Source organism: Onychostruthus taczanowskii, unplaced genomic scaffold, assembly GCF_017590055.1.
Source record: "Onychostruthus taczanowskii isolate IOZ18803 unplaced genomic scaffold, ASM1759005v1 scaffold140, whole genome shotgun sequence".
NCBI lineage: Eukaryota > Metazoa > Chordata > Aves > Passeriformes > Passeridae > Onychostruthus > Onychostruthus taczanowskii.
In genome coordinates, this window is record NW_024498574.1 from 807,526 (window position 1) to 935,849 (window position 128,324).

The 128,324-nt window shown below is 38.4% G+C and overlaps 1 protein-coding gene across 3 annotated transcripts; it reads left to right on the top strand.

Moving 5' to 3' along the window:
- Positions 1-62,037: 62,037 nt before the first annotated feature.
- On the top strand, positions 62,038-120,750 carry CHD1 (chromodomain helicase DNA binding protein 1). 3 transcript variants are annotated; one of them, XM_041398123.1, is made up of 37 exons: positions 62,038-62,364; positions 64,144-64,353; positions 83,268-83,472; positions 84,455-84,556; positions 85,841-85,908; positions 87,128-87,277; positions 87,583-87,860; positions 90,229-90,454; positions 91,306-91,406; positions 91,658-91,836; positions 92,865-92,992; positions 93,574-93,790; positions 94,462-94,551; positions 95,417-95,607; positions 96,607-96,795; positions 97,134-97,296; positions 97,705-97,857; positions 98,339-98,410; positions 100,075-100,224; positions 100,811-100,959; positions 101,199-101,295; positions 101,387-101,482; positions 102,422-102,598; positions 102,760-102,920; positions 104,273-104,314; positions 105,026-105,156; positions 105,532-105,670; positions 106,244-106,394; positions 107,375-107,497; positions 110,508-110,642; positions 112,848-113,111; positions 113,520-113,660; positions 116,043-116,221; positions 118,065-118,161; positions 118,368-118,425; positions 119,351-119,561; positions 119,760-120,750. In XM_041398123.1, exons 2-37 carry the CDS (start codon positions 64,301-64,303, stop codon positions 120,121-120,123), a joined length of 5,430 nt encoding a protein of 1,809 aa, XP_041254057.1. In that variant the 5' UTR covers positions 62,038-62,364; positions 64,144-64,300; the 3' UTR covers positions 120,124-120,750. The 3 variants fall into 3 exon arrangements, with proteins under 3 accessions (XP_041254057.1, XP_041254058.1, XP_041254059.1); XM_041398124.1 differs by having other exon boundaries at positions 118,371-118,425; XM_041398125.1 differs by lacking the exon at positions 112,848-113,111.
- The last annotated feature ends 7,574 nt before the right edge of the window (positions 120,751-128,324 follow it).

Genomic DNA, 128,324 nt, shown 5'->3' on the forward strand with positions numbered 1-128,324 from the left:
AGCATCACAAAATCACCCTAGGACAGCCTGGAACATTCTCACTAACTGATGGACAGAATATATAAGATTTTCTGTGACAAAGGGGAAATGCTGCCACAAGTGTCTTCAGGAGATGGCCCTGCTCCTGGTTTGGATCAAGAGAACTTTCAAATAACTGGGAACTGGACCTCATAGTTGACAGAACATAGCAGCAGAGACTATATTTTCTCTGTAGCTGCCTAAATTACAGGTCCTTCATCTAACATGAATACATATGAAACTTGTAGTAGATGAAAGCTAAATGCTGAACAGAAAGGCTAGTCTAGCTCACTCAGTATTTCTGAAAGATGCTCAGCAATGTATGTGTCTGTGGTTCTCAATAGAGAAGTTACAAAATCTGTGAATATATGTACTGGAGGATATTCTGATAAGGACTCTTTTTCAAAGCACCCGAGAAATGCCTTTTCTCATGACATACATATATATTTATATGTCCACAAATAATAACAATATTAGCAAATTTTAGTATTAAAGGGGATTCTTTAATTTTTTATGCCAGCTTGTAGTCTGCAATATTACTTTTTCTTAACAACCGAAAAGGTTAATAGGAGTCTACTAAGTAGGACTGTTTCTGTGGAGAAAATCACTCTGCTTCTCCCTTTTGTGTCCCTCATGTTTTCTATTGGTAATGTAACTCTACTTCCTTCAACACTATTCTATACTCGACACACATGTTAGTGACAGATATACCCTGATAGGCTTGCACAAGATTAAATAAATTTATATAATCCATTGACCCAGTCTGATGTGGAGCCTGGCTTTATCAGCTCTGACTCAATGACTACCATTTGTTGACAGATTCCTCCCAACTTGCACTGCAGAGAACAATGCTGAAGGGGTGTATGCAAGCCACGGTATGGTTTCCAGGATACCTCTGTGATATGGAGTGTGAAGCACTCCATATAGCCCCCAGCAAACAAGTTCTGCAGGTCTGCTAACTTTTGTGACTGCAGTTGGGTGAGGAGATGAGGCATACATCATAAACAGAGTAAAACTTTCTTGCTTATAATGAACTACTTTTTCTTTTTTTTCTGTCTGTCCTTTTATTTCTTCCTCATTGCCTGAGTAGTCCTTTTTTCATGCTATTTTGTCCTTCAGCTTCTCCCTCATATGTTCACAGCTATGTTGCTTTCAGACAGAATTGCTTTACCTTGCAAGTGTTGAAAAAATTTGTTTTCTTGCATTCAAGTATTTCAGAGGCTCCTGCTCAGATCTCTCATCTCTTAAACCCTTCTCATAGCACTAATGCTTCTGAGTTCAGCCAAGACACAGACAGCCCCTTCTCTCTCCCTGTTCCCTTTACCTCTCGTGGCATGGGATAGCAAACATGAGGAGTAAGAGTGAGAAAGCTTCTATATTAAAATGTGTATGGAGATCCTTTGCTCACTACTGTTACAGGAAATACAAACTTGCCTTGAAGAATTTGGCTTAACTTGTTACCAATAAACAAAAATATTTAATTGCTTCTTTGAGTACTGAGAAACAAGAAAAATAGAAAGAAGAAGCAAACATTAAAATACTCTTGGAAAACACACCTTTCTTCCTTTCCTGGACTCATCATCACTTCCAGGCTCTCTTCAGTCTCCTCACAACCTACGATTTTGATAGGATTTATGCCTCCAGAGTTTACACTCAGTCTATTCAGCAAGAAAATGGGCACCACATGGATGTTTGTGGTCAGTATGTAGCAGTATCTCTCTGATCCTTCTTCTTCCTCACTCTTCTCCTCTGCTCTGGTGTGGTTTCTCTATGGGCCACAATCCCTTCATGAGTATTTGCTGTGCCATGAAACAACTCCTCCTCCTCTTCTTCTGGTCTTGGTTTTCTCATGTTTGGTCTTTACTTCATTTTTATTTTTTCTTCTTTCCTTGCCTCTATGCTCGCCCATTAGCATGTTGTCTCTTTCCCTCTCCAGCATTTTCTGCCCTTGCTTTTTCATTTTTTCACAAAAGAACTTCAAACTTCTTTGGTAGGCTTAGGTGGCACCTTCCTCCTTGCATGGTCTGCCAACTCCTCTGTGTATCAATGTCTAGGAAGCTGCTGCTGCTCCTCACCATGTGATGGGCAACATGGGTGTACACTGGAATTTTGGCAGACTGGGAGGTTTGCTTTTTCCTGCAGATTTACACCCTAGACTTTTCTTTTGACATATGTTCTTACAGCTACCTCATCTTTACTCACTAAGATGACACAAAAGTTTTTATGCTAAAACCCAGAGGGTGGGCTGCAGATACTGGGGGAAGCCAGTAAGAATGGGCAGACATGCAAAGACATGCCTTCAGTAGTCTTTTGTTTCAAAATAAGACCATTCCTAAATAAACACATGTTAAAGACAAAAAAAAAAAAAAATTACCTTTTATGCATATTTCTTTCCAACTTTATGGTTCAAATAAGGGACATTTAGGCAAATACCATGTGGTCCTTCCAAAGAATGAAATTTTATGCCCAGTCAGATTTCTAATTTGTTTCTTCTTAGGTTGTGTGATACTCAGTTATGGTTAAATTGAATTGCCACAGTAATTGAATTGCCACTCACGCAGCTAGCATTAAAATGCTTGGACAAGTTGAAGAAATTTTAAAATTTAATTTCCTCCATTTTTTGAGATCTTTTATGTCCGACAGGCCTCTGTCTTTCCCTTCTAATCTAAATTTCAGAGATTAAAGTTCCTGTTTCATTGTTTGCACAGGCCCAGTGTAAGGTATCTTAATATCTAAAGGTGTAGCACAGTGAAAAGATGGAAGAAGTAGAAGTTGAAAGAAGGAAATCTCCATGCCTTAGTAAGTTATACGGACTTGAAACTAGGACACAATTGATTGTACACATCTTCCAAGGAGTTTCATTCATTTTTATATTTGGACCCTGTTGTATCTGGTAATTATCTACTTAGACTGCATGGCTTAATGCCAATTTTTTTTTTCCCCCATGTCTTTCTCAAGCCAGTTTTGGAATTGAAATGGTAAGGCAATACACATCTGAACACTAATGTTGATAGCATTAAGAAGAACAAAAGGTTCCTACCAGAAAAAAAAAAGTCAGGTATGAGCAGTATGGTTGTAACAAGGATGCACAACTTTTATGATATTATTAAGTCGTCCTACGTTTACTCTTTCCACTTATCCCTCATTTTGTTTTCTAGCAGTATCCAAGGGAGGCACAAAGCCATTATGTATTGAACAAGGTTTCTCTTGGAATTAAAATCACTATTAATTGCCTAGTGAACCCCTTATCCAGAATAAGGGATAGAGCATAAAAAATCTGACAAATAAAATATTAATAAGTCCATCTGTGAGCTGATATTTATAAAGAAGCTTTATAAAGAAGGTTCAAAATTTATGTGGGCTGATGCCTACTTTTCTTTAAATAATTTCATATTTTTACAGTCTGTTTTTAAAGTTATTACAAATGCCTCTACCCAAATTAATGTGCAAAAAAGACCATATGCCAAAGTCAATAGTATGGATTTTATTTGATAGTAAGTATGAGCGAGAGAAAAAAAGAGAAAAAAAGGAAGACAAAGAAATAGAAAATAGGTCAGGGGGACAGAAAGAGAGTGACAGACTAAAGAAAATTACAACCACTCCATAGTCACTGGCATCCTGATGATCCTCTCCAGATGGTCTTCTTGGTGGTGACGGTTGACCAAAAAGCATAAAATCTAATGGACTAATATATGCTCAGGCAAGGCAGGAATGCTTAGGTACCTTCCCTGGAGGGGGAGCAGTTTGACAGTGTCCTGCAGCAGACTCTGGGTCTGTTGCTTCGCTTTGCATCATGTGAAGTCATCTGTTGCAAGGTCACAGGAGTGAGTCTGGTGAGTACTTTGGGAGTCTTTGATGGACTATGATACCCCCTCAGCTGTCTTCGACGTGAATGTCCCATGAATGTGGCTGGAGGTTTTAGAGCTGAGCCAGTTTTTTACAAGGGAGGGTGGGTGTTAAGTGCCTCTGACCAGAGGTTATGCCACACAGATGAATTCTCCTTCTCCCTTCTTTGGCTGGAGGGGAGGGAGCCTGTGTAAACCCCTTGTGGGCTGTGGTCTCCCCCACACCAAACCCAGCCATGATATCCTTCTGTGTTCAACTTTCTTGTGGATACATTCTTTTCCCTCAGCCTTGTTTATTTCTCCCTAGACCTGAGATGACTGAACAATAATGTCCTCTCTATCTTATCTAAGTGGCTTCCCTCACAGTGCAAAGTTCAAGTCAGGCATCTTCAGGGAAGGATGGGCTTCTGTGATAGTAACTTCTTCATACAAGTTTTGCTGTACAAACTCCTCCAGAACAGTAATGAAACATTTCAGTCTCTGATACATATTGGAAAAGTTGAAGTTCTTCACCCTATATTAGCATAATAATTAAAAAATTCAAAAAAAGCAAGTAATGAAAAATGTTCCAAACTTGAACTTTTACCTACAAATCAAGAAGAAAAAAAAAAATCATCCTTACTTGAGAAAAACAGAAAGGAACCAAATACACTGGATTTGTGAAATTTTTCATATAACTACCTCCTGAAAAACAAAATTATTTTTCTTCTTTCTGTTGTTGAAACTTATTTATGTTTGGTTTTATTCAGAAAAGTACAAGATAAGATAAGAGCAATGTTAATAAATAATAAATCATAAATGATATATGGGAAAACCATATGAAAATTAAGGGGTTAAATGTTTGGGGATTTTCTTAGTAAACCACTGATTCATTTAAAAAAGGATTTCATTAATGCATGAATATTTGGGTTTTCTAGTCTCAGTGAATTTTCCCTATTTATTGCCTCCTACCTGCATAGAATTCTTAAATGTCTCATAGCATTCTTCAGCATCAAAATTATTTGATATTATTTGATTTTGCTCTGTAGCTTTAACCTTTTTGACCAGAGTCTTTCAGCTGTTGCCATATAACAAGGAAACACTGAGAAGTTTGATGGAAATCTTTGAGACAAAATAAACCACCTAAAGGCGGTCAGTTGCAGATTGTTATCTAGTATTTTATCCATTTGCAGTAACAATTAAAGTAAAAAAGTCACTTGGGAAATGACTAGAAGATAGAAATTCTGACACTTTCTGAAGGATTAACAATTACAGATTCAAGTGTGAGGAGTTTTTCTACTTCAGCCCAACACAGTCAGTTAGTTGAGTCTCAGAAAGTTGGGGCTGTAAAGCCTGGAGAAGAGAAGGCTGTGTGGAGGCCATATAGCACCATTCCAGTATCTGAAGATGGCTACTGGGAAGCTGGAGAGGGACTCTTTGTCAGGAACTGTAGTGACAGGAGGTGGAATAATGGATACAAAGTGAACGAGGGAAAATTTCGGTTGGACATTAGAAAAAATTCTTGCTGAGAGGGGGATGAGACACTGTAATAAGTTGCCCAGGGAGAATGTGATGCCCCAGACTTGGCAATGTTCAAGGCCAGGTTGAAAAATGCCTTGAGCCATCTCGTCTTGTCACTCCCCTCAGACCATGGGAGGAAAAGCTAAACCCCACCTCAAACCCTAAATTCTGCACACTTGGGGTCAAAATGATGGACGTGTATAAACAAGCAATAGTATTAAGAGACCAAAAAAATCAGTCCCCCATCAATATGTGTTCCAGGGAACTTCAAGCAAAATAATTACATATCAGATTCCAAGAAAAATAATACAGCAGCATATAGAGTGCAGACAAACAAAAGAGTGATGTGGATGAAAATAAATTTTGCAGGATCAATGGAAGACTGAATTTTTACAGTGGGTTATTGAGGAGACTTCCCATAGAGCTGGAAATGGTCAGAAGCTGAAGACTACTCAGATGAAGCATCACATGTGCCTTTTTTATTCATGTCTTGCATGCGTAATTCAGAAAAATCTCAGTACAATATGGGAGCATTCAGTGTGTAAATTTGGAAACACAGTTTTTAATCTGTAAAAGTCTGATAACAGATGCTCTTGTAGAAGGGCTGAGAAGTAGAAAAAGCAGAAATACCCCCCTGAAGCAAAATAATCCTGTAAGAGACAGCCTTCAATGTGAGGTTTTGTTTGCTGGGTATTACATAAGCCATATGCTTTCTTAAATATCAGAACAAATAGAGTGTTTCAATAGGCTGCATTAATTTCAAATTATAGAAAAAGAAATACAACCAAGTAAAATATTAATCAGAAAGAAACTACCTGGCTAGAAAATTTAATATCTGGATTTGGTTCTTTTTAATTCAATCAGAACCAGATAATATGTTTGCAAGGCACCTCTCCTTGTCTAGTACCAATGCCTTAAATTTTAGATTTTATACCTTTTAGATTCTGTACTGCTTTACTGCATAGTTCTGAGCTTCATATTAAGGCTTGGTAAGCTCACCTCAGAGAGTAGGTAGACAAAACAATTCCTTTTCTAGCTTGGCACTAAGGACAACAGATACAAGTTACAGGCCCAGGAGAAAAAACAATGGTGGACTGGCAAGTGAAAAACAAGAAGGATAGGACTTCAAAACGTAAAGCTATAATTGGACAGTTAGCCGCAACATACTAATGGACCAGAACTTTTAAAAGTTTCAGGCCTCATGACTGGTCATGCATTTTGTGACCATTCTGGGCTCATCTTGGGTGTAGCCCTGGCCTTGAGCTCTTGTACTGCCCAAGGTGCATCCACTCAGGCCTCTTAATAAACACCTATTTCATTCTTTAATTCTGTCTAGCCTCGGTTCTATGTCAGGCTTCTCCAGGCATCACTTCTAGATCCATCCTCCCGTGAGATGGTTTGTAGCACAGGCCTGCACTCCCTTAAGAATTTATTTACTGACTTAGATAACAACTTACTCCTTAAAACAAGTCTAAGCAAGCTGAATCCTGTAGAGTTTTGTAAATGTGCTTCAGATTCATGGTGTAAGACGTTTATACACTGCTTGTAAAAAGCTTTGGACCATCACATGTGGGATTCACTGCAGAGTTGTCTCTTAAAACAACTGTGGGAGTCGAGTAGGGTTTCTTCCTTGTCTGGATTTCTTCTAAGCTAAGAAATGCCTTCTGGTTGCTAGTATTTTACAGGTTGAGAGATTTGCCTTTTCTTGCTTCTCTTTTTATTCCTATTCCTGTTATGCATAATAATTTCCCCTTGCAGCTCACCTGTTGATTTGATTACCCCTTGCCATCCATTAGGGATAGAAATTAAAATTTTCTTGATTTTGAAAACCCACAAACACTTTTAACTTCCTGAATACTACAAGTTGGAAATATGACATCAGACTTCAAGTATTTCTATAAAAAAATACGAGCTCCTCCGATTCTCCATACGTTTCTTCCATCTAAGTAATTTATAATTTCATCCAAATTCTGTGTTTAAACTTCTTCTGGTTTGGACCACAAAGGAAAACAAAAAAATACACTTGTGTTTAAATAATTATGTATACTTTTCATTTAAAAGTCTATAGTGTGAGTTGACTCTTGTTAAACATATTTATTTTATTAAAACTGTACAGTTTTATATTAAAAGTAAAGATTTCAAATCTTGATATATACAAAGCAGAAAGCTACTTTTTCCCTATAAGAAATACCAATGGAAAAAACTCAGTAGATAATAAGCCCTTGGACTGTAGCAGCAAAGAAAGTAGAAGTTTTGGGAAATAAGTACATAAATCTATGGCATGAAAACAGAATACTAATTCCATTCTCAAGAGAATGCTGGTTCCTTAATGAAAACTTAAATGAAAACTTAAACGAAAAATTATGCTTAGACACATTGGATCACATAAATGTACAAAAATTACCATGGTGTCTATGAAGTCTGCTTTATATTAAGATACTTACCTACAATAAAAATATTGAAAGCTTCTCTGGAAAAAAAAAAAAAAAAAAACAGCAAAAAAACTCAATAACAACAACAAAACCTCATTGATTTGTACTTCCATATGTCAAGGGAACACCAACTCAAAAATCAACAGGTTCACTGATTTCCAAATAATCTAACACACTGAAAACATTACTGAATGTATTTTCTTTCAGTTTAGTATCTGTGAATTTGACACTGCTGTGCGCCTTTCCTAGCCAGACACTTCTATTTGTGTGAGTGGACACAATTCCACTCACATGAATATAAGGAATTACAAATTTCCAGTTAACACACCTGTAATAAGCCCTTCCTGTTGTTGTGTTCTTTGCCAGGTTCAGTTCCAGCTTCACCTTGGTGTTGCTCTTCCCATCCTTAAACACCTCTATACGTCTCTATACTATTCCCAGGTTACCTGTTACCTTTAACTGCTTGAGCAATTCTTTTTTCCTTTTAGTTTTACCAGCAGGTCCCAACTCAGCCATGCTGGGCTCTTGTCTTCCTTGCCCAATGTCTTGCTCTTGGGGATTGTTGTCTCATGCACGCTATTGAAGACTTTCTTAAAGATCTGCCGGCCCTGTTCCACCCCCTTGTCTCTGAGGGCAGTTTCCCAGGGCATCCTATCAACAATCGCTTTGAAGAGCAAGTTTGCTTTCCTGAAGTTGAGGGGTCTAACTTTTTTCCTTAACTGTCCTACATCTTTCAGGACTGCAAACTCATCAGTGCATGTCACTGCAGCCCTGATTCCCTCCAATCCTGATGTCTCCAAGTAGCTTGCTTGTGTTGGTGACCAACAGATCCACTGCATCCTCTCTGACAGCCTTGTCTATTTGGGACAAAAAGTTACCCTCCATGCATCCCAGCAGTCTCCTGGATTCTCTCCAACTGGCTGTACTCCTTTCCCAGTAGATGTCTGTGGCAGCAGCTCTCAGGCCACAGAGAGAAACACAACTTTCCCAGGCATCATTCTGGGAAAAAGCTGTGAGAAGATCAGAGAAAAGAATGAGAAACAACTTTTATTTTAACTTGCTGCACCTGGTATTGTGAACATGTGGAATGTGTTATGGATATTTGTTTACAAAAGGGTGGTTTCTTAATTAGCCAATGGTTATGGTGTTTTAACTAAAGGACCAATCAATTCCACCTGTAGCGAACTAAGGTACAAAAAAGAGCAATAGGTTTCTTAATAAAGAATTATTCATCAGCTTTCTGTAAATGAGAGTGGAGTCCAATGCCAATTATTGCCTGGCTGGGGGCTCTCATGGTGAAAGATGACAGAAAAGTTGGTGTCCCCCAGCAGGACAGGAGGCTGTGAACACAATGCCTCCAGACAAAGCCTGGAGCAGGAAGGCTTTTTCAATAAGCTCCCTTTCATCAGGCAGCCTGTAGTAAACACCAGCTGTGAGGTTCCCTTTGTTACATCAGTCTCTGACGCCTACCACAGATTTTCAACCTGCTGTGTAATAATGGTATGTTGCAGGAACTATGCAGGAGTAAGATACAAATTCTACCAAAATCTCAAACTTTTCAGCAGAAAAAAAATGTGGTTGGTTTCAATTTTTTTTTTAATTCTACATCAAAATTGATACAGGTTGTCATCTTAACTTTTTTGAAGTACTCTAATCAAGCACAGTTTTTATGTTGATAAGCAGTGGGAAGAAAAACAGCAGCTTTAGATGAAGAAAACACAGGAGACATTAAGTTCACTCTTTTTAAAAACAGTCAAACTAAAACCCCTGATACATGTTACTTTGAGTGGGAAATACCAACAAAGCAATGATAATAAAGCTCATGTGAGCCAAAGTAATACAATGTCTTGAGTGACCATAGGCACAAAGCTGGCTGCAAGAATGGCTCAAGGACCAGCAGAAGAGAAGACAGCTTAAATGATCTATCAGTCAAAAAACACCCCTAGAAGCAGATACAATATTCTGTTATTAGCAGACCAGCACAACTTTAAAGCTTGCCATAGAAAAAAAAACCAGTTTTGTCTGAAGTATTTCAATTTGAGATAAAATAAATTCCTAGTCATGGTCCAGAACTACCAAAATTCAGGAATGCTCTAATCTGCACTGGAACACCAGCAATGCACAGATAAAATCATAGCAAACCAGCAACACAAAAGTCAATGAAAAAAGCTCTCAGTTGAACAGACAAGGGTTCTAGGTACTGGCACAAGATGTTTAGAGTACAGCTCAGGCAGAAAAATAAGAAGTGAGTCTCGTCAACGCAGAGATGATGTAAGTTATGACACAAATGTCTTTTTATTTAGGTAAGACATAGTGGTCTTCCTTGCACTTAGATAGCTCCATGAGTGGAGATACAGCTAGATGTTGAGGAAGCTGAGATGTAGAAATGGACAAGTGTTTAACACATAAATATTATTGTGAGGAAGACATCAGCATAACAAAAAAAAAGAGTGATACTCATAAAATGAGGAGTTCTAAACTTCATCCACAATTGACTCTTCCTTTTGAGCATCAATTTATCTATATCTTAGTGTCAGTTTTTCCTTTGATACACACCAAAGTCATTAAACATCTTACTTTCTTGTGCTTCTACCTAGTCCTCTTCTAGCCCTCTGTGGAAACTCTTACGCCTCCCTTTATGTTCCAAGATGCAGAACTCAATGGCAGCTGCAGCAGAGAAGGGTAGTATGGAATGCACAGGTGAGGTGCATGTGGTTTATGTGGTAAAGGGGAAAAGGGGTACAGCCCACTGCTGGTTTTACATCCACAGCCCAATGCGATAGCAGAAGCTTCTGAAAGATGTCAGGAGAGTTATGAGAGTGAAAAATGAGACGGCACATCTATCTGAGAAGAAGAGTGCCAAGCAGCAGGGTGTTATGCACTCTTGCTAACCTCTTTGGAGAAGGAATGCCTTGCATTGCACAGAAATGTGCCACAATGAATGTTTAAGAGAGGGCTTATCCCCACGTTTAGAGATGAGGTCCCACAGCTGCTTGTTACTTTTCAAGAAGCAAGAGCATACCAAGCTGACTGTGCTTGTGAATGAGATGTGGTTGGATTTTTGCAATTGCCTTCACTGTGCACAAAGCCCTGTGCTCTGATGCTTTATTCTGAAGCTGAGCGAGGGTATTCCACTTTACAGGTTTTCAGCATCTGTGCTACACATATGCACTGTCACATCTCTCGATATCCTTTGCCATTGCAAGACTATAATGTGCCTACTGGTACAGAGAGCTCAGGAGGAGTGGGCAGAGAGCAAGGTGGTCGGACAGCAGTTTGCAGGTTGCCTCGGAAAGAGGAGTACTTTTTGAAGGTACAGCAAATACAAGTTTCAGAGGCAATCTACGGGCAAGTGTGCTGTCCTGGCCCAGGTTCACCTTGCAAAACGTAGTGGAGAAGCTTTCAGCTAAGATGCAAATCACAAGAGACGCAGAATACGGGGTTAGAGAGAGCTCTCTGAAGGTGAGTGCCACTCCTGGGCGTCTCTCAGCAGAATCAGTGCACCGGAGCATACCACAGCCACCACAGTGATCTGTGCGAGAAGTAGCAGCTTCTTTGCCTCCAGGAGATGGAGAAAGCTGCAGATCCAAGAGGTGAAGAAAAAAGCACAATGCTCCGAGCATGAGTGCACAGCTTTCAGATGGCTAGAGGGTGGTCGCTTGCCGCTCGCCTGCCTGTTCAATTCACATTAGCTTTTCTGAAGAAAGAGACCACGGTCAATTTTCCTGTGCTTCTACCTAGTCCTCCTGCAGCCCTTCATGGAAATTCTTACGTTACTCTTTAGGCTCCGAGAGGCAGAGAACTCGATGGCAGCTGCTGAAAAGTAGGGCACCAGTGAGTTTTTCCAGAAGCAGGAGCATAGGTGGCTGACTGTTCTTGAGAAGGAGCAGCTGCTGTATTTTTGCAATTGCCTTCACTGCCCACAAAAGCCCAGGGCTCTGCTGCTTCATTCTTTACCTTCTGTGATTTGCACAGGACTGAAGCTGAGCGAGGGTATTCAGCTTTACATGTTTTCAGCATCTGTGCTACACGTATGCAGAGCTTTCATGCAGAGTTTTATCAGCAGTTCTTCTGTATAATTACTATTATGGTTGTTATTCATTTGATAGTTTATAATGGAATACTGCTAGGTGTTTTATCATGTGTGTGACAGCTATAGCTGGTCTACAGCTGCACTAGTAATTTGGTCAGGACACTTACTTGACCAGCCTAGATCAAGGAGTAAACAAGTCCCTGGGTGTGTTACTGATAGGTTGAGTCCAAGCTCAAACAAGAGGGATGCTTTGAGCTAGGAATGCATTCCTATCATTTTCTGGTGAGCTGGGCGGAGGTAAGATCTTTAGCCAATCACATTTGTATGAGGGGGAGGATTTGAAACCCCTATAAAAAGACCTATCAGACAATAAAGGTCTGCTGTTGCTGCATGAACGCGGAGCGTCATGTTGCTTGTCTGTCTCCGAAACTGCGATGATTGGTGATGTGATCACATCACCCTGATGTGATCACAGCAGTTGCCGCCAACAAAGTGGGGAGACAGGGCAGCCAAGAGGAGGTGCCTACAGCCTTTGAGCTGTGAAGAGTGGTGTTCAGGGCCACGGGGCAGCCAGTAGGAATTGCCTGCAGCCTTTGAGCTGCGAAGAATGGCATAGAGAGACGTGATTGGTACGGACCCACTCCTTTTCTTTTTTGAGGAACAAAGGACACTGCTGGGAACATGGGTGCATGGGCTTCAGCACTGGAAGACCCATCCTAAAGGTATGGACTTTCATTTTAATGAAAAGAAGGACAGAATGAGTGAGCTCTACTAGCCCTGCTGGCATAGTGTGAGAGCCACACCTTATATGGGACTGAAGAATACATCGTAGACTTAAAAACATAAAAAATAAAATAACATAAAAACTTTAAAACAGGCTGGTAGAATTATATTTGAAGCAGTCCCCATGGGCAACGAGACTACCCTTAATGTTATGAAGCCCTGCTCCGGCAGCCACGGCAGGAGCGGGGAACAGCTGGGCACTGGGGTTTGCCCACAGCTGAACCTGAAGAGCTGCAAGCTCTACAGTGTATGCTGTTACAGCCACGGCAGGGACCAGGCAAAGGAGAAAGGAGGAGACTATTTGTCTTGAGGTTCCACGGGAAAGGTTTACTCCAGGTGAAAAGGGTGAAAAAAAGAGCCCTGAACACCTCAATGCAGGGGCTAAAATGCAGCTGCAAACCAGGGCGTGGATACAAAAAAACAACCAACTTCAAAGGTGCAGCAAGGAGATTGGTCCCACATTAATGATGCAATCAGGATAGGGGGAGGAGAGGCGAAATGTCCTGCGGGCAATGGGACGCTAGATTAGGGGATTTCCAAGTGGGTTTCAATCAGGGATTGGCCCAGGGAATGAGTGGCAAGGAACATTCAGAAAAAAGGGGCGGGGTTGCCTTCATAGGCAGGGTTTCCTTGACAGGCAGGGAAGGGATTAGAGCAAAGGGAGTGGGGTAGCTTGAGGGACAGGTTCAAGAGGGGGTACAACTTAGGGGTTAGCCAACTTGGGAAAAACTTGGGGGGAGAACAGAATGAACCATTTAACAGCAACTTAGTGAAATAAACATGAACCGCAGCAGAGGGGGCCAGCTCTGACACCACGCCTTTAATCCAGCCTCCATGAGGCATGCTTGGCTGTCATTGCTGCTTGGGAGCGAGCCTGGACACGCGTCATCAGGAATTCCCGGATCCCGACTACTTCCGACTACTTCCGGACTTCATACCCGGAAGCGGCAGTAGATCGGGAAATCCCTCAGCAGCCACCACTGCTGCTGTGACTGCACCACTGCCGGAGCTGGAGTTTTCCCCTGGATCTTACACTGGCTAGGGACACAACATACAGTGGAGATGACACCATTGCCGCTGCCCTTGCTTAACGTGGCCTTGTTGCTTTCCATTCGACCCCGGCGGGTCCACCCGCGCCGAGGCACCACCTTAGAGAACCCCAAACAACAGCCGCTGCACTGGGACAGGGAGAACCCAATGGGCAGGGGTGCGACAGCACCCTTCCCCTACCTTTCATGCAACACAGGTTTGCTCTTGTGGGCACTGCTGCCGCCGCTCGGGGAAGAACAAGCGTGGCTCTGACCCACATGGCTCCAGCAAGCCACTGCAGCTGCAGCCGTAGTGCCCGGCCGGCCGGCGCTGCTGCCACAGCCCCCCAGAGCCAGGGGCTCCTCTGCTGCCTTTGCAGCAGTGGAGGAAGGCAACAGTAGAGCCAAGCCCATTTAAACAGAGCGGAGCGGGGCTGTGCTCCTACCACAACTCAAATTTGGCACCCCTGCCAACAAACTGGGTTGTCTGGCGACTGTGCTTGTGGTTTCTGTCGGTGCAGTTTCAGTCTGCAGGACCCATTTCTACTTCCCACAGAGGCGAGAGGAACGTGCAACAGCAGCACAGCCCAGTGGGCTACCGCTGTGTTAAAAATGATGCCAAAACCGAGGGGCGGTGGGCAGGACTGCACAGCTGCCCCGGCTGCTGCAGCTCGCCTTAGCCATTCACTTACCAGCATTGACTGCCGCAGAATTAAGACATACTAAAATACTCCTTTGATAGAACCTTGAAAGACCGGACTCAACAGTTTTGGTCCTCATGTTATAATTGGGAGTGCTGAGGCACTGTCTTCTCAAATATGCATTAAATTTCAGTATGATATTGTGTAATACCTAATGATTATAGTTTAATTTAATACTTTTCTAGGTTGCAATTTTCCATGTTGTTTTTACCTTTAAAAGGAAAAGATGTACTAAGGTGTCTTTGAAAAATTATACAGTTTCAGTTATGAGATTTCCAAACCTAAAATTTTGTTCTCAGTTATGTAGAATTGTGCAGACCTATTATTCAAGGATAGAAGCTGTTAGCTATTTCTGGCTTATCTGATAAATTGACAAATTTATAGCAAACCAGCCAAGGGTACAAATAAAGTTCTAAGTCTTGAAAGTTATTTTAAAAAACAATAAAAAGGAGACCTATTAATACACTTATAAGGAGAAAGATTTATTAAATAATATTTACCAGGACTTTACACCCTTAACCTAACTAGACATACTTTGTGATAATTCTGATTAATGGTAACATAACATTATTTTGTCACCTTCAATTTGGATCCTTCAAAAAAAGGAATCCTTTAGCAAAAAAATGCTAAAATGTGCATTTCATGGCAACTCTAACCCAGTTATTGGTATCTGCAGGCTCAGAGAGGCTAAGCATGATTTTGTCCATTCAATGTGCACTTTGCTGGAATTGCTAGTTTTCTTTGATTTACCCTTTCCTTGCTTGGTCATGTATGGTGTAAAATGTCTAATTTAGACTTTTTTAGGCAAAACCTACTCAGCATTTATGGGTTGGAGCAACAATTCTGGAGCATTTACAGGTGACTTTGATTAGCACTTTTGGAAAACTATACAGCAAATTGCAGTGCTAATCATGGGAAATCAAGTCACGGAGTCTAAAGGCAGAACTAGCTTTCAGTTGGCTTTTTTTAAAGCAAAAAATGAAAGTATTAAACTATCTATGGCCTGTGCACACCTGACATCGTAGTTGGGACCATATGCCTTCATTTAAAAGAAGGTACAGTGCTTTATTTGCAATCAAAAGAGAAATATATTTAAGCTTAATGAGATAAACAGGTGTGTCTTGGTTTACAAGTCAGGTGTCTGCTAGGGAAGGCAGAAAACTTCTTTTGGAATGGGGAATGTAAACCCTCTCCTTCCCTCTGAATTATTATGATTTTGAAATTAAAGGGTTATATATAGAAAAATATATGGGAATAGGAATAACAGTTCTTTACTTATACGTATAACAAGGTAAAACAAAACAACAGTAACTAGGGCATTAACAAGAAACAGAATCAGGGACCCTTACCTGCAGTCACTCTCCCCTTTAGCCAGTTACCATCAGAGCTGGCAGGAATGAGCAAAAATCTTGGGCTGGTGGGCGAGATATATCAGCAGTTTCGCGGTAGTTGGAACTGTGGCAACATGCTGGCAAGGCAGCAGGGTGAGGGTTAACGGTGCGGAGAAAATACAGAGCAGTAATGAAGAAACAGTGGGGGTGGGAGAAAGAAACAGCGGTGGCCCAGCTCCGAGCAGGGCACGGAGAGGTGAAGTTCAGGGCTTAGCTCCAGTGGTTCTGGTGAATTCTCCTTGAAGTATGCGACAGCCTGGCAGTCCTCCTTGGATGCCAAAAAAACGAGAGAGAGCTGCCTCCAACCCTGTCTCTTCTTAGCTGCCCCCATTCTCATGGTATCTCTGCCCCACCGAGAGAAACTCCCAAAAACCAAAGGAGTTCCCCCTCCCTAGTGTCTTAAGCTATCAGTGCCTCTTAGCTACTCAGTGGGAACAAAATTCCTCAGGTAACAAGGAAAGAACAGAAAAGGTGCCTTACTGTAGGAGTGTGCCCCCTAATGACAGAGTGGCAAAACTAACCTTTGTCCCCCAAAAAAGGAAAGAAGCCCAGAAGTTTCTCTCAACGATTAGGTGAAAAGCCACCTCATAGGACCTCAGGGACTTCACCAAACACTACAGAACATCTAATTGGATAAAAGCCAAAAAGTCCCGCCTGATCAATCAGATAGAAAATAATAGAAACAAAAGACCTAAAGTGCTTTTGTGAAGTGTTTTTACCAGGAGCAGACCTCTGCACCTGGCTTGTGTTTTTCTGTTTGTTATTTTGCCTTTTATTAAACCTTTTTTGTTTCTAACACCGCAGCAGAAGCCATCCTGCTTATTTTATGCCCCCAAAGCAATAGCTGAGCTATCCTTGAGTGTATTAAGTTTCTTTTGAGGGCTTATGAGACCTGGCCCAAGAAAAACAAACTTAATACCTTACAAATAGAGGGAGAGAGAAACTGAAAAACTTTTAAGGAATAAAATTCCAAGGATATGAGGAAAACACACATATACTTTTAATTGCTTTATAAAATTTTCTTTGATGTAATTTGATTTTTCTAATACTTGGCTTGTAAATGTTCTAAAGGTCTTCTTAAATTTATTTCAAAATTATTTCAGACAAGAGTATTAGCAGAAGTATTTTGCATTTCAATGACATTTTACATTTCCTTCCAACAATGATTATTGGTTTCTTTTGTACATTACTCCTAGCCTATTCATTTTTTTTAAATGTGATTTTTATACAAAGGACTGCTACTGCTTTAGTCTGTGTTATAGGCAACAACCAGATCAGGCCAAATCAATAATGAGAAAGCCAGATTAAAGTAAAAAGGAAATAGATTTTATTTCATGAATCGAAATACAATCTCTGCCAGCCACAATCAAAAGGACAGTGTTGAACCTGGGATTCGACACTGGGTGAACACAGTTCTGACCTCCTCTCGCATCAGACCTATTGAGTTCACAAAGTCTATCTGGTGAGCCGCGGTTATATACTGTTTTTCTTGCCGGTTACATACTGTTTCTCTTGCCCGGAGCTAAGTTTCTTTTGTTTCTTTCTCTTTCTCTGAATATTCATGCGGTCCTCATTCCCTGTCCAGTGTCAGAAGAATTCTATCTTCGAGTAGACAGAACAGTATCCAGGGAAGGATTTGAATATTCATGTAGTCCTCTGTCCTCCATCTGGTTTTGGAGGAATCCTGTCTCCTGCTCGGACAAAGCTGCCTTGGGTCAAACAATGCTGGGTCCGGGAAATGATACATATAAAGTTCTAGTTCCAAGAACCGAGCATTCACATGCTGGTCCAGAGCTGTCCTCGGCTGTTATTGGCCGATTATGGCTTGAGCACTCCTAGACTCGCTCAGAATTTCCGTAGGAGCTACTCCCTTCACTTGCTAATTTGGACTATTATTCAATGAACACCTGTGTGTGCTACAATCTAATGTGGTAACCAATTTCCCAACCCTTGTGTAAGATTTCTAAAAACCTGGGTGCTTTCTGTAACATATTCTAAATTGTAATTTGATATATATTTCCCTGAGTACGAATATATTTATCATATTTATATGAGCACGAATTTAATACGTTTATTACAGTCTGTAATCTAATGTTGACTTTTACAAAGTGAATGATCATAAAGGTCCAGATTTGATAATCTTAACTACTGCAGCATCTAGAAAACAGAGACCCAAACCAAAAGAGACACTTCACTTGTCTAATGAGATGCTATTGTTATAGGTAAAAATTGATCCACCAAATTAAATAAAAAAATAAAATAGAATTTATTTGCAACCGATATACAGTCCTGACCGCCACCAATCAAAAAGCAGCACCTACCCCAGGATCGGAGCGGGTGAACTATGATCTGGCCTCTATCGCACCAGATCCCCCTGTTCATCATCAAGACATGGCAGAGTTTGGTTTTTATACTCTTTTTCTTGCCTGTGGCAGAGTCCCTTTGTCCCCTCCTGGAGTTCTTCATATTCAGTGTCTATTCACTGTCCCATATTGGACAAAGCCACATCAGGGAATCGATGTGTATCGGACCCCAGTTCCCAGAATCCTTCATTCAGATGTATGTCCTTGACGGTCCTGTCTATCTGAGGTGGACATCTACATGGGCCGTCATCGCCGGGCGTTCTCGTGGTCGTGCCATCGGGGAGTGCCCATCTCCTGTGCGAGCTAGGTTTTCTTCGTATGTTAATGATGCACCTCCTTCCTGGCTGAGAGCTGTCCTGTGTGGCAATCACCCCCTCCCATCCGCTAGCATGATCTTACAGTTTTACTTTATATCACATTAATAAACTTGTATTTCCAGCGTGAATTATCCCCTTATCTATAACACTATCAATTCAGGTAAATTGAGACTGAGATTTGAAACCCTTTCTACTAGAAGCCAACATTGTGTTCACCACATCTGAAAGTAACAACAATTATGTTAAGCCTTCACAAAGGTAATCCACATGCCCCAATATTCACCTTGGGCCATCAATGGGACCCTTGGAATGACAACTCATTTGTCACTTTACTTGAATACCTCGAGAACCAAATATTTTAAAGACATTATAAACACAAGTCTGTGTTATTTTTGCACATGTGCCAAGATGTACCCTGTGAAACATAACTAAGGCATAGAACATTCCCTTTGTTAATTTTAAATTAGTTTTGTAAATGGTGTTTTCAGAAACGGTTGTATACTTCACTAAATACAAAGCAATTCTTACAGCTATAGGGTGTGTTATGCCACTAGTATTCTCTATGTGGCAATTTAGAACATTTTTTTTTTAACTGAAAAGGGGGTATGCCTAGTGCTCTATATACCCTAAATCACATGACACTATTAAAAGGATATTATATATTTAAAGATATGATGACTAAGAATTTTTTATCTATGTACAAATACAGATCACAGGCCTGAATTAAAACAGATTGTTTCCCCTGCTGGTTGGTTTTCCCATGGTTCTGTGGTTTCTTGTATATAGAATTGAGTTGTAAGTTTGTTACTTCCAAGTAATGAGCATGCCAGTTCTCAGTTTTGTGAACTTATATTGTTAGTGATCCCTGCCTGACAGCTCTTGGGAATGGATGTTACAGCTCCAATGATATATGGGATGCATCACTGGCTGAGGGAGGCTAGGCTTGTCGAGTAAGGGATCTATGTCATCATGTTGTCTTTGTCATACTATCTGTAAGAGGCCTTGCAGAAGGTGACAATACTTTGTTTTTTTCTTAAACAGAAAAGGGGGAACAGTGACAGCTACAGCTGGTCTAAAGCTGCACAAATAATCTGGCCATAACAGACACTTAGTTGACCAGCCTAGTTCATTAGAACAAGGAGCAAAAAAAATCCCCAGTTTTTGTAAAAATAACAAAAATCCCCCTTGTGTTACAGGCTGAGTTCAAGCTCAAACAGGGGGGACCCCAGCCAATCCCTTCGAACCAGGAATACACTCCTATCATTGGCCAGTGAGCTGGGTGGAGGTGAGATCTTTACCCAGTCATGTTTGTATGAATGGGGGATTTGAAACCCCTATGAAAAGTCTTGTCAGACAATAAAGGTTTGCTGTTGCTGCATGAACATGTGGTGTCATGTTGCTTGTTTGTCTCTGAAATTGCAGTTCGGAGTTAGAAGATGTTTCTGTAGTAGTTTTATAAAGAGACAGTGATATCCAGAACATCCTCTTAGGAACCTTGCTAAACACCATCAGAAGTACTTGACTAGAAAGAAAAGTGCACTCCTTTGAGGCTGCCAAAAAAGATACCAAATGGACAAAGATCTGAGTTACAGTCCCCTCATCACCTGTAACTGATATCCTTTAGATGGCATGAATCTTTGATTAAGCAGGTACAAAGCAGACACATTACAGACAATACAAGGAGAAATGCTACAGATGAAAGTTTTACATGTCAGTTCTTTATTTTATGAAACAGGGAATTATTTTCTATTCTGAAAGGAAAATATTAATGTAGTACCACAGAGGATCTTCAGCAATTACATAAGTAAATGGACGTTTTTCAAGATTTACGTGTGCCTGACCCTCAACTACCACACCCTTTTAACTATTATATAAGCACACCTGAGCTGTTGAGGTAGGCTGGTAAGGGATTCACCTTCCACCTTGAACACAGACCTGCTTCCACTACCCCCAGTTGTTAGGTATCCAACTTCTACCTGGTTGTGAAGCAATAGGAGGTATAGGATGACAGATTAGATGGTATAGCAATTTTTATCCTCTTATTATCACTGAAGTTCACCTTCAATATGTAGACACATTGAAGGTGAACTCCATCTTGGAAAAGTCATATTGGACATTAGAATACTGATTTGGCAAGCAATGATTACGGCCAAAGACAAACGAGCATGAATGAATATAGCTTCAGTGCAACAAATTAAATCCTGATTAATTGTTTGAATTTATTTACATAAACAGATGAAGAAAAATTTGGATCATTGCAGCCAACCTTTATTATCATATACAGAGGAGACACAACAAGAAGTCACAAAATTTAAAAAGAAGAAAACTTATTTACTTAGAAATGTTAAAAATAGCAAGACTAGCTTCCCCCGGTCCTGCTGCAGGATTTATCCTAGGCCTCTTTTGCAATCCACACTGGCAGAAATTATGACATTGAATCTTTAACAAGGACATTAGTTTCCACAAATTGTTGGGTTATAGGTATATTAATAAAAACAATATTATCAGCTTTCACCCACACAATTCAGTTTTTTCTCCAAGATATTTGAGCTACTATATACATACTAGCTCTCCAATTTTCCACAGAAACTACAACAAAACCAAAGTAAAACTATCTCAGCTGTTTTTCCCTGCATTTTAAGAAAGGGATAGTAGAGATTCATTTTTAATAAGGTAGTAATCTCTTAACATTTTCTGCTCATTGCAGCATCCTAGCTAATACGCTTTTAGTTTTTATTGTAAGCAATGTGATAAATGCAGACCTGCTTATTATTACATTAGAGGTGGGGTAAAAATTTTAGTTGTACTCCCTACAAAATGCTTCAGTACATTTAATTCACATGCAATCTTTTCCTTGAGAGAAACAAAACAATAGAAAACAAAACTGGGTTTTGTACAGATCTTTTAAAATTATTCCCAGGACCTTCACCATCACTGTCAAGAAACTAAAGTACAATTTAAATATTATTCAAAATTTGTTCAAGGTAGAGAGAGAGGTTAGATCTCTCTTCTTTGAATATATAAATAAAAAGTAATTTCCTTCAATTCTGCAAAGCACTTTGAGTAAATGGAATAAATGGTCATCAGTGAAAATTTCCCAGAATGCAGTTTTTAATCTTAGCACTTAATATCCAGTAAAATCGTCTAAGTATACTCCCAAGGATTATAGAGGCCCTCTACCTGCTTTAAAGAAAACTCTTCCCAAAAAAAGAATACATCTTCGTATCATTTAAAGTCCTGAACTGTCATTTTAACTTTGTGAAGGCTTCGTCACATTATGAAAAATGCTTTCATTCAGTTTGTAACCAAGCCATCCTTTTTTTTTTCAGTTTTCTTAATCTTGTCCATTTTTTTACTGCCTCTGTAGCAGTGGAAATATCTAAGATGACTGCAGTTTCATAAAGAATTACTCTTGCTGGGGAATTGAGTAGTTCTCAATAGATTTCTCTGTGCAAGTATGATGCTACAATATGTCTTCTAATGTGATCTGAACTGTTGAGACCAATGACAGAATATTTTTTCAGTCATTTAAAGTGTAATCATGAGATTAGACAAAGAGAACATGCCTTTATAATAAAATACACACTATTCACTTCAACCAATTAAAGTCTGCTAAAATAATGAATAAAGATATTGTTTTAAATCATGAATGAAATTTAATTAGGTATGGTACAAATCAAGCCAATTGCATTTTGAAATGAGGTAAATATTTAATAGGGAGGAATGAAAATAAAAAGTGAAGTTTCTGTTCTTTCTTTATCAAATTTTTTTCTTCCTTGTTAGTAGCATTACACTGCAAATATATGTAAAACTTGCAAATTAAAAGACACTGATTTTTGCAAAAAAAAAAAAAACCCTTTTTTGAGAGAAACATTTTTATGGATTATATATTCTTTAGCATAAATGACATGGGAAGAAAATGAATATTTTCAGAGTAATTGCTGAGTCAGCTTGGTTTTTGATATATTCCATCTCTTTTCAATATTCACTTGAATAATAATAAAAATCATCTGGCACACTACACTTTCATAGATGTGAGCCAAGTTTAGAGTGAAAATGCTGCTAAGTGAATAGAGAATAAAATACATAATTCACAAATTCATAATTTACTATATGTTGTCTGACAACAAAGAATTGATGTACTACTGATTTTAAGGTCATCTACCTTTTATCCTTCCTTACCTATAAGCTGTAGTACACATCATGTCTCTCAGAAACAAAAAGAAAAGCGTTTACAATATGGGATAAATTCTATTTTTACACTTTGTGCCTGTCATGTATATTTTTTCAGGGGACGTGCACCTTTGAATTGAAAATTACAATAGTAAATATGTCCTTCCACATTCAATTAAATTACTGAGTGGGCGTGAATTTTGGCATCTAGCTGAAACCTGAAGAAATACTATTTTGAATATTCATTCAGGAAAGCCTTCTTTTCAGGATCCAGTTTTCTCAATGACACAAATATCTAGAGATATTTCCATGTCAAGATCAATGCTGATATTTCTGTCGCAGGAATAGTCTTTGGGTACTTAAATTATAGAAGAATCGTTTGAGTTGCATAGTTACGTTATTTGAATTGGACTTGTTTTTGACAGAGAGTCACAGGGTCATTTAAGTTAAAAAAGACCTCCAAGATAATCAAATCAAACTTTTGGTTGCATATTTCTTTATCAACTAGACTATGGCACCAAGTGCTACATCCAGGGGTCTTCCAGGAATCGTGATTGTACCACTGCTCTGGGCAGTCTGTACCAAAGTTTAACAAACCATTCCATGAAAGAAATTCTTCCTGATGTCCAACCTGAACCTTGCCTGGCACAGCTTGCAGTTATATCCTCTCGTCCTGTTGCTGGTTGCGTGTGAGAAGAGGCTGAACCCCACCTGGCTACACACTCCTGTCAGGAAGTCAAGAATGATGAGAACTCCCTTTTTTCTCTGGCCTTCTTTTCTCTGGGCTGAGCCACCCCATCCCAAGCTCCCTCAGCTGGTCCTCATTAGATTTGTGATCCAGATTCTTCCCCAGATCCGTTGCCCATCTATGGACTTCCTCCAAAACTTCAATGTATTTTTTGTTGTGAGGGGCTCAAAACTGAACACAGCACTCAAGGTGTGGCCTCACCAGTGTGAAACTAGCAAATGAGATATTGAGAGTACTGCTAAAAATGAACGGCATTCTCAGTTTAGGTAGGATTGTACCAAGTTCTATGAAAAAGTAATTTATACAGCAGTACATGCATACTTTTGTAATAACAGAAACTTATATTGCATTTTGTTTATCTAACAATAGACTTTTATTTTTTGCAGGGTATTTTCAAAGTACATGTTGTATTCTCTAGACTGACCAAAGCTGGAGCATTTTCAAGAAGTACCATAAACATTTTAAACAGTTGAACGACTCTAATACCTTCATGACAGACTGAATTTTTTTGTGGGTCTCTCTGCCATGTTTTGACCCTTTGCTCACAGCACCAGAAATAAAATCGACTACTACTGACAGTGCTAAAATATTGAATAAATTGCATTGAAAATTTACCATAACAAGAATGTGAACCAGTTACAGATTTTAATGTTTGTCTGTTATACTTATTTAAAATGTTGACAGGGTCAGAGTTCTATCCTCCTTACCTACCCTTTACTAGTCTGACTGTTCCCTCAGTATTTTTTTAGGAATTTTTCTTCTACCATCTATTCATTTTTGCACATTGTAAGAAGTAGAAAGCACTCTCCTAGAAAAACACTGGAAAGTCCAAGAGAAAATTGTATACTGAGAAGAAACTTTCTATCAGGTCAATTTTCCTTCCAGTACTTCACCTCAGAAAAAACATCAGTACAGCTTCCTCAGTCCTGTGGTAACTTTCAGAGTATTAGTACCACAAATGCACAATGACCTTAGCATTTTCAAGCAATTGAATAAGTGGAGGAACACTTTATTAGTCTCTCTGCTGTTTTAAAAACATATATTATTGTCATTGACATAGAATAAGGGGCATAAGTCCCTACTGTGAATAACTTGTAATTATTTTCTTGGCTTGGCCTAATTTTGGTTTTATTTTTATAACTTTATGCCAACTTCCAATACCATAGAATTTTTTTTCTTCTGGTGATGAGAAGATGTTTGAAAGATTTCAAGATTGAAATATTTTCAATGGAAATATATTTCTTCTCTGCTTTGGATTATCTCACTGTTTCTATTAAAAAATCAAACTATTTTGATTTCAATTTTAGTAATGTATGTTCTGCTTTGAAATGTGGGTTGTCAAAGAGGAATAGTCCATATAATGATTTATGACTTCTAGCTGGGAGAGTATTGATTTTGTAATAGCAGATACTTTTATTAAGCGCTTTCAGAGCAGATGATGGTAAATACTGGGTAAATCTGAGCATTCAAGGCTTGCTGGATATGCCAGTATTTTAGGCTAATAAATAGAAGTTATTGTCTTATGAGAGTTTTATTTTGTACAACATGTAACAGCAACAAACAAGCAGTTGAGATCCGGAAGGCATAGGCTTGTAAGCTCTGTCTAGCTTTTGTGTTTTATTGGCCATTTTCCAAGGCTTTTTGTTTTCTGCACAAACATCTGAAATGAGGTACATTTCAGATGTTTGAATTCCCAGTTGTTTGATTCCAAAATTATTGCATGCAGGGGCTAGCCTCATTTTTTCTCCATAGTCTAACTATGCAATGCATTTCTAAGAAAAATAAATGCAGCATAGAGAAATGAAATAAAGCCGCCTATTCTTCTTCAAGAAATAGCTCTCCACTAACTGAAGCAAGAAAATATAAAAGAACAGATAAAAAAGAAGTTCCTTTGCCATCTCATTGTCAATATTTTTAATGATTAAGGGACTAAGGTCCTTAAGATTACCACAGAATGTGTGTCACTTAGTTTAGTGATCAAAACAGGAGAGAGGTTTTATATGTACAGTATCACTCTGTTTCTTTTGGCATTCACTAGATAATAAAAAAAGGAATACACAAATGATGAGAGAGAGTAGCAGAGGGGGAGATAAATCTAGCTGATTTTTTAATTTAGGAGCAGCAATCTATAAACAACTTTATTTTTATGAAATTTTCTAGTTGCCATTTGAATTTAGCTGTTTAGATAATTAAAGTCTTGAGGTATTTACACAAGGTGAGTTTTAACATGGTTGTTCAATATATGTATATCAGTGGGTTGGTTTGCTTTGTGTTTTCTTTTTTAAAGAAAGGAAATCTGATATTCTAGGAACTGGTAGAGAAAAAATTTTAATATTAACATGTATTTATGTATTTTGGTGCTATAATTTATACACCTTACATATGTTGGAAGAATTTGGCCATTGAAAATTTTACTATATTTAAGTCTCTCTTTATGCTCTCCCTCTAATGCAAAAGGTGAATACTGGTAGAATGTAAGAAAATGGTTGACTGCTTGAATGAATTAATATAATTAGTCAGTCCTAGTAAGTGACATATATTTATTTATATTAGTTCTGGAGGCTATCTTCTGTTTCTAGACAAAATATTAAAGGAACAATTGTTTAAATGAATGAATGGCCTTGGTACAGAATTTTCCATGTAGGGCATCACATCACCAGAGAACGTCCAGTGATATTTCATACTGATTCTCTGAAAAGCTGTGTGAATAATTGTAACTGCTGTTTGAACTTAGTATCTGAATGAGAAAGTGCAAACCAAGGAAATATGATCAGCCGTAAATACCTATGTCAGAATAAAATAATTAGCATCTCCAAACACGGAGCTTCCGCTGTAAGGGATATTTGAGAATGTTTGCGATAAGAGCAAGAAACATCCTTCTCTGTCATTTGTGTGCATGTTGGTTAGTGGTTAGTCTTCTGCCTGCTGCATAGTTTTATCCTAAATTGTAAATAGCAAAATATAAAGAAAGCTTACATGTGCTTAATAGAGCAATTCTGTTGCACCACAGTAGGGTCTGTGTTTCAACCAAAAAAGTGGCATAGCCATAAGAATTATTTCAATATGCTGATTGAAAGAGTACATCTACAGCCACACTGATTGTAAGCTGGAAAAGATGTTGCTGTCAGTTTTGCAGCAAGGTCTAGTTAGCATCTTAACATTTTACCTAAAAAATAAAAATTGTCATCTTACCTGGAAAAACCCAAGGAATGTTAAGATATTTAATCATATTCATCTTGTCCTTTGCAGAGCTGAAGAAGCATTACATTTAGAATCACAACAGTTTACAAATAAAAGCTCTATTTTGCCATGTCTGGTCTTTTTTTTGCAAACTTCAAAAAAAGATATGTGAATGTTGGAAACTGTTACAAGTTTATCATTTCTGTAGGACAGTCTGGGAAAAAGCGCAGGACATAGCTGTGGTGGTCTGGATCTCAAAGGCTCAAAAATCCTCTCTCTTGACAGTGCAGTATGGCAAGAGGCTGAGAGAAGACTGAAAAATAGTAACATTTGCTACTGGCTGCAACTTGTCCAATTGTGTTTCCCAAACTATTACAGAGATTGAGTAGTGAATAATTGTAAAGAATCATTTTGCAAAAATAATGATTAATAAAAGCAGAAAAATGTGTGCTGAAGCATCCTGTGTGATTATTCAAAACTTTGCTTATATGACCTGGTTATTAAAATGAAGAATATTGGGCATATTTCTGTTTCTATATGTTTGTATTTACTTTATTAGCTGAGACTGGATATTGTGGAAGCCCAGGGCACCGGGAATATTTCTCTGTCTGCTCTGTGATGCCCTGGCCCTCAGGGGAGCACTGACTTTGACTCTCATTCGTGGAGGAAGTTTCCTAGACTTCAAGATAGAATAGGATCCACAAAAGTGTGAAGCAGATTATAGAGAGTAGTGTAGGTGTATCACTTGGTGAGAAATTTAGGTTTTTGGATTTTTAGTATGTTGTGGATGGAAGCAAGATAGAGGGCACAGGGTGTCGTCCTGGGATTCTTCTCCATGCTTCTTCCTTCTTCTTCATGAGTTTGGGTGGCATTTTCTAATTGGGCAGAAAAGTTCACATTGCAGGCTCTTTGGGATCAGTTATTGGGTTCAAAGGGAAAATAATCTAGGTGTCAGTTCTTAATTGGATAGTTTAGTCTTAAAAGACCTTGTAACAGGAGGTTGTTAGTCATTTTGTGCCTTCTAATGAAAAGCTGCCGAACTCACATTCTTGAGACTGTTTTACTGATAAGAAATGATAAACACTTGAGTCCGAACATGAACTACTGTCTCAAGTGCCTTCAATTCAGACCCAGAGAATCTGGCAACTGGGATCCCCACAGGATACTACCCAAAGACGGTATCTAAACCTAATGGGAAACCAAATTTAACAAGGTATTTCCATTATCTGGAAAACTCACTCTTATACTGAATGGGCAGACATGCAAAGACATGCCTTCAGTAGTCTTTTGTTTCAAAATGAGACCATTCCTAAATAAACACATGTTAAAGACAAAAAAAAAAAAATCTATCAATATTAATTTCTAAATGATCTAAATTATCTAATTATCAATTTCTAAATTTATATCAATATTCTAACAATTAATTAGTGGAAACTATTTATATATAAGGATTTAGCTCTGCTTTGTACTGTGTTTTGTTTTTCTCTCTCGCCACTGTTGTACCTGACACAGAAGAGCAGGGAGTGTTATTAGAGTAACCAGCTGTTCCGGGAGCTCTGCCAAGAAGGGCGGGGGACCAGAGCTCCACATTCCTCATAGCCTCTCCCCTGCTGGTGGGGGCGGCTGTGGAATGTACTGACTTGGAAACGGGAAGAAAACCAGAGCCTGCTAATTCGTGTCTCAATTCGCTAGATTGAGTATTTTTAGAATTATTTTGCAACTTGCACAATTCGGACTGCTTGTGAGCTGTAAATCCCAAATTTGTGGCACTTTCCAATGAACTGTTACAAATTCCATACCGTGGCCCTGCCTGTAGGGACTCAGCTGGAAAACTCTCAGCTCCGAGCTGCGATTTAGATATGCTTTCCCGCCCCCCGCAACAGCGAATGAGACAGGCTTCAAGGCTTCTAAATGAACTGTCTGTGCCTCCACAGAAACTCTACTGAGCCCTCCCTCCTCCTCCCCATCCATCTCTCTGGGCAGAGCCATTCCAGCCCTGGTCGGCCCCTGGCTGCCGCCCGCTGCCTCTGTCCGTCCCCCTGCCCACTCCACCGCAGGCAGAGCCAAATCCAAAGCCCCCCCCCACCTGCTGTAACCGGAGGCTGGGGAGCTAGAAGTGGCAAAAACCTTGGAAGAGGCTTGGCGGAGGAATCTATTACGAAGAAAGTCTTCAGAAATCCGAAGCAAACAGTATGAGTCCGCTCTGAAGGAGTGGCTTCCCGAGAAAGGGAAACTATGGTAGGGTGACCCCCGCAGCCCCTCGGCCAGGCAGAGCGGATCCAGAGCCCCCCTCCGCAGACTCAGCCAGCACAGTTTCAGAACAAGATCCGCCCGCATCACCAGCAGCAGAAAAGGAGCAGGACACAGGAACAACAGCCCCTGCTTTCCAAATCTTCCCCAAACTCTCATCTCCCGGACCCGTTTGACTCCCAGCCTCCCCAGAATGCGACTGCTGACCCCCCAAATTCTCGGAACGCAATGAATATCCCGAATGCTTTCCCGGAAACTCTGGGGGTGGATGATTCCGCAGAGGAATGGGAAGATGCCCCGTCACAGCACCGGTGACACAGGGTATCCCAGAAGAAACAGAGGACACGACCGAAGATGGAAGCTAATTTGATTCCCGCTTTTTGAGAATCGGGGCGTTGTTTACACTGCCTGGGGAAAACTCAGAAATGCCAGGAGAAGGGAAGGAACCCTGAGCAAAACCCAAAATCCCCTCCAGGAGGATTTAGGCTCAGTACCACTCAGAATTAGAGTCCCAGAACTAGGTACTTTGTTTCGGTATTCTAAAAAGTCTTTGTTGTGATCTTTCTGTTTGAAGGTCTCCATTAAAGCTCTAGAGACAGGCATTACTTTGACCAAAGTATCTTCCTTTTTAAAAGAGACTAAATTGTAAATTTTCCAGTTTATCTGGTCCCAGAAATCAAAGGTAAAAGGAGACTTTGAGTCTATATTTTGAGAATTCGCTTTTACCCAGGTTAATAAGTATTTTAGTTCATGTTTTGAGATATCTGAATGTCCTTTATCCTGTAAAACCATCTCAAGCCAACAAAAGATGTCCCATTATGCTTTAGATAAATTGTTTCCCATCTCATTATCCCAAAGTTGCTATTTACTACTTACAAGTATATCAGCTACAGACAATGAGGGGGATAGTCCATTCTCCCTTTCAACAGCCTGGGCCTCTGGCACTGAAACGGTCCACAGTCTTTTTTTGATTTTTTATATTCCTCTAATCTATAATTCCTAACACATGAAGAGCACCATTTAATGCCAGCCATGGGTTTATATTCAAAATCACAAATGGGATGGGACTGCTGTGGAATGGGTCTTGAGCCATTTATTTTCCATCATCAGTCTCATTACATGGTTATGACAATGGGAAGATGCCATCAGCTCACATCCCAGGCAGCAGACAAAGAACTCAGTGTTACAACTTTGTAACAACTGACTTTAAAAGTTTTTTAACCAATCACACAAAGCAAAAGCATATTGACAGTAGTTTTATCCAACCACTATAAGCACACGTACCTTCAGTTAAAACAGTGTTTCCTTATTTCGAACACAATACTTGTTTGTAAGCATTAAAACACAATGCACAGAGTTCCATTATTAAGCTTAGAACTTCCTAATATCTTGCTAGATAGACTTTCCTGCAGCTTAGGGAGTTATTCTAGCCAAGTGTTAATACACAGACCATTGTTTCATTTGTCCTTACTTTCTACATCTCATAACTTTTCTGCTGAAAAATCTTACGGGTACCGCTTAACTTTAATTGCAGTTCTGCTGTTTCTGAGGCCTGCCTTTTGAAGCTTTCCCAAAACTCTCTGATTTTAATGATTCACACATAAATTACTAATGTGTGTCCTTCTCTTCATGTCTTAGGGGTAGCAGTGCATACTGTTATCAAGGGCCTCATTGAAGGTATCTTATTAGCATGGATTTGTAATATTAAGTATAGTTTTGACTTTGATGAAGTTGTGCCATTAATATATTTAGTGGCATTTTGTAAGCACTTTATCAGCTCCTAGAAAGGAGAGTGAGGCAGCCTTTTTACGACCCAGGTCAACATTTCTGACTTGCTATTTCCCATGTTTTTGTGTTACTCACAAAACTTGTGAGCCCAAGTAACATACAGAGTCTTCAATTGTGAACAACAAATGACTTGTCAACAGATTCAGCAGGAGAATGGCATTTTTTTGGACAGTTTGCTTCTTTCATATAATATACTTTATAATATCTAAAATGGTTCAGCTTGGCAGGTTAGGATTTTCAGTCACTAACAAAAGAGCGGGGAGAAAAAACTCAGGCATGGTAGTAGGCAGTGTGTTTGGGGCAGGGGGAAGCCTTGGATTTCTTTTATTTTATGTCTTTTTCATTCTTTACTTCAGGGCTCAAGGCAAGCATGGCATATCAAAAATTGTATTTTGTTTTCTTATTGTAAATTTGTAAATTTGTAAATTTTAATGATAAGCATCTGGAAGATGCACAGAGCATCATGTTGCTTCAGAAAACACTTCACTGGAAGTAGCAGCTGAGCAGAAGGCTTGCCTGGCAGCTGGAGTTATGAGAAGGGGATTGAGGGGAATTGGTTAATTTCTATGATGAGCTACAAAAAACTGTCACCTTTTAACCTTTCTTTTCTTTCCTCCCATTTCAATGAAGAAGAAGGAAGAAAATAGGAGGAGGCAAAGAAATCATGACTTTTTTATTATTATTATTATTGCTCATGAACCCAGATGGAACAGGGTATGCACTGAAAGAACATACTTTCTAGACTTTGCTGTATTTGCAGAATGTACTGCCATAACTTGTATGACAGAAATAAATGCAGCTGAGACAATCAATAGAAAGACCTATGCATACAGAAGGACCTGATGGTCCTTCTCAGGACCATCCTCAGGATTAGCTAGTCCTCTTTTTGCACAAGGCTTCCCTCTTCCTTAAATTGTGACTTTGTGAAATATGCAGTGTAATTTTTTTCTCTAATTTTATAAACTAGAGCTTTTTTTATCAGAGTGATATTTGCTATCTGGGTAGTGGAAACAGAAACCCAGAAGATGATTAAAAATAATGTTTTATTTATTACTAGTTTTAAACTTCCACATTCTTGTGGAGGTAATGTTTGTGATGCCTGAATCAGTGGGTTGGCAAAAGCAAGAAACCTGTGTGAGAAACGACTCTCACTTTCAAAATTTCAAATTTTATTAAACTTTAACAAAATACAATGAATGACTGAATAAAGCAGTGTCGTGGTTTGACCAGGAAGTGAGGTTTTGGGAAAGTTATGGTCAAACCAATCAATAACCAGATTTTAAATTGGCACCCAGTGTGGCCACTGGGGACTTGGAAACGCCTCTGAGAACACACAGGGGTTAAAAGCAGAGCATTCCCAGAGAGACTTCCTCTTTGGAGTCCAGCAGGTGAGCGGATTGGATCTCCTCCGCTGCCCAGCTGCGTCTGGGTGGGGGAGGGGGAGGCCATGCGGCCTGAGAGCGAGAGAGAAAGAGGCCGGAGCCCTGCAAGACGCAGGGGTGAAGGAGACCTGGGATGGTTTGGGCAGCCCCCCAGGAGAGAATGATAAAGAGACTGCTGGCTGGAAATTTGATATCATGTGCCGGCACCACGGTCAGGAGAAAGGTAGGGGGCAAGGCATTCTTTACTCTTCACATCATGGGATGCTGGGGTAGGAAGTAACAACAGCTCTACCTTACAGCTCTAGAAGTCAGAATTTCTATGGAAGCATCTAGTTCTGGCCTCTTTAGAGAACCAAATCTGCTTCTTTGCAGCAGCCAATTTTTACAGGAACTAGCAGAGTAGATGGGGGTTTATGCCTTGGTTGGTCTCATTCCAGTCTTTGCCCTGGAGTTAGCACAGCAGCAGAAGGGCTCTGGTGAACCTCTCCTCCTTCCATGTAGATAGCACTGGCCACGGGAGGAGGGGATGCACTCTAAAGGATGTAGTTCTTAGGCCTAGGTCTCATCGTCCCAGTGGAGCTGTTCAGTGGTTTAGGAGACGAAGGGAAGGGGAAAGTGTAGGTGATAGTAGATAAACTGTTGTGTTTTGTCAAGGGGTACGTCTTATCCCTTAACTTAGGGGCGGTGAGGGTCTCTGTTTCTGTGGAGGGCAACTCATACTCTCTTGGGGATGAGGCAGACATGGTAAGGAAAGATCCAGGCCTCTCTATAGGGGTGACAGTGACTTTGCAACAGAGTCCAACAAGATATTATATTGGATTGAAAGAGGGCAAGGTAAATTACTGCATATACATGGAAAAATAATTGACACCTGAGTTCTTCTCTTAATTTGAAAGAGAAGTAGCACTTGTTAATGTTAAATTTGAGTGGAGAATGACTGTTCTGTTATACACTTGATTAAAAATTAATGTTCACAGAGAAAGACAAAAAGGTAGGAGGTGGCAAAAGGAAGGAGGAAAACAAACATACCCCAAATCATTGTTTTTCTCAAATCCAGGATTTTTTTGTTTGGACAGAGTGGGGTGTAGAGTAGCTTTCTTTCAAAATTCAGGGCTGAGAGGCTAGAGTTAGAAAGGTTGTTCAGAGAGAAGTCCCTTCTCCCTGATCTGTACCAGGGTTGTTCTTTAATTTTTATATGGATACCTTGACACATCCACCCTTCCTTTGACTCACACCATAACCGGTACACCTGGTTAAACTCAATCCCCCTCTCAGTCCACTCTATTACACAATACTGCATAACCTTGTCTTCACTCTTGGTGTTGAGGTCACATCTCCACTGGGTTAGTTTACTTCCTGGGGGAGTTTATGGGTATACCTGTTGATATCTCTTCACTTCCATCTCCCCTTGGGGATTCCCTACTTGCTCCTAGTCCCATCAGCAGCAGCCAACTACAGGCCCTCCCAACAAGGTCTGCCTTCCCAATCAGCTAGAAGGAAAAAGAAAGGAAAAGAAAAGAAGAAAAAAGAGTGAGAGAAAGGAAAGGGGGGGAAAAAAGCTGCTTACCTTATTCCCAGAAAACAAAAATAAACAACCTGCCTGCGATCCAGGGACCTCCGCACCACCGTGTCAGTTCCACCGCTCCTCTTGCTGCCATGGCTCCACGCCCTGGTGCCTTTAGGTGCAGTGCAAGGCCGCTGCCCAAAGCCACCCATGTGGTGGCACCCATACTTGCATGGCTTTATGCCGGCAGATACCACAGGGAAGCCAGCATGGTCTGGCACCCCGTGCCTTTTGGCACAGTGCAGGGCTGCAGAAAGTCACCCAGGTGGTCCCATGCTTGCATGGCTTTATGCCAGTGGATACTGCAGGGAAACTGCTGTGGTTTCTGAGACCTCCTACACAAACAATCTAGCCCCTGACCTTCAGCAGCACCACTTGCAAAATGCATTCAGCACTGCTGCTGCCTCAGTTGGTTAGCAGGTGCTGTGAGTTACTGTGCTGGGTTCCTGCTGGCCACTACCCATGTGGGCTCCAGCCCATGGTTTCCAAGACCACCCCCACACAACCAAGCTAGCCCGTGACCCTCAGCAGCACCACATGCGAGCTGTACTTCAGTGCCGCCACCACCTCAGTTGGGTTAGCAAGCGCTGGGAGCTATTGTGCCACGTTCCCGCTGGCCACTACCCTTGTCGACCCCCACGGCCCCCTGGTCTGGTGGTCTTCCCCCTCACCACCTGCAGTTCCTGCCACCGCCTCTGCTTTTTCTACCCCTCTTTCATTCACATCCACTGTCCACAGTTTTCACACTTCTCTCTTACTCTGCATCCCACCTGCAGCTTCTCTGCCCTCTTCTACTTGTGTCCTGCCTTTTGCAGCTCTCTGCTTTCCTCTTACTTTGTGTTCCTTCCTATATGAGCCCAACCGTCCAGTATCCTTAAGCTCCAATGGATGAGGTACAGGTCCTGTGCACTACCACCTGGAGCTGGGGTTAATGCACCTGGATTATGTGTTATTAATCTGGCCAAAACACTATGAGGATGGTACTCACCTTCCCCCTCTTCTTTTTTGATGTTCAGTCCTTAGTTATCCCTGGGGTGTTGACCTGACAATCACAGGTGAGCCGAAGAGAAGTTCATCGATCTACTGAACTTGGTGGAGCACATGCCTCCACTTCAAAATCTCCTAGGGCCACAGAGACAAGGTGTTTATCCTGAACTGAGCCCCCATTTGTGAGAAATTACTCTCATTTTCAAAATTTCAAATGTTTATTAAACTTTAACAAAATATAACAAATTACTGAATAAGGAGAAAGAACAGCACTGGGAGCACGGAACTAAACCACCATGTGCTCAACCACAAAATAGCTGCTCCACCTTTTATACTCCTGGTGTTGCATCAGGTAACCCTAACACCCCCCAATGTCCGTCAGTCAACTCTTCTTTGCTGTCCACTGATGGAGACTGCTTTCTTGCAATTTGATTGAATGTCAGGTGTTGCCATGCCACGCCTCTTAGGAACAAGCCTGGCCTCCCCACCAAATGCCCCGACTACCAAGGCCATCCAGTGGCAACAATACAAGAGGGAGGGGAAAGAGGACTATGGGGACAGCATATCACAATAACATAAGTATACTTCTCTTAACATATATATAATATTCATCCCTTAATTGTGAGAGCAAACCATCACATTACCACCTCCGATGATTTAGAATTCTAGGTTGACTTTCCAAGTACTCCCTACTTTTCAGCTACAATCTATATGAAAGGACTGTGGGACTACATTGTAACCTATGTATGCTTAAGTCCTATTGTTTCACATAGAAATGCATACAGGAAAGTTGTGGAGGTACAGGATTCTGTACAGGATTCTCCCTGTCAGTCTTGTATAGTGTAGTTATCAAAAGCCAGTGCATTGTTTTTGCATGGCCTACTTTTGGTAGTGGGGGGGTGGCTTACAGGGGTGGCTACTGTAAGAAGCTGCTAGAAGCTTCTTCCATGTTCAGCAGAGCAAATCCCTGGTGGTTCCAAAGATGAATGCACCACCAGCCAAGGCTGGGGCAATTAGAAATGCTTACAAAACCTCTGTGATAACATATTAAAGAAGAAATGGAAACAAAAGATGTGGTGTTGTAATTTAAGCCAGGGAAAAGTGGAAGAAGAACATGTGCAGACACCAAAGTCAGTGGAGAAGGAGGGGTAGGAGGTCCACCTGGCACCAGAACTGAGATACCCTTGCAGCCTGTGGTGAGGACTATGGTGAAGCACCTGTCCCCTCACAGCCCATGGAAATCCACAGGGATACAGACATCTACCCACAGCCCATGCCAGAGCATGTGGATGCCTAAGAGGAGGCTGTGACCCTGTGGGAGACCTGTGGAGAGAGGTCTCTACAGCAGCCTGTCCTTGAAGGACTGTAGCCTGTGGAAGAGTGACCCACTGCAGCAGTTTTGGAAGGACTGTTGCCCATGGGATGGACTCATGTAGCAGCAGTTCACAGAGAGCTATTTTTTATGAGACTGACTCACACTTCAGTGGAGAACCCCATGAAGCCATGGGTGATGAACTGATCATAAACGCCTATTCTCTGTCTCCTTGCACTGCTAGGATAGGAGCTAGAGTTGGAAGGAGAGAGGGGTGGGGGAAGGTATTTCTAAGGATTTAATTTTACTTCTCATTATCCTGATCTGCTTTTGTTAAACAATTTCATAAGTTTGCCTGTGACATGATTTGATAAATTATATCTCCTGGTCCTAACCTTCACCAATGAACCCATTATTGTATTTTCTCTCCTCTGTCCAATTGTGCCTGACACTTGGCCAGTATCAACCCACAACAGCCAGTTTGAACCACATGGACTCTCTAGACATAAACCTCTCACTCCATGCTTATGGCTGACACTGAGGGAAGTGCTGGTCTTCATTTCCTGGTTATTTGCCTCCTCAGAAGCTGCTAATGCTGACTCATAGGAATTCTAGTGCCCCATCAAAACACTGAGTATTCTTCAGTGAATACTACACCCTAAACTCTGAACAATCAAACAGGCTGTTTGTCACAAGGACCTTTGGAGAGTGTGTCATCTCTGTCTCCAACCTACACCCCCCACCATAACACCACTCTGTTTTCACTGCATGTGTGTGTGAGCACACACATCTCACTGATGATGCACAAACTTCTGTCTACCTGTTCCATAGCTGGGACATTAGATTTTTCCTTAGACAGGCAGTGTTGGCATGATCTAGCCAGAAAAAGCTCACTGATGAAGACACTGAAAAACACTCAAGTTGGAATTTCCCAAGAGAGTTTGGAGAAGTGTGGGAATCAGAAAGATAGAAATCTTCACAGACTCAGGAGTGTTTGATTTACAGCCTTAGAAGAAGTCTAGATTGCTGTGAAAGCAAGGTACACAGACATTGAACAGAGAAATCATAAACTTATGTTTCTATAGTTACAAGTAAGAATATGCCTTAAGTAAGAAACTGTATTACATATGATGGTTTTATAGTATATTAATGTAGTAATGTGATTGTATTAGAATAAGCTAAAAGTTTAGATATTATAACAGAGACACATGTGTACATGTAATAAGACCTTATTGGACAAAAGCATCCACATTGCAGTAGAAAGAAGTAAAGGTGATAGGTTAGAAAAACGAAACATACTCTGTGGTGACTTTCCATTGGATTAGAAAGTTATATACTGTCTTGCAACAAAGAACTTGTGACCATCTTAGACTCTGGCAGACTGCTTGCTGTCTTATAAATTTCATGGCCTTTGAGATTGATGTTATCAAAGCAATAAATCATTCTTAGTCTGATTGTGGTCCCATCCATTTGATTAATATTAAGACAGCCACAGCTACCTATGCCTCTTCCTACCCCTCTGTGGAAATAATTGTGCCTTCTTTCAGGCCCTGAGGTCCATAAAACACAATGGTAGATGCAGTGGACAAGACAAGGACAGAGTGCACTGGTAAGTGTGTTGTGGTTTACATGCTGCATGTGAAAGGTGCAGCCCTTCACTAGCTTTTACTTCTAGAGCCTTTTTCTATCAGAGTAGTTGTAGTACGCTTATCACAACCATTATTCCCTTCAAAGGGGTGTTTGCCTCAAGTCTCATTTTTGCTGATTTTCTGCTTGTTCATTTTCAGATGGCAGCAAGTGTTTTGTAATAGCAAGTGCACAGTCCTATAGCTTGCTTTTCTTTTTATTTGGTCTGTCTAGTAAAGGAAATGACTGAACATCTCCAACAGGATTTTCTCTCCACAATATGTTTCACTTGACGGGCATGGATTTGCATCTGTAAGATCATCTACCTCGAGTCTTGGTACTGAAGAAACTAGTGGTTTGCTGTTGCATATAGGTAAAACCTTACAAAAGGAAGGCCTTGTAAACCCATGGCTCAGGCCTGTTACTTTGGCTAAGTAGAAAAGGACTATGGGAAAGTGATGCAGCTGAATTAGAAATAGAAAAACAAGTTGTGTAACCATCACATGTTTACATCGTGGTGTATGAGGGTTGTTTGAATTCTGTTTGTTATGATTTAAAGCTATGTAACTGAGAAAGGCCTGACTGCTTTAAAAGACTGGTTTTTCAATAAAGCGGATCTCCTTTGCACCTGTCTGGGGACTCTGCGTCACTATGGCCCCTCACTCCCAGTTTGCCAAGGAGATGATCAGTAGGAATGTTGCAGAGCTGCTATGTGCATACTAAAGGAATGGCAGTGGACATTTCTGGGGTTTAGTATGATGCTGCTGCACTGGTGCCAGTTTAGTCGGTTTTCCATTAATGGCATTTCTATCTAGAAGTACACTGCCCAGAGTCTTTCTAGCATTTGATGCCATTTCCATTCTGTCATTTTAATACCTTCCTTCAGTTTAAAGGATGATACGATTTTTACATTTTGAAGCTCCCTCTTAGGAAACACTATGCCAGAGTAGTCATGGCTCCCTTTTCTTTTGCTTCATTTGTAATTTTCATAGACTCATTTCAAATTTCTGCTAATGTCAATAAGAATACTGACACTACTTAACAGGGTTGATGCTCTCAACTGCTTTCCTCTTTCATACTGCTTCATACTGTGTGTGACTTAATGGCCTCATGTGGTCATTAGTGGTCATCAGCACTTTGCTGTGCTTTGGTAAGAACTGGCATACACTGTCAACTCATAACATGTATGTTGGGATTTCAATGGCTTTGATGGGTTCTTTTCTGAGACTGTCATGCACTGGACTTTCATATTCACAAAGATTTCGTCTTCCATAGGTCATTTCAGTATTTAATATTCTTTCTTGGAATGCAGGCAATAGACCAGCAATTATGAAATTCCGTGCAAGCTCTGTCTTCCCAAAGAACCATTTAAAAAGATTGCTTTTCTCCTCTGACTAGTCTGCCAGTATTTGCAGGGAGAATTTGGTACCTTAAGTGAACCTCTTAGAAGGGACCTCATCACCAGAAATATCTCAGGCTTTCTAGAAATACTTGCTTCTTTGGATCCTAATTCTATTCAGAGTACATTTAAATTTTTTTTTTCACTTAAGCCATTCAACAATGCCTCTTCTCTTATAAAATGTTATGTGTGTGACAAAAGTAGATCCCCACAAAAAGTTATACAGGTTAATTGTGAGAATGGTGGCTCCCTCCTGCAGTTACATTTGTAACTGAGTTGATATTCCAAAGCTAAATATTCCAGGCCTTTGAACACCAAAGGAAGTCTTTGTCTTTTGTAAGAGTTACCCCTAGGAGGATTTGTGTTAATTTTGATTTCTACGGTGTTAGCCCTGTTGCAGAAAAAAAGTAGATTGCACTCGCTTCTTGTGTACTCTCTTCTTGTGCTCTCATTCCTCCCTCTCTGCTTTGTATGTCCTACTGTGACTGTGTGACTCATTTGGCATCATCTCAGAGTGCAAATTCTGCATAGTTTTACATACTTACAAATACCAGTTGTCAAGGAGTGTAACTATTCAGAAGAGCAAAGAACTGTAGGGCTGGGCAACTTCAGGTGCTGAAAATATAAGTGGTTGAAGTCACACCATATTAAAGTGACAGAGCAAATCAGTTGATATAGAGAATATATCAGTTGATATAGAGAAAATACCTCTGAGAATAGCAGCTTGTCAGCAATGACACAGTGATCTTTCTAGCTGTAGCAGAGAAAGAGAAAAGGGACACCTTCAGTGGTTAAGCTGTTTGGCATGAAAAAACAGCAAGAAATGTACCACAAAATACTTGAGCTGGATAAATTGTGTTTTTCTAGTGAGAGTTTTGCACTTGTTCTTTCTTGTCTGTGCCTTTACTTTTCACAGAAATTGGTGGGGGGTTTGATTATTATTTTTCTTGTTTAGTTTTGTCTGCCTCCCTTTTTCCACCTGCCATTAACAGTTTTGCCTCTCTTTTCTGGCTTCTCTTTCTTTACTTACAGAAGGTTGTATGAGGTCATCCAACTCTGTCATAAACATTCTCATACTGTGGGAATAAGTGTAAGGTACATCTAAAGGGATAAAACAACCACACAAAAATAGAGGTATTTTACAGTCTTCTGTGAGAACATTAGCACGCTAGACATCTTTGTCCTATGTTATGCTGTATTGATTTAACTTTTAGTCCTCTAATTACTACTATAAGTATTTGACGTTTAGTACATAGCCTTTCAAATCAAGCGAAATATTTCAGATTTTTTTTTTTTAAATTTCTAACGAAGGCTTTGTCTCTTAAGGAATTTTCAAGAGCAAGAACATCCACAGTAGAGTTATGCTGTCATAATCAAAAGTGTTGTAAATTCTGGTACAGTTTGTGCTGGTAATACATCTAGAAATGAAAGATTTTAGATATTTTACTTTTAAGAGTTGGGGTTTTTTCCCCCCCACATAATACCTCTTTCTGAAATGTTTCTCAGGATTTACACATAAAAGCCCACCCTGTAAAATATGTTGCTGTTACTCTGCAGTAACTGCAGCTGAGCAAGTAGTGATGATAATATGGGTTAAATGACATTCCTTCTGCAGTCATGGAAACTCTGAGACTGTCCACACAGACATACAAAAGGCCAAGTGGCCTTTTTTTACATCAAATACAAGTCAAGCTTGAGCTACCCTTTGCTTAGCTTGTGCTTGCTCAGAATTTTACTGTCATTATTGTCATTGAAATTTTTAAAGGAAAGCTCTGATTAGCAATATTTGTGAAAAAGAAGTAATTTACCTCCTGTGTTTGTGTGAAGCAGATGAGCTTTTTGCCATCCACAGTGCTGCTTAACCTTTTAGGTCATATCCCTCTTCCATATCCTGCTTAAGGGGTATTAATCTACTTCAGAATTGGCATGTGGAGTACTACTTTTTCTTTTTGAAAGCTCATGCAATTTGACCTACTTACAGCAAATATTTCATCAATTGTAAGTCCCCAGCTAGCATATTTTACACATATTCTAACCTTCTAAATAAGTAACAAAAGAACCCTAAAATATACTTTTTAAGCACACAAAATGCAACCCTCCTTTTCAGTTGGCAACTCTAAAATGAACCGCATGTCTGCAGTATTTTAACGTGCACCATATTTATCCAAGTAATTCAAAACAAATAAAAAGTTTTCAATTTGAAAATATTTTAAAATTGTTTTTGAATATACAAAACATGCCCTTACCTTACACATTACCTGGAAATTTTAATCGTCGTGAAAGCAAATCCAATTTTTATGTTCAGATAGCACACTTTTCCACAGTTTTCCACAGTAATTCTTGGCACAGTTTTCTGTATACATGACTGTTAAGACACTCTAAGGTACTTCTAAGATACTGTAGTAAACAGAAAAGGAGGAGAGGTTGTGCCTTATTTCTGACTTCCTTTGGTTTTTGTTTCTTGTTTTCTTGTCTGACTTCCTCTTGTTTTTCTTGTCACCTTTCTAAATACTGTGATTTTGATTTAGATTTGCAGTTTACTAAGCTATGTTTTTTTGTCTGGAATTCTTGTAAATTTTAAAAGGAACCCAACCTGTAAATATGCATCTTGTTATGATTTGCTACCTATATATAAAATCTTCCTGCTGCTCTAAAATGCTTTAATTTGATATGCATTTTTATCACCATTCAAATTAAAAGAGAACAGTTCCTACAGTCACAGCTTTTGTACTGGATTCAGTACAACGCACTAATGTTGCAAAAAAGTCCTGCTGGAAGAAAGGATCTGCATACAAATTGACCAAGACACACAGTACAAGGGTCTTGTACCTACCTTTCTGGCAGTCTGTCTTCACAGCAAGATTTGATGAGGTATTTGGCTAGTATTTACTTGACAGAAGATAGCAGCAAAAGGTACACTATCCCCTCTGCTATTTATCATTGTCTAAGCAAATTTATTCTTGCTGTGTTACATAAAGTCTACTTATGACAGCAGTGTAAAGATGTTCTCACAAGTTTGTGCACTCAGATGACAGATACACCTTAGGTCACTTCTACAGACCAGTTTTCATGAATGTCTTTTTACAGGTTCTGTTAGCATTTTAAAAGTGGGAATATTGCTGCAGTGGTTTAAAATACATCTCGCGCTCTTTATGCTAGCTTTCTGCCAGACACAAAGCATAAATGTCTGTCTGCAGTACCACCATCCCAATCACAGTCTAGTAGCGCCACTAAAACCTGATGATGCTATTCTCCAATAGATACATGCTAACAAATGCTGGGAAGCACTGGGAGTACAGTCCTGACTATCAGCTGCCCATAGTCAAGGGGTCTGTTGTTTCTACGAACAGAAATGTGTCACAACTATTCAGAATTGTTATCTTTGCCCAGTTAATTACTTGGCCACTACAAAATATTTACTTGGCTATCAATAATATTTGCAATGTTGTTCCCTATTTCTTAAACAGCAGATGTTAATAGAATCTACAGCTCATTTTCTGAATGAATGGAGAATATATATGTATGGCCAGTGACTAACAATATTCCAGAGAGATCTGGAATTATTACACTGTGCATAAGTACTGTATTATCTGGAATTATTACACAATGCACAAGTACTGTATTTTTTGTTACTCTGCATTGACAACATATTTTTGCTTTGTTGTTTTTTGGTTTTTTTTATTCTGAGCTATATTGCCTTTGTTTTTCTCTTACTAAGTCTACTTTTAGCTTCCATAAGAATGTCATAGTCCCTTAATTGAGGACAAAGTGTGATCCAACTGCATTACTAAAGCTTAGAAACAACAGAGAAAAAATACTTTTCTTTTCTGTAATGTTTAGCAATCAATTAGGCACTTTGAGCAAATGGCTTTATTAAAAATTTAAATATAATTACAAATTATTACAACAAACATGAGGCTTAAGTAGATTTAAAATTGACTGCAGTTTTTCGTAGATGATTTACAACCTAGCTTCAATATGTTACACAATTATTTCATCGTCTTCCCTGAATACTATATATTGTGAAAATCTCACCTGTCAGAATAGGCTTTTTTTGTTGCAAGTTTGTGATCAAACTCCAACCTGATTTTAGTTTTCAACTTTCTTGTTTTGTATACTGCAGTCAACAACTTTTGCACACTGCTAAGCAGCAAGAGTAAATTAATAGTCTTCTCAGTCACAGTTTTCCATTTCCTGTAAAATTAATTTACTTGTATTGAACTCTTTTGTAGACACAGCAGGAAAACCTAGCCCTGTTATTCTGTCTCTGAAGAAAACATGGTCAAGTTCTCAAATCTGTTCTGACACCTTTACTTAAATGGGCCAACTTTTTGTGAAGAGTTCATCATCTGAGAGTTTATGACAAGTTGTAACATTCTTATAAGCCCTTCTCAAGTTCCTAGTAGAAGAATTAATTTTCTCCTTAAAAAAAAAAAAGAAATTAAAAAAAAAATTGCAGTTAAACAGCAGCCATGGACACTTTCTTACTGCCACCATCTCTTGTGCACAGGCAGTTTCCCAAGACAAGGTAATCAGTTCTCTGATAAACCCAGGCTTAATTTTTTTTGTCTGTCCCAAAGAAAATTCCTGCTTAGACATATTTATTTATGCACTCTTACTCTTGTTTGGTGCAGGTGAAAAGAGACATACTTTTCCTGGAAGCAGTTCCATGCATTCTGCAAAAGCCTGTAGGTAAGGTACCACATTAGGAAGATCTGGGCTTTTCTCCTTGATACGTTTTTGTGGACTTTTGTGCCAACATTTACTTCCTCCTCCTTTTTCCCTTCTCCAAACACTCATGTGTTCAAATTCAAGGTAGTTTATTACAGTCTAATACATGTATGCTACAAAGTAGTTCAAATTAAACAACCATTTACCTGGATAATACACATAAATTCCCATAACCTCAACCATTAAAGAAAAAACAGAGCACTTACCGTGAAAATTACTATATCCTTCCTACCATTCAAATAATCATCTGTTGGAATTGATATATGCCTTTGGGACAATTAACAGTACATTAAGGAACTGGATTTACTTAACATGCAATTGAAGGAAATTTAAAAGAACATTCAGACTGGCAATGATTTAAGTCCTTCTTCTCACCCTCCTTCTGTTTACTTTAAACTCTATGTCCCTGAATAATACAACAAAAAATATATTAGAGGTGGCTAATCATTGTATTTGAAAAGAAAGCTTTTTTTATGAAAAATGAAGTTGGCCTAAAGTCTTCAATTACTAATTTCTGAATATGTTGGATGAAAAAGAACAGAAAACCCTTGTTTTTTCTTGACCTTTGCAGAAAACTTGGGAGTGAAGCTTTGCTTTTCCTGCCTTGCCTTGGAAGAAAGAAAACAAAGGAAACCAGAAATTTTTTGAAATCTTGACAAATTATGGAAAAGGATACCCTTCTGCTCAAACAACATTAATGGTACCTTCTTGCACCTCTGCCATTTGTTAAAATCACTTTAAGTAGAGCTGTGTCATCTCGGAGAAGTAAATGGTTTAAACCACACCAAAAGAGCTTGAGATTGATCTGACAAGCTTGTCTTCAGATGAACACTGTCAACAATAGCCATTATTCTGTACCTTTGACAATGTCATTGTTCTCTTTTAGACATGTTATTTTGCTATATCCCTTCATTTTCTTCTCTCACTTGGCTGTTTTATCCTTCTCTCAAAAAAAAAAAAAAAAAAAAGAAAAGAAGAAAAGAAAAATAAAATTGGTATAAGGCAGCTAGAAACAGAATAGAGGTACTGAGAGTCCACTTCTCTGCAGAAGTGGATGTGATTTTTTTTTAATTCTGCCTTCTTTTTCCCACTCCATCTAACTTTTGATTATTTTTATTAATTTGGGTATTCACAAGTATTTTAATGTAAAAGGAATAGTTACAAATTTAAAACAAACAAAATAAACACAAAAAAAATCCAAAACTAAACCCCTCACACAAACAGCTGTCAATCTTACAGCAGCTTTTCCTTCTATATACTTGTACAGCAAGAAATAAATAAAAAAACTCCTAAGGAAATTGCAGAATGAGGGTCCTCTTAGCTTAATAAACATCATCCAGTTCTGAAACTTTATATCAGCCAAGTCCTGCACTGATTGCCTTGTGCAGCAGAACTGAGGCCCTGCAGTGCATTAGTCAAACATCCTTCAATGATTTTCTCGTCCGTATCTGTACAAGTGAGCCAATCTCCGCTTTAATATTGATGCCTTTTTTCACTAGAGGGAGCCAAAATCCCTCTGTATGTAGTTGTAAGTATCATATTTCCAAGTTTTCAACCCAGTCCTTGTGTTAGCAGTTACTGTGTAAAAGATAAATGTGCTAGTCCTGGAATATTTTTTTATTATCGATAATTTTAATATGTTATTGCAGCAGAAAAAGGAACAAATTCAAAAGATACAGGCTTGGTTCTGCTGGTACAAGTTTACAGAATTTTGGCAGCTGAACTTAAAAGTCTTGGGTATAGCAACAAGTTTTGACTTTACATCCTAATACGAGTAAGGAAGTCACTTTACAGCTAATCATCTCACTAATTCATGCTCAGAACAGGGCTGTCTCAGTGTCTCTGTTTCCAATGACAGACAATGGTCCAAAAGATATGCTAACTTTAGAGTGCGTTGCTAATAATTGCTGTGGGACAGGCATATCTGAGGCTCAGTTTTGCCAAGGCAAAACAAGGGCAGTGATTATATGGAAGAACATGAAGTATGAGGGACAGCACAACAAAGTGCTCAACTATGGCACTCCTTCTAACACAAAGATTTTGTACCGGACCTCAGAGCTGATGAGGAGCTGTAGAACAGGATCAGCAACATTACTACAGCTTGGCTTCATGACATGTATGTTTTGCAGTAACTCGAAGACAGCATTCACCAAGCAAGCACTTGGGGGAACTACACAACTAAACATGGCTTAACCATGTTCATAAGATCACAGCTGGAGAACACAGTGCTAATTTTGAGTGTAACAAGGAGAATGCTCAAATAGGTTTTTGGCTAAAAAACTGATCTTCTCCACCATTTAGACAATATGAGAAAGATCAATTTTTTTCATGTGTATCTTTAATGATTCCAGTCATGTTGCAATACTGGATTTCTATTTGGCAACAGGCTTCACAAAAAGAATGAAAGAATTGTAAACTTCAAAGTTTGGAGTTTCTTTCAGGTTTTCTTTTTTTTCCTCTCTTTCCTTTTTTCCCCCCTTCCTTAATAATTTCTGAATACTATGGCCTTAAATTACTGAAAATCAAATATACATTTTCTTAGCTATAAATCTCCTTTATGCCTCTAAAAAGTTATAGAAGACAGTTTAGTTTCCATTTGTTATCTAGATTACTATTCTCTTTTGGTTTATATTTGGTTTTAGCTGTTTACAAAAATTTATTTACAACTAACAACAGCTCACATCAACCCCACTGTATACACCATCACACATTGCTGTTTCTTTAGATTATTTACTGTATGAAATGGATATAAGGAAAAAAATGCTGATGCTGTTGGAAAAAGGTGACCATTAAGGCCCCTACCAACCCAAACCATTCTCTGAATCCATGACATTAGGAAAAAAAAAAAGTTAATAATAATAATAATAAAGATAGCATCTGATCATGGGTTAATCTTGAAAACAACATGTCTTAGCTTCTAATTGAGAAGGAAATCGTCATGCTGTTTTTCAGAAAAATTTTAATTGACTACATCAAAATATCTTTTACAGGAACCTTAATAGAATTCCTTTCTTTTTTTTTCCCAGTCAATTTCAAATTTTTTTTAACTAAACAAGTTTTATCTCTTATCCATCTCATTGTTTTGGAGATGGAAAACATGCAAGAGAGTAAGGGAAATAATTACCCTTTACCAGGGAAAAGTAACTCATAGATTTGCGAATGTAGCAGAAGGACAGCAAAGTCATATTTTGATATCTGTATTGAACTGCATTTGTGCTTTGAACTTACAGACATATACTTGCAAAGGTTTGATGAGATTACAGGTTTGTTTCAAGAAATTACGTAAGTACTTTGGACATAATATTGGAAATTTCTACATGATAGGTATTAAGGGGAGGCAACATTTTTTATTTTAAAACATCATCTAGGTCTAATCAAAAAACAAACTGAACAAAACCAAAATATAAGAACGTAACATTGGCTTCAAAATCTGAAATCCCTTCAATCTTCAGATCTGGACAGTGTCAGATTGTGAATGCACATCTAGTGTCTACATGTTAACGACCACTGCAGCTTCAGCTCTCTGCTAACGACTCATAACAGTCACTCCTGCCCTTCCACTGCATTAGTGAATTTAAGAGCACTTACAGCAGTCTCTGTTAATGACACAGTTTCCTTGTCCATAATACCTCTCCAAAGCCCAACAGCCTTGTCTCCTTCACCATCCACCTCTGCACTGTCCAAGTCTGGGTGCAAACACAATGCACCTGGGGATACTTTTTAAGGAAGCTCTCTCAGTGAACCCTAAATGGGTTCAAACCTTACTTTGCATAACAGAACTGTGCTTGAAAGCCCATTATAGATCTAATAAAGCTCTCTAAGTACAGAAGGAGGAAGTAGCAGCTAAGTAATGAAGACTGCATAATAATAATTTGCACCGTAGTAACAGAGTTATGCATTAGCTTCTGTATACCTGTATTGTTCCTGCCTGTGATATAATTATGTTTCCTCATAGCAGCCTGCATGGTGCTGCACTCTGCATCTGTGACCAAAATGTTTTGGTTATTGAACTGGGCTGGCACAGTCCAGGCCCTCTCTGTTTGTCACTCTGTCCCGGCAGCAAGAGCCGGGGAGAAGCAGCAGCCAAGACAGGTGACCCCCAACTGAACAAATGGAAACGCCACATGCCATACAATGACATGCTCAGCATCAGATCTGGAGGTGTAGTCTTTCCAAAGTAGCCAATCCTCTGATACAAGCTGGGCACTGGTGTGCTGTTTGGAGACAGCAAGTCACTACCATGACAATACTTGCTCTTTTTTCTCTATCTTGTTTATTATTTAACTGTTCTTATCTCAACCTATAATTTTTCTTAATATGAAAAGCAAGAAGTATCTCTTTAATCATCGTGCCTATTCAGTCCATGCATCACCTTGCAGAATTTTCATACAAGAGAAAGAGGAATGTGGAGATTGATGTAGAAATGTATTTACTCTTTAGGTCAAATTATATTAGCCTCTTCACATTTTCTTGGAAGGAATAAATGAATTATACAGAAAATAATTTTCCCCATCTTTCATTCTATTAAAAAGAAAATAAAGTTTTTCATTAACAAATTCTGTTTTGGTAAGACCAACAGCAATTTTGCGGGTCTTTATACTTCAGTAAACGAATGTCAAGAATCTTAAGTTGAAGGTTTGACTCCTAATTTTAGAGATTTTAGGGAATAGAATCATAGAATCACATAATATGCTGACTTGGAAGGGACCTACCACTGATCATTGAGTCCAACTCTGGGGCCTGCACAGGACATCCCAAGAATCACACTATGGGCCTGAGAACATTGTCCAAACACTTCTCGAACTATTTCAGGCTCTGTGTTGTGACGATTCCCCTGGGGATCCTGCTCCAGTGCCCAACCATCCTGTGGGTTAAAAATATTTTCCTGATATCCAACCAAAACCTTCCCTGACCCAACTTCATGCCATTTACTTGAGTCCTGTCACCACAGAGAAGAGATCAGTCTCTGCCTCACAGCTGTAGACTCTGATGAGGTGTCTCCTCAGTCAGATCAAGTGACCACAGCTGCTTCTCATATGGCTTCTCCTCAAGACCCTTCATCATCCTCATGACCCTCCTTTGGATGCTCTCTAATAGTTCATTGTTTTTCTTATATTGCAGTGCACAAAACTACCCCCAGTGCTCGAGGTGAGGCTGCCCTACTGCAGAGCAGAGCGGGACAATCCACTCCCTTGCCTGGCTGGCAGTGCTGGGGCAGGCTATGGTTGCCTATTTGGGCTGCCAAGACACTGCTGACTCATATTCAAATTGCCATCAACCAAGAACCCCATGTCCCTTTCCATGGCACTGCTGTCCAGCACATTATTCCCCATTGTATACTCACAGCCATGGTTGCCCTGTCCCAGCATCTGTCCTTGTTAAACTTCATAATGTTGGTGACTGCCTAATCCTCTAGTTTGTCAAGAATACCTTTTTTATAAGATTTTCCCACAGGGTTACCACTACTGGTAACTATATGTTTCTCCATAAGTAACATCTTTCACTATCACTGATTTAAAATTTATGATGCAGAAAAACCAGTGACATATCTTACATTCTATTAGAATGATTGATATCTGCTTCTAACAAAATCCTTTTTTCCACACAGGTTTATGTAACAAATTATGTTTCAAAACATTATCATGAAACTCCCTCCTTTACTTCAGACCTTGTAAAGAACATTAGGCATACTGAGATTCTCTATAGATAATTAATGATTAATTAATGTACAGTCCTAATGCATTTTAACATTCTTTACTATAATCAATTCACCCTGCTTAAGCAGTAATTTGCCAGAGCTTTTCATTCAATCAACAAAGAGCATGACAACACTTGAAGGATAGAGTTAGTAAAATACTTATTCCAAAATTGGCTCACCGTTATGTCCTCAGTGACAAGAGATCTGCATTTTTTAAAAATCAAATAATTTTCCAGTTAGCAATCTGACTGGCCATTTCTGTGTCCTTTCTAGTATCCATGTTGTTGTATTAGGTATCAAAAAGATCAACAATGAGAGATGAAAGATAAAGGTCTCAATTTTTAATTTGAACATTTTGCTTTAATATTTCTTAATTATCTGTAGTCTTCATCCTTCTAGAAAGCAGTAAGATCTTCCAGTTTTTGAGTTAATCTAAGTTACCCTTAACAATCTAGGAAAAAAACCAACCCCAAAACAACGAACCCAGTAAAATCTAAAGGCAAGTCAACAGCAGTGGTTTGGAACTAGTGAACCCACATAGCAGTTTAATAAATACCTTCTGCAGAATATCATCACATGAGTTGTTACAGCTCAACTATGATTACTTCAGGACTATCAGTTCTGATTAAAGTAACACAAAGATATTTAAAACTAGCTAACACTTAAAAACTAGATTCAATTGAATAATTCTGTTGGGTCTAGCTGGAATTCTCATTGATGCTCCTTCTATTGCACACTAGCAAATTGTACCAAATTTCACCAAGTTTCAGAATACAAACACAAAAACATAGATTATGGGGTTTTTTTCCATTTAGTATGAATTAAAGTTCAAGTGCCAGTGTATCTCACACTGTAACTCATCAATGTTAAAACACAGATGTAAAAATTATTACAAAAACTATTCCCATTATTATTAAGAATTAGAAACTAAAATAGGGCAGATACGTTACTAGCATAAACAGTTCCAACATTACAGAACTAGATCAATTTATTAATGAATAAAAGTTACACTGTCATTGGAGAATATCCACAATTCTAGTTTTTACAATGCTGATTGTTCCACTTATATACTGAAGTATTGCATGATTTGGAAGGTATATTTCTATGTCCATTTATCAAGTATAATTCATTCCTGTATTTAGGAAAATTTTGCTTAGTTGCCAGAACTGTCTCACACAGCTCTGCGATCTCAAGCAATTCACAATTACTATTTCTCTTCCCACTTTAATAAATGCAGCTCTGAAATTTTTTCATAGCAATAGCATGTGCCAAAGCACACTGAACGAAAGGCATTCTATATCTTCAAGCACCCTTTCTCACTAGTCTTTACATTTCTCTTAGTTTTGGAGCTCAGGAATAAAATCCAGTAATATACAGCTGAAGTAAGTAGCTTTCTCCCTTTTACTATGTACTTCCTTAATGTCAGCATAGATTTTAAATGATTCATCAAAGTGATAAACAATATGAAATAAAAATAAACTAAAGATAGCTCTCATTTCTACTCTACACTCCCTTCGTATTTAAAATTATGAAAATGTTTTCCTGTCTGGTATTCTTAGCAAAGTTAAAAGCACTATTAGACTTATATTTCCAGGACTTTTAAAACAGAAATTGCCATTTTATTTTGATCTAGGACTTCTTGTTTCTTCAGTTAAAACTCAGAACTTCATCTATTTCAAATTCAATAATTGAATTTAGTTTTTCTTTAAGTTTTGACATTGAAAAGAAGGAGGGAGGGGAAAGCAGAGTCTCTGTCTTTTAAGTCTGTGTTTATAGAAAGATGTGGTAGGACTTCTGGCATATTAAAGTATCTTCGATCAACAACAACAAAAAATGAAAGCAGCATTTTGTGTGACCAACTAAACTGAGGTGGTAATTTACTTTGAACATTTTTATTACATTTGTAATACTAGCAAGAATCATCATGATTCCATGGACTGGTCAGGAAAACTAACTAACTGACCACAAGAGATTTATTTGTAATGAAGACACCTGGTATGGTTCATTGATTTGGTCATATTATTGTATTCCCCATGCCTTCAATTAAAAAAAAAAAAAAAAAAAAAAAAAAAAAAAAAAAAAAGACCCAACCCAACAGTTACATCAATAGTGAAGTTTTGAGGGTTGGGAGTTTTTTTCTTTTTTAAATGGATATTCTAAAAACATAGATGTATTTTGGCAGCAGGATTTCTAATTTATGTATCTGGAGATGTATTTCAAACTAAAAAGTTAAATTAAGACTCTCCAGATACACTCATCTTGGTTTGAAAAGTCTTGAAAAGTTGTTTGCTAAGGAAGGCAGAAGCCTCCCCTGAAATGGAAAATGTAATTCCCCTCCCTCCGAATTGTTATAATTTTGAAATGAAGGGGGCTCTCAGGAAAAGATATGGAAGCAGGAATAACAGTTATTTATTAGGGAAAAAAAATTAAAAAAAAAACCAAACAAACCCAAAACAAAACCAAAAACAAAACAAATGCAGTAATACAAAATAACATGGACAGAGTCAGAATACAATCTGACACCCTCTGGGTCAGGGTGTTAGTAGTTCCAATTGAAATGGTGGCTGCAGTCATCCTGGAATGACAGATGTGGTTCTGTTGAAGCAGTGATCCTGTAGAAGGGTGTACTCTTCCTCTGAAGATCCAGGGGTGGTGGAAATGGGCCTGGTCTTCTTCTGGGAATCCAGTGGAGAAGAAAGCTGCTCCTCTGGGATTCCAGTGGAAAAGGCTGCCTGTGGTCTTCCAAAACTCTGATTATATCCAGGAAGGAATGCTTGGCTTCTCCTTCTGGGCGGAGCTTCTCACAACGACATGATGTAATTTTATCAGCCATGCAGCGAGTCAATGGCTCATTAACAGAAGGTATCTTCCCGGAGGGAGGATTGGTTGTGGAAAAGATAAAGAGAACTGCCCAATAACTGCTCCACACATAGGAATAGAATACACCCACCCATTTCTAACCTAAGACATGCTCGACTGGACACTTTCTGAATTTTAAGTTGTCGGTTTCTTTAAATGACGAAGAGCCTCTTAAAGACAGTCCTGTTGTGGTTCGAATCTATTTTATTGTTAAGTGGTCTGTTCTGTCATAGCCCCATGTTCTCCCTGAGTTGGTTTACCCCGGAGTTTTACCTCCCTCAAAGCTATCCTCATGCCATTCCCCGCCTCTTGTTCCAGCTCCTTCCCTGCCTGTCATGGTAACCCAGCCCTTGATTCCTGAACCTTCTCTGCCACTTAAACCTCGGGCCAATCCCTGTTTGCAACACCCCTTTGGAATTCCCCTATTCCTCAAAGCCCCATTGGCTCACATGACCCATCCTCTCCACCCTCCTACCCAAATTGGCCCAGGACACTTTATGTAATCCCCTCACTCCTCCCCTGAGAATTCCCTATTGGTTAGCTGTTAGTGTCCACCCCCTGACTTGTATGTAGACAAAACCCCTTGCACAATACAGCTAGGGGCTTTTTGTCCTGTTCCTTTCAGCTGGAATAAACTGTTCCCTGTGGAACCTCCTCTGTCCTCTGTCTGGTCCCTGTCATGGCTTGTGTCTGTCACGTTAGAGCAAGTGGCTCTAAAATTTCTGCCTCTGGTAAATCCCCATACCAAGGCAGTTCCCCACTCCTGGCATGGTGCCGGAGTTCTAAGAGATAGCCCAGGTTCCAGCATTCACTTCACAGTCCCATATTCAAATTATATGATACTGCTGCTTTACCAAGTATGTTTGGTATCCATATCACGGAATGTTCTCAACTTAGAAACACAGAATGGCCAAATACAGTCCTGCCAAGTATTAATTTCCTGTGATGCTTTTCTTTAACCAACAATATTATTGCATCTTCCTTGCTTCATAATAATTTACTAAGTTGATGAACTGTCTCAGAGCAGTGCTTTACTTCCTATCGCCACCTAAAAGGCCATACAATTGAAACAAGAGGTCCTGTTATTCTGTGTGTGTAATTTGAAAAATCCAGGATCTAATATGCCAGTATCCCATCACATAAGTTCACTTAAGTTATCTTGAATATCATGTTAAAAGCAAGCATGTGTCCAGCCTTACAGTAGGAGAGGCACAACATGTATTTGCAGTCAGTTCCATAACTCCTGTCTTCTGCTGCTACAAGACCTTTTGCATTTTATACATATAAGTGCAAGGATACAACAACAGAACTTCCTGCAATGCAATACAGTGTTCTTACTTCTAGTCATCATATCCCTCAGTCTTGCCACACAACTACCAATTTGTAAGGACTTCTTCAGGAAAGAGAGAAGCATCTCAGCAAGTCACTTTGTCAGAGTGATCAAAAGGAAGAGAAAATTGCTAAATCTCTTCTGCATAACTAACGTCTTTGTGAAAGCATAATTCATGGCCCTCCATGGGACAAAGACCAGTCTTGAATTCTGTCTCCCAACCTGTACTTGGAAGGACTATCCAGTTCCAGCACAAACACTGCACACTTCCTATGAAGCTCAGGAATGCCAGGATGCATACCCAGCTAATGTCAGCCACCAGAAAAAACTTCTTACTCTCAGAATTATGGAGTACCAGCTCTCAAGGCAACTAAGCAGCTCAAGTGGAGGTAAAACACGAAACCATTTGGAGATTCTGGAGATCTCATTATGGTGAAAGTGACTTGGTATCTTACTACATTGGGTCTACAATGCAAGATTATGATCATTGCAATGGACTGCAAGGACAACCTTTCTGAGGAGCAACCATGTGCCTGCCTCACATAGTTCTAGCCAGCTCCAATGGACGCAAGGCACAGCTGAGCTCTGCAGTCAAAGTGGAACGCCTCTCAGAAAACTTATTTAAGAAATGATAAAAAAAGCTGCACAGCAGTTGAGAGAGAGGAATGAGAAATATGTGAAACCAAGATCAGAGAACAATGTGACAAGGTGCTCCAGGCACTTGTCAAGCCATTTCCCTACAGCCCATGCTGGAGAGTAAATTTATCTTGATAGAACTGTGAGCCATGTACAACCTATGTTGAAGCAGTTTGTGAAGGACTGTATCCCACAGAAAGGATCTACCCAGAAGTACTGGAAGAGTGTGATAAGGAAATAAGGAAAAAGGGGCAGAGAGGAGCTGCTACGGGTTGATCCCAGCAGCCATTTCCTGTGTCCTGCCAGCATTCAGGGAGAGGAGTCAGGATTGAAGGACTGAAGTTGAGCCTGAGAAAAAGGAGGATGAAGGGAAGGCAGTATTGATATTTTGTATTTGTTTCTCACCATCCAGCTCTATTTTAATTGGCAAAAAATTAAATTGTTTCTCCCATGTTGAGTCTGTTTCCCCTGTGATGTTACTTAGTAGGTTTTCTCTCTGTCTTTGCCTTGACCCATGAATTTAGTCTGTATTTTTCCCCATCCTGCTGATGTTCAGGAATGAGAAAGCAGCTCTGTGGGTGTCTAGCAGGCAGCCAAAGTCGACCCACCACATATAGTGGAATTTGTCACAAAGAAGAAACTGAAAAGTCAGATAAAAGGATTTGGTTTCATTGACAGACAAGCTGTAGGGACAAAAATAACCTGCTCACTTAAAACTACAGACTGTAGCAGAAACAAAAAAGAAAATGTTAAAACTCACATTAGAATTCCCTGTTACTCATTACACCTTCTAAGAAAGTCTATTACACTTTCTAACTTTACAGTTCACAACTGCTAAGAACTCAAAGAATTTCATCTTTTTTGCTCCTGCCCTCACATACAGCTTCATATTTTCTAGCACGTGATGTAAATCCTCTTACACTTCCTTGCCTTGTATGATTGGACAATGTAGTCTTACATGCTGGTCTGACAGCAAAGGTATTTCTCTTACATTTCTTTAAGTTTTAGGGTTGAGTTAGCTCTCTTCTGCCTCAAGTAACAAATCCCTGTCTCTAAGGTGTTTCTTCCTACTTAACAGTTCTCAGCTCTACTTCCAAGTGGAATCATTAACTTCTATAATCTTTTGGAAGAATTAAGGCTTGGTATCAATAATTTCAGACAGAATTTTTATCCAATCTTGTTGGTAAGACCTGGAGACAGAGATCTATATTTTAACATATTAATGATCTGTCTTAGACAAGACCTCAGAAATCTGCGGTCCCATTGCCCTTCTTTTATTTACATTAGCAGTAAACAAATTATGTAATTAGCTTTAAAATCAATCTGAGAAAATAGATACAGAGACACTGTTATGTCTTCAGTGACTTGCTGTAAAGTATATGCAGTTAACACTTTGTAGCCATTTTTTCTTCCAGTGCTATTGTATTCTTTTAATTCTTACTTACTGTGTCTTGCAGGAATATTTTGAGGATGAAATTCTGAACAACAGTACAAACACTTTGAAGGAATAAATATGTTCTGCATTTTTGCAGCTCTTCTCAGCTTCAAAATCACTGCTTTCCATCACTCTCTCTATCAAAGAATTGATTGGTTTTGTTGTACACAGCAATATAGTGCAGGTATTTTCCAAACACCCCTTCATATTTTATATGTTATATAGTTAAGTACAGAAGCATGATTCTTCTTTCAGACAGTGCTACTGCTTATCCTCCATTTAGTAACTGGAATAAACTGTTCACATATGATTCCTTCAAATTCTTCAGACTATTTTTCCTAACAGCATTAGAATTAAGTAACAATTCTTAGCTTTGTGCTGAATTCTGCACACTCTAATAGCTCTTCTCAGAGAGATACTCAGACACTGAAAACTATTACTCTGTATAAACTTATTTACACCTAGAAGTACTGAAATACTAAAAGACTACTCATTACTATAACTTCCAGCGTGACTACCCATTATACTGCCACAACTCAGAAGGAAAAAACCAGTCTTATACAACTTGCACCAAGTGTAATGTAATACATTTTTTCAGTTGGTCCAGTTAGAGAATTGCATTACTCCAGTACAAAGGGCATAGTTTTCAAGGTTTTGGCAAAATGCAACCAATATACTAGCATAAAATATGTTGGTTTGCTAGAACTGATGCCTGAGAGTGGTCTTCCTGTAGCAGAGAGAAAGTAAACACTGCATTTGTAAACACTTGTGTGTAAGCTCTGTCAGATTGGAATATGAGCAGGGGAAGCTCATGACTGAAATAGGCATGCAAATAAAATTTCCAGGTGTAAATATAGTGTTATATATAGTATCATATAGTTATGCTACTTTATGCTTCTTAATTTCCAGTAAATTAGAAAAACTAAGGCTACAGTGACACATTACAAAGAATTGGCATTTTATGCATAAGCCTATATAACAAAGCTTATCAAATGAAAAACAGGTTCTTGCTAACACATGATCACAGAGGAGGGCCTGCAGCACAAGAAGTGCCTTATGATGGGAGCTCATTGAGCAAGGGTGCATATTCTATCAGACCTGCCCAGTATAATGTCTTTTGCTGTGACATTCTACCTGCCAAGTGTACCTGATCAATCCTCTACAAACCAGGCCTGCTGGCCAGCCACATGAATTTGGGAAAGCAAATAATGAATGAGACCTCTAGAAGTTTAAGATACACCACCAAGCAAACAAGGAAAGCAAGAAAGGTGCCAGATGAACAAGACTTGGATGATATAACTGTTGCAAACCTTGAAAAAGGCAGTTTGCACTATAAATGGTATAACAGTTCTCTAAAGGAGAGTTATGGCATATTAAACCTACCAACAAGTAGAACCTGACATATTTTGATTGCTCAGGTTAATATCTAAGAAGAGAAAGAAAAGTATAATTTACACTCAATTTATGCTTTTGTTAGCTAAACACTGAGAAGGAAACAGTAATAGACATAACCCTTATTTGACACCTAAGGTCTACACCCTGAAGATGCTTTTGGAGAGAATTAATGCTTCCAACAAATCTGTGGTAACTCAGACCAAACAAAACAGTACTTTAAATAACAGTGTGAACTTTTCTCAGCTGTCCTAATGCCTATTAACTTTAAAGGCACATTATAACCATATTCATGCCCCTGTTTATATTACTGTCCTGGGCTGACTATATGATGCTTTTATCCCCAATCGTCTTATCTTCTCATTTCAGCTTTTCAGCAAGATATTCATCCAATGCAGAGATACAGTGTTTCTGTAGAGGTCAAGTTGTGTACAGATACTCTGTTCAGACAAGGTAGCAATCTGTTAAAACTTCAGTTGATTTCAGGGTGCAGTTTTATGTGAAGTCTTAAGTCATGCTTGTCCAGTTTGTTGTTCAATTTAATTAAATTCATATAGTTAAGAAATTTTATGCATACATTTGTACCAGCCACAGGTATTTTTACCTTGAAAATAATTTAAATTAGGTACTGACATATTTTTTTAGGAACCGCATAAATAATGTAAGAAATTTATAATTAAATAATGAAAAAAACCTCTATGGTTCATTGGTCAAACTTAATCAATGTATCTAAACTACGCGCTCTTTCTTTTTTATTCCATAATTTCAGTTTCTGTGCACTGCAGTTGACAAATCTACCTGCACTTTAAGTATTGGCAGATAGTTGACATTTAAATCTAACAAGACTTTGCATCTTACACAAAATTCTTTTGGAATAACTACTTCTGATCAACTGTTTGTGAAGACCTAAGCAAGTTGCAGATCTAAACTAAACTGATTTCTAACAAGAGTAATCTGAAAGTGGCCCACAGACTAAACTGATAAAAAATTCAGACTAGCTTTTTCCCCCTGGATCTGAATGCACTGACTCAATTTCTTTTTCTTTCAACTAATTCTATAAAATAACTTGGCTTTTTGTCACTGTTGTTTTCCTCTAAATCTTATCTCTCTAGTCTTTAGCATTTTGCAGCTGTCTGGTTTGTTAGGCCCAAATGAGGACAGGATTCTGGGTATGGTAAATATAAAAGGGGTGTGAGAGATGAAGAAGGCAAGAAAGAAGGCAAGAAAGATTCAAGTCACAGGATGACTGTGTTACTTACATAAACAGCTTCTTAGTAGAAGAGAGAATGTAAGATTAAATGGACTAACAGTAGGAATACAAAATGAATGAAAAGAAGAAAACTAGACTATACCTGCTGCATTTAACAGCTACTCAAGAGAAAGAAAATCTTTGCTACGAAATTATACCTCAAGTTGTGGTCTTTGAGCTCATCAGGACATGTTTTAGAACTACCTGAAGGGTAGAAGCAGATGAATCAAAGCACTAAGTGTGGTAAAGGAGCTGTTTAGAAAGAATAGAACAAAAAGCAAAGAAACCAGAATATAACTTTGTGCATAAATAAATCTTAAGGCTATTTCTTGCATCTATCTTGCCTCACTAAAAACTGCTAGATGCAGTATTGAAGGCTTTAGTACTTTAAAAAGGAAAAGCTTCTTTATCCAGAACTTCTAAATGTTAAGAATAGAACAGTGCTAAGTCTTTTCTTAAACATAAGTTACTGTGATAAACGTGAACCCCTACCAGTGTTAGAAAGATAAATAACCTGAAAACATAGACATTGAAAGGGATTCTGTTCACTGCATAACAGTGCAGCTATCTTGTACAGTGCATTATCTCTTGTCTATAAGCAAAAATCCTACTCACAAACTACTGGGGTGGGGTAAATCAGTGACTGCTTAGGCACAATAAATATTCTCACTCACACCCTGGTGGGGTGCCAGAAACTTGCAATACAGCTTCACAAAAAAACAATTTAATTCTTTATTTTATATTTAATTATATTTTTTTTCTACAGGTGGTAGCTTTCTATAATGACAAAAAAGCGTTGTCCATCTGTCCTTAAAATGTTGTTCATTATGTGTATTTCTTTCTTGATGCAGACTGAAAGCTGTGCATACCAGAAGTCAGTTTTACTTACAGTATGAAATGCTGCTGAGATAAGAATGTCATCTATACTTTACTGTGACATCTGGGAAGAAGAAATTGGTTAAAGATGCAATATGAATAAGTTCTGATGTGAAAGAAAAGTCCTTCTCTCACATGGAAGTGGAGAAAGATCTCCAGACAATGTTTTGGCAATTTTTAAGCACTCTAAGTAACAACTACTGCTACTATCACACTGCACAGGGATCACTGCATGTGCAGCTGCACGGTGAAGTAGTTCAGATAGTTAAGTGGCTAGTGTTATGAATAAAAAGTTATCTATTTTTGTTTAAGGTTACAGAGCTAAAACCGGTTAGACTGGTTGCTGTTAAATTAGCTTCATTGTTAAGAGTTCTTCTTTAATTGCCTGTCAATGCTTGGTGATTTAGCCATTGTCCTCCCGATGCTTGCCCGGGAGCTACACCTGGACACGGCAGCACCAGGAAAATAGGAGTGGCCTGAGACCACGTATGAAGATGAGAAATGCACTGCTCCGAATCTTCCCGTTTTCCAGGAAAACCCCTAAAAACAACAAGCCAACATAGAATTAGGGGACCCTAGGTGATGTCTAAGGATGGGCACGTAGTCCAGTGCCTGCTTGGATCCTTTTTGCTTCTCACCCTGACCTGAAAGGATGTTCACTAAGAAGGGGACCCGAAGTGTTAGACCGAAAATTAGGAATCTGCGAATCTCCCGTGAGGACGCAGTCCCCAGCTCTGCCTGCAGACCAGCGGACAGAGCTGCATCACCCTCCTCCTCCTCCGTGCCACTCTTGGGGACAGCGGCGGCGTGGGCGTGACCCGTCGATTTCTCCCCACCTGAGCTGATTCTCTTTAATAAAGGCATTAAAAAGGAGAAAGATCTCCTGCCTATTTATTTCAGCTAGTTTTTGGCTCTCATAGCAAATGAGGCTGGTATCACAGCAACTCTTAACTCCAGTTATTTAAACCATTATGAAAACATACCTTCAAAAGGGATTTCCAAGGCTGAGAGCTGAGAAACTCTACTAAACAAATCTAGGTAAAGAAAACTGAAAAAGCCAAGAGGATTAGTAAGTAAAATACAACCAAACATGTAGGTGTGCTAGTTTTGGCTGGGATAAAATTAGTTTTCTTCAGAATAGCTGGAATGGGGCTATGTTTTGGTTTTGTGCTGGAAACAGTGTTGATAAAACAAGTACGTTTTAATTACTGCTGATTGGGGTTTATGCAGAGTCAATGCTTTTCCTGCTCCTCGTCCCATCCCACCGGTGAGGAAACTGGAGGTGCACAAGGAGTGGAAGCCAGGATAGTTTAGCCCAAATGCCCATAGGGATGTTTCAGACCATATGGCATTATGCTCAGTACATAAAACTGAGGGGAAGAGAAGGATGGTGGGAGAGGTGATAAGAGCACTGCTCCCCTAGGGATGGCTGAACAACCACCTGCCTGTGGGTAGGGGTTAGGGTTTTTTTTTTTAAGTTTACCTTAATTTAAAAGTTATTTTCATTTTGACACTCTTCAATTTAAACTTGAGTCCACTGCTCTTTGCAGCACTCTTAACTATCACAAAATATTCTCTGTTAAGATGACTTCAGCAAACTTCAGTGCTTCAGTAAGGAACATAGTATAATTATTCCCTTGTTGTAAACTTTCAAGCTGTTTTCTTGTCCAAGCAATTCCTAAATGCATCTTTCTTAACTCCAGAGGGAAAATTTTTTTTCTCTACCATCCAGCAGTGTGATTTTGTGGTAATCTTCTATACAGTGCTTAAGAACTGAGCCAGTGTATATGCCTCATCTGGCCTCTGCAGCTCCTCAGACAGGGAATTGTTGAGTGTGACAGCCAACACCATATCATGCTTGGTGCACTGAAGGTTCCTTGGTAGGCTCCAGGAAATATAACCAACTCAGCTGCAGGGTGGTGTGTATATCAGCTGTCCCACACATCACTGAGCACCAAGGCAGCCAGCATTGCTCACCCTGAAAGAGTAACCATGAATTCAGGTCTCCAGCTGACTGACTGTGGCTCACATCTGTGTCCTGGCCAACACAATTCTTCAAGCCTGAATTCATTTGACAGCTGCTGTGACTATCTTCCTCTCATATACCCACAAGGTGAGTAGCTTCCTTCAAGATCTCCTTTACTGATGACAGAACTGTTTTCCTGCTGATCTGACCTCTTTCACCCTTGCAGGGTGTTCAAAGGTCTGGTGCCAGACGTCAGTCACTAATGTCCCCACAATCGTCTTGCAGAGTGACAGAGCCTTACAGCTCAGGTGTGCTTTCTCGGTGAAGAAGGCAGGTAAGCTGCTTCCACTTTCCAGTGCCGTGTTGTGTTGTTTACAGCACACTCTCATTTAGCTGATACTTTCCTTTGCCACTCTGGGAACATTTGGACACACAAAATACTTTTTTGCTTGTGTGTTGTTTTTTTCGGGGTTGGGTTGTTCGAGTTTTTCCAATAACGACCATGCGTCTCGTTAAACCATGCTGATCCCTGGCAAAGAGCGGGCTTAAGACCGGGCGTAGATATTTGGATTCAAGGGGGAAGGCCAGCTCCCTGCCAGGGAATAGTCCAAACCCCCTTAAGCACGCTTCAGCACCCGCTTATGACCGCGTGAAGTGACAAAGGCGGTTGCGTTTGTCGTCGGGCCGTGATCTTACACCGAAAACCGCAAACAAAACCCCTGCTCCGCGCAGCGCCGTTCAGGCGGCCCGCTTCGGGCTGCGGCCGCGGCGCTCAGCTCAGCTCATAGCGCTCCTCGGGCAGCGCCCGCTCACTGGATTGGAGTATTCCCAGCGCTAGGCAGAAGGAAGGTAAGGGCGGATGGCGGGCGGCAGACCACCGGCTCCCAAAGCAACCGCACAAGTTCCGCCGTGCTGTGCGAGGCCCGGCGGCGTGCCTGCTGCTCACAGCCCCCGCCCGAGGCTCCTCCTCCCGCTGCCGGTCGGTCCCAGGGCGCAGGGCTGACATCACGCCCGGGGTTTCCATCCGACCGCGGGAGGGGGAGGCTGAACGGAGCGACGGTGTGATGGCGGCGGTCGCCAGGACTTAGGAGTCGGCGGCGGAGCGGACCTGCGCCCATCCCAGTTCTCCCAGCGCCCCTCCCGGCGTGGTCCTGACCCCATTGTTCGGGCGACAGAGCGAGCGAGCCCGCGGCGCGGGCAGCGCGGAGCCGGCAAGAGCAGCGGCGGCCGCCCAGGCCCGGCCGCGGCCGCGGGAGCCGCCCGCGACCCGGAGCTGCGGTACGAGCCGCAGCACGCTCCGCGGGGCTTATCGAGGCCTCGGGCCTTGGGGGTCCCGGGGAGTGTTGGGCCGGCCGGGCCCCAAGCACCGCAGGTAGGCAAAGGCCGCCATAGCTCCCTTCGCCGGCCGGGAGTTGTGCAGCTGCCGGAGATGAAAGCTAGAGGGGGGCGGGCGGTGTGGAGGAAATACGGCCCCGCTGCCGGTCTCGAGGGGGGTCGATGGCCGGCGCCGGGCTGCCTCCTCGGGCCCTCTGCCTGTTCTCCGCCGAGGGAGGGAGGGATTCTCCGGGAGCGAGGTGGGCAGTGTGGTTGAGCTGCTCCCGCGCGCTCCTGCGGGGGGAGCCACTGCGGAGCCGCCCGGGCGGCCCGAGAGCGGCTCCGCTCCGGGCCGTGGGGGGCGCCGGGGGAAGCGATCGTGGAGGGCGGCGGCGGTGGCCTTGGAAGCGCTGCCGGAGAGCGGCGCCCCTGCAGGCCGCGCCGATTGCGGTGCGAACGGGCGGCGCTGCCCACGCTCCCTGTGGGCGGGCAGCGAGAGAGCGGCGCGGGCGGTAGAGGATGAGAGTCGAGATCGGATCGGCCCGGAGCAGAGAGCGGCCGGCGGGGAGAAAGTTTTGCTGCCGCCTGCGATGTTTCCTGTACACCCAAGGCGCGGCGGTTCGTGCCGTCGCGGGATCGCCCGGCGCCCCCCTACTTCCACGCGGCGTCCCCAGTCGCGCTTCGCGGCTCCGCTGTGGCTGCGCGGCTCCTTCCGATCGCGCTGCCCTTCCTCATCGCCATTGTTCGCGGTCCGGAGCGGCCCGTCGGTGTGAGCGCAAGGCTGTGCCCGCCCCAGCGCGAGAATTCCCTCACCACCGCCTCGATGGGCTCGGAGTTGGGCTGTGGCTTGTTCCTGGGGAGCACCCCGGGGCAGGCAAGACCCTAATCGCCTTCATACCGCTAAGTCCACGAGGGCGCGAGTTGGTCTAATTATCACTGAGCTTATACTTGCGGCCGAGATACCGTGAGCCTAAACTTTCTCTGGCTGCATAGAATACTGACTGTGTAGTAATCAAGCCTAGGAGACTGATGTATATGGAATAATGATCATTCCATCTCTGGGTTCTTGCTGGTTTGCTTTTGTGGGAGCTCGCGTACAGACTTTTATCTTCCTGCTCCCAACTATAAGTTGGTTGCATTACGTGTGTCCTGGAAATGCTTGCACTATGTTTTGTGTATGAAATACATTTTACTAACAAGATCTTAGCAGAACATTAATATTTACCTACCTTTTCTAGTAGGCATTTTTTTCTTTAATATTTAGATGTGTTTTGTCCTGAATTCAATACTACGCCCAAACTTAAGGTGCAACATATAGCGCAGATAGGCAGTAAACTGTTCTCATCCCGCAGTACTAAAGACAATATAGTTTCTGTAACTTTTCCTATTTTGGAGCTAATAGTTCAGCAGAAATTGCCATCTTTATAGCGCCATTCATGAAAAGTTGCATAAAGATACATAATGGCAGAAAGAAGTGTATGCTGGAACCCTGCTGCAGTCAAACAAAAAGCAAGTTTTTTCCTGCATTTTGTGTATTTTATTTAGATCTTCCAGGTTTTTTTAAATAATTAATATGAAGACATGTTCTTCTCTGGACATTATTTTTTGTTGTTTTCACAGCAGGATTTTTTTTTCTTCCTCAGAAAAGGAAATGGTGATAAAATGATAAGCCATGAACAGGTCACACATTAAAAAAAAAAAACTATTTTTGAGTTAGAGACATGATGTCAAACATGCCCCCTTTCACTGTTAGTGGAAAAAAAAAGTTTATTTCCGGGATGTCTTTAATTGCAAATGTACTTTAAAATTGTGTTAATGTTTTCCTTTCCTATTTTAGGTGTTTTGGGAGAAATCTTGAATACCCTCTGAGAACACTGAAGCAAACACGTACAGTGTCTGGAAAACATACAGAGTAGCAAGTAGTGGATTCCTGATATCCACCTTGTACTTTGAGTGGACTTCTATTTATTTTTTTAAACTTGTTAATATTTACAATGAATGGGCACAGTGATGAAGAAAGTGTAGGAAACAGTAGTGGAGAGTCAAGGTAAGCACTTGTTTATTTCAGTTATTCTTGACTATGTATTTTCTTACATTTTGTTTACTAAAACTAATTTATATTTCGACTGAATGCTGAAATATGGTGGTTGGCAGGCAGATCATAGTTAGGAGGACTGGCTTTGCTTTCTTACAGGTGCTTAATCTGCTTCTTACAGTCACATCATTTCAGCTAAGAATGGGAGTGATCATGTGTATGTCTTACATAATAAATGCTGAAGTAGTATTAAAGCCATGTCGGCATCCAGCAGCATAGTGTCGCTCTTGAGGGAAAAAAGTGCCTGAAAAAACAAATTCAAAAACTTTTAATTAAAAGTGTTAAAGCTAGCCTCTGTAAAGTGGAACGCATATTCTCGTACTGTATGTTGTATAAAACCCTAATTAGGGTGTCTTTAAAGGAGCAGTGGTTCACTTCAGTTTTTTATATGAAATACTTTATGGTTCTGTCGTTCTTCATGTCATTCTTCATGAGACTTGTGTAGCTGAAAGTGTTAATTTTGTATTTGTTTTTGGAAGTGAAAGGACTGTCCATGTCATTCCAATGTCCAGCCATATTCTTAACTAAAAAGAAATCTAAAATCAGTCCTCTAATGTCAAGTTACAGTCTTCTATCAAGTGCAGAACATTCAAATGTTTGGAAGAGTCTGATTAGAATGTCCTTGTGTCCATGCAGGGTGACAGCCAGTTTGTAGCGGGTGGAATTAAGTTCACTTACTAGAACAGTTCCAAGTTCAAAAAGTCCCTCCTGCACTTCAAAGTTTAGATTTCTAAAACTGGAAATATTATAAACCTAGAGGTTTAAAAATCAATTTACCAATAAAAGGTGAGCATTAGACTTCTGTTCTAAGAGGTGGTTTGTGACTGTGCTGTTTTTCTGCCCCTCTTCCTGTCAGATTACAGCCTGTTCAACTGGTCAGCTAGTTCTGTCAGTCAGAGGGCCATAAAGAAAACTACATTCTACAGACTATGAAACTTCCAGCTGGGTAGAGAGAGATATGAATTACTGCCTCTAGAGAAGAAATGCAAGAAGAACATATAATTGCCCGCTAATCAGCCAGCCTGTGCTGGCCATCAGACTTCTGCAGTGTATGATGGACTGGGAAGACAGGGAGGAGAGAATTGTTAGGTGACCCTGGGTACAAATCACAAGGAAATTTATGAACAGTGAAGCTAAAGAGGCTTTTGTAATTCTTTTGTATTTTTATGTCAAGATTCCTGTTGACACACAGAGGTGTCGTAGAAAGACTAGAAAGTAGATTTTCAATTTTGTGAATAATTCGTTAAGCTCTAACACATAGTAATTTTTGAAGATTTCTGCTTCCCATAAAGTTGATACTGTTACAGTTAACAAATGAGTATAAAGTCTCTTCTGGGGCAAAATATTGCTTGTTACTTTAAAAAAAAGGCAAAACAAAATCTTCCAAAGGAACATGAACCTACCAATACAAGTTAGTATGTGTATTTTCTTACTGCTTGAAAGAAGCCACCTTGCTGAAAGTCTATGGCGAAACTATTTTGTATTGAACTGTGATTGCCCATAACTATCTGTATATCAAAGTTATTTGAAAGCTGTAGCAGTTCATAGGACTAAGGGAATTAAATGTCATAAAGTTCCCATGAATTTAATGAAAAATAAGTATCAGGAGGATGCGCAGTACTCAAAACTTCACATTTGCCTGGAAAGTAAGACTTTATTCTTAATCTTAAATGTCCTGCTGGGCACATCTTAAAACTTAAAAAAAATTTAAAATCCAAACAACTGTTTTTCCTAGGCTTGTGTCACTTCATAAACCCATAATCTAATTCACATGCAGGCCTTGGAAAGTTTATTTTCTTGTTCATTATCAGAAAGCTTTTCATCTAAGTGTAGTGAGAAAGTTTGGCATTTTAGATGATGGCACTCTCTTCTGTCTAACCAGTTCTGTTACTAAAATAATGCAGAATATTTTTATATTACTTATCCTTGGGTTATAGCTGAGTGGTTTTTTACTTTAATGTGTAGATTTCCAGTACTCCAGATGATTTTCACTCTGAGGTGAGGTACCTTAGTAGGCTGCAGCTGTAGACAGATACTTTACTGTTACTTGGGATGTGTTGCTGTAATTATCCTTCAAATCTGGATGTATGAATTTTAGAGAATGGAGGTAGAAATTGGCAGCAGAGTATGTTTAGTAAGCTTATAGTGATCCCATTCTGTTCAGCATGCTAGGGGTGGAAATAAATGAAGAAGACGATTGAGAACTGCTGTGAGGAGTGAATTGCAAAGAAGATCAAATTCAGGAATTAGTAGGAAAAAAGATGAGGTGAAGATGAGTGATCATCTAGCAGCAGTATTGGTGTTAAGTAGAAGTCTTTGAAAATTTCTGTCAGTTTGCAAATTTGATACTTCAGAAGTGCAGTGAAGCAGTTCACTTGCCTTTGGTGTATGGTGTCAACTTCTATTCCTGTCATTCTGGAGTGATAATAAATACAGCCTGATGTAGCAGAGCCACCATCATTACTTCAGAAAGTTAAGCAATTGGTCATGGCTGGATTTACAAAAATACACCAGCACATGGTGTTTTAACGAAACACCATGACTTGAAAAAGCTGTTGAAAGCTTGTAGTATTCTCAGCAGTAGGAGGCCTGGAAAAGGCAGTGATCATAGACCTTTGACTTGATGCTCTGTGGTAAGGGATTGTAGCTTGCCTTTATTCAGTGTCTAGCTATGAAGGTGATTGTTTTTTCTGAAGTGAGAGGAATGGACAGTTTGCCACAATGCTTCATTCCTTTCCAGCATTGCATCTATTCATCTGTCTGCTAGATCACTAGAAAACTTGCCCTGGTTGCAGGTGTTCATCCTGAAGTTCTGTTTTGCTACAGGTGGAAAAGTGCATAGCCACACCATTTGGACTTCCTTTGCCTATTTCAGCCTTCGAAGCTCTAAATTAGTAGTAGAACTGAGCATGATGGAAATTATTGTAAACATTGTTAACTAGTCTTGTTGCTTGCTGTTCCATTTTCTGTCCAGTAATCACAGTGGAGTCTACTTTCCAGTTTCTTGTTTACTAGAAATAACTATTCTGTAATGTTTTTATGTAGCTCAAAGTCAAATATCACAGATACTATTCACCTGTATAGCAGGTGAGTGTAGACACTAGCACTTATTAGCAGTATGCTGAGAAGCTTACTCAAGCAGAGCATCTTTGTATAGCGTTCTTGACGACATTCAGTATAATTCCTCATACAAACATCAATATGAATACATACATTCGAGTTATATAGCAATAAGAGTACTTAATCATCAAGGAAAGGCAGCTGTACCTGAATTGCAAGACAAGTGCCAGGTAGAACAAGGTCTGCAGCAATGAAATGTTGGCACTATTTAAATAACAATCTGATTTCCCAGCTCTTTGCTCTTACATGTTTCTGCAGAACAGTGTGTAGAGGACTTAAGCATGCCTTTCTTTCCTAGGTAAAAAGGCATGTGCTCAGTGTAGCTTGAGTGAAAGGTAGCTGGCCATTTTTGCAGTAAGCAGGAAGCAGCTGCTTACACCAAAGACTTCTACAAGTCTTTACACACTTTAAAGTTGATATTAAAAGATAGGGATTTCAGTGGGTTTAATTTGTTTTGTGGATTGCATAGTCTGTGGACCACATAATTAAGTAAAGAGTAAAGACGTGGTCAACAGGCTTCAGTTTATTATATAAATGGATACCTTCCATAGAAAATAAAGAAGATTCGTTTAAAGCCGCAACTCTAGGTTCTTGTTTTCTTGAAATCTAAGTGGGAGTTAAAATAGAAATTGACCAAACATATTTGCAGAATTACTTGCATGCACTGGCTTCTTTTTAGTAGGAGTTTAATAGATGACATCAGTGAAAATGTGTGTATACAGCAAGAGAGAGCATATACATAAAACTGTATATATATAGATACATATTTACTGCACAGGAATTCTCAGATCAACAAAAGTACCTGAATGGTAAAAAAAAATGTTGGTAGCATGTACTGTAAACAGCTGGTGGATAAAGCAAGCTCTTTGCAGTATTTTTCTTCTTAATAAACAAATGGTTATTTTATCAGGAACAATCTCTTAAAGAATTAAGCGTACTAAAGCATGATAAAGTTAAAAGCATCTTTTCCCTTCTTTTTGGAAGAGTTGAGAGAGAGCATGTGTCCAAACACAAGTATTTTTTTTTCCTAGAAACCTTTCCAGCTAAAAGAAAAAATCTAAAATTCACGGTCTAGCTCTTGATCTGCATCTGTGATATTAAGTTTGGTTTTGTGACTCCTGCTAAGTTTATCCCTGTGTTTTGTCTAACCCAGCTGGATGCCACATATCTGTACCACCATCTTAAATTAAATTCCTTTATTCTAAAAGTTTCAAGATTTTAGCTGATGCAAGCTCTTCATGTTCCTCAAAACAAAGTGAAGTGTTGTAATACTGGCAGTGTATACATCAGACATGTCCAGATGTGGTCCCTTTTGTGGTCCCTTGTGGTCCCTGTTTTCTTTGTTCAATTGTTTTTTTGTTTGTTTGTTTGAGGTTTTAAAGGTTCGTGTTTGTTTGTTTGTTTATTAAATTCCATGTAATGCTTTTTTGCTGGTAGTCTCTAAGGAGCTTCTGGTTAAAGACATCATTGTATTGTTGGTGGATCCAGCTGTGTGTTGAAGGTTTCTCAGATTACACAACATAGTAGTAGACCCCTGTGTAATGACTGGTACCTCCTGCCTGTGAAGGGTTCCTGGAACAACTTTGTGCTCTTAAGATGTGTGACTTGCATCTCTCAAATAAAGACTTGCAATGTAGTTCATAGGGTCATGAAAGTTGGTAGGTAATCAGTTTAATTTTGATAACATTGCTTTGTTTACAGTAGTAACAGCAAATAATTAGTCTGGCGGACAGGAAACACATTGTGTTAGCCCATACCAGGAAAATTCAATGCAGTTCATACTCTGTAATAGCTGAGGACAGGAAATAACATTTGGCAGATTGAATATTATACTCTTTGTGCCCTCTGTTCTCTACTGGCAGTGATGAATAAGATAAATCTGCCTTATGCATTGTAATTAAGTTAAATAGTTAAGATTTCTGGAAGAAATAAAACTAGAAAAGCTTACTGTTTACACAGAATTTGTCTATAGAAACTTACTTGCCAAACTTTTATGAGTTTGGCATTTAGTATCTGTTACTTCTGCACATTTTGAATGGGCTCTTCATATTCCTAAGATTTTCTTCCATCAGCTTGTTTTAAAAACCCAACAACCAAGCATCAAAGGGGACAGTCCACTGTTATCACAGATAAGTTTCAAAGACTCTACAGATAGTAATCTCTTTATTTTTTAGTGTGTTGAGCTTTAGTTTGCTTAAATTATTACACTCTGTCTTACTAGCCTTGAAACAGAAGATAACTAAGGTAACATCGTCTAATGAATGCACTTGAAATCAGTGATGTTAAATTAGCTTTTCTTGGATCAGTTATTATCCTAGACAGGAGTCTTAAGTTTCTGTCAGTTCTTTCACAATTTTGTTTAGCTCTCCATTTAGGATTTGTATTCCTAGTGCCTGGTTTCTCACTGTATGATCCTCTCAGGGGCACCTTATTCTAAAGGATAAGCTAGTGAAGCTGAACTTAAGACTGGCAGCTAAACTAATGGCTGTGTGGCAGGATGCTTGCTTTAAGCCTGTCATTTCCCCAAAGCATTCCCCAGTTTTATTGCATAGGTATTTATTTGGGGAAGTTTGAAAAAAATTACATTTGTTTTGACCTGCTACCTGCTTTGGTACTTTCTTTAACCTATGTTTCTTTTCTTTCAAAGAGTTCACAAATAAATACTGCATTCAGGCATAGATTTGAACATGTAGGGAGTACCCAGAGGCAGTGTTCATTAAAAAACCAGACCAGACAAATTCTTTCAGGGTGTGTCTAAATTCCATACCAAATCAGATTTGACATATGCTGCTGTACAGATGGAACTATGAAGGGCTAGAGGTAAGAGATTTCTTAAAGTGCGTATCCTGGAAAATGCTGTTTCTAGACTTTACACCTCAGTTTGTCAACATACATTAAACTAATTTTTCATGTAGAACTTCCATCCTGACACCTGCTGTTCATTTTCAGTGTATGTTTTTGGTGTGCTATGACAGTTACTGCTGACTGCTAAATTTTCTGTCATTACTGGGGTTTGTTTGCACGGTAAAGAAATAGTCTCACTTCAGCAGTACCAAGGAGATCATTAGTGCTTTATCCATCGTGTTTGTTTCTGTTTTCCATATCCTTATGAGAGTCCACTGTTCTGCACAGTCTTTTATACTAGTCTTAGTTTAGTTTGGAGAGGGGAGGTTGGGTTTTTAAGTGTTTGTTTTTCCCATTTCAGTTGGGCAAAGTGAATGCAATTTAAGGTTTCTTATTCAGGAGCCTCTTCAAACAAATAATGACATTTTCATATTACCTTTCAAAAAATAAGTAATACATGTAATTTGCTTGGAGGTGGAGGAGGGAAGAAGGCTTGCGTGACACAGAAGACAGGCTTAAATTTTGTTTTGATTAATGGAGTTAAGTGCCTAAACTCATAAATGGTCTTCAATGGTTAATCTTAGCAAACATTGTATTACTGTATCTAGTATAATAACACCTCTGTTATGTAGCTGAACTTGCTTTGCCCTGTTTGCATCTGCACTTCATGTTGTGGTCTTGATAGTGTTTATAATTTCTGGAGCCATTTGGCTTTTTGGAATCACAGTCATTTGGGAAGAAGGTGAGAAAAAAAGACAAATTGGACAATAAAGTACAATTGGTTTGAGGAGGTCAGCAGTACAAGACCAGAGCAAGGAAGAATAAACATAATGTGGTGTGGTAAAGTAGGGTGAATTTGACAAATGCAGATTCACAACAAACATTTTTAGTTAACTGAGAATGAAGTCTGTTATGCTGATAGTTCCTCTGATTATGTTAGGTAAAGTGACTGTTCTGCCAGGAGACTTGAATGAAAAAAGTAGGTTCCAGCTCTTCACTGTCCTGTAGAGAGACCATCTTGACTAAGCTTGGAAAGGCTGAGGGAGAGACAGAGGTAGGTCCTAATTTGTGCTGCCTAAAAATGGAGTTTTCTTTTAGCTACCAGTTTAAATCAGGCTTTTTTTGGAAGAAAGAAAAAAAAAGTAGATAACAGGCAAAATAAAAGGCTGATCAAGTTGCATCTGGGCCATCTGTCCTGTTCTTCCTTAGGTATCTACAGGAGTGTAGGTAAGGTATCCACTTTTGTGCTTTGCTGAACTGTTTCCAACAGGGCAATTTAAGCAAAGACCCTGGCTTGTATAGGAAGAAGAATTGTCCAGAAATAACACACTTGGCATCTCTTTTTCTGTAAGATGAACCCTTAAGAGAAGGAACCAGAAGCCCTGTTCCTGAGACAGTATTTGTGTGATAGCGTTACACAGCAGCAGACAGCTAGTTGTTACAGTATTCCAGTCAGTGTTTTAGGAAATACATAATGTTTCTTGACATCCTTCCCCTAGAGATAAGACACCAGAATCGCAGTAATTTGTAATGTCAATTCAGGTGATGAATTTTGTGAAAGTCAGTGGTGCTACTTTGCACTAATGGACATTACTTGTTGCAAGGAAAGTTGGTCAAATTGGGGACCCTAGTTAAACAATTTATCACCTGATGCTTAAAGTTCTTTGGCTAGAAGATAAATTGCTTACGGACTGTGCCTGGAAAAATACAGGTGAAGTTAAAGAATCCCGTAGGCAAACATGGAAAAGAAAGCAACCAGGTATTATGACTACCTCACTGCTATTATCTCCCTTCATTGCAGAATTAGGTTCTGTTTCATAAGTGTGGGTAAACTGCCTGTCTGTCAGACAGGTTTTTTGTCTTTATCATAGCAATGAATTTAAAGGTCAAATTTTAGCACAGTGTGAAATATTCTCATTTAAAATTTGGTTTGCATTAATAGCTTCCATTGAATATTTTCAGAAAATACATATTTTCTTCTTATTACATATTTCCTTTCCTTTTGCACTTCAAGGAAGATTAAACTATTTCTGAAATTCTGCTAATACAAGTTGCTGAAATCAGAGATTACTTGTTAAAATAAGGGATTACTTGTCTTCATGCTCTGAAAAGCTTTTAGACCTCTCTCCAGCTGATTATAATTATTTTTGCCTTGTTATAGCTGATTGTTGGGGTGTTCCATTTCAGCAGATGAAGAAAATGTCAGCTGAGCTAAAAATCTGTCTGAAACTTCTGTATGTATTTTCCTGTAACCTTCAGAAACTCAAACAATTGCATTTCACAAGCTGGTAAATGGGCTCTAAATTTGCAGTGGTCCTGCTAGACACTGCGGTGTGGTACGAGTTCTCTATGCTGTTGCCTGTTTTACTAGTCACAGCTGCAGTTCCATGTGCTAGGGGAAAGGAGAGAAGGTATTACACTGTATAATAGATGTGCTAAAATTGAATAATACCATAGACACCTTTTTCATTTGAAATCAGTTTAGGGTTTTTTCCTGGATTCTGTTGATTTCCACTGGTTTATGCCTCAGTTTCAGGACAGCAGTCTCAAGAAATACTGCCTGATCATACCTGCTTGTTTCTTCCACATTTTCATAGATGCTTAAGGATGTTTATGAGAGCAGAGGTGGTTTTGAAAAGCTCTGTCTTCTCTCTGATGCCATAGGGGACATTGGAGAGGGCAACAATATCAGTGTCAGAAAAAGTTATTTTTATATGTCCTCACCAATAGGTGAATGTATTGGTGAGGACTGAATGTCTTTTCAAAGTGTGGCAGGGCATGCTGTTCCCAGTATGAATTGTGTAAATATTTATGTAACTCAGAGCAAAGGCAGGAGCAGATAAAGAGAAGTTCTACAGTTCTGTTTCTTGTTTCTGTGTTCCTCTTTTACTATGAGGAGATGACACATGTAAATGCTCTCTTTGAATCCCCGTGTGTAAATGTATATACCTCTTCTTAAGTTATTCCATTTCTACTCTTAAGTTCAGCATCTAGCATACTAGGATTTAATCTGAATTACTTCTCATGTGGAAGTGGGTCATAGTTAATTTTGCAAAAGGGATTACAGACTGATACTTGTCTTTAATAACCAAGGCTTGCTCCTTGTCTTGGTGAAGGAGGACATCTCTCCTTTATCTTTTTTTTTTTTTATGCCTTAGTGCAATGGTCTACAAAATTGTTGTTGGCATACTCCTGTCAATATTTCAGCCTGCATCTCAATGTATATATGTTTAATTTATGAAGTATATATATGTAATTATACTTGTACTAGAATCTACCTTTATAAAACATATACAAGAATTAGAAAATTTTAACGTTATGAAATAAAGATTTAATATTTAAAAATACTAGATTTTTATTGGTAAAAGAAACCTTTTAGCACTTACTAGAAAAATATTAAGAATATTCTTGTTTAGTAATGTCTTGGTTTAACATTTTGTGACACAGTGGCAGGAAGGTGTGGTTCTTCTTAAGTTTGTTACCTTATTTTAATGACTAGCACATCTGAAGAAGATACCTAGCAAAGATACATGGCTTCAGATGGAAGAAGTGCATTGTTTACTGCACTTACTAAGTCGCAGTACTATTTTTTTCAATCTTATCAGCTAGTTATGCAAAGGTTTTTATTAAATTTTGTCTAGTAGATTTCCAAGTACTCTGTCAATCATTGCATGCATGTTAATCTGAAGAGGTTGCAGTTTTCATGTTTTTAACAAATGGGTTCAAAACCCACTGAAACTTCTTGGAAGACTTTTTAAAAGGCTGGAAATTTTTATCTCCCAGCTTTTAATGTGTATAGATACAATAGCTTTTTTTAGATAGCATGCATTGGTTTTAGTAACAAGATGATATAATGATGGAAACCTTTCCAAACATCTGTTTTCAAAATGCTGTCTCTATGGCATGAGTGTCTTTTGAAAAGCAGCTGCTTTTTCACTGTTAAAATGTCACCTTCACTTGGAAGGGATACATAAAGTCTGTTTATTTTTTTCAAAAATATCTGCTAGGTAGCATACAGCTGGTAACAAATTATTTCCACAGAAATGGTCAGTATATTTCAAGCACTCTTCTTTTTAAAACAAACACCCTCAGAGCTCGCCCAGAACTAATACTCCTGGTCGACAGTGCTTCTTAGCAGTTCAACCTCTTATGGCATAAATACTTCTTTATGTGCATTTACTATCTTGTTACAAAATATGGTAAGTATTTTACTATTTAATGGACTTGTTTTCATAAAATTAAGAACATCAGTGACTTCCTGCATTCTTCTGGCTCCAGATTCTTTGCTGCAATAGCTTGCCTGTTGTTGATGGAGTGGATGAATTTATTTTGTACTGCAATCTCTTACCACCCTTACTAGACTCTGGTTTTTATCCCAGTCAGAACAACCACACATTCCTTGTTACATTTGCATAGTTTTTTCATAAAGCTTTTTTTTTTTTAGCTTTTTTTAATTAAAGTAGTTTACTGTTGATAAAGTAACTTCTCTAATTTTTTGTGTACCTATTATTGAAATTCCTGAATTTGAGACGTTAGAAACATCTGTACTTTCATCCAGCTGTGGAGCAAACCTTCTGAAATGGATGATTTGTTCTAACACTTGTTTCTTCAAATTTTCAGCAGTGTTTTCTGTGTGTCTTTGAACAGTGTTTGCTCACAAAGAAATGTGCTTTGGTTTGTCACTGTAGTTTTCCATGCATTATTTTAGTTCTTTTTAAGCAACGAAAATTCAATTCTCAGATGGCTTAATGGCTTTTTCCTCTTGATCTTAAGTAAGAAAACCTCAGAGCAGGCTGCTAAACATTTATCATTAAATTAAGGGACATTTTTTAAAGTACAAGATTGACTATTGTTGCATTACTTGAAACATTGCTGGAAAAATGAAGGTTTATCTTTGTGTTCTGGATGGCTAGTTTTCAGATGTCTTGCTAATTGTGATGGTTGCATGCTACCATTGGCTAACATCTCAAGATATGATACACATTTAGGGTATGAGTAATTATTAACATTGGTAAGTAATATTTTAAATAGTCTTGATAACTGAAATTTTCTTTAATCAGCCTTCTTGTCAGATGTCATTAAATTGTCATTGTTTGTTACCTTGGAGTGTGGCTTACGAAGAGCTTGTACTGTAGTAGAAGTGTCAGTGCTGCCATTTTCTTTTCACATGCACTCACAGTACCTTCAGCCCATTGTTTCCGTACAGGACTCTTTCTAAATGACTCCATTCTGTAAGGGTTAGTTTGGTTAAAACTAAGCAATACTACCCAGGAATCCACCTCATCAGGCAGAGACAAACTGCACACACGTCTGTCTTACTGCACACAGAAGTAATGGAGTGATTGTGCCACTGTCACCTGTCTGGATTGTGGAGCACATACTTCCCCCAGGACCTCTCAACTGCCTTATGTGGCACTGGCCCATCAGATGTACGGGCTGAGTGAGCTTACAAGTATCAAACTGCTGGTGATGGAGGGAGACTGAGAAGACTGATTCGGTGATCAGAATCCGATTTCATTGTGGGATACAAACACTTCTATACTATTTCCGGGAGACTAGTAATGTGTACTACAATGATTAAGTTAAAATTGCATACACAAACTTACGCATATAATATCTCTTGCTTGCGGAGTTTAATGGGATTTTTTTTTTTCCCAGTAAACCTGTCTGATTTAATCTTCTTGCAATCTAGGTCTAATTTTCAAAGTTCCATTTGCTTTTGCTAAGGCATCCTGTTATCAAATCTCTTATGTTAACCAGGTCCAAAGTCCATCATCTGTCTTGTGTCCCCCAACATTCCAACAACATTTGTTAAATAGTTGAATGTTTGTAAAGTTGAATTTGTGGTTTGTGGTCTCCCTTTCCTTTCCTTTCCTTTCCGTTCCGTTCCGTTCCGTTCCGTTCCGTTCTGTTCCTTTCCTTTCCGTTCCTTTCCGTTCCTTCTTGCATTTCAGGGGTTGTTATGTTGGTTTGGATGGGTTTTTTTGCTTTGTTGATTTGTTTTAGATAAAAGTAAGTCTAAATACTAGTTCCAGTATATTCTTTACATACCCCCATAAATTGTCTTGTCTGCTTGTGTGCATTCCTCTTTGAAAACCATTGTCTTCATGTGCCAGTTTTGTCTCCTTAGTGAAGTGTGGTGAGGCTGGGAGAGGGGGAAGCTGTTTCTCTTTCAAAGAACACCTTAGGGCAAATACTGCAGCTACAAGGCTGGCTCCTTAGACCACGATAAAGCCTTTAGGTAAATCCTGGCATTCCTCACATCAGTTTGAACTATGGATTGTCTTTATCACTAGGAAGGCTGTCTTTAAGAGATAGTTTGCCAGTTAAGTCCTGAGGTAAGATCAGTCTGGCTCATGCGATAGTTTTGTTTAGGTCAGCACTACACGTGAAAAAAAAAGAAAAAAAGGTACAGACAATGTCCCAGGGATGTTGTATCTGCAGAGGCAAAGTGCTAGAAATCATTGGTCACTGTGTGTTAAAGTGATATGATACAGTAAACTGCTAGTATCTATGCTTAATAGAAGTTGAAATGGAAAATTGCTGCTACATTGGGTTTTCAATAAGACTTAATTTTTACTGCTCCATTTTTTAGTTATGGATACTGCTTAAGAGATGTGGCTAGAAAATGCCACAGACATACTTAACTTTTCCATTTGTTGTGAGGGGAAATGTAATTCTTTATTCTCCTTTTTATGTAACTCTCCTCCCTTTGTCCCAAGTAAGTCTGTGCATATTGTGGTGGATTTGTTCATTTTTAGAAAAAGTTACATAGGTCTATGCTTTTACTTCATTGCTGCTGTTTCTTACAGGTGTTTTGTGAAAAACAAATAAGATGCTCCGTTATATCAAAAGTGGATCATTAGTTGAGTCTGATATTGGTCTAAAACTGGTTTGTGTGAGATATGTGAAGAAACAAAAAAAAAACAGTTGATAATCAACTCTATTCTTTCTGTCTGCCTTGTAGATACAGAGCTTTAGAGCTAATTAAAAATTTATTCTTAGACTGAGAAATTCTATTCAATTTCTGTTTGAATAGATACCTAGTCCTGTTAGACAATAGAGGTTTTTTTCTTGTTGTGTTGATGCAAAAATGTTTTCTTTAAACTGCTGTGTTATACAAAATATTATCTGTTGTAGTTCGTTTTGGTGGGGGGGCACCCCGGGGTGTCCCCAGAGGGCCCCCTAGGCTGCGAGTTCGCTGGAAGCAGGAGGCAGGCAAGGAGACTCCACACGCCTTCTTAGGGTGCTGATTAAATGAGGATTTATTGGGGGTCCCATCCCCGGGAGCAGCATGGTTACGGAGGGGGAAGGGGGAGGGGGAAGGAGGGGGAGAGGGAGAGCCTAGGGGATGGAAGGGCCAAGAGGGGAGGAGAAGGGCTAAGAGGGCAACTGGTCTCACTCACACCGTTTAAGAGGGAGATTGAAGTGAGCGCAGAATAGCACTTGGACCAATGGGATTACAGATACATGATACATGAACCACATGGTTCAGGGCAGGACCACAGGCTTAGAATATACCATACATTTTGGAGGGGTGAGACAGAGCATACCATTTAAATAAAAATCCAATACTACACCTCACCCTTTTTTCATCAGAAATAAAAGATAAATATGATAATTAACAATTTAAAAAATGAAGCAATAATTATACAGTTTTGTAGCATCAATATAAATACAATTGCAGCGAGGATTATGTTTTAAACAGTCCATTTGATTTGATGCTTGCTTTTGGTGGTAAGCAGCAAAGATAAATGAGCATTTAATTGTAATAAACAGGTTACATGGGTCCATATTGCGGATCTTAAGCGAATTTAAAGCATCAACGAGTGCTTAAAGGGTTTCAGCCTTTGTCACTAAGCTCACATGAGAATTTTGGGATTGGCCTTTTCAGCGTGACTGGTCCAGTGGTGTCTAACCTTTTCTAACTGGCTTTTTGGACCACCACAGCCCCCAGTTTAGGCTGAGGCGCTGAGTTTGCTCCCTCTCTCAGGGTTTTCACCTTCCAACCGGTTTAACCCAGAAGACCCCCAGTTTTAGGTCATTAAAAGAAAAACAAAAAGAAAAAAAAAGAAATTTGGTTTCAGCAACTACCTATACTCAGGGAGCATTCACCACAAAACTGTCAAAATACTTTCCCAGACACCATTCTAGGTTATCAGTCACCCTCAGAACCTACTGAGGACAGCATAAACCCAACAGCAATTATGATTCAGCAGTCTAATACTGTCTGAACCCTTGCTATTAAAGAAACAATTGAAAACTGCTTCTCGTCGGATCTACCCTTGTGACCTGACAGGCCCCTGCTTTCTAAAACTGAAAGCAGGACAATCTGCAATATGAGCATACACAAACTAGAAAAGCATAATTATAAAAACTACTTCATGTGGACAGGAAGGAAGTGAAGAGAAGACAGGTATTGGTTAAGAATGATAAAAAGGTTAGAGAGCTTTAGGATAAAAGTTCTAGCTGACGAGCTCTTTTCAGCTAGAACAAGTGGATAGGGAATTGGGGAGGTTACGGGGAGCCAGGGACTCTGCAAAAGAAAAACCTTTTTGGGGTACCCTGTGCCTTCAAGTGGTTTGCTGCCAGTGATCTACCCAAAATAAGGAAAAAAGGGGTATGGATTGCAGAGAAGGATACTATCCTGCTCTTGGAATAACAGGCGAAGGAGATCATAAAGTAGAATTTTCAATTCAGTGAAATATTGAGGCTTAGCTATGTGGCTGCAGTGCTGGGTTTAGGAGGATGGCGTGGATTCCCGAGGGTTTGTTAAGGGGAAGGCAGGTTAGGAATGGAGTTAGGGAGAAGGAGTAGCAAGGAGAGAGAGAATGAAACCAAGGAAGGCGGTCACAGAACTGAGGAAAACAGTTTAGGGGAGGTGCGGGGCTCGGGCAAAGCTGATAACTGCATCTTGGTGGTCTGGTGGCTGCCCCGCAGAAACTGGTGGGCTTGGGTTCCTTCTTTCACTGCTACTGTGGTCCAGAATTATCATTGGAAGTGCTAGACAAATATTTTAATTTTTTTTACGTATGGGGAAAGCAAAACGACAATATGCATCCAGAAGTGTATAAAAATTTGATCTTGGCATAAACATGCTCTCTTTTGGATCCTTGACTTATAGGAAGAAAAATACTAATTTTCTCTCTAATATTGAAAATACTTTACACACTGAAAACTGAGCCCTAAACCTGTACTTCTTATTGTAGGTGTGTTTTTTGTCTTATGCGCTCCATCTCTGTAACTGTTGGTTCAAATCCTTCATATTTCTCTGGAGGATAGTCCTTTGATGTATGGACTGTTGCAGCTATTAGGGATTTGTAAGTGTTACATCTTATGCAGTGCTGCTTGTTGATATTGTTTTAAAGATCTGCAATTTGTCTTTATACAGAGCTTATTTATTATTTGACTTTCTACCTCCTTTGCAAACAAGAGCTCTAGGTTCCTGACTTACAGTGCTATCTTTGTAGAGTTTGTGCCTCCCAGTTTCAGGTTGAAACAGTGTATGAAAGTACATGATAAAAGAAACATTGCTTTCCTAGCCCTCAGAGCTTGTCAGTTGTGGCAAGTCAACAGGAAAGAAGTCAACAGGTAAGTCAATAGTAGAAATGAAAACCTATTTGTTATTCTTACCTAATTTTTTCATACATGCTGTAGTTCCATGAAGATATCCAGGACTGTGTGGTGCACAGGCAGAACTTGTAGTTCACACAAGTTTCACAGAACTGCATTAATTTGGGTGATTATAGTTGAAGTAGGCTCTTCCCAGCATAGACTAACCTTGTGTGTTTGAACTCCTGTAGTGCTTTTTATGAGTTATATTTCACATGTTTTATGCATGTATATAAACTGACATAGATTACTAAACTTTGATAAATGTTTCAGCAAGTTGTTGCTGTTACCCTGGTTGTAAAATTATTTCTGGCTACTCAGTTTGTCTTTTCCCCTTTCCTTGTTCTGATTTGACGCTGTGGGATAAGAAAGCCTAGTTAAGTTATTATTGGTGCTATAGTGTTTTAATTTCATATAACTATTTTTTTCTGTTTTGTGTACCATATGTTGATCTCTGGTAGGGATCCTACATTGTCCTTCATACGTGGTATCATATAGGGCAGCTCTAAATCGGTTGTGGTGAACTTGATTATTTGTTTTTTCTTCTTGTGATTTCTTGTAATTTTCTTGTAATTTCTCTCCCCATTTCTTTTATTTCTACATGCAGGTTTGTTCTGTAGTCTTGCATTTATTAGTAATGTGGTTGAATTAAGATTTTTACTCTTTGTCAGATGTTACTGTGAGTTGTGATGCAGTTGAGTTGTATTAGGCTGCTCTTCTCCAAATCGGGCCAATTTATTTTGAGAAACAAGGATTATGGAATAGCTCTTACTTTGCTGGTCCTTATAAGCCTAATGGAAATTCATTACCAGACTCAGAGCTTTGATGAGAACTAGCTAGCAAGATAAGGAGCCCGTGTTCTTTTCTTTGAGTACTGTGTTATCTACATCAATATCCACATGTTGACATGTTGGTATTGTTTAACAGAGACCTTAGATGATAGTTAGCTGATCCCTTAGTAAATAATAAGATCTGGCATTAGCTGGTTTTATTTTTGCATTGAGCTCTACAGCAAGTAGCGTTATCCACTAGACTTTTATTTTCCCTGTTTCAGTCCCTTTGGTTTTGAACTTACACTCATTTCCTGTGAAGAACATAAAACAACTTAAAATTTCCCATCAGTTGTTTGTCCCTGGAGATGTCCAAGAGGCATTTGGTCTGATGCTGGGTGATGTGATTTAGGAGTTACAGTGATAATGCTGGGTTCACTGCATGATCTTGAAAGTCTCTTCCAATCTTGATGATTCTGTGATTCTGTCTAATCAGTGTAATTCTTGCTTATGTATCTAAGTAAACTAATTTTTTTTGTATTTTCTTTTATCTCTCCATCATTCTTTTTTCTGTCTAGTTTACACTGTTAGCAAGTTGACCAAGATGTATTATTCCTGTGTTAGTTTCCCCATGCTACCTTAGAAAACAGGCACTTTGTTTTGGTTGCCTCTGTCTCTGTATGCAGTTAAACCTATGGTTAGCACTGTATTAGTATGTGTGAATTATTTTACTATATGGAAAGCTAACTTAATTGCCATCCATATGGCGTAGTGTTTTGCATAAGTTTTTGATTGTAATCCATGTTATTAATGTCCTCTTTGAGCAAGCCTGTCCTGCATGAAGATACTTGCTTCCTTTCCCCTCCTTCAAGATTATGTAGGATTTACATATTTTTGGTAGCTTTCTGTGACTGGAACTTTGGCTGGTATTTATTTGTATCTCTCCATGCTGAGTTTTCTTCTATATATCTCCATTTACAGTTAGTGCTGCCTTCTGTAGTCTCTCTGCCATATATTTGTGGCGCTTTGCTTTGCTGAGAAGTATGATTATTTTATAAAGGTGAGATTCACCTAGTATTTAAGGTAAGGTAATATTTATGCAAAAACTCTATTACAATAGTTTTTCTTGTCTTAGGAAGACAATCAGAGTGTCATTAATTTCTGGTGTCATTTAACCTCCGGTCATATATTGTAGCATCATATTCTGTAACGTGCTTTTTGGGCAAGTGGAGTTTGTGTTACAGCACCATGCCTGAAATAAGACTTTGATGAAAGAAATTGGAAATTTCGGAGCAGCCTTTTTGTTTCCCAGCTTTCCTTTCAGCAAATGTAGTAGCAACATTTTTCTCCACGTCTTGCCCTTCAGGGCAAGGAAGCTTCACTGTGTTCGCTTTGCTGGTCTTTATTTTCCTGGTTGCTAGTTGCAGATGGCTGATGGAGGTGCACTCTGCAGGGATCTGTTAATGAATAGCTTCATTTCTTCTTTTCTGGCACAGTTTTGTTGGTGGCAGCAAAAGCAGAGGAGTGATTTTGCTTTGTTCTGCAGTTCTAAAATAGACAGTTGAGTATATTCTGAGGCAAATGATCATCTTCCCTCTCCCCCACCTCACCTCCAGCTGACTGTCAGCCTGATGGCAGAGACCAGCTGGGCTTTGATACAGTTTTGGCTTTAACATTTGCAGTTCCAGCTTCATGTTTACTCTGGTTTTTAAGCATTTGTGTCAGTGTGTACATAGTTAGAAATTATTTTGCTATGTGGTGTTTCTTTCTCATGGTATCTTTGGAATATAGTATTAATCTAGTAAGGAATTTTACTAAAGTTTCAAACTCATCTACTCTGTGAAAAACAAATGCTAAAATTATAAAAGAAATACTTTTAATTATTGTGTGTTCTAATTATGTTAAATCTGAATGAAAAATGAATATACAGGTAAAATAATTTAGACAGCTCAAGTGTATGCCAAGGAAAGTGCTTTGGCAGAAGTCGTACCACCTGAAAAATTCAGAGTTGTCTGTATGGGAAAAGTTTGTGCTGCTCTTTTAACAGAAGACCACAGTCTGTGTAGCTTTTTGTTTTGTTTTAAGGACTACCACGGTTTTATGAAGATTGAAAACAATACTGGATAGTCTTTTGTGAAGTAGACTAAACTATTACCTAATATGGTATTTGATTGCGCTAAGCAGGGATTTTGAAGGGGGTGAAGCTCAAGTTTGTATGGCTACCAAGTCTTTCTACTGCTTTTAATTCCCCTGTGTGACACTGCTGTATTAATTTGAATGGTTTTGCTTTATTTTTATTTTGGCTTCACTTAGAGTATCTAATTACACTTTAAATTCTTATTCACTGTTTAGTTTTAGCTTTATTCAACTCAGCTTATTTAGTCAACTGCCTCCATTTGTGTGCTACCCATTTGTCTGGTGTAACTTAGCAGTTGAGTTACAGGTAAAGTTGACTTTTTTTTTTCTTTTAATCCTGCTACTTTGTCAGTTGTGTAACGTCCTACTGACTTGTCATTGCAGCCAATCAGGTGATGATTCTGGATCAGCATCAGCCTCTGGATCTTGTTCGAGCTCTGGAAGTAGTAGTGACGGAAGCAGCAGCCAGTCAGGCAGCAGTGACTCTGACTCTGGTTCGGAGTCAGGCACTCAGTCAGAATCAGAGTCTGACACATCTAGAGAGAAGAAACAAATTCAATCTAAACCACCAAAAGTTGATGGATCTGAGGTAAACAAGATACATAAATGAACCCTTTGGCAAGGAAATGGCAAAGGAAATATTAAAAACATGGCAAGGAAAATACTAAAAAAATTTTTAAAAGCAATTTAAAAAAAATTAGGTAATGAAGTGTTCTTAATTAGATTTTAGCTTGATTGGGTTAGTGAACGGGTGCACTTTACTGCCTTAAACATTGGGAAAGTTTCTCATATAATTATTTAAATTTCTGCTTTTAAAATTCTCACATTTGTAAGTATTTTCAGTTAGAAGGCTACTTAAATTTCATCATACAGAAGCACGTGCTAGTTTACTGAAAGTTATGGAAGAGAAAGATAACACATACTGTTGTTCCTGAATTCTGTTTTTACATTGTTTCTCAAATGCTTGGTTGCATTGTATCTATAAATAATTGTATAAAAATTTCAAGCTTACATACGGTTAGCTTTCTTTATCAGTAAGTCTGCTAAAAGCAGGAACAAAGTGGTGTTGAGAAATCTCTTCAATCCAGTGGGCCAGAATTACATGCACTCTCCCATGTTTATGGAGTGGTATACCATATTTATGAAGGTAGTTATAGATGAGACACACTAAGAACTGAAGACTGTTAAGGATTCTCTGTTAAATTTTTTCCTATGTGTTTAACTATTACTGTATGAAACAAAATCATAGCAGTTGAGCAGTCTGAAAGAATTTATCTGTGTGAATTTAAAAATACAAAGTTTTGCTTTAACAATTGCCTACACAACTATGGTTAAACATGTTTCAGTAATTATCCTGGTTATTAGCGTATAACATTCTGTTTTGTAGGAATCTTACGACTTTAAAAAGCTGTCTGATATTGTTAGTTAATGTTACTGTTCTGTAGTGAATTTTTTTGTAGTGAAATATTTTAATTGATAAAATTAAGATGCTACTTAGGAAAAGTAAATATGTGGTAAACTGGAGATTTTCAATACCTTTGACTGACTCTTGCATCTCTATTCCTGTTTAGTTTTGGAAGTCTAGTCCAAGTATACTTGCCGTGCAAAGATCAGGAGTACTCAAGAAGCAGCAACAACAAAAGGCAGCCTCATCAGACAGTGTTTCAGAAGAGGTGATTAATATAATTTTTAAAATGTACACATTGCTATCTCATTGTCTTACACATTGCAGTAAAATTACATGGAGCAAATTCATATTCTCTGAGTGTGCATAGAAGCCTGGGGTTAGTCTGTAAAGTTAATATTCAAATAACTGACATTTTTATGCAGAAATGTAAAGATACCTCTGGTTACTTGTTTCCAAGTGAGTTGTTACAAAATTTTAGCAGTCTTGATTCTGTGCTTTTTTTAGGTAGCTATTCTGTGTTGTCTAGACAAAATTTTCAAACCACACTGACTTACATTGTATTTCTGGCTTCTTGAGTTTATTGTAAAGACAAGTAAAAATGCTAAATTATTTTTTCAATGTGTTTTTGGAAAAGATGGCTGCTGTAGTTTTCAGAAATTCCATATTAAGTGGAAAACCAATTTTTGCACGTCTTGTAATAGTCACTGCAAAAGAATTCTTGTATTTTAAGAATGAGGCCTGTGTTGCAAAACCTAAATCGTAAGCTAAAGAAATACTGACTTTTCACAGTAGGAATATCTTTTAAGAGCACTAATTGGAACTATGAAATGTAATTTATTTGTAAAGCTGTCTTTTTTTCCCGTATTACAAAGACTTTGTAATGTAGTCACACTCATTTGGTTGAATTTCTGTTTTTGTCTGATTTAGCAGCTCATCTTTTAAAAAGAAAACTTAGTCACATATCATTAAAATGTTAATTTACACCTGTTTAGCTCTTTCTTCCAGAAAGATACTTTTCAGGATAAAAATTATTCTAAACTAAGTTTAAGACAATGAGAGTGACATAAAGAAAACCTAGCTTTAAGAGGGTTCTTGTTTTTTCTTCTAGTGTAAAGAAAGAAGGGATATGCTATTCTCAGAATTGTCTTAAACTGGTGTTTTAATGTGAACAGATATGAAAGGTGGGAAAGCTCTTGAGGGTAGGAGATTTCATTAGAATTATACAGAGACATCATCTTGAGTAATGTGGAGCAGCTTACACCATGACTGTTTTTATGTGGGCACAATGTTGATTTTTTAAGATGGGAGTTTTATGTGGTGTTCTCTGGAGCAGCATTGGCACAAGGTATTCATAGATGGATAAATACAAAAACAATAGCAGTATTCGAACAACTAAATTGAAAGGCATGAAGAGGGTAAAATACGAATAGTATGCCTCAAATTTGAAAGTGGAAACTGATGTATCTTTTCAAAATCTACTTGTTAGAAGATTTTTACATAATTTTTTTGTGAAAATTAATTGGCTTTGGTTTATTTCATTTCCCTGCAGGACTCCTCAAGTAGTGAAGATTCAGCAGATGACTCATCCAGTGATACCAAGAAGAAAACACATAAAGAGTAAGATATTTTCCTAAGTAATAGCACACTTTTTTTTCATAGAGACAGATGCTTGTAACTTATGTTTGATTTCCTCACTCTTGAAATGCTTGTTCGCTTCTTAATTTGTCTTGATCTTTCATTTCCAATTTTGTAATTTAAAAATGAGCATCTCTATCACACTAAAAAAGTGTGCAATATTGTTTGAAAACATTCATCAGTGCTTTTATTTCTAAAATACTTTGTTTCAGTTTACTTTTGAGTTGGAGGCCCTCCATAAAAATTCTTGTAGATGTAGGAAACTACTTAAATAGATTGTCTCAAAGAAAATTCAAGTTAGAATCCCTTAGTTAATGCCAGATGGCTTATCTTTTGGATTTTCGTGGGATTGCTTTTTGTTTCATTTTTTTCCTTTTCTTGGACATGCTTAAAAGTTACTATAGTTTTGATATTAAATAACTCTATTAAATTATTATTTAAACTATTAAGATTGAATTTTCTTGTATAAAGTCAGAGTTTGAATCAAGATACTGTACCTCATCTTTTCTGTCACAAAGTAAAAAATCTCAGTTAAGCAGAAACCAAGGAATCCTGCTACTCAGTCAGAAGTGTCTTACTCACGGTACCTTGCTTGGCTGTGAAGCACTGATGTGAGAATTTAGTGGAAGCTTTTGGGAGCCAATGCCACTCACTAGTTGCTGCAGTTCAGGTTTTCTGCACTTCTCAAATCTCCCTCTGTTATTTTTCAATTCTTGTGTCAAAGTTGCTGATTCTTCACATGGGCCACAGAGACCATAGGCATTAGACAATATGAGATTCTCCAGAGTCTTATATTAGACATGTTCAAATCATAACTTTGTGATTTGAACTTTATGATTTGGACTTTATGATTTGAACATGTTTAACTTCTGACGAATGTCTTACCAGGTAGACTTGTTTTCTGACATGTCATGTTAACTCATTTTTTCATGCTGAAATTTATATAGAAATCCAGATTTTTGTTGTTGTATTAGATTTTAAATCTACCTCTTAGTCCAAATCCCTTTGATGCCATTGGACATTTTTTAACTTACCTAGTATTCACTGAGGACAAATTTCTGTCTCATCAATTGAAATAAGTGTTAGAAGATTTTTATTTCTGTGAAGAGTCTTGAAATTACAGCAGATCCCTCCTGGGTGAATAACTGTTCTAAAAAATGCAACAACATGAAATTAGTGTTTTGTCTTTCATAATGTACAGTGAAGATTGGCAAATGTCAGGATCAGGGTCAATGTCAGGAACAGGTTCAGATTCTGAATCGGAGGAAGACAGAGAGAAAAGCAGCTGTGAAGAGAGTGAATCTGACTATGAACCAAAAAACAAGGTCAAAAGCCGGAAACCTCCAACCAGGTAAGAAGCTGGGCATTTGAATGCTCTATTCTAAACTATTTCTAAAAAACAGTTGAGTATTTACTACTACTATGCATGCAACTGAAAATTGTAGTATACTTACTGAGAGAAAAAACACCTGTTTTTTTTAATATACATAATATGATAATATATTAATGCTTTCTATTGTATACCTTTTCCTATCTGCTTTAAATGAAAGCAGAGTAATTGAACATTCATTAAATGCATGTATTCAGAAAACAATGCAGAAAACCTCTTGTTGCCTCCATTGAAACATCGTTGTGTCATACTTTACTGTCTTGAAGAATTAAGCCAAAAAGTGGGAAAAAGAGTGCAGGACCAAAAAAGAGGCAACTTGATTCTTCAGAGGATGATGAAGAGGAGGAGGATGATGACGATGATTATGATAAGAGGGGATCTCGTCGCCAGGCGACAGTCAACATTAGTTACAAAGAAGCTGAAGAAACCAAGACAGATTCTGATGATTTGCTAGAAGTTTGTGGAGAAGACGTTCCACAACCTGAAGAAGATGAATTTGAAACTATAGAGAAATTTATGGATAGTCGAGTTGGCCGTAAAGGAGGTATTTTTTTTTTTTTAAGTGTTTTTAAAATCCTTGTTAAGATCATGGTGCAACTTCAATGCATATTCTCATCTATAGGTTAAAAAGCAGTAGTTTTAAAGTTACAAACAAGTCATACTGTTTCACCTTTTCTATTAATAAGAATGCTTCTATTGCCTTCTAAGCATTGCAGAATACAGAAAAATTGCATACCTAAGTAGAAGATAAAAATCAGGTGGAAGATAGCTCTGTATTGCATGAATGCACATCATAGTGTTATGACACTCTTTGTACAGTTCAGTGGTACTTGATCAGTACAAATTATGTACAATGCAGCGGAGAAAGCAGACTACATGGGAGAGCTGACTAGTAGTCTGAACACTGAAAGTGTTGGTAAGGCTAAACCACTGAAATAATGATTTCAGTTACTGCAGTACAAATAGAAAACAATGTGTGGAATGGCTACAAAAATTGCATCTAAAATTGCAATGGTTCTGCTTTGTATTTGAGTCTGCAAGTTAAAATCATAGACTCATAGAATGGTTTTGGTTGGAAGGGACCTTAAAGATCAGCTAATTCCAACTCCTCTGCCATTGGCAGGTATACATTCCACTACACCAGTTTGGTCGAAGACCCATCCAACCTGGCCTTGAACACTTACTTCCAGGCATGGTGAATCAACAGCCTCTCTGGGTGTAGCCAGGCAACCAGTTATGGTGCCTCACCCCCCTCATAGCAGAGAATTCTTCCTAATACCTAATCTAAGTGTCCTTCAGTTTAAAGTCATTACCTCTTGTCCTACTACTATGTGCCCTTGTCTGAAGTCCCTCTCCAGCCTTCTTAGTGCCTCCTTTAGGTACTAGAAGGTGCTGCAAGGTCTCCCCAGAGCCTTCTTTTTGCCTGGGATAGCAGCCCCAATTGTCAGGCTCTTTTCATACCATAGGTGTTCCAGCCCTCTTTACCATGTTGGTGGCCTCCTCTGGATGTACTCCAGAAAGTCCACATCCTTCTTACAGTGGGGACCCCAGAGCCTCGGGTCTTCCTTTTTTCTCTTTTTCAAAACTGAGGTTTATATTTCTCTTTTTCCAGTTAGTGTGAACTTCCTTGGACCACTGTGACCTCAAAGATTATGGTTGTGGCTTAGTTATTTCCTCCGCCATTTCCCTCAGGACCTGTAGATGTATCTTAACTAGTTCCACGGACTTGTGCACTTTCAGTTTCCTTAACTGGTCTCAAACCTAATCTTTTCCTGGAGTGGGTGATTCTTCCTTCTCCCATTCTCTTCCTGCCTTTTCTTCCTCTGGTGTGGTTGAGTCATTTGCTAGTGAAGACTGAGGGAAGGCAGTTGTTGAGTACCTCAGCCTGCTCCTTGTCCAAGTAAACACTTCTCCCCTACTACTCTTAATTATCTAAACAAACACATGAAAAAACCCCACCCAAATGCTGAGCCCCCTTCAGAGCTGCCTTTCTCCATTTCTTATACCTAATGTCTTAAATTATTGACCCTTGTCAGAATTTGTACTCTTCTTTTCTCTCAAATTCCCTCTCCCATGCTATCTCATATCCAGTGTATGGTGTTACTGCTGTGGTCAAAGCCTTAGAAACTAACCTGCTTTCATTCTTCCTGCACAGATGATGTTGCTGCTTTTTTGGCATTGCCTTTCTGTTAGAGTTTATCTGGTCCAGAGCTTGCTGATCTCATTTCCTTATCAACCACTTGGTTAGAGCTGGATGGTAATAATGTCAGGGCTATGGGTTTGATCCCTATACAGGCTTAAGAGTTTGACTCCATGATCCTTGTGGGCCCCTCCCAGCGCGGCATATTCTGTGATTCTGTAACCTGTCCTCACCAAAATGAGCCTGTTTCCTGCTGCTAGAGTGCTGCAGCTACAATACAGTCTGTACTTTATAATGTAAGATAACAGAGGCAGGACAAGCAACAAAGTTGTTTAGGAAGAAGGAGATTTAGAGTGTCCCTGTTAGTAGGTTTTTCATGTCTTGAGGCTGATCAGACATAACACCAGATATCTTTTTTATGCTCAGAGGTAAGAATAGTGTAACAGAAGATGACAAGCAATGTTTGTGTGGAGCATTCCCTAGTGGTTGCTTTAAATGCAGAAATACAAAAAAAATTTTCATGAGGAAAGATAAGATATTGCAGGGTAGGTGTAGAAGTTTTGGTTGCTCTTTTATTCTCTTGACTACTTGTGCATGTCTTAATATATCTACATCATAATCTTTCAAATAATAGTAATGACATGAGTGCAGTAGACATAACTCAAATATATGCTCATCTAAAATTACCACCAATTACTTTACTGCATTTCTAACTGGTTAACTTATGACAGTGCACACTTACTCAAGGCATATGATGTGGTTTCTTTCTCAGCCACAGGTGCTGCAACCACAATATATGCAGTTGAGGCAGATGGTGACCCAAATGCTGGGTTTGAAAAATCAAAGGAGCCAGCAGAAGTACAGTATCTTATTAAATGGAAAGGTTGGTCACACATCCATAACACTTGGGAAACTGAGGAAACACTGAAGCAACAAAATGTTAAAGGAATGAAGAAACTGGACAATTACAAGAAAAAGGATCAGGAAACAAAACGATGGTGAATCTGTTTTTTTTATGATACTTATTCTGTAACACCATAGGTATTCTATTGTGTTTCTGAAATCTGTTACCTAGTTTTGAGGATATAACTTCGAGTGTCTGTGCAATGGGAAGACAAAAACTTTGAAAGCCAAAGCCCCTTTAACATGGTCCAGTAACATAGTTCTCTGAATCTGATGGGGATGTGGGGGTGTGTGTGTGTATGTGTCTGTATGGTATAAATGGAGTTTTAACAAGACAGGTAGTATTTAAAAATGAATAGTAAATTGTAGCTTTTGGTAATTTTCCCATTATACTTTGGTTGGATTTCTTCAAGAATTGCTGCAAGGATCAATGTTTTCTTGGTGCATTAGCCATTTCAGGTAACTTTGAAAAATTCAGTTTTCTTTGCTGAAACCTGAGGTTGAAGCTTGAGAATAAAAACCATGAAGAAATATATACATTTTAAAGTCGCCTCTTTGGTGTCTGGTTTTATTAATATGTTTAATATAATTAATGAATGCTGGTGGGATTTTTAGCAACTAGTCATTAGATGTATTCTTGCAGTGAGCCACCCTGACTACTATTCCATGAAAATAACCTGTAAAGTGTACTGCTTATCTGGAGACATAGCTACTACAGCTACCACTTGTACTAGCCAAGCAACTAATGGAGAATACTAATTTTCAGCAATAAGTATTTTCAGTCATTAATGGTGAGGCAGATGCAGCCATTTTGCAGTAGGGATTTTTAAGTTTTTAAATCCAGCCAAGATTTGTGGATAATTACATTCTGAGCTATAGGTGTTGAACTTTCTTAGTTTTAGAAGTATATGGTGTAATAAGTGTTGTGAATTAATTCCTGCTCCAGGCTGAAAAATGCTTCCCCAGAAGATGTGGAATATTACAACTGCCAGCAGGAGCTTACAGATGATCTACATAAACAATACCAGATAGTGGAAAGAATAATTGGTATGTTACAAACTTGTGGACAGAAATCAATGTCAGGGATTCTGTATGTTCTCAGTGCTCTTGTATTTGTAGTTAAGAAATGTAAAATATTGATATCACAAAATTTTAATCCAAAACAAAACTTCAGGTAAAGAGAAGAGGTTTCAGGCTGTCTGTATGGGTCTAGCTTCTGTTGTATTATTACGTAAAATAAATATTTTCCTACAGTGCAGAAGTAGAATGGTGATCAGAACTCTGGTGCATTTTTGCAGCTCATTCAAATCAGAAATCAGCTGCTGGTTATCCAGACTACTATTGTAAGTGGCAGGGTCTGCCTTACTCTGAATGTAGCTGGGAAGATGGAGCTCTCATTGCCAAAAAGTTTCAGGCACGCATTGATGAATATTTCAGCAGAAATCAATCCAAGACCACTCCCTTTAAAGATTGCAAGGTGAGTAGGTATTTTACAATGGATTTATAATCAGTTGTACTGGATCAGATTAGGATAGGGTTAATTTTCTTCATAGCAGCCTCTACAGTCTGTGGTTTATATTTGTGACCAAATGGTTTTGGTAACACATATTGGCTGCTACTGACCAGTGCTTGCACAGTGCCCTCTCTGTGTCATCCCCGCCATGTGTAGGCTGGGAGGGAGCACACCAGTAACAGCTGAACCCCAGCTGACTAAAGAGATGCTTGGTGCCGTTTAATGTCTTACTCAACAATAAACTGAGTGGGCTGAGCAGGGGCTGCCTGGAGATTTGTTGTTCATCAGTCTGCTGGTGAACTGATGTGTGACTCATTCTGTCATTTGTGGGATTTTTTTTTTTTTTTTTTTTTTTTTTTTTTAAACTGGGTGGTTTTGCCTTCACCCAGTAGACTCCTTGTTTTGACCCACAATTTTTTTCTCACTTTTACTTTTTCATTTCTCTCCTGTCTCTCTAAGGTAGGAAGTGAGTAAGCAGTTGGGTGGCAGCTTGGCTCCTGGCCAAGTTCAAGCTGCCACATCAGTTGCAGTAGTAAAAATGTGATTTTTTTTTTTTTTTTTAATGTTTTTTTTTTTTTTAATCCACATATCGAATACATATTATGAATTTTTGAAAGTTTTTTCAGAATACCAATAATGATGTATAGGAGGATGTATGGACAATAGCACTACTGAGGGTAGGTTTTGTACATGCCAGTCCCCTGCATTTTTAGTAACATTCAGAAATGGATTTGTTTAGTATTGTAGTTTATTTTAAAAGAAAACTTTGACTGAGTTAATGTCACTCATGTTGTGACATTTAGATTCGCAATCAAACTAGTTTCAACTTGCTAATTACTTGGCTGTTTTTATATGGCCTGGCTTACATTGATAGATAAAAACTAGACTTGATGAGCTAGTAAATACCTCCTGTTACTTTTTCTATAGGAAGATCTTTAGGTAATTTCACTTACAGTTCAATCATTGACTGATGATCAATTTGCTTTTCACAGGTTCTAAAACAAAGGCCACGGTTTGTTGCACTAAAAAAACAACCATCTTACATTGGAGGACACGAAAGCTTAGAATTAAGAGATTATCAGTTAAATGGGTTGAATTGGCTTGCTCACTCATGGTGCAAGTAAGGAGTCTCAATTTTGTTTGTAAATTGCAAGCATGTGTAAAGTATTGAAATGTTTTTTTCTGTTGGGTGTTTTTTTTTTCTTTCTAAAGTCAGAAACTTCCACACTGTAAGCTCAAAATAGAGGTTTGAAGGGACTGGTTTTGCTCTAAGTAGTACCAAAATTATAATTTCTTGGCCATTCTCAACAAAAAACAGCTAAAATGTGTCATTACTTTGCTTTTAGTTTCAATGGAATAAGTAATATTTTTAAAACAACCAACAGACCTAAAACAGTAAAATGAGAAAAGCCAAACAAACATTTATGGAATGTCAACATTACTGTTAAAATTTAAAAATTAGCCTCAGGAGGATGACTTGCACCTTTTTGTTTATTCAAGGGGATAGGAGGGATTGGAAATCTTTTGATGGAAAAACAATGTAAATAAATGTCTTCAAAATGTATAGTAGTAAAATCTTGAAAACTGTTATGATTGGGTTTTGTGCTGAAAAGATAATGATTACTTTTTATCCAAACCTTCCCCATCTCCACATGTCCCCTAAATAGCTTTCTTTCCTTTTTTTTTGTCTTCTTTTTTTAGAGGGAATAGCTGTATTCTTGCAGATGAAATGGGTCTGGGTAAAACAATACAAACAATTTCTTTTCTGAACTATCTGTTTCACGAGCATCAATTGTATGGGCCTTTTTTGTTGGTTGTGCCACTTTCTACCTTGACGTCTTGGCAAAGAGAGATTCAAACCTGGGCTCCTCAGATGAATGCTGTAGTTTACTTAGGAGACATAACTAGTAGAAATATGGTGAGTATTTCTCCTTGTCGTTGGAAAGTCTTGTACATAAACAAGACATGCTTCATATTTTTATCATCTGCGTATCTCAAACATTTTGGTTGGGACAGAGCAAATATTTGCTGAAGCCCTGTGTCTTTAAAATGTGAATTGAAGGCTTGGATTTTGATCTCATGTAAATGTGTATGAGAGGTTTCCTTTCTGCTTAATAGTGGACAGAATTAAAAAATTTGTCTTGCATTTGAAAACCAGTTACCTTCTCCCATGTGATTATTTAGGTGGATATAGTGAAAATTAGTATATAAGAACGCCAGTCATGATATTACTTTATTTCCTGAAAGGTTGTCGGTTTGTTAATGTTATTGATCTTACCCATTAAAGTAAAAAGTTCTTGTCTGTATAAATGCTTATGTATGTATACACATATATATATATATATATATATATATATGTGTGTGTGCATATGCATATGTACATATTTACGTATAAAATGTATATGTTAATATGTATATAAATTTATATGTTACATATATATAAATGTTACATATATGTGTGTTGTCCTTCTGTTCCGTTATCATATTGCTTTATGCTAATAAATATCTACACTGTTGCAGTATTTAAATTTATTCCAGTCAGCAAGACCTTTTTTCTGCAGCTTATAGTTTACTTGTTTCTTTTTGTAGATAAGAACTCATGAATGGATGCATCCACAGACCAAACGATTGAAATTTAACATACTGTTAACAACATATGAAATTTTGCTAAAGGATAAGGTAATTACCCTTCTGTGAGGAGACAAAAATAATTTCACCAGCATAGAATAATTCCCTTTAGACTTGCATATATTTGATTTATGGGACTTGCATATATTTGATTTATGGCCCATTAAATTTATGGAGAGTCTGATAGTTTTTGCTATGACAGTGTGTAGTTTGGGGTTTTGGTTTTTGTTACTTGGGGGTCTTTTCTTATTTAAGCGCTTCCGGATTTTACATACATGTGGTGAGGCTTTCAGCCTTTTTCCATTTTGTAAGGTGGGTAACAATTTTCTTCAGTTTGCTTGAGAGTCTCATTGCTGTAATGATCTCCTCTCAGCTTCATGCTCTGCTTCTTTGCAGACCACCATGAAGGAACTGAAACAGAATCTAACAGAACCTTAATCCCAAATGGGATACAAAACTAGGAAATCCCATATAGTTTTTCTGTGATATTTGCATACAGTAGTGTGTGCACATGTATTAATACTGCCTCTGAAGTGAGAGCACACAGAGTTATTGTTAATACTTCTAACAGTATGTGAAAATTGATAGAGATATTCAAGAATCACTTGACTTTGTTTAGTTCATTTGTTTGTATGGGAAGAAGTCAATAATGATTTTTTTTCCTGTCATTTTAAAAACTTTGGGTCAGACTTCTGGAAATTTTTTTAAATAATAAATGTTTTCTTAGGATGACTACACAGCTTTTCATTGAACCTGGAAATGTAAAAGCCATAATTAGTACTAAAAACCTATGGCTGTTACTTTATTAAAATAAACAAAGAAATTATTGGGTTTATAGCTTGTTTATATTATGTGGAAAATCATGTAATGTGTTGATTTGAATAATGTTTCCCCCCTTCTCCATTTCCTTTTCAAGTCATTCCTTGGTGGTCTGAATTGGGCATTCATAGGAGTTGATGAAGCTCATCGTTTAAAAAATGATGACTCTCTTCTGTACAAAACTTTAATAGACTTTAAGTCTAACCATCGTCTTCTTATTACTGGAACACCTCTGCAAAACTCCCTCAAAGAGCTTTGGTCTTTACTCCACTTCATCATGCCAGAAAAGTAAGAAAGAGTTTTCCGTTAAGTTTTTTTATGGCAAAGTGATGTGAGAATCAGTAGAAGTAGGGAATTGTACTGAAAGATAGCTTAAATATCCTACATAAAGTAAATACATGTATCTTTTGATGCTGCTTTAGATAAGTAATGCTAGTAGCAGATGTCACCTTTTTCCATTTTAGCAAAAGTGATGGGTTGATGTATGGGTTAGAACCTGGGAAAAAGGCTTCATCTTAGACTAAGAGAAAAACCATATAGATTTGCTCTTAGGGAAGAAGAATTAAATTTTTCATATGTTAGTACTATTGATGAAAACAAATTGTGTCAAGATGCCAAATATCCTGTAATTCAATCAGATAGCTGGTTTTCCCATGTGTTTTGAATACAGTAAACTTATTGCATTGACCTGATTTTGTACTGACTTGTTTAAACCTAAGGTAAACTAGAGCTCATGTGTGAAAGCACAGTATTCCTGTCAGACATCTTGTAAATCCCAAGCACCATAGCTCTGCTTAATTTGAGCTATGGATTATACAAAACATTTCATGGAGAGTCACTGAGGTTGTGTAGCCATTATTCATTTGTTTGATCATAAACTCCATTCTCCAAGTCTGTTAGTACAGACAATAGTTGCACATGATCTAGACCATACAAGCTGCAAGACACTTTTTAAGTATATTCTTGTTCTCTTGCGCACCCTCTGGATGTGGAGCTGGCTTTTTATGCTGTCTTGATAAAATATAATAATGAACTTTTCTGCAACCATCTAGACAAGTGTCCTTGCAGAAAAAGAAGACCATTGCATTTCCATTGTGGAATCAGAAGTCTTCATTCTGTAGACATTTTTGGAAAATGCCATTATTCTATTTACAGGCACAGTATCTGGGATACTGTGTATACATGTATACATGTTCTGTGTCTGTGTTACCTTTCTTCCTGAATTTTGCTTCATCAGGGTGTTCACAGAATGTCACTATTTTGTGCTTACACTTTTTTATGTTGAAGGTTTTCTTCATGGGAAGATTTTGAAGAGGAGCATGGCAAAGGGAGAGAGTGCGGTTATGCAAGTCTTCACAAAGAACTTGAACCATTTCTGCTGAGAAGAGTTAAAAAAGATGTAGAAAAGTCTTTGCCTGCTAAAGTTGAGCAAATTCTGAGGATGGAAATGAGTGCATTGCAGAAGCAATACTACAAGTATGTACCAACTCTTTGTATATTCTGCTGTTTCAGTGATATGTCTATGTACAATTTACCGAATTACAGTGATTTGTGTACTTTATGGAAGTTGGGGCTTTGATAGGATTTCACTATAAAATTCTGTGAAGCAAGGGCTCAGGAATTGCATTGGTCTAATGTCTATTTATGTAGTTTCTTTTGTTTGGCATATTTATTTTGTTTGGCATATCAATATACTCTTTTGGGAGATGCTTTTTTCCTTCAGCTTGTTCATATTTTGAACTATCTTTAAGCTAGATCTATCTTACTTCCACATACAGTTAGAATTTACTAATATTGTACATCTTATTTCCTAGGTGGATTTTAACCAGGAATTATAAAGCCCTTAGCAAAGGTTCAAAAGGCAGTACCTCAGGCTTTTTGAACATCATGATGGAACTCAAGAAGTGTTGCAACCATTGCTACCTCATTAAACCACCAGATGATAATGAATTCTATAATAAACAGGAGGCCTTACAGGTAGTGTCACCTTATAATTAAAAAAAAGAAAAGAGAGGTTTTACGTCTGCAATTTTCACGAAATTTTATAGTTCCTTGGCAGTTCATTAGTCTTATTGAAGTATATTAAGGAAAAAGAGGTTTTCCATAAAATGTGTATCTTGGGTTTTTACAGTGAAATATTTTTTGATTCTTAATTAGAACTGAATAATTGACAGAGAATTGAGTAAATAAATGTGCCCAGTTTTAATTACATACTATTGTATGGATGTTTTAAGTTGTAAAATTCTTCAGGAATGTCAGAATTTGCTTTTTATTTTTCTGCCCACAGTAACAGAAAGAAAGGCAAATCTCAGATGGATCTCCAGCTTACCCCAGTGTGTATTAGTGTTGAAATTAATTTGTTTTGCAATGTATTGGTTTTTGTAGCATTTAATACGTAGCAGTGGGAAACTAATCCTTCTTGACAAGCTATTGATTCGTCTGCGAGAACGTGGCAACAGAGTCCTGATTTTCTCACAGATGGTAAGGATGCTGGACATTCTGGCAGAATATCTGAAATATCGTCAATTTCCATTTCAGGTAAGAAACTTGCTGGTAATAGATGCTAGGAAGCTTTGATCTTGAATTTTTTTTTTCTTTAATGTAACGGTTTCAAAGCAGTGGAACAGGTTTTCCAGAGGTTATGAAATTTCTGTTTCTTGTTGAGGTACAAAAGCTACTTGGACATGACCTTGGACAGCATGCTTTAGCTGTCCCTGCCTAAGCAGGAGATTTAGACAAGGTGACCCTCAGCAGTCCCTTTGAGCTTTGTTTATGATTATGTGGCCTTTACCCCTTTGATTAAAAAAAGGTGGATGAAAATGTCTCCTTTTTCTAGAATGGGACTGGCTCTATGATGAATGTTATTTTGAAGTGAGACAGATGAACTAAAAATTATGTGAGCTGTTCATTTACTTTTTTTTTCCCTTCACATAACAGTTTGGCATCTGGCAATTGAAATTGCTCTGATACTGAGTACAGTGTAAAATTACTTTTTAACTGTAGTTCTCAATCTCTCTAGAGACTTGATGGATCAATAAAAGGGGAATTGAGGAAACAAGCACTGGATCATTTTAATGCAGAAGGGTCAGAGGTACAGTATTTTTTTTCCTGGGGAATCTGTTTTATTTTTTCCCAAGTATCAAAAGACATTGCACAAAAAAGGAGAGTTGAAAAAAGTGAGGAATATATCAGTAAGGTTGGAAATTCATTGCTACTGCCTAGAGTATAAGGTTTATGTAATATTTTTTTAAGAAGATGTTAAGTAGATACCACATAAATTAGGAAAGTTCAGCTGATTGCTCTATAAATGCTGCAGAATTTTAACCCCAGCTTTGTTCCTCTGTAGAATTTAGTAATATTTACAAAAGTGCTGAACTTAAGCAGGTAGTACCCAAAAATCCTTCGGCAATGGGCAGAACTAACTTTATATATCCTTGCACAAACAATTATATTTTACTTGTTTCCAATATCATTCCTGTTATCTTTATTTGTTCACACCTGTTGCATGCCATGGAAGAAATAAAGTACTGATTTCTAGCAATTCTTTGTGAGCAACCAGTGAATAGGTAGGCGTCTGTTACAATTCTTTTAGATTCTGAACTGGAGTATTTGTACCTTATTATGCACTCCTATTAAGCATGTCATTCCATACTGTTGGATTCGTTTAAATCTTTTGTCCTACACTCTCAGATTTGAGGGAGTGGAGGTTGGTTGGTCATTGATTTTGGTTTAGTTTAATTTGTATTTGAAGATAGCATTTGTTAGTTGCTGCTGAGCTTGTTTCTGCTTTGTGGAGGGAGAAGTACCAAACTCCATGTTAAAATACAAAAGCTAACTCTCAAATTTCTTTCATAGACATTGTTGGCATTTTCTGAAATCCTGGCAGTTACACTGTACATTTTTTGAGATAAAGAAGAATTTATCCATTTCTAAAATTGAGGCAAAGTCTGCATTGGTGCAGCAAGAAGAAGAATGCTCTCAGTTTTATTTTTTGTTTCCTAAAATTTTATAATATTTTGGGGTGGATTTTTTGGAGTTTTTGTGTTACTGAGCTACAGGCTACCTGGAAATCTTTAACTCTTTCTTTATTGTAATGGTTACTGTTCCCTGTAACTGTACTACTGAAAATTTGGTTTGGTTGGGGTTTTTTAACCTGCTTTACTTGAGCTTGGATTTCATATGTTGTTTTTCTATGCCTCAATATCCTTCCACAGTCTTTCATAGTTATGAAAGACTCATTCAATAAGTTTATATTGCCTACAGGGTTTTTTCTCCTTGCTGCTTACCATTTTCATATTGCTCATGAATATGCTGAGCAGCATTGAACTTAGGAGAAGATTTTTGCTTTTGCCTCTTAATCGGTTATGTCTTAGGCTCAAGTGCTTTCCCTACTCTGACATGACTGTTTAGTCTTCCAGGGCTTGGGGCAGGGAGGGTGGGAAAGAGTTTTTGTAACATTGAAGGCTTTGACAGTAAGATTTGGTATTTTTGTGGCCAGTCTGGTTTTGTTGGGATGTCTTGCTCAGTGATGGTCATCTAGGACACTGCTTCCTTTAAACTGACTTGAGAAGTCAGTAGCTTTATGAAAGTAATTGGTAATCAGCATTTGCTCTATATTTCAAGAAGTTTTAAGCATAGAGCAGTTATGGATTTGGTAGCACCACATACTGCATAAAGTAAATTGTAAAGTATGTTGGTTCCTTTAGGAATATACAAGTATTGTATATAAAACTGTTTCCTACTTTATGATTTCAGGACTTCTGCTTTTTACTGTCTACCAGAGCTGGAGGATTAGGTATCAACTTGGCATCTGCTGATACGGTGGTTATATTTGATTCTGACTGGAATCCACAGAATGATCTGCAAGCACAGGCTAGAGCACATAGAATTGGACAGAAGAAACAGGTAAACACACTCAGTTTAAGCTGCAGACCTGAAAGACAGTTCTGTACATCAGCTGTCCACCCTCTGTCTGCACCATTCAGTCCTCATGTATTTTTTGAGAATAACTAACTTTCTGCATATCTCCAGAAATGTTAGTAATGCTAATTTCTTTTTTCCTAAGTCTCCATACAGGAAGAAATAATATGGCAGCTGTGGTATTTGGGTGGGAGAGGGAGAAGAGTTGTCAATTTGTCTTACATTCATTGGTATGAATGTCATTCTACAAAATAACTTCTACATCAGGCATATCCCCAATGCTTAAATATTCTAGTTCTCAAGAGGATTCTTTCCTTCTTACAGATGACATACAGCGACAATTAGAAATATGACATTATTGCCTCTGGCAATGCATGTGCCAAGTCACTGAAGTTTATAAAGAAAGGTCTAAGACAATTTATTAGGGCTTTATAAAACATTTCTGTAAAGACTGTAGTAATGTTATTAAATTAGTATTTCATATTTGAAACCCATGAAAAAAATTCAGAAGTTATGTAATGAAGACTGAGATTTCTGCTTTTGAATTTTTTTATTTTTTAAATACACATAGGTTAATATTTATCGACTAGTCACAAAAGGATCAGTAGAAGAAGATATTCTTGAACGAGCTAAGAAAAAGATGGTATTAGATCATTTAGTAATTCAGAGAATGGACACTACAGGGAAAACTGTGTTGCATACAGGCTCTACTCCTTCAAGGTACCTTTGTGTTTGTTCCTATACTAACTTACCCTTAAGAATATTGCATTTGTAAATGAAAGGCCAAACAGAAGGCGCAAAGTCTTTGTAGATTTTTATTTGCATAATAAATACATATCTCAAATATACAAAGACTTTATATTTAATAGTAAGAAGAAAGCTTAATTGACTCATGATTATAGAGAACTTTTCCAAGTTTGTAAGTTAAAACGTTTTTCCTGAAACATTATTTATTTCAGCTCAACACCTTTTAATAAGGAGGAGTTGTCGGCAATTTTGAAGTTTGGTGCTGAGGAACTTTTTAAAGAACCTGAAGGGGAAGAACAGGAGCCTCAAGTAAGTAGTGCTTCTGGACTAGGTAGATAAAACAGCTGAAAATATGTATGAATTATTTAATTGTAAAGATAAACTTTTTTTTTATCATCAGGAAATGGATATAGATGAAATATTGAAGAGGGCTGAAACTCGGGAAAATGAGCCAGGTCCATTAACTGTAGGAGATGAATTGCTTTCGCAGTTCAAGGTATGGCTCTGTTCCCTCCTTCCTGCCATAATTATATTTCCTTTTTGAAACAGTGGTATTTCTCTTCTATGTATCTATCTCTTAATTCTTCAGAAATAGATGCCTCAGTAAGTCAACTCTGTATCACTTCCTGGTAAAATGGTTTTCTGCCTATACCTCATACCTTACCATCATTATAAACTATTAGAAATATATTATGTATTTTGATAATAAAATGAGATGTGTTTATGAATGTCTTAATGACTAGAATTTTAATTTTGTGTTTTATTTACTGTCTTTGTTATTAAGCAGCTTATAGTATCAATAAATGCAATGTGTTCTTTGTGTTTCTTTGCTGATCATTTCTCCAAGTTGCTTTTAGCCGCAAAATAAACTTGGAATGCCAGGTATTTTTCAAGTGTTATCAGTTAAAAATATTGTGTGTGGGGAAAAAAAAAAGTGCAGAGCATGATATGTTTGTTTAGTTCAGGAGATGATTAAATAGCTCTCCTGCTAATCACTCATTCCCAACATATTTTGATATCTGCATTGTATTAATGTTTGGTTAATTTTATATTATTATAGTTTCACATTAAATCAGGCATTTAAATGTTGTTAGCCCAATTTGAAGGAAGTTAAACCACAATCACAGAGGTATGAGGGGTGTGATTCTCCTTGTATCCTTCTTAGCCCATGCTGAAAGGAGTCTGTCTTTCCTAAATGAATAAAAATACTTTCATTAGACACTGTTTCATGAAACATTTTGAATTTATAAATTCAATATATATCTTATAAAACAATAGCATATATATAAACAGATAAAATATGTAAATATTATATGTATAAATGCATAAAATGTGGGATCTGTAACCAGTTTTTCCTTAAATAGAAGTTAATTCGTTTTTTTTTAATTGTGTCATGTATTGATTTGATTAAAATGTATATGTTTTGATGTACAAGGTGGCCAACTTCTCCAATATGGATGAAGATGATATTGAGTTGGAACCAGAAAGAAATTCAAGAAATTGGGAAGAAATCATTCCGGAGGTCCAGAGGCGAAGAATAGAAGAGGAGGAAAGACAAAAAGAACTTGAAGAAATATACATGCTTCCAAGAATGAGAAACTGTGCAAAACAGGTGTCTCTTGGTTTTGACTGAATTGTAGTTCTGTGTTGCTTTTGGTGTAGTTTGTTGCTTTTGGGATTTTTTTTTCCTTTTCTGAACACATTTTTTTGACAGAGCAGGTAAAACTTACTTATATTTGTTACTTACATAGCTTGCTTGCTCTGGAATTCCAGATTAGCTTCAATGGCAGCGAAGGGAGACGCAGTAGAAGTAGAAGATACTCTGGATCTGATAGTGACTCCATCTCAGAAAGAAAAAGGCCAAAAAAACGTGGAAGACCACGAACTATTCCTCGAGAAAATATTAAAGGATTTAGTGATGCAGAGATAAGGCGGTAAGATATGGGAGGACATGCATATTTAAAGGAACAAGAAATTACTATTTTTTTAATTAATAATAATATTATTAATCTGGAAACTACAGCTGGTAATGTTTTTCCTGAAGTTGTTTGAAATCTTTTTATTCTAGACATTTATTGTTTCTACCTTGTGGTGCTGACATAGTGAACTGCTATAGCAAGAATTTGAACCCATTTTAATGAGATATAAAATTATGTTTGAAAAATATACAAAATTGGTTTAATTTTTTTAGTTCCTACAGCCTATGAAGGCAGTAATTTCACTGAATAATTACTGACAGTGATTTTACAAGGGGAGAACTTTCCATTAAAAATAAACAAGCAAAATGATCTGGTTTCCACCAATTTATCGAAAATCTGCAGTGCTCAAAGACTGTGTTACATCTCTTTGGTGACAAATGAAACAATTTGATTGAATTTTGTTTTCTTTTTAAACTTCTATAATTGAATTGTTACATCCTGCTTTTTTAAAACGAAGAAAATATAAAATCCTATTTGAAACTTGTGTTATCATTGGTCCCTTCCGTATATGCTAAATATTTGCTGAAGTATTGTTTTGGTAGGAGGAAGAGGAGGAATTCTTTTGGTTATCATTTCTGGTTTTGTGAAATGCTGCTTTGCTTCTGAAATTGAAGTATGCATGTTTCCCTAAATTGCTGTAAAGTCTTCAGAGTATTTTTTTAGAGGAATAACTTCAAAGATCCTTTTTGGCTTTTTATCTCATCTAGCAGCGAGGCAAATTGGTACTTTTTTAAGGCTATCCTTGTGCTTGAACAAGCAATTTTGTTGTTGCGGAAGTTTTCTTCTTTTTTTTTTTTTTTTTCAATTAAAAAAAAAAAATTCTATTTAATTTCTGTTCTCCTCCAAGTATCTCCAGTTTCTTTCCATTGCTTAGATATTTGAACAGAGAGTATCTTTTATGTAGTTTTCCTAAATCTTCCAGTTACCTGTTGGAGGTTGGTCTTTTTAGTAACCGTTTAACTAACGTATAACATGATGTCTGAAATCTTCATTTACTGTAAATCCACATTCAGTTTTCATTTTTAGATACATACAGCTGCGGAGTCTTCAGTCTTGTGAAATTAATAAACTGATTTCTCAAATAAATTATATCTTCTATTGTTTTATTTATATCGGTTCTTAAACCCATAAAACTGATTTTATTTGAGTTATCCGAGTGTATGAAGCTGCTCTGCCTTCTCTATGCTTTTTTCCCCCGTTGTCCATGTAGCATTAGACTGAGATTTACAATTGTATCAGTGCAACTTTAAAACAAATGTTATTTGTTAAGCATATATTTAAATGGTAAAATTATTTTCTGTTATTAGGTTTATCAAGAGTTACAAGAAATTTGGTGGCCCTCTCGAGAGGTAAAGTTGTTTGATTATTGTTTGTGTGGCAGCTTGGAATATTGGTTTTTTTTAATAGAAGTTAGAATGTACCATGAAACTTTAGTCAGTAGGGGAAGTTGAATATACTGTGACTTTAGTGTAGTATCTTGCGTTTCTTCATGTATGATGTGCGTGCAGACAGCCACACAATAGACTGTCATTTGGAGGAACACTTCCTTTATATTTATCTGCTGACTTGTTTACTCTTCATTGGTGATAATCATTCACCTGTCATGTTTGATAAGCCTGTTGAAAGCCCATCAGTTTATCCACTCTGTCAAAATTAGGTTTGCATTTTACATATTGTCAATTGTCATTTTTAAGCTTCCTTCATTATTCCTATTTTAAGAAAAACTTCCTATCCGTAAAAATACTAATCCTTAGAAATATTTATTGTTCATATGATTATATGATATATATGTGTATGTGTGATTTAAGGATTCATTTTGTTTTCTAAAGAAATGTACAATAATTTAACAGTAGGGTTAGGGTTCTTTACAATTCTCGTTTTATTGTCCTCATACCAGTCATTAAGGTTTTTTTTTTTTTGTTCGAAATTGTACACCAAATAGAAACCACAGCTGACTGCTAACTTAAATAATCATTTATTTTGTTTTGAAGTCTGAAGGAATCATTCACAACTGCCAAGTTTTTCAGAGTTACAAAAATGATTTTTTTTTTTTATTACAGGTTAGATGCTGTAGCTAGAGATGCTGAGCTAGTTGATAAATCAGAGACAGATCTCAGACGTTTGGGAGAGCTTGTACATAATGGATGCATTAAAGCCTTAAAGGACAACTCATCTGGACAAGAAAGAGCAGGTACAGTATTCAGGGGGCTTGAGGGGACAGTGAAAAATTAATTACTCTTGCACTCTGATTATAACAAAACAGTTTTGTTGGGAAATATGAACAAAACTGTTAGGGTGCATACTGGATAATTTTAAAACACCCAGAGTTATAGAAAGGTGATTTTTTCCCCCTTCTGTATGTGACTTACCACTGAAAAATGAAATCGATTTTTGATTTGCTGTGAAATTTAGATGTACTCCTGTTACGTAGGGACTTTTCAATTCTGAAGCATTTAATTCAAGCATTTGGTCAAGAAAAGGTGATGTGATATAATTGTTTTCTTTACATTTTTCTGATGTTATTTGTAAAGGTAGCTATTTTAATAGTGTTGTCATTTATTTTAAGGAGGTAGACTTGGGAAGGTTAAAGGCCCAACATTCCGAATTTCAGGAGTGCAAGTAAATGCAAAGTTAGTCATCTCTCATGAAGAGGAGTTGGCACCATTGCACAAATCCATTCCTTCAGATCCAGAAGAAAGAAAAAGGTACTGATTTTTGCATATTTTTAAGAGAGTAGTAATGCAGAAAACTTCTCAGAAGCCAGTAATACCTTTAACTTGTCAATTGTATTCACTATGAACTGTGATTTCAATTACTAATAATAATTAGGACTAGAATTCAGGCTTGCTGAGGAGCTAAATGTGTCATCTCTGCTTGAGAAGGGTATCAAAGTGCAGCAGTAGTTGTTCCTACCCTCTAAACTTGCCACCTTGTGTACTGCAGTTCCTAAACTATCCACTTAGAACACTTGGATGATAATTTTTGCTTTTATTCGTGGCTAGCCAATTCTGTCACACAGCTCATGGCTTCAGACAGGTATCTGTTCTTCATATTTTAGTCTTAATCTGCTTTAAAACACATTACAGTGCTGATTTCAATTACTGTTTTATAGAAATGCTAAGAAAATATTATAAATACTTGGATTAATTTCTTAAATTTACCAGCATCTCAGCAAACAAAATAAATCTAGCTGCATTACCTTTAGTATGTTCTCTTCCCCCTCGCCAAATTTCAGATGTAAAAGTCATATGTTTTTCTTTCTAATATACTTCTTCTAGATACGTCATCCCATGCCACACTAAGGCTGCTCATTTTGATATAGATTGGGGTAAAGAAGATGACTCCAATTTGTTGATAGGCATCTATGAATATGGTTATGGCAGCTGGGAAATGATAAAAATGGATCCTGATCTCAGTTTGACACAGAAGGTATGTCATCTACAATAGTTTATCAAGGATTGTTTGCTAAGTAGTGTTACTGCTAAGTAGTGTTACTGAAAGAACTTACTTATGGTGAATGAAATTGCAGAAACATTATATGTCAGTTGTACTTCACACATAATACATATCCTTCTCGTGGTATAGTAGTAGATTTTGGGGTCTTGAGTATTTACTTTGAAGCATGCATTCTTGCCGTCAGCTGTGTTTTCATAGTCTCACGTGCTTGGTCCTGTGTCATTTGATTTTTTTCAGTTGTTTCCTTCTTTACGTCAGACGTTCTGCTTTGTTTCTCCATCCCTGTTTAATCCCCAGGTTCTTCAGTTGAAACTGTCTTCCACTGCAAACATTGAGAGTAGCTGTACTAGAATTAGTACAATAACTTGTTAGCAATAGTGAGCAGCAGATACTGAGGAAAAGCCTGGGGTGAAGTAAACTTTGTGACAGTGCCAACAACCTATAGCTTTGGGATTTGAGAAGCCAGGTTTCTGTCCAAATTTGCTTAGTAATGATTCCTATTCCTGCCTTCCATTAATTTGTCTGGCTTTTGAAACCATGTATTTGTATTCTTGGCAACTACATTTAGAAGATGAATGAGTCAGAGCCAGGAGTTCTGTGACTGATTGGTACAAGTGCCCATAATTTCTTACATGAAATATCAGAGTGGAGACAGAAATCTGAGGCTGGTGTCTTGAGCTGGTTTAAACGCTGAGGCAATTTCCAAGACTCTGCTTTCCAAGCATTGCTGCAGTCTAAGCGTTGATTGCTTGCATTGGTTTCATTGGAGAGAAATTAAAACTTCTATGAAATTCTCCTTTGCTTTAAACATTCTGATGTATTTACTAGGTATAGTTGGAGTGGATTGTTTACTGTGTCCTTTTGCACAGCCTTTTCTGTTCTGTGTTCTCCAGGCTAACATCTGAAGTTGATAATCTGTACTCACAGCTGTGATGCTACCATTTTCTCCTCAGATTTTGCCTGATGATCCAGATAAGAAACCCCAGGCAAAGCAGTTACAGACCCGTGCAGACTACCTCATTAAATTACTGAATAAAGACCTTGCGAGGAAGGAAGCACAAAGGCTTGCTGGAGCAGTAAGTAAAATGTAGCATTCATTAATAAGGTAAAACAGTATGCTTATTGGCATGTTGCTGCTCCTCCTGGCTAGCTGATGACTGACAGGAAATATGACAAACAGTTATTTTTTAAAAACAATACAAAAACGTACATTTGAAATAAAAAGGGCTAATTAATCAATAATAAAAATCAAACCTAATAAAGCATTTGGTATTTTTGGTTTTGGGGTTAAAAAACGCATATTTCTTCAAAATGGAAAACCTGTGTAGTAATTAAGCTTTTTATAAATTTAATCGAATTAATAATCTTTACTTCTGTAAAAATACACTGTTTAAAAACTTTAAAAAGGTATTTTGCATCCTCAAATCATATCAACCACTCTTCAAATTGGCAAACCAAATATTGTCATTAAAAATTAATTGTTACAAAATTTATATTCCATTTAAATTGAAAACTTTTAAGTTCATCCTTTAATATTATCACTGATTATGGCCTTTTGCAGGGCCCTTTGCAAGGAAGGCAATACCAAGAACTTAAAGGATAATTCTGTAATTTAATTTTTAAAACTTATCAATCTTGTAAAAAAATATAAACCAAATCAAAATTTATGCTTTTGCCAATTTACAGTAATATAAAAATTAAATGGAACATTGGGGTAAGGTCTGAATAGGAATTGGACAGGGAAACTTGAGCAGCACTTCTTACAGTTAAAAATTAAAACACTTAAATTATTAATACCTATGAAAATTTGTTAACAAGATAAATTGTTCTTTTAGTTCTCTCTTTACTTATTGTTTATTACAGTCACTAAAATTTGCAAATCTATAATTTAAAAAGGTTTCTGCAAGGATTAAAAAAATCTAAATTATCTAAAAAGTCTTTATAAAAATTAAATGCTAATTAAATCTGAATTTTACAGGAAATGTAAAACGATTGATGGCTGCTCAAGTGATTAAGGGCTAGGTGAGGGTATGGATTGGGGCACCGCCACCCTGGGGTGGGGAAAACAAGACAGCGATTAGCAGATCAGGTTTCCAATTCTCCCTCTTCCCCACAGGGGCCCCCTGAAGGGAGGAGTGGCCCCTCAAGGACAGAGGCCTCTGAGGGGCAGCTGGGTTAGAGTCTCACCCCCCAGAGGTGGAACTGGAAGAAGACTAGACATTGCTTCAGTCTCACCCCTCCCCCTCAGTCTCCCCTTCAGTCTCACCCCTCAAGAGGAACTCACCTACACCCCATATGTGGGATGTGGCTCTTGCGGGAAGGATGAGGCTGGCGGTAAGATCAGGGCCCGAAAAGAAGGCAGTGACCAGACAGCGTGGCCTAAGACAGTGTGGCCATTTGCCGTCTTAGACAAAGAGGGGGATGGGGGGCGACATGGCTCGCTGCAGCTCCATTGTAAGGTCTGAACAGCGGCTGGCTGGGTGCCCGGAGCAGTGCGGCCACCCAGCTCCAAGGGAGGAGGGGGAGGGGTTTTGGAACGTCTGAGGGACAAAGGGAACAGGGGGAATTTGGACGAGCTGCTGCCCTATGAAAACTTTTTGCCCCGCTGTCCTTTGCACTCTTTCAAATGCAAAAGGACAAGAACAGGACCCTCTGGCGAGGGGGAGAGGGAAACGTGCCAGAGATAAAGATCCCCACAGGCCTGGCCACCAGCCCTTGGGGAAAGTTCCGCCCGCTGGGGATAGGAAAAAAAAAAACCCGCTTTGGCTCAGCTCACCCTCTGGCGCGGGCTCTGGCTGATATTTTATGGGAGACGAGAGATGGTGGAGATCTGCCAAGCCAGCCTCTTCTGCCGGGCGAGTGATGCTGTTGGACCGCCACGGCAGTTCCACTTCTTGCCAGGGTTGCGCTGAGAATAATATTCTGATCATTGGCAGACTGGGGACTTTCTCCACTCGGCACTTCCAGGGACTTGGGTGTTCCTGCTTCAAAGCCTGTTCCCAAGGCTGTGGGCGCGGCCACTGTGGGCCCCTGGTGTATTTGTCCCAGTGCAAGCACTTTGCCTTGCTGCAGGAGCCCAGCAGCTTTATTTCTGCTGTCTGCACAGAGCTCTGATCTGATTCCTGGACTCAGACCTTCTAACGAGCTTTCTTCCTCCGCCTCTGGGTCAGCGGGAAAGGTGGGAAAGTCCGAGAGCCTTAAAATTCACCGCTGAGCTCATCTTAGAGTCATAAATGGAGCTCATAAATGATCTTTATCTCGCCCCACGATGGGAGCGCCAACTGCCGCTCCTCCTCCCGGCTAGCTGATGACAGGAGCCAAGGGGCAGCAGATTCCCCCTTGAACCCTGTTGAATCCCAGGTGCCAGTGACAGCGCAGTGTAAAACACAGAGCAGTATACAGGTCCCGGGGTAACTTTATTTGATGGTGAAACTTCCCCTCTTCTGCCTCCCGGGACCAGGAACAGGGGGCAGACAGGAGCTTGTATGTGGGGGCAGGTCTCAGGGTAGGGTACAATCTTGAACAAATCAGGAGAATTGGGAGTAAAAAGCCAGGCGGGGAATACAATGTATAAACCAATAGAAATCCCAGAAGATGAGAACAGTTTCAGTAAACTAACAGAGTTTGGAGAAATAGAAGCTAGCATCTAACAACAGTAAAAGTGACAAAAGTTCTGGGAAAAGGCCGGAACAAAATGGAAAACAGCATAAGGAAACTACCAAATTACAAATTAAACAATAAACCTACTAATAAAAAACACCTCACAACAGCATGTCACTTGATCCTTTTAATTTTTTAGTTCTGCACTTTTTATTTGTGTTGTATTACTCTGCTCCTAATTGTAGAACACAAGACAAACTCAGGATATTAATTGCAAGTTTCTTATTGTACTATTCTCTTTATTATTAGTGTGTATTCTCTACTGTTGCACTAAGCTCTGTCTCCAGTCCTAAGTAAAGTGGTGGTCATTAGTGGCTATAAATAAAATAAATGGAATCCTCTCTTTAAAGTAAAACCAAATCTTATTTTGCAAATATAGTGCAAGGATGCTTGTTGACATGGTTAAAGAGATCAATTTGCATTCAGGGCAACTCAAAGAGGAGGAAAACAAGAACTAAGAAGAATAAGGTGCTAAAGGCTGCAAAATTAAAAGAAGAAATAAAAAGTGATTCTTCACAACCCTCAGAAAAATCTGATGAAGATGATGATGAGAATAACAAGGTCAGTATCTTTCACACAGTAAAGATGCTCACCATACATTCAGTTCTTCCTGTTACTGTCAATTTGTATTTCATCTTCTGCTCAGTTTAATAAAATTAAAATACCTGAATGTCATCCTTTTCCTGTGGCCACTACAACTGATGTTGCCTAAGTATAAGCACATGGAAGACTGTATCTATTTCAGTTTAATGATAAACTAATAAGGAATTATGAGTTTTCCAAATAGTTACTAAAATATTATAGTCTAATTACTAGTGACATTGCTCAGTTTCAACATTTTTTTAAAGCATTAGCCCTGTATTTGCTAGAATTGCAAATCACATTTGTAAAACTACTGGATTTTGCTCATGTGTTACTACTACTAGTAATGATTCTTAAGATAAAGGCTTTTTTATTGAGGCTGAGAAAAATGTCATCAAGCTCAGTTAGAATACGTAGCATAAAGAATTGTATTTCAAGACTTGCATATGAATGCTCATGTATACATCATGGGTCTAATTTTTCAGAAAGACTAACCTTGTTGGTTTTTTTTACTTCTGATTATTAATCTTGGTATTATGCTTTTGTTGTGTCTTTTTATTTTTGTTGCTTATCACAGAGCAAAATAACTAGACATAAAAATTTGGATAAAATTTAGGGTCATGTCACAGCTAATTTGAAAGCAGTTGAAATAAGTCATTGCAATTTTATAGTCAATAAAATACTCTCTACTTGTTTTAAAGCAAACAAGCCATTGTGTCAGCTTCTTCTGAAATTACTTACGGAAATACATCGTTTAAGTTAGCATTAGAAAGGCCATGATAAATCTGTGAAAAAATAGTAATTTTTAATCACTCTTATAGTATATGTATTTAAACTGCACTATAAAGAATAAAATGTGAAGCCAGCAATAAAAAAAAAAATCAATGTAGACTGCCTTGTTTATAGCTACGATAATCTGCCAGGAACGTAAGACTAAGACCTGTAAATGTTGCCACAGTTCCCAGTACGTTAATGGGGACAACTGGACCCTAAAACTAAGCAAATTAATTGTTCAGACTACTTTAAAAATGAGTCTTAGTCTTCATCTCCACTCAAAAGAGAAGACACTGCCATCAGTTGATGGAGTTAATGATGTTTTGGGAAGCAGTTTTAGGACTGCCTAGAATGCTGTCCTCTCTGTTAACAACAGGTACGTATCACTTCAGTACTTTTGGACACTGAATAAGAATTGCATTTCTGAAAACTGGACTGTATACTACAAACTTCCTAAACTACTGGCTTTAGCTACTTCAATTCCATACTGTGTGCAGCATTTAAAACTTACCTATTTTACTGCTAGAATTAACAAGAAAGTTTTTAAATCATTGGATTTTTGCTAGAAAGTTTCCATGACACCTAACACTAAAACCTAGCCCTGGTTGAGCTCATAACTCATACTTCTTCTAAGTAACTTTTCAGTTCAAGTACTAGACAGTATTTCTGTTTTTTATGCAACAGATAAGCAGTTTCTGTATGTGCCTTTCTGGTATGTTAAAATAAATTCAAATATGATAATGATTCTTCCATCTGTGTTATAATAATTATTTATTTATAATGTTTTTCTGTGTCTGAAAGGATATTACTTTCGATCTCAAACCTTCTTAGTGAATATTATAATAGAGCAGTGAGTAATACTTTATTCACCTCCAAACAGTTAAATGGGCACATAACAGAGAGTCTGTAATTAAAGATTGTTTTAAAGCCTAATAAAATGAACAGTTCTGGAAAAGAGAACGTTGAGGTTCTGTTACCTTCTTCTGTGAGTGTTTAATATGGGACTGGGACAAAGCTAATAAGATCAGAGGTCTTCTAACGTCTCCCATCACTTGACTGTCTTGACGAATCAGGTCCGTTTTGCAAGACCATAGTTCCTTTTATATTTCAGTTCTTCAGTCTAAACGCCTTTAAAGGACCAAATTCAAACTTTATTCCAAGTTAACTGGGTGCAATTTCTCATGTCCACTGCCTCCGCCAATCAGTACTTTCTTTGTCACATCAAGGAAGTGAGTGCATGACTCTCATATTTCTTTACCAACTGCATTCAGTTCTAGTTAAGAGGTGACTTGATAAATCTATGTCCAGAAATAAAAAATTCACAGATAAAAAGTGTTTTAATCTGATAGCTGCAAAAGTTGTATAGATAGGAACCCAGTTTGATGTGACGTATATGTTTGCGTATTGCAGGATGAGATTGTTTCAGTGAAACATCTGCATAAAAAATTTAAAGCAGAAAAAGAAAATGAAGAAAAGCCTGAGCCAGATACTGGTATAAAGAAGGAAGCTGAAGAAAAAAGAGAGACAAAGGAAAAGGAAAATAAGAGGGATTTCAAAAGGGAGAAAAAAGAAAAAGAGGATAAGAAAGAATTAAAAGAAAAGGATATTAAAGAAAAGAGAGAAAACAAAGTAAAAGAATCCACACAGAAAGAAAAAGAAGTAAAGGAAGAGAAGGTAACTAGGTTTACTTATCTTACATAGTGCTAGAGAGGGCCACCAGGTTTATGTGAATAATTTTGAGATGAAAAAGTGTTGTGGATCTGATTAGTTGTCATTTCATTAAAGTATTTTATGTTATTTGAAGCTTTATTTTTACTACCTGAAATCACTAGGACAGGCATTAGAAATGGGGAAGTACATCTTCAGTGGTATAGCTCTTAATTAGACTGAATGTTTGCAAAAAATATTTTTTTTTCATTTTCCTTTGCCATTTCACAGAGAAAGTAAAATGTACTGTCATTGAATGTCAGCATAGATTTTATTCTTATATATTGAAGAGAATGCAGTAGTTACGGGATTGTCATATTATAATTACAGAACCAAAAAAAAATGTACTTAATTATTTGTGTATCTTGTTCTTAGGTAAATGAAATCAAATCCGAAAATAAGGAAAAACCTAAAAAAATTCCATTGCTGGATACTCCAGTTCATATTACTGCATCTAGTGAACCAGTTCCTATATCAGAAGAATCTGAAGAGCTAGATCAGAAGACTTTTAGTGTGGTAAGTCACCTTTTAATAAATTAGTGTGTATACTTAATAGTCTAAATGAGGACAGTTGGTGATATTCTTGATACTGTTACTTGGCACAGTAACACAAGTGATCTTTTGCTACGTCTCAGATCAATGAATGCTATTGACAGTGTACTAAAGTGATTTTTGACTCTGTTCTAGCAGTTTTATTTTGGCTTTTTGCTGTATATATGCAAGATAATAGAAAAATTTACCCAACAGTTTATAGGATTAATAGGTTGAGAATATAAACTCCGAAGATTTATCCTCAAGAATCACTTGCATATTCTGCTTCTTAAGAGCAGATGTGAATGAATGTAATTGGAATTGATGGCGTCCTTGGCTTCATCATATAATATATGCTTTTCTTCTTTGTAAGATAGCAAGAAAAACTAGGATTCAGCACTTCTCTTCTGAAGTATTGCAAACTTTAGTTAGTAAACACAGGAAGAAACAATGCTTAAGTGCTTACAATATCTTGCTGAGGTAATGTCTCTGACATCAAAAGAATTCTGTTTAATCACTACTGCTTACAAGAACAGAATTAACATTTGAGAAAAATGTATATGCACAATTTATGTGAAGTTTTATAGGGCTGAGGCCCATGAAAAAGTGTCAGTGAGTTACTTTGAACAGCTGTGGTTGTTTCGTCATTCAGATTTCAACAGCTGTGTTTTTGCCAGCCAGGTCTGTTGGGTGTATTGTGGGTGCTGGCTGTGAGAACGCCAGTAGGATTCTTATGAGTATGGCACTTACTGTCCATGGGTTTATTCTTAACTCACCTGTGATTTTCAGCATGGGCCTTGAGTGATTCAAGTGGATATGTCAGTGTGGCTAATGACAGAAAATAATTTTATTTCCATGTGCAGTTATATGTTTCTGATCACTTCTCTATTTAAGAATTGCGCTCTATAAGCTGTCTTTTTGAAAACTACTTTAATCTGTGGCGAGTTTAATATGTGAACCGGATGCTTAATTACTTAGTAGCATGAGATGGCAACGGAATAGCTTCCCCAGTTTTTCTGAGTTGTCCCTAGATGCTTACCTGGTAATGGTGATATTCCATTTCATTCCATTCCAGGTATTTGTTTGGTTTTTCTAGGTTTGGTAGCATGTAGCGGGGAAGAATGGGGAAAGGAGGTGGTTGGTGTTTATCATTATGCCATGGTCAGATGCAGTCTAATTAAACATACTTAAAGGCAGTGTCAAAGGGAAATGTTGTTCAGGTTCAAGTGGCAGTAACCTTGATGACAAGGAGGATATTCCAGTCAAGGGTACTATGCTGTTGGAGTTTGATGTATGATTAAACCATGCCAGCTGTTTTAATTTTAAAACATTGGATTCAAAATACGAAAATTCAAGAATGCACAACCTTTATCTGTGGCTAGTCTAGGCATTCTCTGTGGCCACATCTCACGTGCTGTCTTCAGTTCTGGGCCCCTCAGTTCAAAAAGGACATTTTGGTGCTGAAGCAAGTCCAGAGAAGGGAATGGAGCTGGGGAAGGGTCTGGAGCACAAGTCTTATGAGAAGTGGCTGAGGGAGGTGGGGTTTTTGAGCCCAAAGGAGAATCAGGGGAGACTTTACCACACCTTACAGCTGCCTGATAGCATGTTGTAGCCAGGTGGAGATCAGGTCTTTTCCCAGGGAACCAGTGACAGGACAAGGAGAAATGGCCCCAAATTGTTTTAGGGAAGGTTTATGTTGGATGTAAGGAAAGATTTCTTCAGTGAAAGAGTTGTTAAGCAGAGAACAGTCTGCTCAGAGAGGAAATAGAGTCATTATACCTGGAAGTGTTCAAAAGAACAGCTGATGTGGGACTTGATATAGTTCAGTTGGGATGGTGGTGGTGGTGTTCAGTCAAAAGGTGGGTTTCATGATCTTGGAGGTTGTTTCCAACCTTTATGGTGCTGTATGCAAACTAGCTTTCTTCCAGGTAGCATAACTTCTGCTAATATCTGCAAAGAAGTGAGGTTTAAAAAATGCTCAGAGAAGCAATTTTGATCCTCTGTTGAATGCCAAGTGTAAACAACAAACCCTCTGTTGTAGGGTTTTGAACAGGAAAAAAAAGTGGCCTCACAGCTATCCAGCTCTGCTGGTGCTTGAGATATACACATTAGCACCTTGCATAGCTTGATATATGTATTTTATACAATCTGATGCTTTCATAGAGAAGTGAATTTCCAATTGGATTGATAATCTTCGAAAGGGAACATGTAAAATATTTTTAAGACCTCTGAGGAAGTCTTGTGTTTCATTTGACTTCTAACAATACTGTCTTCACCTGTGGTTATATATCACAGTAAAAGGTGATAAAACTTCAGGAAAAAAAAAATCTCTTCTGAGTCTATACATTCCTTTTTTCCATTTTACAGTGCAAAGAAAGAATGAGACCTGTCAAGGCAGCATTGAAACAGCTTGATCGACCAGAGAAGGGCCTTTCTGAAAGAGAACAGCTGGAACATACTAGACAGTGTCTTATCAAAATTGGGGATCATATTACTGAATGTCTAAAGGAGTACACAAATCCTGAACAAATTAAACAGTGGAGAAAGTAAGTTATTTTCTTGGGTTTTACTTGAAAAAGGGAAATCTACAATTGGTTCCATTGAGAAGAGTAGGTTTTAGTTATTTCTCCTGTTTATTTTTCTCCCTTTCCTGTATCTTTCTGCTGTTTTAAATAGGAGTCTGTTAAAAGGTGATTATACATTGTTCTGACCTGTAGTGGATTGACTTTAAGCATTGATGCAGAGCCCAAATTTGTCCAGAGGGTGGAGACATCTCTCTGCTTAGCACTGACAGTACATGCTGGGGACTTGTCACTGTTGCTGTGTTTAGTCAAAACCATTCTTACCTTTAAAGATCTGGTTTTTCAACTTCAGGTCATTTTGGTTTTTCATAATTCTGATTGAATTATGCGTTGAAAATACACAGTTCTAAAATTGTGTTGAATGTGTGATTCCAAGTTGTAGAGTTCTTCCTTTTTTTTTAAATGTACTCTAAAATGAAATTGCGTATTATGTATTAACTATTACTTGATAACAAGTATTTATCATAATGTACTCAGATGAACTTCAAAAGTGAGGGAAGAGTTTGCATCTATATCAGGTGGCAGTATAAAAACAACTAAGAAAAAAATACTGGTGTTGTATTTCATTGATAAGTTCTTAATGCAATTTGACTTACTTTTGTCGGAATGTTCAGTTAATGTCTTTATGCTTGAAAATACATCCTGAGATTATATATATCAAATTCTTAAGTGTTGCATTTTCTGGAAGAATTCTGTTAGTGTAATATGCTTCTGCTGATTTTACTTCCTTTACTTGAAAATAGTAAGGTGGTCTGAGATACAAAAACAAGATCCATGTCTTAGGTTTTGGTAAATTTTTAATTATTTTAAGTGGAAACTTGTAATAGACCTGTTCTTCGTAATAATGCTATGATATTATGAGTAGATAAATAAAATTATTTCAGCTACATTTGATAAGAAGTAGTGTAGTTTATATTAAGTTAGAATGGTCTCATTAGACACACTTGGTTTTGCCTACTTAGTCCAACTTCTGGACAGAAATTATGTTTAAATAATCACAGTGAAGGAGCATACTGTTGCTTTGTGAACCTCCACGATTTTTTGAACGCTGTTATTCTGTAGACTTTTCTAAGACTGCATATTTCTATTACTAAAAAAATTAGTATCTGTTAAAAAACTTCACCTGTGATCATGGAAGAAAAATTTTTCTTCAGAGTTTTGGCATCTTGACAGCAAAAAACTTAATTTTCTCTTCTTTGGTTCCTTCAAGCACAGATTTGGCACAGATTTATTACCCTGTGACTTCCATCCTCTTTCACAGCTCTTACTTGGTTTCAAAAGCCTTGACCAGACTTTCAAAGTCTGTGGAAAATTTCTCTTGCTGATGGTTTAATACAGTGAGGTTTGTTGTGTCAAGTATCTTATGCTGTAAGAAAGTTCACATTTTAAAGCATTTTTACTTCCTTTAGGTACTTAAATTTTTTAATTTACAGACTGGTAAATACTCAGAATTAAAACAAATTTTTAGAAGATATATATATATAAACTGATAGCTATGCTTCTAATAAGCATTTCACAAAAATTTAACAATTCTTATTAGTACTATTGTCCATGCACTTCACGCTCTGAAGTACTTAAAATAAATATTAATAAGTGAAAAATTGTTAAAGGAATCAATCTTTCAAATATTTCATTTGCAACTGCATAAAATTTCTTGTGCAGTTTGGCAATACTGTGTAAGTTATATAGTATTTCAGGTTTATTGAAGTGACATTCAAATAATTTCAGTCAAATCCATGTTCTGCTACATAATATAGGGAAAATAAATTTAAAGAAGAATTACAACTTCTCTTTTCTTCTTCCTCAGAAATTTGTGGATTTTTGTCTCTAAGTTTACAGAATTTGATGCCAGAAAGCTGCACAAACTGTATAAACATGCAATCAAAAAACGTCAAGAGTCTCAGGTAATATTTTCACATTGTTTTGAAATACAAAAATATATATTTTAATTATTATACCTTTTATTAGATATAGAGGATTATAAAGAACATGGAAATACACTTCAAGTTAGTGATTTGTATTTGCAATATAGTAGTCTCTTTTGATAGGGTATTTTTCTAATGTATTTAAATGAACTTTGGGATTTACCAGTGTACTTGTCTTTTTTTAGCAGCACAATGATCAGAATATTAGTGGTCATGTGAATGCACCTGTAATTAGAAATCCAGGTAAGAAACTTTAAAGTATATTCTTGCATTAAATACCTTAAGTATTCATGTTTATTTCATTTCACACATCTTCTGGGTCTGTTTTCCACACGGTTAATACCACATTTATAGACTAATTCTAAAAGCTTCACTAATTTGCTGGTGAAATCCAGCAGAGTGAAGCTGGTACTTACCAGGTTATTTGAGCGTCCTTTAAAAAAACCAATTTTTGTGTTAAATTTTGGAGTGGGCAAGAGGTCTACTTAAAACCTGTAAACTTCTCGGAAAGCCTGAGACTGCAGCTGTCGCAGTATCACTATGGTGAAAGAAAGCAGTGTGTTAGTCAGTCACAGTCTGACAGGACCTGTCGTTAATCACAGGGGCTGTCTTTTATTGTTATCAGTAACACTGATTTTTTCTTCCCCACATGTTCCCACAGCTGCCTTTTTGTATGTAGTGCTTTATTTAATCTTGTGTTACTGAACTTCCAAGTATATTGTCATGGACTTAAAATCAACAATCATGAATTTTAGGTATACCACTGAAATATTTTTGCTAACAAAGTGTTTCTTTAAAACTTGTTACTCATACTAATTGTATCCCTTCTTAAAGAGAAAGTTGCTGCCATTCTATCTAAAATTGCTCTACTGAATGTACCTTCTACTCACTGCCCATTTGGACACTCAGCTTCATAGACTGGATGGAGAGGTTGAGAAGTTCACTTTCCATGTCCTATGCATCTACATTCTAGCTTGCTTTCCTCTTAAATCTAAGATTTTCTTCTGTTCACTGGCATCAGTGCATTTGATTTTCAGCTGTTTAGATCTTGTTTCTTAAATTATGTCCATTTCATACTGGTTTACAGCTGACAGGTAGAAGTGCTGTTTGAATTAGGTGAAGTAAAAATGTTATGATATTTCCTTTTAACCTCTGCTTTATTACACAGATGTGGAAAGACTGAAGGAGAATACAAACCATGATGACAGTAGCAGGGACAGCTATTCCTCTGATAGACATCCGTCACAATACCACGATCATCATAAGGACAGGCATCAGGGAGATGCTTACAAGAAAAATGACTCCAGGAAAAGGCCCTATTCAGCCTTCAGCAATGGAAAAGATCACAGAGACTGGGATCACTACAAACAAGACAGCAGGTGAGCAATTTTGAAATCTGGTCAGACTTCCCTTTGTGTTTCTGTAGTCATGCTTGTAAGAAGCACCAAACAATCTTTTCTGAGTAACACAAAATTACAACAATTATCTTTCTCTAATGCAATTCTGTCAATTTTACATAATTATGGCTCTTGATGTGTTACCAGTAACGCTAATACAAATAAGTTCTTATTTTTTAGATACTACAGTGATAGTAAACATAGGAAGTTAGATGACTACAGGAGCAGAGACCACAGGTCAAGCCTGGAAGGGAGTCTAAAAGACGGCCGGGTTCATTTGGATCACCGTTCGCATTCAGACCACAGAATACATTCAGATCACCGTTCCTCTTCTGAGTATAGCCATCATAAATCTCCCAGAGATTACAGGTACCACTCAGACTGGCAAATGGACCACAGAGCTTCAGGTAGTGGCCCAAGGTCACCACTAGATCAGAGGTCTCCTTATGGTTCAAGATCTCCCCTCGGTCACAGATCTCCATTTGAACATTCATCGGATCACAAAAGTACACCTGAACATACATGGAGTAGCCGGAAAACATAACAAAGACTGATATTTTCTGGACCTTCTTTTAGCCATATACAGTAAATTAACACAGTAATTGCCTTACATGACTTGAAAGATACAGACGGGATATTCTATCAGTAGCAGTATTGTTACTTCTTTCCAGGATGCAAGGTCTATTATCCCAACAGAAGAAAAATATTTTTGTATTTAAAGTTTATGCTGCACTGTGCTGCAAATGCTGTGGCACTTTTTTTTAAGAAATGGAAGATGTTTACTTTTACAGGGACCTCAACACTGCCCATTTCAGACTGGATCTTAGTATAACACTCTTCATGTCAAAGTGGTTTGAGGCTGATAATGTTTTAAGTTATGTTTGTAAATGAACTTTTAAACACTGACCTGTGCTCATATTTCAGGAGGGAATGGGGAGAATATTTTTTTTTCTTAGTAAAGAACTCTCAAGGACTTTGTTCACTTTCCAAAGCTACTTGTTTACACTGTACACTGCGACCACCTTGCCGCTTTTCATCACAAGCTTGAATATTTAAATTCTGTACCTATAACTGTAAAATAGTCAGAATTTCTCCTGTTTGTGATCAGTTACAATTCCTTTTTACAAAACAAACAAAAAAAAAAAAATAAAAAAAGCGAAACACAAACTAATGGCTGTAAATGGTTGTAAATTTATTAAATTTTTCCCCCCTCAGGCTTTTTTTGACTGTTCCTTTCCCCACCAACTCAGGACTTCTTGTCACAGTTATGAAACAAAATCAGTGTACATACATGTTTCAATAAAAGATTTTGATGGAGTCACTATTCAGAATGTAAAAATGGGGAAAGGGAATTTTATTGCATTTAGTGCTCTCTTTTTTGATACTTTAGATATGTGTTTTGGTTTGTGGTTTTGTGGGAGTTTTTTGGTTTCATTTTGTTTGGTTTTGTTGGTTTTGGTTTTTTTGTTGTTGGGTTGGTGGGGTTTTTTTTTTGTTTGGGGTCTGGGGTTTTTTTTGGGGGGGAGGGGTTCTTTTTTCTGTATTAAGCTGTCAGTGTTGTGATTGTTTGTAATGAAATGGTAAGAAATATCTAGCTAAACTATGCTCTGGAAAGCTTTTCAGGTGCATTGGTTTTAAAGGAGGTTTGTCAAATACCTGAACAGTTCAGTATCCAAATCAATCAAAATTAATTGTAAATTCATATGCTCCCTCTTCATAATGGGCAATAATGTCAAATGTGCTATGCAGGTAGTTAATATTTTAGAAGATTTGAATTATGACTTTATTGACAGAATTGTTACAATGCACACTGATTGTTCGTAGATAACTTCTATCTGACAAATTAAATTTAAAAGGGCACGTGGGTCTTCTAGTTTTCTGCTGTGTTTTTCTGTACTGTGTTACTTTTCCCCAGGTTTACCATAGAAACATTAAAAGTACTGAATTTTATTCCTGGTGATAAGTAGACAAGGTACCTAACCTGTCATCGGGTGGCAGGAGCTGCATCTCCTGCTGCAGTTTTTCTCTGTTCCTGCAATATGGAGTATTTTTTCCAATTAAGCAGGTTTATATGGAAGCATTTCCATAGAACCATGATCTGTCCACAGAATATGTCTAAGGATCTTACTATAGGCACAGTTGCTGCACATTAAGTAGTTGCTGCTCATTTAGTGTAGGCTGGGACTTGGTTAATTAATGCTTCTTCATTTCTTAACTTTTCATCTTGACACGAGCTGAGGGGTTTGAGTGGTTCTGCTTTCAGATTGTTGAACAGTGTTTAGGCAGCAAAGTCTGATAAGGTTGTTAATGTGTCCCATGCACATTCCACTTCCAAGGTGGAAATGCAGAAGTCAGATCATCTGCCACAGACACAATTCTTTCTGGCTGGGAACCACACAATTGCATCCTAGAGCATAGACAGACAGGGCATTCCATGGAGCCAGGTTCTCCATGAGTGTGGCTATGATACAACATTGCGGCCTCACATGACATGATTGGTCTTTACATTTTCACCAAAAGTACCTCAGGTCTTTGAAATGCCTGATGGCTTTGATGATGTCAGTCTTTGGGAATTAGTCTCCCTTATACTTTGTAACTATAACTTTTACTCAGTCATATTTACAGATACACAGACCACATTTGCAATAGTTTTAATTTTTTCCCCTTTGGTTTCCATTACGTTGTATGTATTTGAAGTTTGATGATGGAAATTATCGTCATTGCTGCTAATGCCTGTTATGCTGTATCTTACTTTTCAATTCCATATCCTCTGCAAATGATCCATTTATCATTCATTTTAAATGTAGGTTTGATCCTTCTTTTGCTCATTTTTAATGAAAAGTCTTCAAGGAGTGTGTCCAGTTCTGGAGCATCCATCAGATACTAATGTTGCCTGTCTGTCAAAGATTTTGGGAAGTAAAAATTCTGAGGAGTGCAAGAGAAGTCCTCATGTGGCTATTGATAAAGACTTTAGGCGTTTCATCTACCACGCATGGAAGTCTTAAGACTTGCATCTTAATCCTGTTACATATTTCTAGTCTACCATTCCCAGTACTACCCAAAAAGAGTAGATTGTTTTTAAGTATGAAAAAGCAGATTAAAAACTGTATTACTGCTCTTAAAGTTTTAGGGATAGAGAAATGCATATTCTGGTTGCTGTCAGTTGTCAAGGGTGATGATGTGATCATCATTTACCTGATCACAGTTGCTCTATGTTTTCCCCCATTTTGATCCTCCATGCATATATTGTGGTGTCTGAGCAGCATTCAGACAGTTGCTGGTTTCTGAGAGTCACCACAATCAACAGGACTTGCAAAAGACTCAGGCACCACTCACTGAAAGACTGGCAGTTCCTGCGGTGTTAACATGACACTGCTATGAAAGGAGTGTGCCGTGACCTCCCTTTGAGACACCGACTCCCTAGGATAAGTATCTTTGATGCCCTTTTGAAGCTTGATTGGCTTGTTTAGTCCCTGTGTGATAGTTTGTCATCCACAGACATATCTTGTCCATTTCACAGCCCTAATTATGTAGCTGCAGGGCTCCACTTCCAATATAAAATCCCAGGGAAGTACTGTAGTAGCAAAGCAGTTTTAAGGAGCTGTTTCCTTTTCCAGTGTTGTGCCTAGTGTTGTGTTCAGTGACAATAGCTCTTTTTGGTAGGAAATTACCTCACCATTGCTTAGGAGTTAATGTAAAAATCAACGTAGACAATTTCTTGTTTCTGTTAGAGAGTAGTAAATAATGTTATAATAGTAATACCTGGTATGAGTTACCCATTTGTACCAAACAAGGTTTTTTTTACTGAACTCTGTTGTGACAGGTGTGTGCTGGCACTTTGTCTTCATTCTTCCAAAAAACGTGTGGCTGCAGCTGAATTTCAGTTTTGTTCTTAAAATTTTATGCTGAATCTTTTATTTCTGAAACAGTCCAGAAGCAATAGCTAAGGAATACAGTTGTGTGGGATGCTGATACGAGCAGAATGAAGAGAAAGCTGATGGGATTAGTTGTTTGTTTCTTAAGCTTTTTATTTTCCTCTCTATTCCATTTACTTAAGATATAAGTGGAAAACACCTGAGTAATGGTAAGTACCTTCTGGCCCACCTATCCTTAAACTCCCGTGGTGTATTTGGATATGGCCAACACAAAACCAGTATTTCTAGCATGTATTTTCCAGGCCCATAGCCCTATCAATTTATTGGTAATTATTTTATTTTTTGTATTTTTAAAGTGAAACTTTAAAAACTTTCTAACAAGTGAAAAATTTAGCATAAAAGATGAAATTTAGCAATGATTGTTAATTTGCATAAAGATTTAAGAATTGCTGTTGTCCTGATTAAAAGAAAAGAACTATTTCTGAACCTTGCATAACAAAATAATTCTGATTTTTAAATTGTATGTAGCATCTTCATAAACCTATTTAAAACTCACTCGAGATTGAGGCATTACCACAGCTGATCCCATGTTTGCACTAATAAAAAGAAGGGCTTTGCTGGAACAATCTCAGCTGTGTTGGGATGCCTGTGAGGGAGTCAGGTGAGTGCAAGTTTCTTGTATGCCAGATAGGTGACTGTGAAGGAAATGGTGCTGCAGAGTGCTGCAAGTCCCTCTGATGCCAGCTATTCAAACCTGAAGTGTCCAAACCCAGGCTGATACTGACTGCACCTATTTTTAGACCCCAAATTCCCACCCCACAACTTCACCCTCAATGTTTCTTGAATGCTTGGGAAATCACTGCTTTGGAAAGACTTCTGGGATGTTTTTGAAGAAAATGCAGCAAGGAGACCTGCTCCTTTTGCATGCCTTTATTAGGTGATCAGCTCTGGGTGGGGGCCTGAGGAGTCGCGCACACCGCTGCTGCTCCCTTTGGCAATGCAGAGGAGAAGGTGAACAGTTTTTCTTCCCAGCAGAACTGGGGCTTCCATTCTCACAGGCGTGCCTAGGAAGACACCTTTTGGCTTGTTGTCTAGGGTCCTCATTCTGACCCAATTCTCATCAGGTCATGGTGACATCTAAAACCTTGCTGGTGGACTAGGAGGACATCTCACTAGTAGGACCCGTTACTTAGTTCCTTAAATTTTTGACTAGCTCGTCATTTTTAGGGTCTTTTGTTGGATTTTCTTGAATGTCTCTTAATTTGTATATTTCCCGGGGATGTTACCTGGCACCATGTTGGGGAGCAGTGGAGGCAGTACCTGACAGATGCAACAAAGGTCCCGGTAAGGTAAGGGGATTAACAGTGGGGGTAACTTAAAGGTTTAACATTTAACGATGATTTAATTAACACAACTTACTACAATTTCAGACTAACATTAACAGCTCTAATTGTATTAACTTACGAACTTGTTCAAAACATTTTGACACAAACTTTGGATCTATATTGAGTTCAACCACTAAGGCTGAAGCCTGAATAACACACTTGAACATTACATATTATTTATTTGACACAGGTTTTTCATCAGGGAAGTCTGTCTTCTCTGAAAATAAACACACAGAGAGTGTCACATGATTTTATATCATGGCAGAAAATCATGTGACACTGATCACATAAGAGAAAATCAGAGAGCTTTTATTAATGCAGTACTCTTAGGCCTCCACTGTGTTTTATTTTTATCAGAACTAGTATTTGCTGCAGTAACTGAAGCATTTGGAAAGTAATCTTACTCATCACTTAGAATTAGCTACTGGATTTGGGTTTCCCTAATTCTAGCACTGACATGTGGCTATCTGTATTGTATGGGCCAAATGACACTTTGACATTCTTTTTAATCACTAAGGAGCACAGCAAACTTCAAAACTCTGATTTGTGTAAGCATACTAGATCATCATTCTTTTCCAGTCTTGGAACTGTGAATAAAGCAGTCAATGACTGAGCAACACATATGTCTTAGTTTGAAAGAGAGGTGTCTGCTAGGTAAGGCAGGAGCCTTGAAATGGAGAATGTAAACCCTCTCCCTCCGAATTATTATAATTTTGAAATTAAGGGGCTCTCTGGCAAATATATGAGGATAGGAATAACAGTTCTTCACTAGTATGTGTAACAAGGCAAACAAACAGGTCCAAGAACTCCATGACAGCCTTCATGGCCTGCCACTCCTACCGGCTAGCTGATGACAGGAGCGGGAGGGTGGCAGATTCCCCCTTGAACCCTGCTGAATCCCAGGTGCCAGTGATGACACACCATAAAACACAGAGCAGCATACGGGTCCCGGGGTAACTTTGATGGTGAAACTTCCCCTCTTCTACCTCCTGGGACCAGGAACAACGGGCAGACAGGAGCTTATATGTGGGGGCAGGTTTCAGGGTAGGGTACAATCTTTAACAAATCAGAAGAATTGAGAGTAAAAACCAGGCGGGAACCACAGTGTATAAACCAATAAAAATTCAAGGGAGGAGAACAGTTTCAAACTTGATAAAGTTTGGGGAAATAGAAACTAGCAACTAACAACAAGAAAGGGGACAAAAGTTCTGGGAAAAGGCAAGAACAAAAAGGAAACAGCATAAAGAAAACTACCAAATTACAAATCAAACAATAAACCTACTAATAAAACAAAAAGTACACTGCAACAATGACCAAGATGGGAAGGGATGGAGGAGTGGCTTTACTCAACTAAGCCCTGGAGCAGTCAATTCTCAGTGCCCCTTCAGGACTCGGAGAAGAACCAAGCTGCAAAACAGCAGGAATGAGCAAAAAAATCCCGGGGTGGTGGACGGGATGTGTCAGAAGCTCGGCGGCAGTAACTGGAACTCTGGGATGTCCTGGCAGGGCAGAAGGGTGCGGGTTACAGCATGGGGAAACCCAGAGCAGTACAGAAGAAACAGCGGGGACGGGACAGCGGCAGCCCAGGTCCCAGCAAGGCAAGGAGAGCCGAGCTCAGGGGCACAAGAACAGATGGTGGTCGGTCCCTCAGGGCTGAATTCCAGCTGTGCCGGTGAATTCTGCAGAAAGAGACAGCCTGGCCGTCCTCCTCTGATGCCAAAGAACGAGAGAGACCAGCTGGCCCAGCTTCTACTTGCCTCTGTTCTCGAGGTGTCTGTCTCTCCAAGAGAAACTCCCCGAGAAAAAGTGTAGCCAGATGCCATACTCTTTTCCCGACTTCAGCTAATTATTTTAAGTACCCATAAGTATCCAGTAATTAGTTTCCTAGCAACTTATTGGAAAAAAATCTATAAGTCAAAGAAAAAGTAAAGAAACCCAATCCCCAACAACAAAAAACTTATCAAGGCACTAAGTATCCATAATAAAGCTGTTACAGGTCGCAGCCTGAAATGTCCTTTAGTCTTTTTTCTGGAACTTACTGTTCCATCTCTTTTTGGTACTGCTTGCAAAGAAGATGTTAATATGAGACAGCTTTTTAGTTTAAATTTTAACTAAATTTTACTTGGGAGTGTTACAGATGAGTAATGAGATGGCTGGCTCTCATAATTAAGGAGTGAACCTTATATGTATGTTAAGAGAAGTTTTGTAGATGTATAGTTATGTTACTGCAATACGTCCTCTCCTCTCTGCGTGATTGTCACGGGATGGCCTTGGTAGTCGGCACACTTGGGGAGGGCTGGCTTGTTACTACACTAACACCTGACCTCCAATCAAGACACAAGGAAGTGATGGTCTCCACCACTGGACGGCAAGGAAGGAGTCGACTGACAAGACTCCAGGAGGGGCTAGAGATATAAAAGGGATGTCCTGGTTTAGGGCAAGTTTGGGAGATAACCCCCAAAGGGGCTTCTCTACGAAAGCAGATTCAATTGCCCCTCCTCTCCAACCGGTTCGGGAGAAAATATCTCCTTGGAGAAAAAGTGGAAAGAAACCTGTTTATTAAACAATAGAACCCAAACAATATTAAACAATAAAACTTCTCACTGCTCCAAAAAAAACCAAACTCAGAACAGTCGAATTCCTGGGTTGCAGCTCGGCTCACTCAGTCTCTGATCAGTCTCTCTGGTGCTGGAAATGCCGCGGCCCAGGCCCGGCCAAGGGGCCTCAGGTGGAGCTGCCGGTGCTCTTCTGGGTGTTCAGTCCAGAGCAGGCTTGAACAGATCCAAGAAAAAGGAAAAATCACAGTCCAGGGAACTTCTTTGCCTCAGCTAGCTAAAACTAACTAAAAGCAAAAAAAAAAAAGGGAAAAGAGGAGCTCTGTCCTGCTGTCTGTACATCCGCAGACAACACAGTCCAGGAGCAGGAATGTGGAGGAGTGAGTGCAGTCTGAAAACAAACTGCGCGCTTCTTCCCTCCCCTCTTCACTCTCTGGAAGAGAGTCTTAAAGGTGTAAAACTTATTATTCAGTATAAACAGAACAAGACGATTGGGGATAAAAGCATCATATAGTCAACCCAGGACAAGGGGAAACATCAATTTTGTAGAGGAGCACATGGCTGGTAGTCACGGAGGCTCCCAGTACTGTAATTTTTCCTTATTTCGTGCTTTTGGTTGTAGTTTTAGTTAAAGTTTAATAATTTTTTTCAAAAAGTGAGCAGTCATTTCTCATAGGAGGGTTGATGATATTTCTCCTGTAATGAAATCTGCAGGTGAATCCTCTATCCAGAATACAGTAAGCAGGAGGTCAGTTTCAAAATATCTAGAATATAAAAATGTAATTCTACCTCACAGAACTCTATCAAAGCTATAAAATCTGTAAGGGTAAGGTTTAACTATTTTTTTTTCTTGTCATGTAAGAAAACAGGGCTGGAGAACTACTTTCCAAGATTCTAAGTGTTCAATAGGTCATGTCAAATTCCAGATAA

Excerpts from the sequence above, each read along its gene's own strand:
- CHD1 (XM_041398123.1), top strand. The coding sequence starts at position 64,301 with ATGAATGGGCACAGTGATGAAGAAAGTGTAGGAAACAGTAGTGGAGAG. Across the intron at positions 84,557-85,840 it reads CAGACAGTGTTTCAGAAGAG|GACTCCTCAAGTAGTGAAGA; the intron begins GTGATTAATATA and ends ATTTCCCTGCAG. Across the intron at positions 91,837-92,864 it reads CTCCCTTTAAAGATTGCAAG|GTTCTAAAACAAAGGCCACG; the intron begins GTGAGTAGGTAT and ends TGCTTTTCACAG.